Raw genomic sequence first — 144179 nt, forward strand, 5'->3', positions numbered from 1 at the left:
GGATCATGAAGTAAAAATATATAAATGCTATGCTTAAAGGAACAATGTATTATGGTTAATCATTTGAAATAATGTTAAATTACGTTGATATGGTGAGGACTGTAATTTAAATTGATGTTTATATAAATTTATAGGTTTATTAATTATTAAAGCATTATCCGTATAATAATAAGTTACTGTGTCAGTGTTGTGGATTAATAAACTTATGAATTGGAAGAAATAATATTGACTCATTTTTTTTTTATTTTAGTTCATTATCAAGACACCGACGTAGATCGAAAAAATGCTCGTCTGAATTGATAGTGGGCGAGGCAAAACGTTCGTGTCGCCCACAGACATTGCAGCCGAAAGGCTCTCGAGTGGATACTACGAGCCCATAGACGCGGCGTGGGTAGGCACCCCCAAATCATGGGCGCAAAGGCCTTTCCATGAATTTCCAATAAGATCGGTTAGATGTGTTCTGCATCCAATATCTTTCGAAATTGTTAAGGTCATCTCTCAACCTTTCAGTCGCAGTTTATTAATTAACTTTTATGCAATCTTACAATTCAAAGCTAAGAATTATATAGTGACACGCTACATAAACATTCAAGTAAAAAGAAAAGAAATTCACAAAGAACTTGATGGAAGGTAAAAAAAAAGTAAAGTAACGCATAACAAACAGCCATTAATCCAGTTTAGACACTAATAACGTACCAGCTGAAGATTAATCGTCCAAGCGCAAGTAATAGAATATTCTGTCACACACGCAACCTGCAAGTTATTATAAAATTGAAGCACGCTTTGATAAATTAGCCTTATCCATCACGATTGGTCACGGAAGTCTCCTAGTTACGGCGTAAGGTTCACCTTTAATACCCATTTACAACGGCATCCTCACGACGGAGGTGCGTGGTTATCCATTACCAGCATAACAAATGAGTTGGACTTTTTGTGTTATAAATCGACAAACGATATATTGGAGCGACCGAAAGAAAAATATACTACACAGCTTCACACATTCACAGCTCTTTTTTAAGTATATACGAAGTGAAAACATAATCTCATATATCAATATTACTGAGATGTTAGTAAACAATACTAAAGTATACTATCTTGTGAGAACTTAATATCGAATGTTTGATTAGTTTCTATTCACTAGATGACGATTTAATTTTTTTGCTATTTATTTTTAGTCTTCAACAAATAGGCAAACATAATTTACCGTAATGATATTTGAGACATGAAAATATTTATTACGCTGTTGACATCTCTGAATAAATTAAAAAGATAATAAAATGAAATATTGTAGCTGTATAATATTAAGTAGAATCCTTTAATAGCCACTGATTGAGCCGTAGTCTTCCGGGCGCATTAGCATTGGAATATTCAACTTGTTTTGAGTGACAGGCCCTCTCTTTTGACGCGGGACCCTAAACAATCCAGGGAAGTATGTAACGGCACAAGTGAAGGTCTCTCGGAAGCCTTTGAAAATACATACTGTAAACAAATTTAGGATTTGAAGGTATTATTCATCATTATCATATTAGCTAAAGGATGTCCACCGCTGTACAAAGGTCCCTCTCATAGATTTCTAATAGGACTGATGGAAACTGACCTGACTTCGGCATCCTCCGTCGACCCTAACAAGGTTGCCTGCCCAACCTGTGGGTGGACATCCAAGTCCCTACAAGAAAAAAGCACTAATGTTTAGCTAAAAATTCGCCTATGAAAATTCGTTATTTTGTGAATACATTTTTTATTTTCTTCTGTGCACGGTAAAATTATATAAGTATAATATTGTATTACACTTACAGTGCGGGAGATCGTTTATCCGACTACAAAAATATCTTGACACTACACAAAGAGTTTTACAAATGACGTGTGCTATCACCAAAACTCGCACGACTCTCGCCTATATAGCGCTATAATGGTTTCCTGCTTCCTTGAGCCTCGTCACAATGCTGCCTCGAGACGAAAATTATAAATACTTCATACAAAACGTGCTCCCAAAAAAAGAAAAAAAATAACGAGACGGTCGTAGCTGAGCTGCAATTTGCATCTGTTCTGTTTTTTAAATCGGATACCATATTGTGGAATATTTCCAGAATTTGCACATATCAAAAAATGGATTCCTGAATAATAAAATCTTTTTTAAACACAGGTTAATTTATTTAAGAGTTTAAAGAGCTTTTTGTTTAAGAGGAGTGAATGCATCGTTCATTTACCGTCAGATAATGTAAGTTACTCCCTGCCTAAATATCGATAGTTTCAGAAAAAATAAATAGCGTAATGACATGTAAGGAATAAACGTCTATTAACTTGACTGCATATTTAATGTAACTATTGGCCTTTCCTATACTAATAGAAGAAATAAATAATCTGAAATATTTCAGAGACATCACAAAATATGATTATATGAGTAAAAATTTTAATTTTTTTGCGAATCAGCTATATTTTCACCAATTTAAGAAGGCTTTTTCATATATTACCAATATTTCTGGATATTAAAAAAGTATTGAAGGTTTGTGTGAGGAACATATTTAGCAAAGACGTAACATATACTGTAGGAAAATTAAGACTCGATTTCAAATTTAAATGAGCGATCACAGAAAACGAATGGCCGACATCCGTCCCGGCGCAACGGGTATTTGTTACTCGTAGGGGGTCAGTGTAGAAGCACGTTCCTGGCATTCTTTCCGAAATAACACCCCTTCCCATGTGTTCCGGGTAACATCCTCGATTAATCTTCACACTTTCGACATTCAACGAAATTATTAAGTGGAGACATGCTTTTTCTAACAGCGGATATAAAACTTTTTTCATCATTTTAAAATGTTCTTGAACTGTTACGTATTTTGGTTATTATTCTACAGGTTACTTGCTAATGGCATTCTCAGTGATAGCATCAACTATTTTTTAACTTTTAGTTTTTGTTCCACTCACTATTAATTATAAGGTATATGCAATACACAAGAAAAGGACATTTTGTAACAATATATTAAACACAAAATAACTAACATTTTTCTAGATTGAAAGTATTACTAAGAAAAATAAAAGCGGCTTCTGTTAACTGCATCAATTAGCAAGAAAACAAATGAAAACATGTTATACTTTAAAACAATTTTTTATGCTACTAACACTTATAATTAATTATATTTTCGATCCATTTAATTATTTATTGTTTAACAAGAACCAACAATATTAATCCTTGTGTTGCCTTTAAGAATGATTCTAGTCGCTGCAAAGTTTATAAGAGCGAGTATAATCTGAAAATGATGTGTTCCATGTAACATTAAAGTCTCTATGCATGGCTGTGAATTCATGGATTCTTATTTTTAATCCCTCAACCTGTTACCTTTAAATCGGGCAGTCACGTCTAGCGCAGCTGCCCGCCTCAGCTTTGCCGGCCAAATTGAGCATTGTTCCGTTTACTTACCGCTACCTATTCGCCTCGACCTGCAACCGTTCTTTTTTTCAACGTCAATACATTTCATTCTCTACAACGTAACGCGAACGTGACTGAACAAGTTTAAATCACTAATGTGAAATGTAGCTTTGCAGAAATAATGCGGCATTTACCTTAAAATAGCTGACCAAGTTAAAATGAACTCAATGACGTGAGTATGTACATACTCGTATTATGAACGAAATACTTCCACAAAACACATTATTTTTTACCATAGTCTAAATATACAAAATTACATAAAGACTGCCCTGTATTTTTAAAGAAACATTGAAAATATAACTGTTGACGTACACACATAGCTGAAACTTAATAATATCGCTGATAACGTGTTTTTTGACAAAAATCTATTTCAGCAGTTTTTAATGTTGACTGTCATATATGATTTACGCAATAATTCCATAAAGCGTTTTGTTTTCCTAGGTTTCTCTTGTCGTCTGTTGGATACTCTCCTGTTATATTTCCATATTTTACCACACATTACATGCCCTGGCGCGGTGCCCGAGGTGGTTGAATTTCTATTGATCGTATAAATAAGCAGATAAATTCTGTTATTAATCTATTTTTAATATTACCTTAATAAAATAATAACTTCAGTAAAACATTACTTTTAACTAGAATTCGTACTATTAAGAATGTTGACAATAGCGAAGTATACAACATTTTTCAAATAAATACTATAGTTAAATTGACGAGTTTCTTATGCAATGATTGTAATTAAGTTCAAAAATACAACGTACGTGTCATCGCTAATAATGAAGGTGAAGGGAAGGCAATTGAATTAAAGTTTTTGTGTGCTGTCTCTATTTTATTCCACACAGGATGATTGGTTCTAAGTATAAAATTTTTAAAGAGGTAAATGTATGTAGCTTATTTTCAGTCATTTAATATACATTACGCTTTACACAAAAATCAATGATTGTAGGAATAATAATGATAACAAATTAAGACAAACCCAAAAGTCAGAAAACTGCTTAACAAAATTAATATGTTTACAATCTGTCCCTAAAGATTTTGTAATGCAAGAAGATATTGTCTGTCGCTTTACAATAAAAAACAATAATATGTACAACTTATTTCATAGCGATCTCTTTATATGGGTTGATTAGAAATAAATGTTAAACCTTTAAAGCTTTTTGCTGACAAACAAACTATACATTTACACAATTAAGGCTTTTACGCTGACAACCAATTACTCTGTATATTTCAACAGGTATTCGACAAGTTGAATGCTAAATATCAACTTCATATAGGTAGAGTACTTCATCATAAACCAGAAGTAATTGAACACGCCGAAACGATTGCTACTATAGAGATAACAATAATTAGTCGTAATGACTACATCGATGGTTGGGCCCATTCACGTTGTTTTTTCTTTCGAGTACCGTGGGCGGCGCGATGGCGGCACGCCGATCAGAAGATAGTGCGTCCATCAAATCATATGATAATCGGGTGCGGTTAATTCCATTACCAATAATAAATGCACGCATTAATTTAGACCTGTCGGATGAGTCGACGGAACGCAGTCTCGCGATCGCTCCCATCACTTGGATTACGATATGAATAATTTATCACAAAAAATATACTTCGTTTTATTATTGTTTTGAATTTTGAACGTCAAGCTAATGTGTCGCTGAGCGTTCCTGATCGTAGATGCGATTACGTCCGCTTAAAGAATTAAAATAATTACGATATGAATCCTACGCGCCGATATTAACGGAATATATTTTTAATATAAAATAATACACTTTATAACCACTGTCTCAAATTATACATTACCTTTATTTATAATTTGATAATCGTTGTTTTAAAAATATCAAATAAATAAGTCTATGCATGGGTTTTTTCAACAAGATAGCATCATAAATGAGGAGGTCCGTAGACGAACGATGGTAGCTGAATTGGCAAAGCGGATTAGCAAGTCTAGTCATTGTTCACAAAAAAAAATCCAGAGGAAGGGCAGCAGCGTGATCCGTATACTATAATACTACACTGCAACCGCCAACCATAATCAACGTTGGAATACAGGTTATGCTATGCCACAGTATATAGCTGTTTATCAATTTTGAAAAAAAATACTGTAACTTGTGTAATAGATCAAACTATAAATTACTGATTATTATTGTATTATAGACGTTTTTAAGATATAATGGGTGTTTAAATTTACTTATTAATTGCTTTTATAGCGAATTGGCAAGTTGAAGGGGTAGTGGGCAGGCCTCATAGCGCGCAGAACAGAATACCACTGGAGCCTTAAGGTTCTAAAGTTCCATGGAACAAGAAATTGCATCGTTGGACGCTCCCCCATAAAGTAGACAGTCGTCGTAAGACATTAGATGCAGTCTAACAGGACGCTTCCTATCAATCCTATTAGAAACCTATGGGGAGGCCAGCAGTCAGCAGCGAACGTTCTTCGTCTTAAATTATCACAAAAAATTAATTGAATTTAAATCTGCTTCTGACACATGATATTTTCTGAATATCTTTGATTTTAAGTTGTCATTATTTTAGAATATTCGCATAAATATCTTTCGAGCAGTGGTTAACAAGTCGATACCTCAATTAGATACCTAATTGATTTTTTTAATATTGTTATTACATTTATATTATTAAATTTTAATTCAGCCGGTAAATTTAAATTTAGGAGGAATTAACTTCCGAAAAAAGTACACCGCACAACCCAACTGTAACGAGCTATGATAGCCTTATGATTGAGCGATAAAGTTTAAGATAAAGCGCAGTGGCCACTTTCTTGACTAGTGGGGGAATAGCACATAGGATACTGTTCCGAAGCAGAGGCAAGGGAAGAGTTATGGTTCGATATATTTCAGCATAATGTCATTTGTGAAAACTACGGAACTCTTTTGCATATTAACGTAGTTTAAAAGGCCTTAGTTTAGGGACTCCACATCTCAGGATAGAGCAAAATAGACTCGAGTAACACCGCGAGACCAGGATAAGCGTACTGGGGTTCTCTTTGCATGAAGCAGAAGTTTACGTGTACTGTACACGTATGAGAAATAAAATTAATATCATCTGGTGTCTTTAAATGACAAACAATGCGTATTTGAGAACTGTATTTAGGTGTATGCCACTTTTAGTAGAGCCTTCGTGTCCCGCCGTTATGGCAGTTCAAGGGTAAAACATTTGTTCATCACACCTTTTAAAAAGTAGTTATTCCACAGCTTAATTAAAGACATTACGTTTAATGATACGCGTGAAAAATATTTTTCGCTATGGAGAGGCGCGATTACAATTTACGAGTATGTAAGCTCGTAAAATATACAAGTTTCTTTTGGGTGTTTATTACACCCTTTTTCGTACACTAAAAGCCTACGTAAACTGAGATAGAAAGAAAGTATTATTTTGCTTGTTATGTCTTGTAGAAGATATTACTCCTCAGACGTTCCTTTTGAAAGCAAATCCCGAAGCGGCCTCTATTTTTACAAAGTACTTGAGGACTTTCTTTTAATCTAAATATTCATATGCCTATTTATTACATTGACTAAATTTGACTAAACTATAGTGATATCTTGTGTATGTGAATATAAATTCTTTCAGAAGGACTATATTTGAAAGTAACCAGTATCAAATTGTATTCCCCTAAACGGGTCTCACCTTATATTAAATCTTCTAGGGTTCCTAAGCGGTCTTGGTTTTAGAATAAGTTACGCCTGATTCCATTAAATATTATTAAATTTCCATTAAATATTATTTATCTTATTTATTTGTGTTCACGCACAGATACGCGTACTTATATCATCTTCTTATATCTACGACAAAGCAAAATAAGTCAAATACCAAGCATGCAAAAGTAGAAGTATATTTTAATATTTAAGTTTAATATTTGCCTTTTATACGAAAAGATTTATATGATGGATGTATGAATGTTTTTATATGTATTAAAATGTTCTATTACTTGCCCGTATAAATTTAGTTTAACATTTGTGTATTTATGTGAACCAAAGAAAAACAAGAAAAAAATTAGTTCCGTATATCGAAGCTATGATAAAGATAAGTGTTTCCAATTTTGTAATTGCCTACGAAAGGATGGTTCCGTAGAAAAATAGAGAACAAAAACAAATATATCTTTAATTGTAATTTAAATTTTGTTGGTATTACGTAAAAGAAAAAATGTTTCAGTGTCAATTGATTTATTTAAATTATTTTTTTATTGCTGAAACATTTTTGCTTGTTTTGATTTACTTAAAGTAATGGTCCATTTTTTAATATTTATTATACAATTACTGAGGAACCAAATTAAAAGTGCCTGTGATTAATGTTGGAATATTATCCTACTGTCCGGTATATGAAACTGTTACGTAAAACATTCGTTCTTCCTTCTGCGGAACTCTAAGAAAAAATATATTCGACAGACTATAAATTATTTATGATACGATTCTTATCTCAGAACATAAAAGTTTATATAAGGTAATGATATTGTCTTAAAAACCACTCAGCTCCATAATTTCAAAGTAAACATTAAAATTTGTTTTGTAAGAATACTTTGTTAATATGCTTCTTTTAAAAAAAATATTTTTAAAGGTTAATATATTTATGGGGAATATGAACCTACTAGTAGGTAAAAAGGTATTGTGAATTTACACCAAGATTATTCGTAGCAAAATTATCTTGCGTTTATTGCAATGCAATCAAAATTACTTTATAAATACTTTATAATCATGTTCTTGACGCTTCCACGGCATATTTCTTAAATATTTAGATGCACTGGTTACAAACAGGATGATTGCTTATAAATTTAAAAGCCTTTAAAGAGTGAACGTGCACCTAACTTATTAACAAAAAGGTTTTAAATATGTTTCATTAATTTATTTTTTATATTTAAATTCGACAATCACTTCTGGCAGTACAAAGTCAAATATTAAACAATAGTGTGTTCTGATCGGAACTTTGAAAAGATTTTTCTAATTTCTTTATCTTTGCGTTATTTATTATTTCTAAAACCGTTGATGTTTGCATAAAGTACAACAATATTAATGAGCACAGTAAATGATGTTTAAGTCCTAGAAAGTTTTTACACCTATAATCACCCTACCACACATTAGGTATTTTTTGTATGTGGAAGCCGTCATGAATATATTGTAAAAGTACCATCATTCAAGCGAAAACATCTTTTCATTTACACTGTTCATTAAAAAATAAAATATAAAAATAAATATTCAGACCACTCATTACTAGCGCTAAACGGTATGGAACTTTGAAGCTGAGTCATCGTGATGGGCATATCAATATTTAAAGTTGATTGCAGACTAATTAAATGCTTAACAACCGGCGTTGATTTTAATAAGATAATTAATATTAATGGAACTGCCTTTTTAATTATTGCACAAAAACAGTGAAACGAAGGTAAATTCAAAGTGTACATAATTACCAAATGTGTTTTATTTAAGTTTTGTTTTTTAACATACAAACTATAAAGATGATTACTTTTTTAATAAAAATACCTCCTCTTACATATATCCCAAAAAATTACTCAGATGTTTTAAATGCATTTTAATGCATTATGCGCTTTATATTTTATCTTATCTTATTAAGACTGCTACACATATTTGTAATGTTTATTAACTTGAAAATGTTATTTTAATTAGCGGTGTATAGTTACCACTGTGGATAAAGGGCAGTCCCTCAGTGATTGAAGGAACATAACAAACTTTTAAAAATCCCACGAAGAAATAGAACACTCCAAAAGAAATCTCAACGTTTACATAGACGAATTATTTGTTTTAATGTGGAAAAAAATGTTTTTCCGTTATTAAAATGCATGCAGCTACTCTTTTTAAATGTAATTAACGAACATTTCAAGTCATCATACTCTATAATTAAAGACAAAGACTAACTGCAAACAAAGTCTCAAGTACTTAGCAGCTCGCGACAGGTGCGTCCCGAAGATAACTGCGAAGAAGAAGTATGACTGAGTAAGAAAATCTCAGACTTGATGGCTCTGACTGTAAATTTTAAATCACATTTAAGTTAATTTAATATCGTTTTACAGCAAAATCGCACAGTGCATTGCTTTTATATTAATTTGCACACGTTCTCTTTTATAGTGTTCTTGATTATTAATCAAATGGTAAATTTCATGACAATATAATATATTTTCTATTCTATTTTTGCTATGTCTTATCACAACGTTGCATGATGGTGGACTTATTCATTACGATTCTTTCGAATATTAAGGCTTATAGTCTTAAAATATGAAAAGAGATATTCGAAATTCTTTCCGCATAGTGGTAAAAAATGCCTATTTTGAAACTATCTCTTGCATAAAATATGGCTAGAATTTTTTTCGGCATACTGAAAATACCAAAAATGGATTTTATGATTTATTTTGTTTGGATTATTTTTAATTTATTTTACACCCAAGATAGATGGTGCGGGACACGCGTGCGGGGGCCAGCATATACGCTGATTAGTTATATGTGGTAAATATTTAAATAGGTTAATATAAAGCTCATTCGCAGTCAACTAATGTATGGTACGACCTATCCGAAATCAATGACTTCAAAAATAATAAATAACGTAACAATAATATAGTTAATATATAAAACGTTTTGTAAAAAATTGGTTTACTACTTACATGAAAATTAATTACTGTCTACCATCTGTCTCTGCAGACATTGTACTGCCAGAAGTTATTGGCTTCCCGCATTCTAATAGAAAAACTAAATCAATGAAACATATTGCAGAGTGATCACTTTATCCAGGATGATTGGAAATAGATGTAAAATCTTTAAAACTTTTGGCAGACAAATGGATTTCACAATCACCAATCACAAAAAGTTTATATACTTATAACTATACTTTCACTCTGTATAATATAGAAGTTAAATTAAAACTCCTCCCGTTTCACTAGTAAATAAAGTTTATACATTTTTTTTATCCCCGAGACGAAAAGGACGTTCACCTGTGCAATACGTTTCGTCTAAAAGAATGCTGTTTTCATGAAATCATTCTAAGTTAATAGACTTTTGAAAAAAAAAAGTCTACAATGTAGAAATTTCTCAAGAAAATACTTAAACAGTGAATGAAATACATACCTTTTGTACTACAAATATATAAGGAATAAAACATTCATTTTTCATGTTATAAAAACATCGTTACAACACAACATATTAACATACAGAGTATAGATAGACAGACAGCTCTGCGTGTCCGTGGACATTTACAATCAGGATCGTTTTACATTCAGAGCAGTTAGCACGCTGGTATTGATCCAATGCAATGATATCGACGATATTTACGAGGCGAAAGTACGTAAAAATACCGTCGGAGTAGTAAACACTTTAAGGGGAAGAACGTTAATAAAAATTGTACACGTATATTTGAATTCGACACCTAGTACGTTTTTCTTTTCCGAAGACATAGATACTTGATAAATTCGATTTTAGAAGTGAGTTTCCACAAAAAGCCTTTATTTTTATAAATCTTATCTTTTAGAATAATAGAATTTTTGAAAGAAGCTATTTATAATATCTGTTAGTTCATGGCTTCATCACTGGCCTCATAGGCATGCTCATAGTTGGTCGGGATTTTTCTACAAAATCGTATCAGGAATGAGGATATTCGTACACAGAGGGACATAACCAACTTCGCTCAGCGGATTGATAACTTTAAGTCGCATTGGGCAGACTACATAGCACTCAGAACAGATGGCTGCTGGAGTCTGGTTCTGAAGTAGATTACGAAACCAGAGACTGGCAACCGAAGCGTAGAATTTCCATCCATAAGGTGGATTAAACCCTGTTAACATTGTTGGAAGACGCAGGTGCTGGCCGTTTTTAACCTGTATTTTTAGATAAGAAAAGGATCAATATTTAGCCACTTTGTTGCACGACTACCATTGCATGTGAGGAAGTGGCTAAATATTGGTCCTTTTCTTACTAAGGATGGACTTCCGCAAGGTAACGCCTGATTCCATTAAATTTCTTTTTAGAGATGTTTTTTTGATATATCAAGTATTTGAGGTCCTACTGCTGAAATTATGATGATAATGATGTCTTGGTATAACACTATGTCTTATACTCAAGTACACTTTGTGCATATATGATTTTATACCATAATGATTATCATTTAACATTTAAAATTTTAATTATGGCTTCAAAATGTTTCTTAATTGATTTCGGTCGAGATTCAAAAATAGACAGTAAGAAAAAAATACGGTGACGGAACCAAGAGCACATCGAAACGGGGACGTAATTAGAGAACAAAATGTTGTTCTTTAAATTAACTTCGCGTACCTAAATGTGAGCAAAGGAACAAGGTAAGTTGGCGAGCCTTTAAGCCAGCACTTAATTTATAGCCAATTAAACTGGTGTTAAGTTAAATAAAGTGACAATCGGATATCTACAGCACACAATGTTGACACAATGTTTTTAAACAGAAAATTACAGTGACAAAATTTTTATTATTGATATTTGTTTGTTTTTACATTTGTATTTATCTGAATTGACAAACATTTCTAATTCGTAGTGCAAACTGTTACAGTTAAATATGGTATACAAGGTGATTAATTGTAGGTGTAATGATTTTAGAGGAATCAATTTATAACTCTCTCGATAGCAAAAAGTGTTTTCTCTAAAATATATTAAATAAATTTATTGTTTTCTGTTGGAATATGACAAGCCACTAGCTTTTGTCAGTAGAAAGACTGCAGGGACAGGTAGTAAGTGATTAAAAAAATTTAAATGATGGAGATCCAAATTTCGAAAACACTTTTAATTATTATATTATCAGGTATAATTATAAGATACCATTGATTGTCGATAGAGTGTACCATAAATTAACTGCTAGAAATTCCAAATAAGTTATATATTCAACTTTTTAAAGCTTTTACGCCTAAAAACAATCGCACTGTAGAATGCATTCAAATATTGTTTTCACCTATAGACACGGGATTGTAAAAATGACGGGTCGCTACAAAAACGTATAATGGGCCCGATGTTTAACATTTACAATATAATATAAAAAATTAAAATTTTTGTTAGAAATATAAACTTTTATAACAATTAAGGCATTTTTATATAGAACTTAAAGTTAAGACTAAAAACTTCGTGGAGTTTTATAAAATCATACGAAAATTGTGAAATCAATGTAAATAACTGTACGTTTCATGAAAGAAATTTTGAACACTTGACGGTTGTGAAGAATATTGCGACAGAAGTTTAATATTACATTATAATTGTTTTGCAATATTATTACAATGCGAGTGATATGTTACGTGAATAGATTAAAGATTAGCGTGTATATCATGCTACAGATCAGTTGAGAATTAATTAACGACGCTTCACAAAACTATAACACGTTAAGAGACCCTTTGAAGTTCCTCCTAAGTTCACGATAACGGAAACTTAAGTATCACAGTTTCCATATAACATCTTCTCACCTTATCATATACCACTACATAGTTTATGATATACCTTACTGACTAGCTTTGCTTTGAATATGATCTCATAGATTCTCCCGTCTGATTTGGCCATTTATTATTATATGATTTTAAATGTAAACTCGCAAATATGAATGGACATTTTGACTATTGTCTTGAACTATGACGTAATGCCCTTGAAATAATTTATACAGCAATTTCAAAATGTTTCGTTGTCGTCGTCGTTTCACTCCTTAGATACCCACTGCGATGTATAGGCATCTCCTAAAGATGTGTATGGAGTATATACCATAATCGCTAAGCTTGGTAGACGGTTTGGCGATGGAATTATGGTAAACAGAAAGCGCTTCTACCCATCTTCTGGAAACTTATTTGTGAGCAGTGGAAATCCTATATAATAAATACTCAGAGTGTGAATTACATAAGCTTATATCCCGGGAATCGAACCCATGACCAACGATTGCAAGTCACAGACCTCTACCGCTGAGCAACCACTGATCATTCAAAAAGCTTATTTACAATTTCTCAGAAAAAAAATCCATTTACAATGTAAAGGATTTTTAATATTTTTGTAAAAGAATGAATAGTTCCTACTACTACCTATTGAAAATATTTGTCAAAGTGATCACATACAAAAAAAATCAATTGAGTTCTTTGTGGGCTCTTTTCAGGTCATAGCGCCCTAAGGCACCCTCGTTGCCATATATTTTAATTTAAGAGATGCCATTGTAAGGTAACGAAATTTTATTCTGGTTTCTATCAGACAGGGCTTTTCTGGCATTATTCTTATAATGTTCACAAGTTTATATGAAAGTGTAAATGAATAATGAAATATTAATACAATTGGAACTTACTTTACCTGGATAACGATGGCAGATTATGTTTATTAACAAAACTGTTATAACTGGGTTTATTTAAGTTGTTACAAATCTTTTCTCCTAAATTGAAATTTGATGATTTCTATTGTGAAGCAATAATAATTTGAAAATTCGCGTAAGAATGCCCAGCGATGAAGGACTGAGATTTGCAATCGTAGGTCGCGCGTTTGATTACCGGGGTACAATGTTTTATAATTGACACTTAGGGCAATTATTATATAGGATTGCAACTACCACAAACAAGTTTCAAAATATCTTTATCTAACATGAAGCATTAATAATTTGCTAATTGTCATAAGAATGCATGAATGAATGAAGAATGAATGAATATATTCTTTTGGTTTTGTTTTCATACTTGACATTTTATCGGACGATGTTAGCTTTTATCAATATATGTAATTTACCTTATGCTTTTCCATACATTAATGATTATATACTTCAACAAAAAACAACTACTTCCATCAGAGAACGTATTTGATCGAAACAATAAGAATTATAAAATAATGCTTACAATTCAAGCATAAATAATAGTAAATACAGGGACGTTTTAGATAAATTTAAAAGATCGTTAAGCTTTACTGAATAACATCGTCTTTTAGCTGCCCTAAATACTATTATTAATTTCAACAATTGTATTTACATAACCGGTAAGAGCATTCCGATTGCCGCAACTAATCGAGACAGGTATAGTTTTTACGAACCGTACATATCTATACGTAATGCATTTTAGCCTTAATCATAAATAAAGAACCTCTCAGCCTGATTACAATGACCTCGGGCGAGCGAAACAATTATTTCCATTTTGATTTATTATGTTTGCTTTTAATAGTAAGCTAAAACATTCGTTGGCTTTGTTACGAAGTTGATTTCGTGTTCATTAAGCGATATAAATAAATAAATTTCTAATATTGAACTCTGTAACCCTTCGTTTTACTCAAGACGTTAAATGTGGGGTCTTTCAATAATAAGCAGTACAATGCACGAAGGGAAAAATGTGCTTGGGGCTGTAAGGCCAACCAGATACGGATTTGCCCTAAATTAGACGAATGAATGGTATAAAAGAGAGCTTCCACTAATTAAAAAAGTAATTTACTTGGAACATCGGAATCTTTTTTAACATCTTGAATTAATTATATCTCAAATATCTCTGATTAACTCCCACAAAGTCTTTTTTATAAAATGTTTGCTTTATACATGGATGCTTATCATGAGAAAAATTAAGTTTTCTCAGTGAACTAAGCAAAAGATTAAATGGAAGTTCGAAAAGAAGGAAGCAACGTACAAAGAGTAACGGATTTTTTTGTTTCACTTTGTTCTTCTAATAAATCCTTAAATGAAAATTAAAATCTATTTTCTTACATAATAAATTGTTATACTCTTATATAAGAGTACTCTAATACTCTTATATTTATTATGTTACATAAAATTAAAGTATTTTCAAAACAAAATAATAATCATTATAATAATATAAAATGTACATACAAATAATAAAAAATAGTGAATCGTAATAGAAAATAAAGTGTATTATTTAACTAAACGAAATGTTATAAACATAAAATAGAAACAATACAATAATTACAATGGCATTGTAATAGATTTCTTTCCGCTTTTGGAAATAATCTTTAAAAAGAAAACTTTTGAAGTTAAAGTTATTAATTAATAATCTTTAACAACTCATATATGCTTCTTTTTATATATCTAATTTTCAAATAAATAATCGTTAATTAGAGCCAAAACTCAACTGTCAATGGCCTATTAGACACGAGATGAGATATAATCGGTGTGGTCGCGAGACAATAAGTATCCACGGGGTGCCGTGTTATTGTTTGTCTTGTCTCACTCGCGCAGCTGGGCGCCACGCTTGAACGAGGTAGACAAATTGACAAAAATATTACCATTTACCGTTCACTTTACGTAAACTTCCAGATTTACAACGCGTTGTCCGAGTTTATTAGGCGATTTATACCCGATATCAAGCTAACATCACACAAATGAAATTTGTCTTTGATTGGGCGATTGAGAGATTTTATTATAGTAAAAAAAAGTCTAATCTACTTTGGTTCCACAAACGTCGTATATTGTAGGTTATTACAAAGAAAAATGTACGTTCGTTTAGTAAAAACGTCTATTTCAATGTTATTTAAATCAATAAATGATGCAGCGAGTGCAGTCAGTTGATTTGTGCTGAGTAGCTGAATAATATATTTGTATTCATTAACGGCAATTTTCCTAGTTCATCATCATCATCACTAATGGATATCGGGCTTTTCCATAGATTTCAAATAGGACCAGTTGGTTGCGAGCTGTAGCGTCTTTCAACGACCTTAATAACATCGTCTGTTTATCTTATGGGTGGATGTCGTAAATTACGCTTGCCGGTCCGAAGTCTCTACTACAGATCCTTAAAATCCCATCTGCCATCAGTGTCGCACCCTATGAGGCCTTCCTACTGCTAAAACACCAGGTTTTGTTTATTTAATTTGTCTACGGATCTCCTTATTCCATAAATATTCTAATTCCAAACATGCTCTCACTGAGCGACTATTAGCTCGTCTATGGGTCCCACAACGAGAGACCACGATTATTAGTTCCGAAAATTTTACTTCAAATTATAGTTAAACGAAAATAGTTTAAGAGTTCAGTCTAAACTATTCAAAATAGTATCTAATAGATTCAGGCGTTATTTTGCGGAAGGCCATCCTAAGTAAGAAAAGGACTAACATGTAACTACTTCTTTACTTATTCAAAATAGTGAATATTTTTTTGAAGTCTTTGGTATTTCATCAAAACTAAACAACTATTTATCAGAAAAACTCCAATTCACAGCACAGTAAATACTTTTATTCCACTTTTAATACTCTAATAGGCTAAGTAGCATAGTTTCCACTAGACAATTTATTACTTTGATGGTTATCGAACGAGTGACATAGCTCCTGACTAAATAACCAAAACGCTGTTTCAACCTCACCACTCTCAATCCTTTTACTGAAAGTTGTCACAAAAGAGTGTCGAGGTCGAGTAGTGTTCCCATTTAAGAAAAATCAAACTACGTTTTATAAAATTATTACATATTTTACATAAGAATTTGTGTAATCATAATTCACCTACCTTTCGCAGCTACCTACCTGCTTAATCTTAGAATGTCCGCAAAAAATATGATCTGGTTATAGCGAGACACTAAACTTCCGCCTCTCGTGACAGAAGCACTCTTTTAACTTTAGAATATTGGTGTATTCTGTTATTTTACAATACTGCATTTAATTTAAAAGTTTTTGAATTCAAAACAGTAATTAAACTTCTAAGGTCTTATGAATTTTGGTAAAAATAATTCACTACTTGAAATCTACTGATCAATTGAAACATTCCTATATCGATCCCACCGTATCCCTTTCACCAAATGAGTCATTGTGGGCTATAATTAGTTTTTGTCACTTCATTTTGACAAATCCCATTCAGATGCTGGTGCGATTGCATGGGCCCCAGCACTTACAGCTCCGCACCAAACCGGCTCTTATCAAAGAGAATATTATTTCAAACGCCCCTGTCAACCCCAATGGGCTTTTCGAACCCCAAATCCAGTTTGTTATGAATGAAATTACAGAAATCGAATAAGGTAAACACAACTGAGAGGCAACAAAAGCTTGGTCGAAAAAAAATCTAAATTGAATTCAAATTGGTTTCGTCGGGTATTAGGGACAGCCGGGGGAGTTTTTCAAGACGCGTACAGGAACGTATAGCGCGGCAATAATTTAAAGTAGCTTTTTTGTTAAAAGGCGACAGTCCGTTGAACCAGATAAAACTGGAAGTGATCGAATGAAAATAAAGGAAGTAGGAGACCCTCCAAATTACTTGACAGCAAACACACACACGTTATTGTAGGCATAGAAATATTTTCGTAAGTGTGTATTACACACAAAAGAGGATTCCACCTATGCATTCAGTCACAATATCTTCAGAACCACAAGCTAATAAGAATATTATTTACGCCAAGTTGAGGCCAGCAAAGAACAGGTTTTACGAAATTCTTTTCGGTAAGGGTGTTGAGAAAGCGTTCATTTTGGCGGGTCAAAGATTGTCAAGAACGGATGGGAAAGACTTATTTCCCTCAAAAGGTATTAGCGGTCACACAAAGCGGGCAAGATACGGATGGATATCAGAAAAAAAAATTTTTTTTTTTAGAATCTGTATATATAGATAGATATACAACCAAGTAAACAAGGTATTTCATGTCTTCATATATTTGGTTATAAAGAAATTTAAACTTAAATAAGAAGTAGAAGTATGTAATATCAAAGAAACGTAGTTCGTATTACAGAAGCATGAATCTTTGATACAAGTGTAGAAAAGTTTTATAAAAATTAGGCAAGTTTAACGATTCGGTGCGATGCATTATTGGAAATATTGGAGGATTGAAACCTACAACTCCAAGCATAAACTTTCAAATGCACGGTTTACCTGACAGAAAGCGTTGTGGTTAACCGCGCAAAACGATTTAACTTTGTTGCCTGAAGCTTATTTTATAACGGTTTGTTGAATTGAATTTTGCGGTTATTTATTTAACTGGATATAAGGACGAGATGACGCGATCCAATTTACACTATTCTATCGGCAAGAGAAAAAAGGTTTTCCAGCCACAAAAGCCATCTGCATATTTAATAGGTAACAATGTTTTTTAAATCTTTACACAGTAAAGGTTGATTAATAAGAGATGTTAAAGTTTTAAAGAGGTGAACGTAATTTGTATTTTAGCTATTTCCAAACACCTTATATAAAATGTTGACTCTGAAATAAATAACATTTTCTTTACTATTGGAATGCGACCGGCCGGTCGGTCAACAATTATTAATTTTAATATGTAGTATTCCGAAATTTTAAAATACTTTTACTTACTGTATTACCAGTAACTTAGTTACTGTTTCTGAGACCAGTACTTTTTGGATAAGGCGAACCATACATTTATTGAAAGCAAATAAGCTACTGATTCACTTCTTTGTAGCTTTTAAGCCTATAATTAATTAGCCTGTATGGAGTAGCAACGTATTGTAATTAAAAATTGTTGGTAATATTTATCCAAAACACAGCTTCCGAAAATGATCGCCTGATTAATGAAAAGTTTGTGTTCCCAACCGTAGTTTATTTAAAAATGGTCCACATTAAAAAAATATATGTTTATTTAATAATAAAACCTTTTTGCATTCCTATAAAATGAAAAGGCACAGAAATGAACGACTAGTGGGATTCTCCGCCAATAAGTGCTTAAATTACAAAGGTCCGTTCTATATATATATATACAATTGATAGGGTTCAATTGTAATAATTAGCTAACCGTATCGAAGTGAAATGGAGCTCCCACATTTTTCTTTAATTATTATTAAATATTTAAGTTTAAATTATGAAAATTGTTACATATGCACGTTAGTAGTATGTATGTATATATATAAAAATAAAGATTTTATTATGCGTATTATGTTATAGCTGTTTTCCCATTTTAAAATCAAAAAGCAAATTAACATAAAATTCCCGAAGCGTATTCAATTCGCATGGGATCCTCTCCAAAGCAGCCGACTAAAGGCTACGTCTTAATGGTCATAAATTAAATCGTATCTTTTTTATAGTCAATTCCAAAAGCTAAAAGATCGTTAAAATACTGGATCCATTAACGTAATCATTCGGGAGCCTATAACGTCATACAAGCATGCAAACGCGGAGTGGGCCGATCAACGACTAACAATTTATGGCTGATTTTATTTAATACGTTGACAATAAAGTCATGCTCTAGTTAGTAATCAAATTTCCGATTTACTCTGTTAAAATTTTTGATTAAACATGTACCTTTAATTCAGTATTTACAATAAAACACCTGTATTTAAGCTGTGTGATCATTTTTTTCTTCTACTTACTATAATTCGAAAACAAGTTACCCACAGGTTTGGACGTTATTGCGAGGAACATTATCTATAGAAATTTATTTGAACGAAGACCAAGCTGGATTTAAAACTCTTACCGTGTAACAAAATTAAATTTTTATTACATCATCTTAAAGTATCACCATTTAAAATAAAATGAGATTGTTGTGAAATTATGGCGTAAAATAAATTTCTTATAGAATTAATTGTTTGTGTATATTATAATAATATAATTTGCCAAAAAACATCATCATCACTATTTGTCATGGGACCTCCACTGCTGGACGAATCCATAGATTTCCAACAGGACATGTACGAAGTAGCCAGCATTTCAAATTCATCATCATCATCTTTCTTAAGTAAATGTTTACATACACTGCAAACTTAAATTATTTCAGGATTATTAGTAGTAAGTTACCACGGGTTTGGAACGTTCAATAGCTGTCCTGTCCACCTTGCCAATCGGTGGTGTCAAAAAAAAACATACAATGTTAAAAATAAAGATTGGAAAATATTATTTTGTAATAGTTCGCTATAGAGTTTTTTATAACCGATTTACCAACTGCCAACTGCAGGCACTTTGCGAAGCGACTCGGGGCGCATTGTACGTGACGTCGCGTCGGCAACGGTGCATCGGTTGGCCGCAACTGACATGCGTCCGATACAGCCGATATTGGGATATTCGCTTCTGTCCATAACAGCATTACCGTAATTCTATTTTGTAAAACAAATAAAGCTTTTGCAGGAAATGCTCAAAAATTCTGCCTTTTCACAAAATAAATTACCTTTATTGCTCCCTTGATAAATACGGGTCACCCCGTAATAGGTTATAGAAGTAAAAGCTTTAAAAGGGTGAATTTATAGCTCATTTGCTGTCAATTAACGTATGGTGTACGAGGATATATCAGAATGAATGGTTTCAGAAATAATTATATATTAAATAATAACAGAAATAAGAAAAAGCAATATACAATATAAAAGTACGAATAACAACTTTATGAAAATTAATTACTGTTTACAATCTGTCCCTGTAGACTTATATTATGCTGTCGCAATCCAATAGAAGAATATTATAAATTAACATAATATATTTCGGTGGGCATTTTACTCAAGATGATAGGAAATAGAAATAAAAGCTTTATACATTAATCTTCCAAAACTCTAAAATCTATGACCCTTTGACCCTGTATAACTATACTTGTGATGATTTTCGGAAGTATATTTTTCTAGTCATAAATGTTTTTACACTTAATAACTTAGCTGACATTATGTGGACCTAATGTTATCGTAACTTTTGGAAGTAGGGAAGATTGTTGGATTATTATTAACTTAAACTCCGTCTAGGTTAGACCTACTAATTTGAAGAAGGTTTCAATGTTTTATTGAATATACCGGTTTTACTAGGCATTCGTGGTGATAGTGATGTATAAATGTGATAAAAACAAAGCAGTATCTGTATCCGGTGTTCTACAGGAAAGCATAAGGAAGTCAGACGACAAGATTCTAATCGACGTTTGATTCAAATTATCTTACTCTCGTTTCCTGGTGAAGTAAAATATTTTTAAATTAAAGGGCATACGTTGCATTTGCTTTCGACGAACCATAACAAATCGAACATCTTTTGTTCAAGTAACAACGATCGCTGCTACAATAATCAAATTGTAATAAACTTGATTATGTAGCGTCTATTGTTAAATTTAGTAAGTTGTATTTAGCGGCTTTATCCAAGGTTCCCCCAGGAGCTCCCTAACTTGCATACTTTAAAAGCTACTTTAAAGCGCGAGAGATAGTCCACTCCAAAAAAACGAGAGTCGTGTAAGTTAGAACATTAGATTTCTAAATATTTTAAAGTAGTTCGGAAACTATGATTGCTTATGTAAATATTGTACAATCTTTTTTTTCCTTTTTTATGGCAAATGTGAAATTCATCAAATTTGATTTGATATTTTTTACTTATTATAATATATTTAGTTGTAATTATTATTATGCTAATACAAATAAATTTATGTTTCTGTTTATATAATTATACAGAATGATTTATTATGTGTGAAGTGATCATTCTGAAATATGTTACATTAATAAATTTTTCTTTCGGAATGCAATTAGCCAATGACTTCTAACAATAGAAAGTCTGCAAGAACAGATAGTAAACTATGATTAGTTTTAATGTATAGCTCCCTAATTTTGAAAAAGCTTTTTCTTACTATATTATAATTATAGTATTTGTAATTTCTGAAATCATTGATAGTTGGATAGGATGTACTACACATTAAGTGACAGTAATGCGCTGACCCTTCTAAAATTTTACATCTGTAATATTTCTCTCTGTGTATTTATCATAAACTTTATTATCTCTACTATTGACTATTTGGTACTTGTCCTTCTTAGGTTTTACATACTATGGTTGACGGTATGAAAAATGTCTGCCTGTTTTATTACCATTAAGACCAATTGTACTTTTTAAAGTTACGCGTAGATATAAAAAAGACATTAAAATAGACGTTTTAAATTATTAATGTTCGAATTATATTTTTTGCAAGAGTATTCAACTCCATAAAAATTAATTAAAAATCTCAAGCTTAATAAATATATTATAATTCGTATAGGTCTGACTCCAGTAAAATTTTGTAAAAGTATTAAGTTAATTAATTTTAATCACCAACACTTTAAGGGTTTAGCCCGTTAAAGTAGCTCGCTTAAGATTTAAGTCTTAAGTTTCATTGAATCATAAAATGTTCTATTTACTTTGAAATAACTTTGACATTGCGCTATAATTGCCTTAACTTTAATGAGGCAATATGGAGCTTTCATAGTAAAGAAATTGGAAACATAAGTTTCTAGAAAACAGTTATTAATGTTACAGAACATTGAGTTACAATAAAGCAACGCGTTTTCAAAGTTTCAAAGCCTTAATTATTCTATAATTATTTTAAATACGTTAAATAGTTAATATTAGGGATTTCACAATTTTAAAATAAGCTTTCACTATTTTTCAGTAGTTTTTGAATTACTTAACTTGAATAAAATTTATATTTGATTTAATTATTACTTATTTCCAAATATTAAACTTTAAATAGTCCATTACATATAAAAAATTAAAGTACTCCTATATTAATGAAGTACAGCTTCAATAATCATTTCTATTATACTAAGTGATTAAATGTAAAAACTTTAAAAGAATGTGCTCATTTGTAACCTCTTTCCAATAACCCTAATCACTCTGAAATATGTTACATATTTTTTTTTGAAATGCGACGGGCTATATCTTCTGGCAGTACTAAGTCTGCAGGGACAGAGAGTACACACATATTTGTTGTCTATGCGCTTTATTTAATCTAATATATAAAATTCTCGTGTCACGGTATTCGAACGTGAACTCCTCTGAAACGGCTTGACTGATTTTTACCAAATTTAATACGCGTATTCAGTAGGTCTGAGAATCGGCTACTATCTATTTTGTATACCCCTAAGTGATAAAGGTTGTTCACACTTAAAAAAAAAATTTTTTAACGGAATTTTTTTTTATGATACAGCATACAAGAATACATACAACCATAAATTTTCACCCCTCTACGATCAACCCTTATTTTTTGTTTGTAAATAAAAATATCAATTTTTTTTTGCAAAACGACGTTTGCGGGATCAGCTAGTACTTCTGTAACCATCAATTTTTGGATTAGGTGTACCATACATTGATTGGCAACAAATTCATTCCTAAAATGCTTTTATACTTATAGCCAGTCAACCATAAAAATGTTTTGGACTGCTATTATACGATATATTTTTTGGCAAATTTTTGAAAATGTCTAACTACTACAGCATACTATTGAAATAAATTTCAAACTTTAAACCGTTTACTTTTCATTTGAAAACGACAGAAGTTTTCTTTACCCGCCGCTTCATTCCGTGAGACATTTACCTAGTATTTTCTAGACAGAACGACTGGAGAAATAAATTGGTTCAAAAATTTATAATACCTACCAACGCGAAATTTTCAACCACCATGCTATCTAAAATATTTGCATTTAAACCCACCGATTGAAAGAAATTTTTTATCATCCTATATATTTTACATTTATAGGATGAAAGATAATAAGGCTTAAAGTTTTTACACCTATTTCCAAACAAATTATACAAAGTGACTTCTCTGAAATATGTTACAATAATTAATATTTTCCATTTGAATGCTACAGGCCAATGACTTGTGTCAGTTTCAAGAGTGCAGGGCGTGCAGTTTCAATCAGAATTTTGAAAATACGTTTTTGACTTTAATATCTTTTTTATCCAAAACCATTGATTTTTACATATACCTTATACTAATTGGGTGTATAGTACAGTAATTGACAGGAAATGGGCTATTCATTCACCGTTTTAAAGCTTTTACACCTATTACCAAAAACCATATACAATAAAAAAAAAATTTACCATATGGGTTACTTTTAAAACGTTTTATTGCACTTTATATTAAAAACATATTTTTGATCTAAAACACGAGAACCTTAGAAATATATACTTATAAACAACAAGGTTTAAATTATAACAAATTTTGTTGAAAACACAAATAAATTATTATGAAAAAAAAAAGAAATGTTATTTCTTTATTACAATGTATTGTAGCTTTTAATTGGGCATCGGTTTATGACGTTGTTTCTCGTCTTATTTAACAACATAGCTAGTGCAGCAATTACTTTAGTGTAGTTTTTATTTGTATTGTTTCTGTTTGTTATTAATATTACCTCTACATTTATATTACAGTAAAATTTATAAAACAGTATTTAGTAAAATTTTTATAGAAACTGTCGGATCATTTACTGTCGCCTATCAATATCAACATCAGGCGATAGGTTAAAACAATCCAAAAATAAATAAAATACATGTTCCTTACTGATCGAGGTAAGTCGTTCTTACTGCGCTAATAACAACGGCTATGCTTGCATCTAAATTATTATTTGTGAAATATAGATAATAGTAAAATACGTTCAATATATTATTGTATTGTTTTATATGGCAGTGTTAGGCTAGCGGCCGAAAAATGAAACTTGCGACCGTTGGCCGCGGGTTTGAGTTCCGGGTTACAGATTTATTTATTATTCGTAGGATTGTCACTGCTCACAAACAAGTTTCTAGAGGATATTCAGCAGCTTCTACTACGTACCATAATTCAGAGATTCAGATCAGAGTTGCAAGTGTGGTATATCCCCTCATGGATATCTTGGGGGAGACCTATTCCTTGCTGAGGGCGTCTACGGGGTGAAACGACAACGAAGACGATGACTTCGAAAACTGACTTATATTAACTTTCGACAGGTACTTGTAGTAAAAGATCGAGTTCCTTTTATGAGATCAATTTTCTTTAAATTCGCACCGATATTTTTCTTTGAATTGACTACAAATATTATTATAAGTCCACTAGAGTAATTTTCTATTAAAAATTCCAAGAATTGAAACCAATTTTGATATTGATTTTTATCGCTTTTACTCTCTAGACACAAATATAATTTTATAGATTGATTGATAAGATAATTTGTTTTTTGAGAAATAACAACTTTTTTTTTAAGTTTGATTTAAATCTTATAATTGTAATGTATATATCGATTTTCAATGAGGTTAAAACTTATGTTTTATCGATCAGATATAAGTTACTTCTAACTCGAATATTCAGAATAAGCACAAAACTCGAGTACAGTATGATCAATTTGGCTGTTCCTTTTAAATATCTGTTAAGCAATTTAGCTTGTACATATTCGTTAAGGTACTAGGAGAAGATGGATAGAAAATATCCAAAAAAAAATTGATGGAAGTCGGTTATAAAACACTGCTTTCACTTCTCTTCCCATAAAAATACACAGAGAAAGTTAAAACAACTATTCCTAATTGTATACCCTTTCCAAGAACTAAAAGGTGGTTTAGGATGTAGGGTGTAAACTAAAAATTATAATAAAGTAGTCGCTTTAGTCCACCGACGCCCACAGTAAAGGAATTGACCCTCTCCAAAGTCATCAATGGCGATTATGATATATCCCCCATGTACGATAATCGCCTCGCCTGGCGGGCAGATTGGCGATCTACTATAAAGTATTACAGTAAAAAATAATTATGTTACTTTATTAATAACTTTTATAGTGTGTAAAAAAACTTATTTTTGGCATTAATATTTGTTTATCATTAAGACACTAAGTCGATTAATAAAGACATTACTGAAACACTTTTTTTTCCATTTGACAGTGACATGCACATCATATTTGACTAGACGGAGTCTGTCGTACTAGCCAGAGTTGAATAAGCAAACCTAAGCTAAGTTAAGCTAATAACCTTTACCTTTTTATATATTACTGCCATAAAAATTACATAACATTACTTATTTCCCTCTATCGAAAGCATTTACAACAATTCTGAAAACGGAAAACATGATTGGTGCGTCATTTCACCTGCGCAAATCGTTTACAAAATGTTGCTTTGTTGAATTCATGTCGTTTATCGGATTATGTCACAATAATTGATAACATTTTAAATGATAAGTGTTAATTTGACTCGGATTTTTATTTCCAAAATACATAAAATATTGTATAGTTTCCTGGTATTCGATTTTGTACATAATATTTGATTAAATAATATTATTACAACTTTACGTATTCTTTAGAAATTTTAATGTCAGCAACGTTGAAATGTTGCAAAAAGAAAATCTCGAGACAGTATTGAATTACTTTTAGTACGTAAATAGTAAATAAGCACGAAAGTATTTAGAACGAGTATCTCGTTTGTCACAATCTATACATTAAAAGGAATTTAAAGAAAAAAATAAATAAAAGAGTACTCTACCTGTGCAGCGTAAGTGGCCGTAACAATTCATTACTTATTCAGCTTGATGAAAAACTATGGAGATTAGTACAAATAACTAGAATTAATAAATGGATCGTCAGCTTTTTATGTTTTTCGTGTAACGATGTTACGTCTATTTTTTCACTGAATTAATATCTACACCTCTAATTTCTATAATTAGAGGTCAAATAAAGTCTAGAGTTCTGCGATTTACTTCATACATAAAATCTTATTGGTCGACATTACAACACATGAAACATTTAATAAATAAAAACATGTATCAACTGTCTCTAAGAATACTGTTAATTAATTTTAAAAACACTCCTTTACAGCTGAATTTTTATGCAACATTTTTTCAATTATTGGTCTCAAAGTCACAAGAAATATATATTCAATCCAAATAAACTTACAAACGCAAGTGATTAGAAATAAATATTTAATGGACTGTGATATCTAGATGGCACACGTATTTACAAATAGATGTGATTGCGTAGTAATGTTGAGAAATGTACTCGTACATTAAATATTTTCTTTCAAGATACCTGGCGAGGTCGTTGGCGTACAGCCAGAGAATTTCCAGTAATGCAGTTCGTGGTTGCAAGGTAACTAGTCTAAGATACGGAGCAGGGAAGTCGGAGCGTGAATGTTATGTCATATTATCATTGCTTTTAGTTATGTACTGTATATATTACGTATGCATTCTATTTTATCATTTCTTTTTATTCAAAATGACTCTAATGACTTTATTTTTCCAAATAGTTTATATATTTATAACTGTTTTGTATCAAATAACTAAACATGATACATAAGCATGTTCAATAGGTCCAATTAGACTTTGTCCTCCGACTTGACAAGGTCCAACCTAACACCCTTAAGGGTGGAAGTCCTGCGCTGCATTGTCGATCCATTGTCTCCACTTTAGTGCAGGTCGCCACGACAGTACAGTCGCCACCCGTTTTACATGCTATCTGACTTGGCCATTTCATCTTGCTGATCTGCATGGCTACATCGGTAACTTTCATTTGTCTATTGATCTCCTCATTACTGATTTAATTTCGTTAATAAAACCGAAATTTGTTCTTTCCATGGCTTGTTGGTCGATTGTATGCTTGCTAATAAGTTTAATATGTAAATGTTTAATGTTTTATATTATATTATTTTAATATATCAAAAAAGTATAATTTTTTTATTAATTGTTCAGCTTGATACTATAATTTATAATTCTACACGTTGATTATTCTTTAAAAAAAATTAATGTAATATATATATGGTGAAATGAAATCATAGAACTTAAAGTAACGAAAACGAACTATAATTATATATAAACATCATGCGTAAAGACACTTAAGTCTTGAATTATTTCATTACAAACATTGAAATATTATTGCACAGAAATGGAAGTCATATCATGCCGATTAACCTTCTGCAATATATTTCTGCGTGGATTGCATTTTGAAAGAATTAAATATAAGCAAACCGTTATCTTTAAAGTTATGGCTCCTTGATATTTTATGTTTGTGTAATAAAATTGACTTTGTTTCTAAATTTGTCGAGATTATCCTTATACAAGTTAATCGTTTTCAATTTAATTACTAAATAATTACTTACCATACTGGTGACACATTTGTGTTTATGTACCATAAAAATAATTGTCTTTTTCATTGCCTTCCAACTGGAGAATTAAATATAACTACATAATAAAAAAAGAATAAATTTAAATTTTCAAATGATTCTGTAATGTAATAAAACTCTTCGAAATTATTTAAATGCGTTTGTAAAATCACAGTGTGACTGGTTATTGATATGAATGCTATAAATGGTTGAATGTATGGCTTTACTTCTTCTTTTCATCCGATAGATGCCCACTTCATATGACGACATAGGCCTTCTCTAAAGATCGCTATGATAACTGGTCTTGCGTCGCATTCAGCGACTTCCCGCGACCTAAATATCAGTCAACCTTGTGTACAACATGTCTGTAAATTTATCCTACCAATATGGTACGATAATTTTTTTAAATTCAGATTACTACAAATTAACATTAATTACTGTTTACGATCTATCCTTTCAAACTATATACTGCTGGAAGTTATTTGTCTGTTGCATTCCGAAAAAAAAAATTATGTAACAAATTTCAGAGTGATCACTATATAGGATGAAAGGAAATTGGTGTAAAAGCTTTAATTTAAAGCTCTTTGCCGACAAAGGAGCTATACACTCACCACTTTAGAGTTTTTACATCTATAACCAATCACTCTGTATAATTCAAAAGTAATGCAATTAAAAAAATTGTCATTGATGACAGCAATAACTTTGACAATTCACAATGTATACACGTTCATTATAATCCACACAGATTATGTTTCTAATGCAATAAAGGGGTTTGTATATACATAAAGTACGCGTTAATGGCATTAAATACATTGGTATTCAAGAAAAGAACTAGTTATTGCATTGCTTTTTTATTTTCATTATACACTTCTCACATACACTTTGTTAAAGTAAAGCATTGGAACAAAGCATTCCATTCAGCCCGCATCGGTTAACCACATTGACGTGCGGGCAATATGCATAAATGTATAAGCTAAGAATTAACCAATAATATTGTATTATGCAGGCGAAGTTCTAGAAGATATGGCTGAGCGTCGTCAGACTGTGAGACCGTAAAGCGAAATAAAAGTAAATTCGCTTACGTAATAATAATTAATAACGGTTTAAAATTAGATGGTAATTTAAAAGGCAGTTTAAATGTATGTACATTTATTTTTCTTACGACCAAATTAAAATCGATTGACTCGACATTTTATACTGATTGTTCCGAAAATTTTCCCTTCAAAATTTCGTCATAAAAATATATTATTACATAATTTACTGTCTGTTTTTCCATTCTCCGTTTTTTCCATCTATCATACGTTACCTATAAAACGCAGAAAATTACATACCTAAATAAAATCGACAGTTAGTTTATTTTTATATTATTTACGTACAAAAACAAACATTTAAGTATTAAGTACTAAATGCTTATATTATATAAATTGCTTGTCTCAGAATAAGCTGTCTTATCGCTAATGGCGTTATCCTCTACACAACTTATAGTTGAAATTTTCCACTTTGCTTATTTATTTTTAAGATATGCATTAACTTAAAAAATGTGTAAACACAACAGATGTCCCTGACGATAATCGTAATGACGACCACGACATTTAAGTTTCATTCTACTAACCCATATGCGTAGAAAGATAAAACTTTTCGTGTGAGTACTGGTAAAATTCAATTACTATTTATTTTCAACATAGGTTTTTGGCTTAACATTTTAAATACAATTTTTATAACCCTCGTCAAAATATCGAATTTATTTTATTAAATACATAGGAATGTAATAAAGTTAATTCTTATTTTATTTTCCTGTTCGTAATTATCGGAGGGAAGTTAACCATCGCCAATAATACAGAGAGTAAATTGACCTATTAACAAAGTTCTTTTTCCAAATTTGATTCAGATCGGCTAACAAGTACGGCCTTAGTTTTTCGTTACGTGACTGTGATCAGCGAAGATGTAATGAGATTTTCTCGAAATTCCAGAATTCTTTACTGTAAATACATTTTCTCAAATTCTTACGAAGAAGCAAAAACTCTTAAAGACCTTTTTGGACATTGACGAATTTTCGTTGAATGTTCTGTTATTTCTATAACTTTTTTTAAGTAACTTGATAATTTAAAGACATTTCGGTTTTCTAAGATATCACAGTTGATTTGATATGTACTATTGACAACTACTTTTCTCAGAAAGGTGTCATATCTGTAATATAGAATTTTTGTAATGGAAACATAATTTATACTTTAAAAAAAAAAAAACTTTTGGTGGTAAATCCACCGAAAGAGATGAACAAAAAATTTATTTATCTTCTATTAATAATGTCTCTAAATTATTATGTAATAAATTTACGAAGTTTACTAAACAAAAACTTGCTATGAAATCCTTTTTACAAAATAAGTTTTATAGTGATAATAAAGGTTAAATATAACTCTATCATTATTTTAGTGATCGGTAAGTGATGAAAAAACAAGTTTATTTTTCTAACTTTGTTGTGGATTCTTTTCAGATCTGGACTAGATCTGAACCTTCATAGCCTTAAGTTGAAGAACACGATTATGGGGTAGCTCAATCTGATTATGGTTTCTATCAAATTAAAGTCATCTGAAGGTCTTCTCATGATGTACACAAGTGGTCACTGTAAATGATCCTAAGTGGATAGTAATATTTTCAGGCCTCTCAGAAAAATATCATAGTAGTACAATACAAAGACATTTTATATATTTAATTTATTTTTACACAACAGCGTATTGTTATGAATGATATAGCACTCCGCATTGCCTGAACGATATATACAATTTTCGTAAAAAAAAAAATTTAAAAAAACAATTATCAATAAAAAATTCTAAATTTAGAATAACCTTTACACACAAAACCTACCGTTGAAGATACAGAAGAATTACATTTGTACTTAATTAAAGACCGCATTTCAATATAAGCTTAGACGACAATATGGGAGTTTCTAGTGAAAGATATACCTGATATCCCGTCATTAATGAATAAGAAAAAATAATCTAGACTCTATTTTTCATATTCTCAACAAACATGTAATAAAGACAAAAGCAATTTAAACAATAAACTTAGTTACAGATCTTCAAAACAGTCATTCCGTTCGCGAGGTGGAGCACCGACTTGGAACTAATAATAATATAAATAAATTACCTCGTTTTCTGTAATTGAAGCACACTGCGGAGTACAGAAGGCTTAGTATTGTCCATATCTGTGTCGATTTAATAATTTCCCCAGGAAATTGTAGACAAATAAACGAGCCCTTATCCTAAATAACGTTTATTATAGACTCTCTGTCATTTTGTAATTTAATTTTGTGTCTAGATGTACTACAAATTATTTTAGCTAATTTGTATTAGGTTATATTTGGATACTTCATACTCGCTTTATTAAGTTCTTAAATATTAAAATTATTAAATTTTGTTGTTTTGTTTAATAGTATCTTAGGTGCACCTGGTGGCCAACTGTCAAGAATTCGGATAACTCCGATGCGATTCCGAGCTCCTGCTAGGAAAAAAGATTGGTGAGGACATCATCGCCTCACAGATAAATAGTGACGAAGACAGGCCTGCGTTCCTCAAATGTTGCAGAACGATAATAGAGAACGTAATTAAAAAGAATAAAGGTGAAAATAGTAAAGGCCGGGTAAGAAATTAAAGGACCTCAGTGCACGACTACTGCTACATAGCGGAAGTAACTATATATTAGTCCTTTTCTTACTTAAAAATTAAAGAAATAGCAAAAAAATGCTCATTTGAAATTAATAGGCTAAAATAAAAAAAAAAAAAACCACAAACTTCTGTAATATGCAAAAATTGTTTAATTGTGAAAGTAAATAAGTATTTTAATTAAGGATGTTATATATTATAATTAGATTGTAATGCCGTCTCAGAAATATGAATATTAAAGAAAAAATAGAATCTCGGGTTAAAATGCAAAATATCCGATCTCAACTCAAAAACTACTATGTACTTAAATATTCATTTGTTAATAAAAATTAATAAACACCGTTATGTGCTTAGATAGACCACATGTTTGGCACAGTAGCAGAGATCAGTGGTGAGGCAATCATTACTCTATCGCATGTTGCGAGCTCACCACATGGGCCGGCTGTTTATGTAAACCGTATATGCTTGTTTTCATACAGGACATGCTTCGAGTTCAATAAATAAAAAAACTTTTTAATATTTTTTTCACTGATTGAAAGAGAACGCTAAAGTGCTAGGTTAATAGAGATATTTGCAGAATTATAGTAAACACCTGTAAAAAATAAATTAAGATGTTTTTAAAATGACGCATCTGTAAGTCATAGCTCCGTGATTCACAACAATGCGCAACATGGCGTCCACACATTACCATTATCATTTGCCTCACAATGAAAAGCTTGTCCTGATCCGATTCACAAGAGACACATTTTGTCCCAATAACGTGAAACATAAAGAAACAGCGGGGAGTATCACTGCCACCCTTTCATTTCAGATCCGTTTATAAACGATATTAGATCTAGTGCCGGCGTAGCACGCGCTCATATTTTCAAAACTTCTGATACACAGATAACATAACAAAAGATATTGAAGTTTTTTTTATACAATCGATACTCGTAAAATTTAATAAGCTCTGGTTATTATAAAAATTACTTTCATATCTCCGACCCAATCTTTTTACTCGTACGTTGCTTCACGCCTTTTTAGTATTTATCTGATTTTAAGTTTTTCATGTTTTCGCGATTACCATGTAAATGTAAGTAAATTGGGTAGACCGGTATTTTAAAATATGCTTTACGAGTGTATACGGGACATTTTAACAACTCGTGTTCTTTATTAAGCAAGTCCATCCAATGGGCATCTGTATAAAAATGCAGTTTGCGATGTGCTCTTTTGTACCAATTTTTTCCTATTTCAACAGAATTTTTATTATGTCTTGGTGATAAAAAATTGAAGATAAATAATCAAATAAAGTTATACACAAATTGTTATAAAGGGTGATTGGTTACAGGTGTAAAATCTTCAAAGATGTATAGCACTATTAATATATGGCAAATACAGCCTTGCCAAATGTCATTGGTTTCAGAAATAATAAATAAAGAAACGATAATATTGTAAGAAAAATACATTAATTTAACATATTTCAGAGATTTAGATTAATTTAACATTATCACTTTACACAATTCGATTAGAAATAATTATAAAATAGCAATATGTATAATATAATCACGGTGTCTACTTCTTGACTACACAATAGACGGCAATATTGACTGAATTCTTGTTAGTGAAATAACTGAGGTGATGTAATTATGTCAAGATAAAAAAAAATTCTTTGCATAAATTAAAAGGATTATTACTTCGAAATGAGACAAAACTAAATTTAACAAATGTGAGTCTTACCATACAGTGTTTGCATTTATACTATATTATGACTTACTTTTTAATTTAATTTCATTAAGATCCCTCAGTACCTTAAGACGAAAGTTTTCGGCCAATGTGCTATCGGTAATGACTCATGTCACAAAAACGTTGTCTCTCACTCTGAGCCTGGTTGGCAAGCTCACAGTCGTTCAATGAGTCATGGAGAGGGCTATCTAGACGAATGAAAATAACCGACATAGCCAAGCGTATGGCAAGTGGCAGCGAGCTGGCTACATAGTCGCAGGGGCCTTAAGTAAAGTGAAGTCGAGCTTGAATGTAGATTCTGAAGCGAAGACCACTAACCAGCAAGCGTAGCACGCGTAAGGCGACCATGTTAAGAACTTGGATGCAGGCCGCTTTTAACCGGTCAGTTATAAATCTATGGAGGCTGATGTCTAACAACGGACGTTCTATGACTGAAATAATGTAGATGAATATGTGGGATATATAGTGAACAATGTTTGCCCTAAATATAACACAATTCAGCACTTTCCATACAAGCGCTAAGATAAAAACATTACTACAAAAAATATCGAACGAGAAAAACAGTGTCCTAAATAAATATGTATAAATCTATGAAGATCTAAAAATATTAAATTCTTAAATATGTTTCAAAAGTGGTCCGCACTGTACTGTTTTGTATGGGGCGTGACACTTATCAACTAGTGAAAGCTTTGCTCCTCATGTATCGTTCACAAGGCAAGGTTAACTAGTAGACAAATAACTAAATGTGTAGTGTAACATTACATGCTTTCCATCAGTTAAATATCAGTAACTTTAGATTTATTCGTGTTATGGGATATTTAACTTATGATATCAGAAGTTGGAATGTTACTAGCTTGCGTATATATTTTTCATTTTTAAGTTAATAGGTCGACGCTTGAACGGTTTTGAAAATTGTTCCTGCGTTGTTGCACTAAAATTTGCACCTGTACCTAGATATAATTTTGATTAAAATATTAATTTACTTTATTAAATTTTATGTTTCGTTTCATACATAATTGTCCTTGTAGTTATAATACGCGATGTCATTATAAATATAAATGCTGGGTAGTAAAGACATAATGATCGGTAAAAAAATATGTTTATCTTGGATACATTTCTTGCAAAATAATAAATATGTTGTCAATTATAGTACCTTTGAACTCGTCTATGTGCCTTTATATAAAGAGTATACTCATATTTACATATTTTATATACTAAATATGACTTCATCGTTTAAATAATCGTATTTATCGAATTATCAACCTATTCGCAAGTGTCTAAAATTAGATATACTCAAAATTATACAGTCCAAAGGGATAGTAGACTGTGGTTGAAATTCTGAAATTCAAATTAGTTAGAAGCTTACTTGTGAATACCGCCGCATATTTAAGTACAAACCAAAGTTTGTATACAAATGACGCAACTTTTTGAAATTATTAAACAATGAAATATGAATTCTCAATGTGATATATTGATATATATTGAACATTATGTATTTAATCGTCATTATTTCAGCCTTAAGACATCCACTGCTGGACCTATGTCCAGAGGCCTATGTCTCTCATATAGATTTTCAATAAGGTTAAAAGCAGCCTGCATCTTCCATCTATCAATGACCTTAATAATATCTCCTGTCCACCTCGCGGGTAGTCAAAGTTAAAGTCAAAGTCAAAATATTTTTTTTTATATGAGATCATCACGATCATTTATAATAGTCAGATTCAAATTAAGTTTACGTTAGTGCGTAACGCGCCACCTACTGAGAAAAACTGACCAGAAACTCTGTAGGGTTAGTATTTTTCTTTATGTTTGCTCAAATATTTTTTTAACCTTAAAATTATAATTTTTAATTTCCAAACTACTAATCTTTTTATTCTATCTTTATCGTGAATATCCACTAAAATAGAGTAATATGCCTTTTGGCAGAGCCTGTGCTTCACAAATTTCTTGATATTCTATAGATAGAACTTTACCGCGTAAAACCGATGGATATCCTGCATTACGCTTGCTGATCCGTGGTCTCTATTCTAGAACTTCATGCCCCACCGGCCATCAGGTTTACGCGTTCTGCGGCTTTTTCACTGTCACTTCTACACGCTTACCCACTGGGCCGCGTGGGTTACTTTCGTTCGTCTACGGACCTTCTTATTACTAATTAGATCTTGAAAAGAAATCTCGAAAATAACCTTTTCCACATCGCGTTTACCAACTTTGAGCTTGGCCGCTTTCAATCGGTCTTATTAGTAATAAATTGGTAAGGTCCGAGTCTTGTAACGAACGTCTTACAGCTATAATACTGACGAGAGGTACTGAATTATAAAATACAAAAATAACTGCTGAGAATTATTGCATCGTTTAAAAAAATTGTCAGTTACGACAGTTTCATCTGAGACCAAATTCTTAGTACAAATATTACAAGAAATAAAATCTCCATCTAGATTTATGTTCGATAAATGCAGTAGTGAAACCGGTAACAGAGTTTTTGAATATAAAGTGAGGACACTAAGCGACGTTTAACAATTATGCAAAGCCCCAGGCAGCTCCGTAAGAAGAAACTTGATCAATAAGTGGTTATTAAGATATCGCCACATCGGTCACATCGCCCATTACGCGTTGGGAGAGGTTGGTTGTAATTTCCTACCCCGTAAGGGCTGACTTCAAATTCACCGTGACAATCGGCAATATAATTTTAATGCTTTTCCCTTAATCTTGAGAAAGAAAGACGATAACCTTAATAACCATAATTAAATATGCCCCAAATTTTTTATACTACTTTGTGAGGTTAAAATAGCAATTTAGTTGGCTAATACAGTTTAATGGACTATTTATCTATAACGCCATAAAGTGAAAAATGTATTCGTTTATTTACATTGTTTTAATATATTTATTTCATAAATCCATGTCAATGAACGTCTAAATGCAAAATTTATATAAATTACATTACTCTAAATTCTTTTTCATATTAGTATTTTAGTTGTTTTTTTTATGTTTATCCTTTCATAACTAAGTCGCGGTACGATTTTGATAGCACTATTCTAACATTATGTGTGAAAAAATTCTAAGACACGGGTACAAATGTGTGTAATTTATCTGTTCGCTAATAGAATACATTCTACAAATAAATAATCAGAAGAGCGTTCCTCCTTACTTAAAACAAATAGAGAAATTAATCTATTGACAAATGTTCCAATGCGTTTTCAAATGTAAAGAACTGGTTGACGCTTCACTTCGTAGTTAAACAAAAAAAAAAAAAAACACTCGTGTGACATTAATCACAATGGAATTAAAGTATAGTTAGGTAACAATTTCATAGTTGACATGTGCGTGCTCGCTCCCGTCCGCGTCGGTCAATTTACATCAAATTACATCAAGAGTCATTAATGGTCCTCAACAAACTTACTAATACATGTTCCAAAATATATAAAAGCCTTTATTACTTACGCAATAGGTTCGATTTTATTGTTTCTCTTGTTCCTTTTACCGGATGTATTAACAGGGAACGATGCACACCAAAAACTGCAGCAAAAACCTGGTCTCACGAAAATGGACAGCGCAGATGACACCGAGGTGGCTTTAATGACAATTTAATAGCATAGCCTCCTTCGAGTGGACGAGTAATCAGCGCAAATGATAACGCTTCGATGCGGCCTCTTCTTGTTTTTTGGTAATGTCACAAATTGAGGTTTCTTATATTAATGCACCAATAATGAAATAAAATAAGGACACTAGATGGACCGACGACATAGGTCGCAGGAACACTGAATGAGCAAATTAAGACAGGTCATCGTGGCGATCTTTGGGGAAAGCCTATACTTTACAACGGGTGTATACATGGCTGACATGATGATGGTGGTACATGAAATGTAAGCTACTCATAATTCTGTCTACAAAAATTCAACCTAACGTCGCTAAAAATATATTCTAGATTCTTCGAGGAGAGGGTAAAACCGTTAAATGGATTTTTTTTCAAGCCTTACGTCATTTACGTGCCGCGTCATTTTTATATCTTAAAAGGTCTGATAAAGGATTTTAGAATAGATACTAGATGTTTTATATTCACTGCGAGTCTTACCATGCACAAGATATCTCTTTAGTATGCGGGCCCGGCGACGGTACTTATTAGTCTCAAAAATTCCTCGAATCTCGCTACTTTCGGATCTCGAGTGGTTCAAAGTAAAACGTCGCTGCTCTGGTCGCATTTAAAAGTTAGGTGGGTATCTAATGTTTAATACATAGATGATATTACTTTTGATAAAGCGATTTAAGCGAATCTAAAATTTAAAGCGCGATCGAATAATAATGGTTAAAGGTTTTGTTAGTACAACGGTCATAAATATTAACTTAAACAGAGGTTCAGGCGAAAATTTATTTAAGTTTATTCAAGGAACACTGTTTTAAAATTCGAGATAGCACAATGCTCTCATTGTTTGTGCATACTACTTTTAACCATTCAAGATGAAATTCACTATAAAACACATGAATGTTCCTATCGAATCAGAACAAATTATTCATATCATACTCATTGTTCTATCGTGACCTATCATTTTTAAACACGTCAATAGCCGTGTTATTTATTTGAGAACGTCCGAAGTTAATCAATCTTGTCACGTTGTTATTCTATTTTTTAAATCTAACGATAAAACCTTTTTTATGTTAACGTTTTTTTATTTTTTTTATAGCATATCCCGTACGGTAATGATAGTTCGTTTAAAAAGTTTAGAAGAATCTTATCGTAGTACATTGCCGTCAAAACCGTCACCATTTATATTATATAACTTTGTCTTAAACGTCGAATATTTTATTTCTATAGCAATTGTTTAAAGGCAGTCACAGTTTCTCTAGAAATTACTGGCAGCAACGCGTCTGTTCTTTTATAATAATTTTAGCCGATAATGCGAAAAATACGTGCCTTTCGGCGACTTGATCCTACGTGAGTGGGACTTTATTGCCGCTTATTGCTTTCGAATGAAGCAAAATTATAATCTTAATACCGGATTATTTCTTTTCGTTTCTTTTTGTGAAAACGATACCTAGTAAATGAACCGATATAAAGTGCTGGATACAGGCGCAGGAACAATTAAAGTTTTATGTATTTTTTACGAGCTATTTAATAATAAAACTATGTGGCGTGGTTACGGAATGTAATCTAATAAACTATAAGCTTGCCGCGTTGAAATACAGAGGAATTTCTGTTTTAACTTGTAATGTGAATTTATATTTAAATGAGTAGAAATATTACATATACAGAGCGATGGGTTAAGGGGGTAAAACCTTTGAAGATGTGAATGTATGTATGTATGTATGTATGCATTTCAACAAAATGCTTTAAGTCATTTGACACTGATTCCAACCACGCTGTCTATATGAAGTGTTAACTCTGAAATATTTTAAAAAAATTCTTTGTATTGGAATGCGACAGGCTAATTACTTTTAGAAAACCTTTTTTCTTAATATATGATTATTATTTATTTTTGAAAACTATTGATTTTTAGATTTTGTGTGGCATAAATTAACTGACGGCAAATCTATATCCAATTAATTGTAAAATATACTCCAAATAAACTTAATATACTTCAAGAGATTATACGTCATTCTACCGAGGATAAGTTTAAATCAAGTTTTTATATATAATTTCTACCATATAACCGTAAACTAGGCGATAAGACGTGACAAGACCGATTTTATTCTGTTAAATTCTGTGAAACAATGAAATTGTATATATGAAAAATTATGAATTGTAACATATTAATAATATTTGCTGAAATATCAGTTTTGTATTTAAACAAAATAAATCGGCGATAGCAGCGTAAGCATAAGTTATCGATTTTAAATATAAATTCAATCAAGTTTCAAAAGTATGCGTCGTGAGATTGACTTCTCTAACCGACACGCAGAAGCGTCGACCTAGCGATATATCAATGATAAATGATGACTTCGATAACCAACTCACAAAGAACTCACTGCGGAGGCTGTAAGGAAAATATCATATTTCAATCATATCTACTGCAACTTTATTTCAAATATTGACGTATGCAACCACGACTTCTCATAAATAATTTCTAGTATGTACATGTTAGGACTTCGAAGAATAGGAATAATATGCTTGTTATCCCTAACAATCTATGTTGAGTAAATTTATTACTCTTATAAATGTTTTACATTTATTACATTAATTAAAGTATATAATCAAATTATAGACAGAAGTTCTAATGCTTGCTTAACATCATCATTTCAGCCATAGGACATCCATCGATGGCCATAGACTTCTGTAAATTTCTAATAAAATTGTCTGGAAGCTGCTTGCAGCATCGAAATGAAAAAAAAAAACATGTAAAGGTTTAACGAAGTGGATTCGAAACGAGTGCATATTGAATATCCCTAATGCATAAAATATGAATCATATTCTTGAATTTGTCATATCATAAACCGATAGCGGTCGATCCCGTGGCTTCGTCGCCACACCTACTTCTATTTCTACAGAGTTGCGCTGACATTTTTACTTATTACTTTTCAATCGTTATGACAAGCCGAGTCCGTGGTATGCGCATTATGTTTTATTATTTCTTCAATGAGAATGACTGAATTAATGAAGCTTTGTTCTGCTGTATCTAATTTAAATTGATTGGTTCCAGGCAATGCTAGTTATGTTTTGTTCAATTAAAAAGTGAAGAGTTCCTTGACAGTCATTGCGAGACTTCGCTGAATGTTTGAAAGTGTACTCGTTTTTGTTCAAGTTTATGTTAAGGATGAAAGTGTTAATTACGACACTGATCTTTAGAAGCATTTAATAGACTTATTTTATATTTTGAGGATAAATAAATTTTACAAGAGAATTAACTAACAAAGCATTGTCAGGTAGTTAAATTTAATTTCGAATAACGTACACGGCGGTGAGTAGTTCTTTTCTTAGAAGTTTTCTTTTTTGTTTGATAAATGTGCTTTTGTTTGACATCAAATGTTTGCCAGCTAGAGACATATTCAATTAACTATCTCATTTATTTGGAAAAAGTTTTATTTTTACTTTGATCCGAGGAGTTTTTCCGATTTTGATTTTCTGGCTGTGATGACGACTATATAAAAAATTGCTAAGTCGGTAGAGCTGTTCTTAAAGCTTGTACTTAGCAAAACATTCCGCTGTTAATGTTTATTTACATAAAGATACATAGGTGGTGAGTATAAACAAGCAGTTCTCGAAATCTTGTTATACCTATACAACTTTATATCCGAGCAGTTAATTTTGATATGGGTAAGCGTAGTTCAAATCGTTTCAAGTTGCGCTGTAAACATCCTTAAACATTCTGTAGCGTTTCGCCTCGCCGTTCTAACGTATAGATACTCTAATCTTTATGTCATATAAACTACGTACACTCTCGGTTTATAGATAAAGGTTACCAGACGTTCAGTTTGTTTCATTAAAGGTTAAATGGACAATTACGTTCAAATAAAGACAGATAACAGAGTAATCTCCGGGAATCGACGTAGATTGTTTGTTTTTAAGAGGTCACGCTCCTTTTGTATTTGCAATAAAGAGACAAAGGTATTGACCTGTTGGTAATATTCTACTATTACTTATGTCTAGTTTGCTTTACTTAATTTCATTTATGCAATTCCTGACATTAAATCTTTAGAAAAGTTTGTGATCGCAAAACTGTTTCTAGTTTACTAGTTTCTTCTTCTCACAATTCAGACTTCTGCCATTCTTAACTTCTTATCTGCAGGGTATAGATTTGGAATAAGCCACCCTATATTTTACAATGTGGTAATACCACTCACTTCAGACACAGGACGTTGGCTGCTAGACGTAGGCCTCTTCCATAAATTTCCAATAGGATAACGGGTGGACTACCCGATAAAGGAATTTGAAATGAAAAAACTTTCTATTCCAGTAATTCTCAATCCTTTCAATAGGATAATTCAGACATTCACTGTATATGCTTGAAACTAGAGCTTCTTTAATGCACTTTAAAGTTTAGCGGTAGAAACAGATATCACAAAGACATATATAGGTTGGGTCACTTGTAAAAGTATCTTTACCTAACTTTATATTATTAATTACTGCATATTTCTAACAGATTTAACGGTGAACATTAGTTTTTCTATTATAATATAGTATGATTTGATAATCTTTCTTCTTATAAATCCCGTATAAAATATAAATAAAAAAGTAAATTCAACTAAAATGAAATGAAGGTAATTAGAAGACGAAGTTAATACTTTTTTTATTGATGTTATCTGTAAAAATTTATCAACACGATGTATAAAAAGGGTTATAAAATTCTGTTGTCTGAAATATTTAAATATAATTACAAATTGCTAATTTTTAATAAAAATATTCCAAATGACATAATTGTATTTAAAAGTGAATTGGGATTCATTCATCGTATCATTAAATTGAATATCAGATGGTAATGACCTTCGTTTGTGCATAGCCGCGTCCGAAAGCGGCTGCCGTCTTGCTTCTTATTGCGTCAAGCTGTGACACATTGTCGCATCGGTTTACATAAATATTTAGACGGAGAAAATAAGAAACACAATGGCTAAAACATATTCTTTCCAATTACGTTGAAAATAGATAATTATCGTATTCTTCTGTCTTAACATTATGAGTTTTGTTCTTAAATATTCTTCTTTTGTAAAAATCTTTTAGTTAGTAAATATGTCTGTATCTACCCAGGAGCAAAGCGTTTAATTTTACTGTTTACTTCAAGTTTAAGAGGGTTTTAGGAATGTGTTCGTCGAATAGAATTAATACAAGAAACTGTAAAATTTATTTTAACGGTTTATGATAAGTTAAGTATATTACTTATCATTATTACATGAGTGTGTCATATGTACGATGCGGACGCCCTGCCTTGCGTGTATTATTCTCTTTATTCACCTAAAGATTTAGCATATTATAGTTTTTAGAATAGAATCCTGTTCAATGCTGTTTCGCCGATAAAGATGAAAAATCTAAATTAGGACAATTTTTATGAGACACTGTGTCTCAAATATAAGTTTGCTGGAGTTTCACGCATCGATTACTATCCAATTTCGAGCTCACCGAATACCTGCCGCCCAATCTTTTGTCGCCTCGTCACGTGCTTTCGAACAAACTAAATTCTTTACATGTATTTTACACAAAAAAATAATGAAACTTTTCATTGTTCTAACTTTTGATTTTTAATACATAAATATATTAATTATTATAAATAGCAAATAAAACCACGATAAAGAATAAAATACGGGCCATCAAAAAGAATAAATTCATTAAATCATTTGTTTAAAAATATTTTTGCTTCTATAAATGATAAACGTTTAAATTGTAATTTAAAATACACAGATAACTTAAAAGCTCAAAAAATTGGTTAATTTCACCATTTTTAAAAATTCTATAAGAAAATAAAAGTCGTCTTCGAAATCATGATCATGGTCTAGGCACAAAATATTTAAAAATAACAACAATTGATTTTCTGAAAGAAATGTCAGCACTCAGCACTCAAGCTCTCATTTGTATCATCTTATATATGAAGATTTATCGTTGAGTCTAAGCCTAGTTTTGAAATTAAAAAAAAGTGTTATTAATCTTGGGTATCTATTTTTCTACGATTGAATTAAGCTTCCCCAGTTTCTTGTGGGCTCTTCTTACATAACAATTGGAAACCCTATAGCTTTACAAGAGCTGCAATTTATTCTAGTCTCTATCAAATTACATTTTTGTAGCGTGAGAGGAATCACGGTGACTGCTGATCACCATAAATGATCCTAATTGCATAATAATATTCATAGACTATAAAATAAAATTATTGTTAAAGATAAAAAAGAGAGTTTCATTCAAGGAAAGAGACCTAGGAAAACTAAAATATTAATAACACACGATTCATAGTTCAGGATGAAAGCTTTTAAAGCCTACAATTAAGCCGTGTTGCAATACCCATTCGGCATGCCAGTTCGAGCGAAATCCCTACTAACTTTGCTGAACTGACCCTAATCCGCTGGCTGTATCTAAAATGTTGTGTACTACGAAATAGTTTCCAACTCGGATGAGTTTCCCTGAAGTCTGACAAATTGTATTAAAACATATATTTCTTTAAAATTTAATTTTGCTTTAAACATGTTTTATATAATCATGTAACATTATATTCGGTCCAAAGTATCAAGAACTTCCAGTTTATTTTTGAAGGTAAATTACACAGAAAAACGTTCTGACAAAAAACAATTTCACCAACTTATTATTGTTTCTTTCTCTTTGGATTCGTCTACAATGATATTCTTTGTTTATTTAAGAGATGATCGTAAAGTATTTAAAGGAACCGTTGTTTTTGTGCGATCCGCAAACGCCTGTGGCATTTACGAAAAGAACACGCTCTCTTAATAAATATTTCCGGAAAATCGAAAAGTTCGTTTATTTTTACAAATATATAATGTACACACAACTTAGAAACAAATTTAGCTACTCATTTTTAGCTTGGAATGAGTTATGGAAGAGATAATTGGAATTATCTATGAATAAAATTATAGAATGTTGTCTGTAGTTACTGCTTTATGTTTGTCATGCTAAAAATGTAATCCATACAATCCCAGAAAATATCTTATTACATATTGTTGCATAATTTTCTATTACAATTTTGACTGGTTCTTTTTGTTTGGTTATTCTTATGGAAGTTAAAATATCTACGAATTAAAGAAAACAAATAACATTTTAAGTACATATAAATGTAAAGATATAAAACCGGTTAGATGTAACAAATTAAAACCGGCAAGTAACAGCGCGGCCGTCAATCGAACGGAATCTAGATCAGATCAAGTTACCGATAAACCCGGCCCAAGAATTCTCATCGCTAATGCAGAGATAGCCTTAGAATCATTTAATTCGATTAGAATTTCATGTGGAGGATAAAGTCACACGTCAATCAGCTTAATAAGCAATTCAAATTCTGTTAATCCTATCGAAGCGATGCATAATGAACAGTTTGTAACAGTTAAGCCTATAGTGCCGGAATCCATTTACCGTAAATACGCGGGTAATAAACATGATTATATAACATTTGCATTTATATTAAAATGTTGTACCATAAATGTGTACATGATTTCAAATCCCAAAATTTGCTCTATTGAATTTTACTTCAATGCTAGTACACGTTATTGCATTATTTTTCATTTGGTTTAGACTACTGAAACGAGTTTTATATTTATGTTTATTGTTTCATCTATTTTTATTTGAAATAAAAAAAAATGTACTTCTCAGACAGACAGTAATTTCTGGTGTATCTTTGTAGGTATACGAAGATACTTCAAATCTCAAATCAAAAATAATAATAACATTAATAAACGTAAACTAAAACATTAGTGAGAAACGTCAATGATTTCGAAATTTATAAGTCTAGGTTCTACGAGATCGCAACTATAGTTATGATTCTGATCGAATCGTTTTAAAGGGTTTACAATCATATTTCAGAAGATCATTCTAAAAGAGCCGAGGATATTACATAAGGCCATACACCCTCGTTGTTTGAAACAAAATTACCTTTATTACCGGTGCGCGAGACAAGGCGGAATGTTAGTCAGGACGTTGGCCACGTCCTATAAATCACTAGCGGCCGCAACTGATTCAGATTACCGCCGCAGTGAACTGGGAAGCGGGACTTCGGACGTCGAGTGGTATTTTAATTTTCTATCTCTTTAATAAAAATGCTCCGACCGGAATACCCTTTATCTTATCTTTTGATTATTTTACTTTGTAACCATGTCCGTTTATTAAGATTTATAAGTAAAATTTATACTTTACTTATCGTCTAAATCTTATATGGGAAACAATATTCACGCTTTAGGAAACGTAAGCGTCAGCGGTCGTAAATATATTTATTTATAGATACTAATTACATTTTCCAATAATTGCATTAATGCACTACCAATTAATTCTATAAATTGTTGTATATAAATTGGGAGAGTTCCTATATATACAATATCATTTGTCATGCTCGTTGAAAAAAAAAAGGTCGGTTCATTACACATTGGCCTAGACAACCGCAAAGCAAGATTGATTGCGCTATACAACTAAAAAGTACGAACCGATAGAGCGACTAGAACGACGAGTGCCTACGGCAAAATCCGATAGAAAATTATTAAGAAAATTAAATGATCTACTACACTTCGGTTCATAGATATGCCAATTATTGATAGCATCTAAACGGCTGGGGCCGTTGAAAAATGTGTGGGCAGTACAAGTTGCGTGTTGCGATTTACTTATGCGTTTTATCAATTTTCTATCAACTTTAGAACTAATGGTAATTGATTTTGTGTTTCTATTTACAATTTATGTTTACAAGTCAGATTCCTGTAACAGGAACTATTAAAGTAACCGAATTTAGATTCTTAAACAGCTCTGTAGATATACTTTGCATTTTAAAACGTAATTTAAGATGTGGGAACCACTTATTACGTATTTAGGTTTTTTTAAATTCCAAAATACATTTTAACTACTTTTTATTCACGACAGTATACCTATTTGCTCTACACAACATGCAACTCTCTCGTTTTTAAAAATATAATCAAGTAACCTGTCACGTAGACTATAAAGCTAAAAACATCACCACGAAATGTAGTTAACATAAAAAGTTTAGTGCGAGAACAGGCAAGAGCATTAGAATAATACTCGGTCTTTTGTTTGCTGACGCACAAGGGATGTTGGGACCTGTTTAAGTAATACTTTGTAGTGAAATTCTAGTGTATGATAGATTATTTTTTGCTATGTATTAAGGAAACCCTTTTGCAATAGTGCTGCGTACTTTTTCTTCTGCAATCTTGTGTTTTGCTGTCATAGATTAACTATAGTTTGCTTGTTGTTTGTTAATCTATATATTTTATTATGTAAATATTTATGTAGTGTTTATATAAATTTTATGGATAGCCAAACAAAATTTAAATTTTACATACATAACACAAATCATTTAAAATAATAAAGGACAATTGCAATTTCAGTGACAGGCAATCGTAACATGATAAAAATAAATCAAAAAAGACAACATAAATAACAAAACACGATAATTTTTGGAAAAATAACACATAAGTAATTTAAGAATTAAGTTAGTAAATACTTTTATACAACCAACCATTCATTAATCATTTATATAAGGACATATTATCGTATTGGACGGTCTACTGGAGTCGTTGTTTCCAGCAAATTCTAACTTGGGAGTCTTCAAGTGATAGGTTTTATTTAGGCAAGCACCGTAGACCTGGACCACGCTTAACATCGGGGAGACAGATGGCAAATGCTCTGCCTGTAGTAGATAAATAAAATTAGGATGTCAAGAATTACATTTTATGACACTCAAACAGTTTCTTATTGTGATAAAATTAGATTTAAGCTCTATTTAAAATATCAACCTGTTTTTTGTGGTAAAACCACTAATAAAAATATTAGATTCAATAAATACGATTTGGATTAAGAATAATAAACTTCTAACATGTAAGTTTAAAACATTAAATGACTTAATGCCTTTGAATACAGACATAATCAGATATATAAATGCATAGAAACGTTTTTGTATAGATCATGCCCAACATCAGTCACGCTCTGCGCTAGCACGAACTGCGCACGCGCAAAGCAAACTGAGTGGGTTTTATAAGTTGATGACCGATTTAATTTTTTTGTATAGTTTTTTACCGCTCACACTGCTGCACATCATACCTGTTTAGTATTGCTATGATATATTATTACACATTATGGCGACTTTACAACAATATCTTTTTTTCGGGGTTTATCTGCAATTAGTCACCGACTACTAGCAGATTTGTATCCTTTTCCTTTATCTGGGTTACCTTTCGCTCTCACCACCTCCGCATACAGGTTTACTTAAATTTATTACTATTTTGTTGAATAAATCATATTATATTACATGTACATACATATTACATGTGTTTAAGAACCTTGGTTAGATCTACGTTCCATATCGTTTGATAGATTCATATGAAATTAATGAAATCAGGGGAGCCTATACTATGTCTTGAAGTAGTAGATTACAACTTTCATAAAAGCGTTGTAACCTGCCACTGTAATAACTTTTACAGAAGCGAAATTATTAAGTTTCGGGGACAGATGTGATGCTATTTTCGTCTCAGGTCAATATCAATGACATATTTTTCTTAAACCATATACGATTTCAATTAGCAATATAGCTTCGAATTAGAAGGCTTACTCTTAGTACCAAGGCAACCACAGATAGACATTCAGCGTTGTTTTAACATGAGCCACAGTTGTATAACGCGCGTTAAGTTATTATGAGTTACCAATTAAAAATGGGAAACCATTTATTCCATAATAAAGCCCTCACAAAGAAAACGAACCGAAAGCTATTCACAACATTCACGCGTTAAATTAAACATGAGCTGGCATCGCCGAAAAGCGACCACGCCTCGTTTCGGGACGAGTTGAGTACCGCCCACCACGCCCATCACTAATTATTATAACCGGTTGTTTGTAACCGTCGTAATTAGTCACCAATTTGTAGCGCCACCTGTTGGGTCCATTTCAACTGCGCTGCTTTGGAATTGCTTTGAAATAGCACTTCGACTTTAAAGACGGCCAACTGAGAGCGTAATTAACAAACCTTTGAATATTAACAGTTGTCTGGCATAAATCCCTCGAATACCGTGAACCATTCATTAAAGTTCTAAGTAGACAGTGTTTAATGACATCAAATGAATAATTTAAGATGCCTAATACACAAAGAGAGCATTTCTTTACTACGCATTTCTAAAACGGTTTGCAAAAAAATATCACAATTAAAAACAATACATTTTAAAGAAATTACAATAACGTTTGACTGTTTAAAACAAAAAAAACAAGCGAATACTATAAATAAATATTTGATTTAAAATATGAAAACATTTAATAATTTAAACGTGTATAATTTCTTCATTACTTTAGTCATTCTTTGTTTAAATCATTGAAAGACGCCGAATGCAGGCTGCTTTCAACAGCTCGTGTTGGAAATCTATGGAGGAGGCCTTTGCCCAGCTGTGGACGTTTTACTGCTTATATGATGACGCCGAATCTTTTTATAGATGAATATATAAAAGAAGACTTGAAAAAAAAATAATAGGGCTAGGACTCGAGCCGAGTTCTAGTTATTTGTATAAATATTTATAAATAGAGTGTATATAAATAATTTTTTTTGAAGCTAAATATATAAAGAGTTGCTTGCGGAACAGGAGTGGCTCTTAACGTTGTAATTATTTGGTAGGCGAAGCAACTTCAGAATTGTAATTACTTTTCTACAACATATCTGATCTCTATCGCATATATAATTTCATATCGATTATAAACAACCATGTATTTTGAGATAACGCTTTGCTTCCGAGAATTATTGATTGATTGCTGTGGTAGAGCGAGCCGTAAACGGGTTGCATTCAATAATGGTAAGTGTTTATTCATAAGCCTTACGAACACGGTACGTCACTACGACGCTTTATTACATTTATATATACAATCAATGATAAAAATAAAAACTTTAAAATAATTAATTAAATTTTAAAATATAAGCTTTTACGTAAATGAAATTGATAAAGTATATATCCAAAAATTAGTAATAATTTTGTGGCAAATTGTGTTCGGTATTACAATAGACTATAACTTCATGTTTCTAAATTATAGTGTAATATATTTAAAAAGTTTAATGCACGTAAAATAAATGAAAAGTAATAATAAAGCTTATGGCAGCATTATTCTGCTACTGTATTTAAGAATATTGTAAAAGTAGTCACAAAATAATTCCGCGTCAGTATGTCGTGGGCTCTTCTCAGAACAGAGCACATTTGGAACTTTCGTAGCTTTAAGTTGACGGGTTAAGCTCTTCTTACGTTCTTCTCATGACGTACAAGATTAGTTACTACAAACGATTCTTTGTAGATTTTAATATGAATAAATGAACAAGCAAATGAATAGATACTCACTAGTAATTACCGATATCTCTTTCTTCGCGAAAAGTTATTTTTTATACTTTGTTGCAGTTAGGCTATCCTTAGTTATAAACTTGAAATTATTTTAATAATATTGGATTGTTACATCCAGCATGAATCCCATCTACTTAACGTTTCTTAGGCTCCCGTCAATGCATTCACTCTGCCGAGCCTGTCTCCTTCTACACTCTCACCTAACGATTGCCTTTCCTTTTTTTTATCCAAATCTTAAAATTCATATCGTATTATATGACTTTGTTTTTAAGATAGGGCAAATAAATGTTTGGTGTAGAAGTAAAATTCAAAATTTCGTGGAAAAGAATTTTTATACAAAATCATGAAATATCGAAAGTATGAAAGTAATTATTTTCATAAAATACTATAGTGAGAATTTGATATACTTGTAGAAATTTAAAACAAAAATGAAAATTTAAGAGGCTGATGATTCAATGTACTTAAAATAAAAATACCAATAATTTAACAAATTTTTGTCGTAAAAGATTTATGTCTTAGATTAATTCAAGAAACGTTATGATAATTCATTTTACTGTGCATTTCTTGGTGAGACAACCAGCAATAAACTTATGATATAGTGGAGTCTCTCCGAGAGAAGTGTACTTTGCGGACGAGAGGCAAGGAAGCAGTAACAATAATTGTAGCGAAGACAAATATTTGCCGGTATTTACAAGGCAATGTTTAGCCCATCGCCCACGCGTTGACAGCCGCCCATTAGTGTTTGCAAGCTCCGGACTCCCTGAGGTTTCGGCCCTTTCACGCTGCCCCGGGATATGGCAGTCTACTTGATCAAAGCTGACAACTAACGTTTAATGAGTTTCATTAGTAAAGCTTAGACGTAATCTTAATCCGTGAAGGCCCTTAAGCAATAACGAAAATTATTACTTGAAATAAATCTAAGTAACGAAATCGTAAAATATCCATTATAAAGGAATGAAATTTATTGTCTTTTTTTTTTCAAAGTTTTTTGACTTTAGACTTTTATTATACATATAAAAATAATTTTATTATGAAAAACAATGTCTTATCTAATTTTTTATGAAGGTATGACCTGCTGTTTAAACATGGGTATTGGAATGGTATCATTATTTTCAATATTAAATATTTCGAATAATGTTAAAAGACAATTGAAAAATGAAATCTTCTTCTGGGGCTCAATTCTTCAAACGTGAAGGTTTACAAACTATCATAGTCCAGAACAAAAACTATCAAATTGTTTGAAAACAACTTATATTCATATTTAAAAATATTGCTGAAAATTGTTATGCGTTAAAAATTATAAAATATATACAACAAGATAAGATTCATAAATTAATAATTTTGTGTTGATAATTCTGTATTCATAAAGCACAAGCGGGCTACAATAAATGACATTATTTTATAGATGAAAAGGAATTCACGTTACAGAACTCTAATAAACGATGTTAATCATAGGGTAGGCTTTACGTAATAATTTTAGACTACAGTACAAGTCTAGAGTACCTTTGCTTTATGAAAAACGTGTTAAATGTTTAAACGGGATTATCCGTTATTAAATTTAGTGTGTTGCTTATAACACTGTTACGTCTTATAGCAGAGTGAGACAAAAATTTTTCTTCATAAAAAATGACCAAGAAAGACCTTATTGTAATAATATTTCATGTAATAATAAACATGTTATGGTGGCCCCTTTGTAAAAGCACATTGTTGTGCCGACTAAGTCAAGTATAAAATAGATCTTTGTAAATTAAGATATGTTGCCAGGCCTGTATGTTTATTTATATATTCATTTACCAGCTGTCTCCCGCTTTCGAAAATTTAATGAATGACTTTCTCAACTCCCCTTGCGGTTGGAAATTCGTTCTTGACTGACCTGTATTTAAGAAGAGGAATATTCTTACCAAACCTCATGTCTTCAGGCCTTATTTTATCGAAGATGTGCACAACTATCACAATATTATTGGATTATGAGAAGAGAATAAATTTATATATTAATATAAACATGGTTTATAACTAAGTGAACTATACAAAGCTTCAGCCTATTGCACATATTACATTTAATGACTACAAAATCTATATAATCAGCAGCCGATATCGTCCACTTAAATAATACATTAGGTATAATTTCAAAATCAAAATTGCTGGTATCTAAATTTATGGCTACTCTCGATTGCTAACTTCGCAATTTATATCTAATAAATCCTACATTGAATGGTTACATGCCCGTAGAGGCACTCTGTGCTGTTCTTTAACTTAAAATGCTTTTGCAATGAAAACTAAACAAAGATTTATTACTACTTTACTTATAGTCAATCTATTAATCAATTATTTATCCTTCAAGCTACTCATGTAATAAAATGTTTTATTTATATGTTAGGTATATCAATGGAGACGTACAAGTTCCAAAATAGGCTATGAAAGAATTTTTTTGCAATAAATATTTCAATTTTAGAATCTAATAGCAAAAAGTTATACGAGTAAAACATATATCATGTATCTTCTTAGACATCATTTCAGCTGTAGGAAACCCTCTGTTGGGCATAGGTCTCCAACAGGACGGGTCGGAAGTGTGCTGCATCCTGCGTCTTTCGACGACCTTAAAAATGCATACTCTGTTCACCTTCTGGGTGGACGTCTAATGCCGTACTTTCGATCAACGGTCTCCAAACCCAAGGTCATATGTACTTACCATAAACGTGATAAGATTGAATTATAGGTGACCTTTTAACTGTCTCCCAGGCCTGTATCGCAGAGATCTTTTTCTTCTTCTTTTTTTCTAACAATTTGACATCCACTGCAAGGCATAGGCGGTCTACCTAGTGGTCGCCACTCGCCACACACCTCTTGGCTCCAATGGTACGAGCAAGTGCCCCGTCCATTACCACATCAGACTGACAATTCCTTGAGCTTCGTCCGTGAGTCTGGTCTTCCTACGAATGTCTTCATTTCTGATTCGATCTCGTGACGAAACTCCGAGCACAGCCAGAGGGCTATGGAGAGCTATTGCACTCTGGATGAATTTGCGCCTTCTTTTGAGGCACATCGTAAGCGACCACGATTGTGTGTGAAATACTTAAAAATGTGTATGTATAGATTATGTAAGAGAGTTAACCATAAGTGTCATAATTTAAGTTTAACAACTAAAATTTAATTTTTCATTTAGTTTATTTCGTTATTAAAGTATTATTATCACAGCTTGTGCTAATTTTCTCTTTAATTACTAGATATCCACCCATAATTAAAAACTCCTTGCTAATCACGACTTGAAATATGGTGTAAATATTTGTTTCACCATGTAGAGATTAGCTAATAATTCGCGGCTTTTACAAAAATCTATGTATAAAAGAAGTTGCAGGGCGTTCATTAAATTCACGGTTTGAGCGGGGAAAGCCTGTTATAGATAAATATAAAGTATGTGAAAGATGTTCGGAAATAGAGTACTTTATAGTTATGTTTACCTAGTAAACCATTATGTTTAATTGAATAAAATGTTTTTTTTTTTCTGAGAGCTTAGAAACATTTTTAAGATATTAATTTGACGAACTCGAAGAACCAAGCATTAATTGTAAATGTCGTTAGTAGACTGCGTAATATGACTTCCAAACGTTCGAAATCAATTATATTATAGCTAAAATTTGAATACATATTAATATCGCAAAATTATAATTATATACTTAGCAATTAGAAGATGATATCATATCAAATTAAATCATCCCAAACGATATAACCCATACATCGTATCGACTGTAATAAATAATGTAAGAGGACATTTCAGTTTACTGCTTTTATAGTGAAATATTCGTAAGCAAGTGTCAACAATGGTAGTGTTTTGGTTTTTTTTTTTTAAATAAACATCTTGTACTTGCTGAACAAAATGTTCAAGCATTTGTATAACCGAAACCGCTATACCGCGTCTAATGAAAAACAAGCGAGGTAGAGGCCAAGAAAAAGGGGACAAATACACTGACGCCGCAAGCATTAACGGTAAAGGGCCATAAAAAAGGTAAGTAAGGTAAAGAGTATTCGGTTCCACTTTAGCTAAACGATTATTAATCGAAGTCTTTTGATTAGATAAGGACCCAAATCTACGAAAAATAAAATAAAATACTTCGTTTATTAAACCTATGTGATTTCTAAAATATATATGGAACTATTTATTTTATTTAAATCAAAATACAACCTGGTAAAAATATCTTAATTTAAGGAACCAGTAGGCATATAAGGAATAAGTAATGCGCTCAAGTTTTGTAATAAATCTTAAAAGAATGCTATGGCCGCTCCCAAAAGGATACTCGTAGAAGCGTTCACCTTCTATTTTTCTTGTTATTTATGAGCCTATGCTTTATGCTAGGACCGTGAGCCAAGAATAAAGTGGGTAACTAAAATAAATGACTGTATGTTACCATAATCATACATTTCGTGGTCTGATCAAACTTTTCTTAATGAAAATGAATGGGCCTAAGAGGTACTGATACTATTTAACTAGTGGGTTTTAAAGGCAAAATATACACAATAACAAGATAGGATTAAAACGATTCGAAAACAAAGAGTCTTATTATCTTATCTCTTGACTAGATTTATGGATGGGAAATTGAGAATGTAACCTTCCATTAGAGTTCAAATGTTAGTTTTATCTTCCATTAATCGTAATTTACATGGGCTTCCTTACATTTGCATTTTGAAATATCCATTTTATAATTATCACGGCAGCGGTGGCTGGATTTTAATGGATTAAGTAAATAAGAGATTTTAAATTCAACTAAACTTTACCGTTCTGTGAGGGTTTAGAATTTTTTAATAGATTTTCATTTCCAATTTATTAGCATAAACGAAATAATTTTAAGTGAATGTGAATTATTTTTTAATAGGATTTATTTAATAATAAATTAGAAAGAGGCTTAAGCATTTAAGCTGCTGGAGTCGAAGCGAAAAAAGGTTGAATCGAGGGGTTTCCAAGGGTTATGTGACGCGCAAATCTTTTTGTTTGATCAGGCGCTTGTTGACAACAAATTTGTTGACGTTAATCCCTAGACAATGGTACCGTTCCGTCCGGGACAGTACCAAATAACGGTCCGACCACCAGTGTACCGCTTTAAGCAATGCTAAATCTCTATGTTAATATTTATTTATGTTCTTTCTTAAAATTATTGCTTTAAAATTATTCATGCTTGCGGAATACTGGATAAAAAAAATCCGAGTTTAAGTTTTTTATCGTTTGACTACTATGGTTGTAAATTGATCTCTATAACTGACATTAACAAAACAATAATAAAAAACATTATTATTGCATTATGTTTAAAGTAATTCCGTTTTAGTGTAATAATATTGATATTCACAATAATTAAATAAAAGTCTCAAGATAATTTGGCAGACATATTTATTTATACTTGTTAAAATTCAGCTTTATCAATCATAGCAAGTAAATTTATTTACAAATCCTTGTGAAAGACAGAATTATATAAAAATAAATAATTTAACTTAAACGATCTTATTTAATTCTGAATCTGATGGTTTTAATTTTAAATCAAAATGAAACTTCTTTTTTAAAACATTTGAAATGTCATTCATAAAACTCATAGCTGTAAGAAAGCTATCGATAATGTCAATTAAAGTTCAATACAGTTACAATAGCTAGAACGTAATTTTTACATATTGAATAAATTGATAATCAAAATCAATTAAATGAATTTTAAATATTTAGCCATATATAATTTTCTTACATAAATACCGTCAATTTCCATTCATAACATTTAGAAATATTAATGTTGACCAAGAAAAATATAATTACTCTGTTTCGTTTTTACAATAAATGCTTCGTATATTTACACATAGATACAAGTTTTTTTTTATTGCTGAAGAAATTCAAGGTTCCTAAAATGAGTAATATCATTTGAATTAAGTATGTCTAATACTATTAACTAAACGTTAGCAAGGACTAGGCTGTAAAAATAGCGCTAAATCTTAATATAACACACTTTTATAGTATCGTCTTTAACCAGATGTGGAATATGCACATGAGAGTTATTTCACTGCCACGTAATATAGGACCAAACGAAGTATGTGAAAAGTGATGCCCTATAGAATATCACACTAATAAAAGTATTCAAATCATTAAGCACATTGTACACTTTACGCGTTTAATACGTCAAATAACACCTAATTAATATTTACATTATACATAAACCGCTTTAAATTTAAATAGTTATAATTAACTGTTTCTTAACATATTTACATTACTAAATTGTCTGGTGTTTACCTTACTGTGTTTCATAAATATTTTTCATAAGTACAATTTACAATTTATCTAATACTACGTACAAACATTTTTTTCGATAATACGTCACGTTATTTAGCGATCAATGAGCAACAAGTGTTTATCAATGGAAATAATCTTAAATTAAATCACAAAAGAAATCAAACCTTCTCACAAAATACATTATTTATTTGCTGCTCTCACGCAAAAATTACACTTGCAGACTCAATCTGTATCACATAAGAAACCGTTCATACACATTAATGACAAGACGAAGTTGTTCGGATTTTATTGTTTTCACAAATTTGTTCTAATATTTAGGAACTGAAAGCGCGGTCGATTGACAGCATGTCGAAGCTGTGACGTCACACGATGACATCATGCACAGAATTTTCATTAGTGATGCCAGGTGTTAGCACTGGTTGGAAACAGTGAGTTGCTGGTGTGAAGTCTTCTACTAATTTACGCTTCAGTACAGAAGATGAACCGACGTATACGTTCGTCCCGGGAAATGTGCCCCGTCGTCTCCGCCTCCACACAATAGCAGCTAGTGCAGCTAAACCAAAGGCAATCATCGCTGATAAACAGCCTAGTACCAATTCAGAATCTGGAGCTCGTTCAGGTACCCGCTCGCCTCTCATAGAACTTACTAGAACAGACATCAAACGGTCTCCTTCACTTACTTCAACATCCTGCACGCTTTCCGTAGAAACTCGCTGAGCTCGACTTGTATCAATAGTCATCGTCTCGGATTTTTCATTATCTACGCCAGGCGTTCGAGATACTAGTTCTACTTGAATGTGATACACCGTATCTGGCCAAAGCGATAAAGTAACGCGTGTGGAATCAGTAAAGAGATTTCCTTTCAAACCACCACCGTCGACTTCCCACGTTACAAGATAAACACCACGCGCGATTCTAGGTTCCCATGCGATTTCGCCGATTACGAGAACTTTTTGATGTATAAGCGATATTTCTTTTAAGATCCATTTATGTTCATCGTGATTGGTAGAATTGGTGTCTCGTGCAAGCCATGTTTCGTCTGGACTATAAATTGTAACTAAGCCTTGAGGATCTACGACGAGAACTCGGAGGAGAGCACCTTCATTATTTGAGGGTACGCGGGTTGCTAATGCCTGTGTTTGTATTATTTGTCGCCAAGGGCCTTCGGCAGCTCGTCTCATGACTACGTAGACTAAAGGAGCAGGTCGTGTTGTTGCTCGGGGCGCTGGAGGTGGCCAACGGGCAAGCGCGCCACTAACTCGCATTACTCCCTCCCCTTTAGTGTGAATGACTGGTTGCGTTTGTGATGCTCTTGCAGCTTCCGTATGGAATTCACACGCTACTTTACATCCTGGGAACTGTCAAAAAAACATATCGTTAGTTTGTATTCTATTTTACAAAGATTTCATCGCATCATGACTTTAAATGAACTTACACATATATCTTTCTCGTCGCACACTGCTCCCCACACTTGATAATTCGATTGGAGAAGTTCACAATTTTCCCAGCACTGCAACAATAAAACCATGTTTATAATGTTATATTTATTATCAAAACAATAAGACAATCGCATTTAAAATGACATCAGTCGCACGGATTGTCATAATAGAATAGCCTTTGAACTTTCTTAATGATAAATAGTATTCAAGCTTAGCAACAAAATAGAAAGGATGGAATATTCCAAGTAACGATCAATATATATACTAACAGTAACATATTTTTCATTTAACATTAAATCTTTATTGATATTTTACAGTACACTTGCTTATGTAAATAAAATTATTTATTCAAGTTTTAAGAATGGTTATGCTTCATCATACAAGTCAAGTATTTATAAAACGTATAAAAATATTTCAAATGCCTAATGACAATAAATTGTGCACTGAATTAAAGTTAAGAAGCTGCCGTGTCTGTACGGATTTCTCGGCGGCGTTCGACACAAATGCAGCATTTGTCATTGGAAGCTCTCATTAGTTGGAGTTGACGTTAACTTGACGCCTACTCTCGCCTCAGTAAGCTTTAATAATTATAAGAAGGAACGCCAACCGTGGTTATTAATTACTGATATTGACAAAATGTCCTGTCGCCTGGATTCCAGAGAACCTTTGAAGTGGAAATATTATTGATTCTAACGACCACTCATTATAACTTTGTATTTTAGTACCGTGAAATGTAAAATATTATTTAATATAACTTATTAATTCACTTACTTATTACTCTTTTAATTTATAAAAATTAAATATATAACAGTTAAATTTATGTTCAAAAAAAAAACCTTCTTATTCTTTGATACTAAAACTTTAAAATAATTCAAACTATCCGTATTCAAGTGGGCATTTACACGCACCTTTGAATCATCAATTATTTTGATTTGCTGAGAAAAGCCGGCCAGGATTTCAATAGTTGAGTAACTTTTTAAAATAAATTTTAGGTTTGTTGTGTAGTATTATTATACCAACAACCATGTAAATAAGTCAACTAAGTTTTACATATTAGATCAATTAAAAACTCTTGAATTCTACATCTATTTAAAAAAATATTTATTAATTTTAAGATTTGAAACTATCAAAAGGCAGGTCTAAGATAAGGTGTAATATATAAAATACTTCTTTACAAAAATAAAATAGATTGATTTTTGGTGCAAGTGTACTATCTTTTATTTTAGCATGAAGCGATTTTGGTTAGAATTGTTAAGGTTTATTTGAATTAAAATGTAGATACTTACCATAAAACAGTCGGGGCCTTGCAAACACGATGACTCCCCGCCGGGCCGAGGCGCCGCGAACTGTGAGCAAACATTGAAAACGTCAATCACTGAGCAATTTATCGAAATATTAAAAAAATCGAAATATAAAGCCAAAATAAAAATAATAATTCGTTTTCATGTGATTAATTTCGATTCTATTTTTGGAAATATCCAATTTTTTTCTATCATAATACAGGTTATATAACATAAATTGGTTACGGTAAGTATTTTAATTTTAGCAATATGCACGTATACATTTTTGGATAATTTCAAAATGTTAAAAATTATTGTACTATAAATAACAACAATAACACTGTGTCAGAATTTTTTAGGGGAACGCCAATTGTCTGTTTCAAGTCTAACTTTAAATTCCACAATTTTTTCAAATTTATGGAATTATTAAAAGTTTATAGTTTTTTTTAAGAAAAAATTCTACAACTTTTACAAACAAAAGCCTTTGTAAATAAAAATGATGAAAATATTTTGACCCAGTAAAAAATCCGAAATTCGTTTGTGAAGGTTGCTAAAAGAATTTTATTTAAATTCAGTATATTAACCAAGGCCGTATTAACACAGAATAACCTGTCATAAGACGAAAACGTTCCTTCGAATCACGATAAATCTCGACATTCTTAATTAGCACTTTTACATTGCACTTTGAAACTTATCCAGCGGAGCCCAATATAAAAAGGGACGTTTAATTATTCGACGGGATACCAATACATTACTCGTTATCTGAGTAGAGTTCAGAGTGGGTTTTATGCCCGACCGGATAAAAAGAAGAAGAAAATAAATGTCGATTCGAGCAGCGAGTTTAATGTATTTGATAAAAGTGACGTGCATCTGCTTACCGTCGTTCGGTCGGCCGTTTTAATTGCCTGATATGCCAATGGGGACAGTCTCGAAACTCGAGCGCGGCAGTTACAGTGGCTCGAATATGTCAACTTCTCTCACGACTTACTTGATAAAGTGTTTTTTAAGTTTCTAAATATCCTACACTTAAGGTCACGATTATGAATTTTAATAAAACATGACTTTGTTTGTAAGCATGAATTAAAAGAAACTCTATTTTAGTCATATTCACAAACAGAGACAGGTAAATTAAACACTATTAAACTTCAGACGAAAATGATCCTTTACGTCGTTCTCTTAAGGAATAGTGGCCAGAAATAAACAATATGAATATTAGACGCGGGTCCATCTTAACGTACGTAACGAACTATTCGTTAAATAGGGAGTATGAAAGTAGAACACTTCTGTAGACGGAAGAATACAAGTAAATTTACTTCTTTTTAATTCGTAAAGCGACGGTCCGTTTCTTAGTACTTAGTTCTCAAAGTACGGGCAAATGTAACGACGCATATACGCATTTTAAAATATTTTGTGCTATTATTATTATCATTAACTACACCTTGTATGTAGGTATGCTACTTTACCCTGATGATGAAATAGTATATTTCACCCCAACTCAAAAAATACGAAGAATATTTAAAAATATTGTGGGAATCCGAATAAATAGGCCAAGCCTTGTTCTTTGTACGACGATAGTAGGCTATGTACATTTTTTAAAATTTGAACGAAGGACCAAAGTAATTATAGATCATAAACACAGAATGTATATATATTTTAAAATGCAGTACCTTGTACAAACGGTGAAAGAGAGGGAGAGGTTCCGAGATTTCAGAAATATTTTTTTAGTTAACTAAAATTTTTAGAAAAAATCTTTCAATAAATACACTGGTAACAGCAAGTCGAAAACTACCTATTTTACATTTAATATTTATTACATACTTAAAAATAATTAGTGTTTTTGAAACAATTAATAAGTAAAGCATAATGAAAAGAATAATATCTTACATATTTTACGAAATAATCCATTTTTTTAATGTTTTCTATGCCCGAAAGATAAAATTTAATACAAAAGATTGTATACAGCTAAAATAAGAGCCGCAATAACTATACCCGGACAAAAAGCATAAACTAAATATTAGTCACGTAGCCCTTAGTAACAACCAAATCAAATAGGTAATATAAGCAGTAGCAGAAAAGAAAAAGAAATTATTCTTTTAGGTCACTATCATTGCCGCTAATGACGCCAATCTCTAGCAGGGGCCATCAAACCACTCCGTCCGGCCATTATTAGATGTAATCATCGTAATTTTTCACACAATTTATTTTTTTGGATCACGATACAACGCCACAGAAGTGTTATTTCACGTCAGCTAATGACAACAAAAAATGTAGCAGAGAGCAATGTGCTTGGTAGCTCAGAAAGGCACGTCCAATGTGTACATCTATGTTGGATTTTTATGCTTTGTTTATGAAATGTATCTTGCAGGAAAGTTATTCAGTATTAATCCTTGGAGTAAATCTCTTCCAAAATTAAAAAACCAAAACTATTTTACTTCTGGTATTCATATCACGTACATGTAGTTTTAATATCTCTGTAGATAGTTATTGAACATTCTAATTAGTTGCATACGAATTTTTGTCTTGTTATAAAAAAAGATATGGCTTTATTACAATTAAAATATTAACTATAAAGTGCTTAATTTAAAAGTTGCAAGAGTCCACGTCAATAGCTGTAAAATTTATCTTTATTGATGTGAAGTCAAGAAAGAAATTAAGTATTTAACTTTAAAATCCGTAAAATTAATAAGCGTGTAAGCTAAAAACCGATGAACCTAGCATTTTACTAATTGTATTTATAATCTAGTACAAAAAATATTTTTGGTACTTAATAGAATTAAGTACATACATGTACTTTCATTGTCCTAAATACAAGCCACAAAGAACATTTAACCAATTCAATTATTACAAGTATTGTATCGTACGACTTCGTCTCGAAGAGTTTGAAATATGAAAGTTAAACAAAACAAAACGAGCGAATGTACTTCGGCAACTGCAAAGGGAAGTGAGTGAATAATGAATGACGGTGATTGAAAACAGCTCTTCGAGTGGCCTCGTATTTGTGTTAGATGCCGCCGCAGATTACCCTTTTGTTAATCAAACAGCGCTTATTGAATATTATTTAATTAATCTTTCGTATTTGACTTCAGATGCCAGTTCAATAGGAAGTGAGGAAGAAAAATTGTTCTTTGGATTGAAAGTTGAATACAAATTTAGAATTTTTCTGACCTGAGAATTTTTAAGATATTATTAGTCTCATAAATTTTCTATAGTGCTAATTTTCTTAAAAAAGAATAACTAAAAATTATGGAAAAAAACTTTAACATTTAGTCGTTTATCAAGGATCCCAAAAATCGTCGGATAAAAAATACAAAGCTATTAAATATAATCACTCATGAGCCGGCCCCGAGGCTGCGCTTGCGCATGAACTAATCGATTGATAGACACACACACGGCCGTTTACAATCAATCCATCAGCGTTTATGTAAGACGTAACTACCGATGATCTTCATTTATCATTTTGTTTTGTGGGTAGCGATCGAACATGCTTGAGGTCAAATCGAGAGTTCATCGAAAACAAATATCTAAAAGTTATGGCGTCCGTTATGTAAACAGTTCTATTTTCATTCAATTTATTTATTTATAACAGGGGCTATACACAAATATTTACCTAACATAAAAACACAACTTTTTTAATTTTCTATTTGTTGATAGTGTTCATATTAAATTCAATGTGCAGGATATATTTGGCGCGTGTATGAATTATAATTTTAAATATCGGCCGGTTTTAACGTAGTGAGAAGAAACTGCATGAATTATGGTTTCCGATATGTTAATAATTCTATTGTAGTCTAATTAACTTATTATAAAAGATACAAAAATTTTCCTTGCATAAACGAAACATTAAATTTTCAAAGTTTAGATAGTCGTCATATAAAATTAAATATGTGTGCTGTGATATTGTATTCAGTGCCTGTGTGAAACACCTACAAGTTACGAAGTTAAACCGCAAAAATATTAAATATCGAACTGTTTTTTAAACCGTAATAAGAAGAAACAGCATGAATTATGATTTCTCATAAAGATAAAATACAATCTATGCGGGCGCGCCAAATGAAGAAGAAAAAATTTAATATTCTGCAGAGAACAGATACCGCGACTTTAAGACGTAACAAGAACTCGCGTTCGGGAAGGCATACCTGTATTTGATGCAAGCCGATATTAAAAAGCAACGAGTACTGGAATAAGGTCCATTTCGTTGCGGATTGTGGACATTTAATGATTTACTTGCTCATTATGCTGTCAACGGACGACTTAATTTTCCATTTTCACTTATCTCTTTAAAATTGTCGCGGACATCGGCCTCTTTGAGCAAAGTTTCATTAGACTTATTAAAAAGTGATTGTAATTGAAGAAAGATTTAACAATTACGTACCCAGGCGTGTTGTAATATAAACAGCTTTTTAACAAAAATTAAGCTTTGAAATAGAAAGAGAACATACACTGCATAGCGGCGTGCAATGTCTTTACTGTACGTAAGTTGTTATTTTATTTGATTTAGAGAAGGTAAACTCTATTACGGTCCGTTTTTACAAGTAGAAATTCAATTTCAGCTTCCACCCTGTTCTAAGTGAAAAGTAGGTTACTGGATATGGAGAGACATAAATAAAATGAAATGAAGTAGTAGTGCTTACCTTTTAAAAGGAATGTACAGTGCCGGGTTTCATATTACGCATGGGTAAATTCAGGTTTGTTTGGATACAAAATTATACTAGAATACGTTATTTTGTTTTTGTTTGTTGATTTTTGATGTTATTTTTGCTTATCACTTTTGTATACATAACAAAACCAAAAACACCGTTCTGATTTGAACGCTATTTGAACTTTTATTACTATTTAATAGACTTTTTAATAGTGTTTAATAGACTTGCTATTAAACTAATAATTATTATTTTACTATTTATTCACAAGGGTTTTTCAAGATCTTCGAAATACGCTAGATCCAGATCTATTTCAACCTATTGGAAATCTATGAGAGAGACCTATATCCAACAGTGGACGTGATGATTTTACTATAATAAAGTTTGTTTAAAATAGTGTTCTACAAAGGTGATAAAAATCTACTACGATAAAATTATTTAAAAAGACCATCTTTCTTGTTCGTCAAATTTGAAAGTCGTGTTTAATAAAAACAGATTTCAAAAATAATAATCACGGACTTATTTGATATGGCACATTGATCATTATTTAACGAATAAGTCTTTTTCATTTATAATTAAAGCGGGATTGTGGAGAATTAAGAACGTGTCAAGATTCAGAATAAACGATCGGTTAGAGATATGTCCCCGATGGCAATAAAAGATCGCATCGACATCATTAGGTCTCGGTCACCACATGAATTTTTCATGAAATATGGTCTCGTATACCTCACCCCTATTTCAAAGTATAACGTACAGAGGTATCGCGGTATCATTATTTTTACCGATACTTTTTTTCTTTAAGACATTTCGCGATAAACCGTACAATTTTATCTTGACTTTTTGAACAAGACTATAAAATGTCTCTCATTTATAGTACGAAACGTGAGCGGGAATTCATTAGATATTTTTCAAAGTGAAATAAAAAAAAACAATGGTTCAATAAATTATCTATAATAGATAATACTGTTGTACTGTGTATTACATTATTTTTGTATTCTATTATAGTTAGGAGTAGTTGGTTAGACAAATTAGGTTTTTTAAAGTTACTTTTTTTTGTTCTTTTTCTCTTTTTTGGACATTTAGCTAATTCACCTACTTTCAATAATTTCTCTTGCACAAATACTTAACTGCCTAAATTCCTTCGGCATAATGTCCTCCATTACATTGTGCCTAAAAATCCTTAAAATATATAAATAAAAAATCCTTTTTCATTATCTTCAATTGTATGAGTATTATAGTTTACCTTGTTATGTATACCTTTATACATACATTGATGTTACATTATTGCGTCATTAAGTTTTTGTAAACTATACCTTTCCATGCGTCCGACTATAATTACGAAATTACGAGATAGTCCTTAAAGTATTATCAAATTACACGTTGGAAGTTGAAGAATTATCTTTAATTTAAAAGTAAAGTAGTTGAAGTATCCGTTCTTAAGTCTTTTCAATGTGAAAAGAATACCTCAGATTTTTACCAGATGGCATACCAAAACTCTTTCAAATTCATTTACAAAACCAACTACATGAAATGTAAAATTTATGTGTTCGTGTCCATCCTTTAATCATGATAATTGCCAGCGGGTAGCGTTCCGCATTCAATTTCGAAGTTGAATTTAAATAAAATAGATGCGATAGTAACCTTTTCGGTGCGAAAGCAGACATGTAAAAGCTGAATTAAATCAGGCTGCCACTACAATAATATAAATGGTCACAAACACGTACCAAATTTGATCATGCCGCGAATAAATTAAATGGCAACACAATCAAGGATTAAATTACTGCTTCATTCTGACGCCCACGCGGGCGCGGGGCGCGACATGCGACACATCTCGCACGACCCGGCGACCACCGCGTTATGTATGTAGGTGCCCTAACATATAATATTGTGGCACATTGTGCGGCTCGGCGACCGCATATAAATGCTCCGAGAGCAAATAAAACGGTGCTATAATTTCAAATCATACGGACAGAGAATGGGTGTGGACGGCGCTCTCATTGTGTGGAAATGATGTAACCGCTATTAAAAGTGTGGGCCGTATCCCTTGAATATTTCTTGCAACGAAGACGTCGTTGGGTCATATCGGTATTTTATATCTCTGCGGAGACAATAGCATACATTTCAAAGACGAAAACGGGTTCCGTACGTTAAGTGGTTATGGGCTTGCATTTTAATGTCGCCCGGGTAAAACTTCCTGTTCCTTGGTCGTAGACTTTTACGTAAATCAATGTTTGTTACTACGTCTGTAATAATAAGTATCAACTGTACGATAAACCTTCTAAATATATGTCCACATATATGCACGCTTAAAATATTTTCAGAGCTGCGATATAAACAATATTTCTCGACTCTCAAAGATAGAATGATGCATTCTACTAAACAGATAATTAAATAAAAAAGTATGAAAAATCATAATAGCGCTTTCATAAATTTTACTAGAAAAGGCATTATTAACTATATATATATATATTTATATATATATATATATATATATATATATAACACATGTTTAAAGAAATAAAATATATAATAATTACCTTTGCAGTGTACTTCGCTTATATACTCTTGATTTGTACAATTGTTTTATGTTTTAATGTGATAAATACAAAAACACATCACGGTTTAAAATTATATATATGTATTTCGATACTATAAAGTATAATCTATGTAAAAAAATCACAAAACTCTTAAGACAAACTTGTCTCCGTTATGGATTTATTTAAAACCTTCTCTCTATTGATTAATTTTCAATATTCCCATCCCTTTCTTTATAATGCCTCGTCTGTTTTTGTAAATCTCAGAAGTTACGTGGAGCATGCGACAGATGTGCGCATGGATGCGGTTGCTAACGAAGCATGTTTGAATTGGGATAATCAATCAAATCTATGATTCGTTGACCGTGAACGGCTCTATGACTTCATATTTAATTAAGGAAAAACATACCCCGTCCATCGTGTTCAAGTGTACGAAATATTTGAGGAATAACATTAATATAATAGTTAATTTGAAACGCAATTGTATTGCGATTTATTCTGCGATAAATGCAAATAAAGATTGCGCAATGTGCAACTGTATCAGAGCAGATTTAAATTGACGGAAAGTAGTAGAATGCAATTCCAATACAAAGAGACCGTTACAAAGCGTTATCGACACCAAATCCGATAGCCGCAATGCGAAAATTATCCGCAACCACTAGCATGCAATTGTAGGAACAACGAAGGCGTAAGGAGGACATCCCAATGGTTATGTTTCGCTATGTATCTGATTCGAGTTGTGACGTGTCGTTTATTTCGCTTACTATATGCCTAGATGCGATCAATTTATTTGTGTTCGTGTATACGAATATCGGCCTTAACATTTGATTATACACCGTAAGTCTGCTTGTTACTAAATTGTAATAACTTGAGTTAGTAATAAATATATTTGATATGTTCATTTCTCTTCTAATGTTATACAGTCGCTCAACGAGTAATGGAGAAGTCTATATGTTTGGGATTTAGCTACGAAATCTAATCAAGAATGAGGAGATCCGTTGAGGAACGACAATCAATGTAACATGTATATCTCATTATATCGCATGGTGATTAGGCAGTTCACATAATGCGTAGACCTTAAAATTCTGAAGCAGAGACCAAGGCACGGTAAATGCAGCTTAGGACGTTCACCTACAAGGTAGAGAGGAAACCTTGTTAAGTTCGGTAGAAGACATCGGTGCAGGCCGATTCCAACCGGTCCTATCAAAAATCTAATAAGAAGGCCTGTTAGGCAGTCGACATCCTACGATTAAAACGTCGATGATGATTATTTCTAAAAACACTTCTTCCTACAGATAACCACTAGTCTAGAAAATTCCTCCGTGATTCAGTTTTATTTTGTAATATTCTTACGAAATTATATTCCTTATATTGTTTAATGTACCGTTACGTTTATGATTGAAGTATTCTATAGTTGTATTGATTCAAAACGTGTTTGCAACAAACGCAGGCATGATTAGTTCAAATGTACGGTTGCACAGGAACGCAGACTATAGGCATTCATTTCAATCTTTACCGTTCGTAAAGTTGCGAATAAGAAATGTTGACAAATAACCCTACAAGCCTTAACGTTTCACAAAGTAATATGGAATTATACGTGTTATATTGATGAGTTTTTTAAGAATGGTATTTGAGACTGTATTATCCTATCAAGGTAAGAATGGAAATTAAAGAATCCATAACATTGGAAGTAAATGCTCGGATTTTCGTACAAATATTTAAACGGGCAGTATGCAAACAGTAGCGTTAAAAGCAAAGACATGAGTTTAATCCAAGGCAAACAGGCTGAAAGAATTACGCGAGCGGGACACAAACACCATAAATGCTTCTCGTTCCCTAAGGGTAAACAGGAGAGCAGCGCAACGCGTGAAGTGAGGTAATCCTTCCTAGCGTACGGTTTACACTAGTCTTGTTAAGGCGTCGCACCTCGATTCAAAATGTAAATGACTTGCTTAGAAATTCCCAACTGGATTAAGGTGTAATCTGCATATGTATGATGATACACTTTGTTATGAGTTGATGTTTAAGGAGAATGAACATTTATTTCACTAAACATTAAAACTGAAAAAGTTGCTACTAACTAGTTTCACAAACTAGTAGTTTACTTCATTTATCTTTGGACATATTTATTGTATTTTAACAACGTAGTTTAATTATTATAATAGCATATATTTGATATAAGTATTTTATATTATAAGTAATATGTAATAGGTATGTACATCCATTTTAACACCTATCGTTGAGCGCTCGTTTTTTTTTCCTTATTTACAAAATACATGTGTCTGAAAAAATCACGTTTTGCGATTAGACCACCAATTGTACATCAATTTTTAATTAATTTTTATGTTCATTGATGTACAATAAAGAGTAAATAAATATATAGAATCTAAGCTTTACAATAAGGTGAAACAGTTGCAATAAGTTCAAATAAAAGTATATTGCCTCCAACGAAATCAATTGGACTTGTTAAGATTATAATCTTAGAAGCTGGCACATTTAAGTGTCGTGGAACGGTATTTAGTAAGTCGACCGTTACGAAGTGTACGGGAGTTGAATTGTTAGAAATAGCAGTGAGTAGAAAAGGCATTATTTTCTTTGATGTTTTAAATCAACACGCAATCCTGTGTTGTTATTTATTTTAAATAGCTTAAAAATAAGTATTACGTAATAATATCTTATTAATCGTTATTATAAATCCGGAAGAATACAGAAGGATTAAAAACTTAAATTAATGAATTGTTAATTTAAATTTTCTTTTTTTCTTATTTTCTATTCTTAAACAATTTTTCAGTGATTGTTCAAAAACCACAATAACGTATAAGACGATTTTGTACACAGAATTTTTTTTTCTGCTCTTTAACAGTTCTACCAACCCCGTGAACTATAAGTGGGCGTGTATCGCAAACACTTTTTGCTTCATCTCCACAGTTAATTGTCACTACACCCATTTGCAAGCTTGTCGCATAGAAAAAATGTGGAAAAGAACAACATACAGTGTTCCATTAATTAAGAAATATTGTTAACATCCAAATCCTTTTAAATATATAGTTTATGCACACTGTAGTTTTATTTTTGTTACACAAGCTTTCTCTGAGCAGGAGTACACTACCCGTATCTTGTTAATTATATTCGTAATTTTAAATAAGTTGATAACATTTTTTTAAAAAGTTTCACATTACGTATGCTTGAATTTTGTTAAGTATTTTTTTTTCATTTCGCTACGACTGTTTGTTAACTTCATTTATATATGTCCAAAAGTTTAGTTATTTTTAGCTCGTTTTTATTATCCGATGCTGTAGTTGAGTTAGTTTTTAGTCCTATGCAGTAGTACGTTGATAAAATAATTTTCCTTCACCTTTTGTCTACAGTCTCGAGGCTCGTGATCTCTGGACGAGCTGTAATGTTCATCTTTAGTATGCAGTGTCACCTGTTCTTGTCTATCGCGTCGTGGAGTGTACCAAAAGGATTGTCGTGAAAAGAAGAGCGGATAAGTCCGACCAACTAATTCCACTACATCGTCTTACGTATTTACCCTCCACATTACCAAACATAATCAGTTCTTCGAGGTTTTGGTCGTCCTTTCTAGCTATAGAACACTGTTAATATAGTAACCGCTACTGATGGTATTTTTTTAATAAGTCGTTAGATAAGTAATTAACCCAACACAGTGGTGATTGATGGAAGCCATGTTCCTTTCTGAATTTTGGTCTTAAAATATGCCAGTTTATAGTCAATGTTTTCGTAGCGTCGAAAAAGGAGTCCTTGGCCACTAAGTTATTACTGCTTTCTATGGAGCTATAACTATTTATTTAAATTGGCAGAGAATTTAACTAACGAGGTTATTCGTTAGTTAAATTTATACATCAAAATACATGAAGTTTTTTGTTAATTTATTATCACATAGAGTATTCATTTTTAATAATTTATGTACATGTCATTAGAAGCCAAGAAGCCTTTATTATATATCATAAATACTAAATTTAGAGTTGCAGTGCAAGGTAGAATAAGTCAAACAAGCGTTGTACACGAATTAGTTATTTTGTTTTATCGTCGTGTCAAATAAAGGCGGTGGAATAGCTGTTGCTAATCAAAATATCATAAATCATTTGAAAATAAACTCGATTAACATTATGGATACGAATAATTTAATAATTGATAAACTATTAAAATAAATATCTTGAAAACTGCCGTTAATTTAAATAACTCTGTGATTTTACACGCGTATTCATTTGAATTGGTTTACAATTTGTAATATCGCCATTAATTCAGAAAGTAAGTTATTTACTTATCTTGATTTGAGTTGCTAATCACTCATAATCGGCATATTAAAAAGTTACTTATTTGTCACCTTCATTTCAGCCTCAGGACGTCCACAGCTGAATCTTTCATGCATTCAGTGTTTTTTAAAATAAAATACTTCCGACTAAATAAATATGCCGTTAACAATTTGTTATTTCATAATTACTGATTTTAGCTTAAAGTATGTACTTATACATACCGTATTCCTACATAAAGTCAATAAAAGTAAGTTACTAGAAGTAACACGGCCATAAAGATTTATTTTATAAGATGCCCGATGTGTATCTGACAAAGATATAACAGATCTACTAGAGTAGGAAGAGCCCGTAAAGGCCAGAAGTAGTTAAGTTGCTAAAGCTTAATTTATAGCCAATTAAGACGATGTTAGGCTGAGCAACTGACACTAAGGCGGAATATTTCGATACTTAATCTATTAAAATTGCAAGCCAGTGTCTAGTGTTTCATTTTCTTATTGTGTCTTTTCGACAAGCGAAGATTGATTGCCAGTTTTGTATCAAATAAATTGATAGAGTATTATTTGTGGACAATTTTGATTACGCTCTAAAACATGGTGTAAATTTAGAGTTTTTTCAGAGAAGTTATTACTAATATAAATCTAAATAATACTTATGATAAAAAAAGAATTAATGGTTATTATTTTTGGCGTCCTAATATGCCGTTTTACGTTCCGAAAACCACCTTTGACGTCATTTTAGACGAAAAGTTTAAAGTAACAAAGTTGTGGAAAACGGCATGTAAAAACTGAACTAAAGAAGCCAGATGCCGCAGACAGTTGGGAACAACTGCCCCCGAGTAGCTTTATAAAAAGTTAGCTCTTAAAACCTCCGTTATAAATCAATAGACAAGAGTTCAGAGGAAGTGGAAGCGTGAGACGGATATTTACTGTGATGGTATAGCCGCTCCACTTCGCGATAAATCTCAGAAGCACTCTTTGTACTTTATAATAGACTTTATGAGAACAGTAATCGCTTATGTAACATGACAAAATGAATTCTCGACTTACTTCAACAAAACTAATAGTGAAGAAGCTATGTGTTTTACGTTTAAATAAACAAATATATTATTCTATACAATGTAAGAGAGAGTTAAAAATTCATACCTAATCATTATATTATTTATTCGGATTTTTACCAAAAACATTTTTTGGCTCTATTTTGCTGAGTCTAGACTTTAGAGCTATTGCTTTCCCAAATAAATAAAACGAAGTATTTTGTTTAAAACATTCCCACGATTAGATGTTAAAACTTTATTTTCGTCGTTCATTGTAATACATATAGTATAGTAGTAAAAATTTATAAAATTGAATCATTAATGAAACTCAACTACGTATACGTAAACATACACTGTCAAAATAAACTATCCTCTGTTCCGTTTTTTTTCTCTTTCAGGTCTACTACCGTCATTCAATTTGAATCGATAAAAATGTGTACTTCATAAATGTAGTATGAATTTATATGGTAATGTATAAATAGCTGTGAAGGACCTCAGAATAAATAAACAAATGACTTAAAGTGGTAAATAAAAAAAAACAACTAAATCTATTGCGTGCACAGCATTACGTAAAATTACGAAAGGGTAGAGTTGGCATTTTTTGCTGCCGTATAAAAGTGTCACGGTCCGATCGCCATCCAATTTACTCGGAGAGCCCACCGTCCGGCCGGGTCCAACTCTTTGTTGCCCGGTCACGCCCGCACCACTATGAACCGTTTGTATACATAATAGCCCCTTATTTGTTTGCTTTCTAATTAGAATATCCGAGATACGATTTAACAGATGTATGTGGAACAAAAAGCCATTAAATACTCTAAATGAAAATAAATTGGTTTTAGAATGATAAACGTATCTATTTTAACTAATAGACGGCAGACACTGATATAATGAACAAGGGGTTATGTAAAAGGATATAGAATATGTGAGAAAAGCATGTTATAAGAATATTTATTAAAAATGTACACCTCTGTTAGTTACATTACTTTTATTCGCTCACGTTATTCAACTAATGAACTGTTGAGTTGATTTAGATAAAATAAAAACAAGAACTTTTTTTAGATATTTACGAGTTATATGACATAATTAGTAATTTTTATACATCAACGTTAAGCCATGCCCAAAAGAGTTTTTTTAATTTGAATTTAATCAAACATGTAAAGTTTAAATTACTAACAATGTAACAGTGACCGTAACTTAAATAAAACATAAACAGTAAATGTAGTAAGCGAATTAAGAAAAAACACGAGTGAACGCGGAGGTGCGAAGAAACATTATTGTTATCTTCTTGCATAGTTTGACTATCCACTTAGAACATAAAAGCTACTTAATTCTGCAAAAACAAAAGCGGCTAAGCAAACGCCTTCCACCGTCGCTAACATTGTACCTACTCCACTACTTATCTGGGTTAATAGTAAATACTTACAAGGCTTGCTTGGTAAGTGAAGTTTGTGCACATAAATTCCCATACGGACTACGCATTGCGACGTTGCTTTGTAAATATCTTTAACAATAGTCTAAACTTTGAGAGAAATGTATTCAAAGAAAGAAACTCTTATTTACTTCATAGATATCAAGATATCAGTTCAAAGTTAATGAACAATTTTTTCAAGAGTTTTTTTGTCGCGATTGCCGTTTGAAAATTATACAGTTTTACCATTATTTCGGTTATTAACACGTTAGCTGCCACTCCGGTCACCGGTGACCGGACCCCTACCTACATCTACGCGCCATTACGGTCACCGGTGACCTCAAGGCAAACCTGTTTTTGGAACGAATTTGTACGCCGGAGGATGCGTTTTTGATACATTTTCTGTACTGAAGTGGCCGGAGTGGCGCTGTAGAATACTTCTTTGGCGTGGTTCCTGCCTACCTACGTTTTTCGATTTTTTTTTTCTTAAATTATAAACATAACAGTTTGTGATAAGTGAAGAGCAAGTTGTTTGTGCTCTTTGTTTGTATTTTTAATCAAATTTAGCATAGGAATAGCCTTAGCTTGGATTAAGAATAACATAATAGAAATATGCTATTTCAATCTCAAATGTTCTACACCTACATATATGAGAACCATAAGGGTTCAAAAAGTTTGTTGAAGGAAAAATAAAACAACTTTAGTATAAAAATCACAGCGCAATAATTATTCAAAAGTATCAATCAAAAATAACACTAACATGTCTAATTAAAAACTTAAAAATAACGATGAGATTGATTGAAACACGCCAAACAAAAATATGGTTCGTTTGGGCATTCTTTGCAGTATGTTTGTAGCATACTGAACAGAAACGTCTTGTGTTTCTAACATTGCCCTCTCGCTTTTTCAACTGGTGCTTCAGCCGTTTTGGTCTTTCAGTATTTTTGGGTTTTTCACTATCCATTCCTGAATCTACCAGGAACTCTATTAACTGCCTTCTATACCCTACTATACTTTCTCTAACTTTTTTATTTTCAGTGTACATAATCCATTCATTTACAACAGCTGTATTTAAAATAACTTCGATTCCTAATTTTTTATAATTTAACTGTTTTTCTTAATGGCGACGAATATGCAGCCAGGAGAGGGTGACCGGAGTTGCGGTCACTCCGGCGCCTTCGAAACGTTTTTACATATTTTCGCTTCACAGCGCCACGTAGGTCACGGGTGACCTCGTCAGGTTTTTTGAAAATATTTTGAAAACTATCGAACCGATTTTACTTTAAGTTAGATATATTTTCATATCTTAACATTCCACACCAAATATCATTAAAAAGTTTTTCTAAAAAAATATATATTTCTTCTATGGCAGCTAACGTGTTAAATAGTTATTTTGATACAAAAATAAATTGTAATATTTTTTATTAATAAATAATATCTAAGCACAATCGTTCCTTGTGATGCGGATGTCAACGTTTATCTATATATGCTTGCTAGTTGTAAGTGGCCGTAATAGAGATAATATTATGTTGCATATCTTGGTATAATTTAAGGCAGGTGCCTATATAATTACTGCAAATTACTGCTTGAATATACTTACATTGTTTTGTAGGTAATTGCAGTAGAGAAAATTACGACGAATAAGATAGAAGATTAACGAATGCATGTTTTCGTACACAAATTAATTTTCTAGAAGAAACTTTTGTTACGACACAATTTGTTTTTGCCTACTTTTATTTCATATTTTACCTTTTTTGTCTGTTACTTTACACTTTTAAAATTGACATAGATTAAAATTAAACATATTTAAAAAGTCATAATATTCAAATATTTAAAATAATAAAACAAACATATACAAAATAAACAGTGCTTCAACCAGGAACTATTTATTTTAAAGCTACAAATCGGCGCTGCAACGCTCTAGTGCGCTTGGAGCCATATCGGGTCAGGTTATTCAGTTTGATACGATACTATACTAAATCCAGCTTTCTTAGATAAGACGGGTTCAATGCAGTGTCGGCTCAGTCTGACAAATGGCCACATCTCCGTGACTTACAGTGAACGTTATGAGCTTATAATGTGTAAAGAAAGAAATGTAATTGGAATAGTATATAAGACTTACAATCAAAAAAATTAATAAATAGTGAAACGTACCTTTTATGTATTAGTACCCAAATATTGAATCATCAGACATTACAAACTAGAAGAAACTTCAGACAACGTTTTTTTATATTCCAGGTGATATAAAATAATTTATAATATAATATAAAATAATTAACTCATTTGCGAGCAAAATGCTTTAAATTATTCACATCTACATTCAATAACCATATAAAAAGTGATCATTGTAAAGAACATAACATTCATTTATATTTTATACAGAAATGTAAGAAGCTAAAAACTTCTGACAGTAGTCTGCAGAAATAGATAGCAAAGAGTAATTAATTTTAATAAATAGTATTCCATATTTTGAAAACGCTTTTTCTTGTTTGTTACACATTACGTTGTTTATTATTTTTGAAACTTTTGGTTTTTGGACATTGTGTACTGTGTATTAATTGACAGCAAATTTTATAGCACATTCAACCTTGTAAAGCTATAACCAATCAACCTGTAAACAACACTGTTTAATAATGTACTGGCTTACAAATATAACATAACAATTATGAGCCTTTTTAAATTTATATTATGATAAATATTCTATACAGTTTTAAACAAAACCTTTCGCTCGACGCGTATTATTGAAAATACGTAGCGGCTAATAGTACGTGGTAAGTGTTACTTACACGCCCATTGTTCTCATGTTAGCCTTGCGACTTACAAAGTGCTTCCATTACATATTCAAGAGTGTTCTTGACTCTGTTAAAGCTTACGTATTACGTGGCCTGGATACAAATGATATGTTTTAATAAAGTTCACAAACCGTAATAAAATTCTAATAAACAGTTTAACGTTTGACCCACTAGGCGGTCTACGACTACAGACGATAGTGAAAAACATATCCATTATAATTAGAACTCCGTTCTTTCATTGCTTTCATGGATGATATTATATTGAACGGGGTCTGCCTACTGTAGCGGTCTCGACAGTGGTCCTGTTTTTAGTATCAGATGCAGATAAGAATAAAGATACGTCCGTCATGGTGTTCAGTATATCTTACGTTAATTAATAAATATCGTGATATCATTGTGAACAAATGGCCCACTTTAGAGGCTCTTGTAGCGTTAATTATTTAATATTTCCTTTTAATACAAATGTGTACACCATTTGTCTTTTAACGGTAAAATTGGTGGCATAAATAAATTTACACTTTGTAAAGGAAAATTATTGATTAAATAATCATGGTAATGTATAATACAATATAAAAGCTAATAATTATCTTACTTATTTCGTAAAGCCTCGAAACCACATATAAAGTCAGTAGTCATAGAATACTCAATATCAAGTATATCATAATAAATACTACATTTAGGGATACAAAGTGACACGGACATTCTCTATCTTCTTCTTTATTAAAGTTGGGATGTGATGGTCAATGCCGGGATAGCCTCAGGTTACCTCACAAAACAACCGACTAAGTCCAGGTTCCGGCATCTCGAGCTCCTTTTAGTTGGAATGCTAGACGCATATCGTGTATCAGCACAAGCCGAGGTTTCCTTGCGGGAACTGCTGGCACATTCCATGGACCGCCCGCCTAAGCTAAGAATTTGGCGGCCTCCCAATCCTGTAATATTGCAGGTGATGTCATGACCCTGCCGAAATTCCTGTAGGAGGTTCTGTCCATTCAAACTTGTGGAGTATGTAAATGTCAATAAAGCATCCATGAAGATCTAGACCGGCAAAAAAAGTCTCTCTTGAGGTACAGTAAAATAATTTACACTTAACCTTTTCTCTTTAGTCTGTCATATGTACATATTTAACTAATAAATATAAATCATATCAAATACAACAACCAATTTATTATAACTATTGCGAGAAAGCTACTTTTCATTCTAATATCTATCACATTAGCTATCCTGGGCATTTTTCTTGTGACTTACACAAGTGACCACTATAAATAATCGAAAGTGTATCATTTACTAAACGCGCAATTAAATAAATTACAAAATTGATAAAATATGTGTATTTTTATTGAACATTAATTTGGAATTTGAGCTTTTTTACACAGCTTTTAATGTAAAATTAATAGATTTAAAATTTGGAATTAAAAAATGGCACTGTTATAAAAAAAAAACCTTAAATTAGTTCCTGAATGAAAATTAAAATGAAATTTGAGTAGACCTGTGCATTAACAGCGCTAATTTTAAGTGTTCAACTTCCTCCCTTACAATTTCAGGTGCTCTCATCGCGCGAGATTCGACTCGCACTAGACTACTTTTAATTACTTTAAAAATGTAAATGCAAGTTGTAAGTGCGTAAAAAATAAAACGACTCCCCTAAGATTCATATTAATGAAATAAAAAAAATAACCTTTAAAATTATAAATTATGTTAATAAATATTTTTTAAATAAAAACCGTTTCATAAAATTAAAAAGTAAGCAGTAATCAACTTTATCAACATATGAAAGAAACGAAATAATACAAAGACTATCACAAGGAAGATAAAAACAAATTGTCAATTTGCTCTCTGAGCTGTTGCTCCAATGTGTTAGAAGGTAGCAAATTAAATGTCAAAAAGGAACTTTGTATGCGCATTAACTAATCCTAGTGTCAGTATCACGCCGTTACAGACCCGAGGATTGCTTCTAATGTCGCCATAATCGTTTTGCTTCGATATTCAGCCGAGCAAAAAGTCAATTAGGAATGGGCACACAGCCGCCGCGACCGCGTACAATGCCGTAGCGGGTGCCTCGCGCGTTCCATTCGAAGCGTACAATGCACAAATTATAAACAGTCCACTTGCTTCAATACTCGGCTCACACTTCCTGTGCGACCCATTGTCAGTATTCAATACAATAACTCTTATTGAAATGATCCTAGGACATGTCTGTTGGCAGTAGAATAGAAAGTCGTCGGGTACATTTTATTTGTGGGTTCGGTTGACATTGTTACATACGTAGCCAATTCCAATTACGATTTCCGCTCTGTATCAATAGAATAGTACGGATGTTCACGAAATGTTTGTAAAATGGTTTCGGGATGCCCGGGTAAAAAGTCTTTTCCTTCCACTGTCGGCGAATTTATTTCAGACGAAAAGAATTGACGGCTGCTATTTATGTGACGACAATTTTATTAAAAATGCGTTTGCTATAATAATACAAACTACTAATATTTTTAGTTGAAAAGAGAATGAAAAGAAAATTTAAATACGAAGGGCTTATTAAAGCGAGTCGTGACACTAAAAAGGAGTAACAAAATAATCGCATGAAGAAGCTACATTTAAGATTCACGAAACGTTTCTACTTGGAAGTAACTATAGACAGTAACTTAGTGAACGATGTCGCTTGATTATTTCATATATGTAATGACTGTAACTAGCGTTGAAGCCAGGGTCATTGATGCCATACAACCGTTATGTTAGATTGGAGAGTCAGACAATGTTATAATCACAGAAGTGGAGTAATTAGAAAGTTTAGAAAGGGCATGGGTGAAGTTAAACGATAGGCCATCGAAGGGCTCCTTTGTGTGATTACTAAAGAATTTATGTCAGGTAATCTGTCCCTTGTAGGAACGATCAGATAACTCAGAGAATTTACAAAGCATGAGGATAAAATCTTGTTATTTAACATTTACTATCTTTTAGTTCATAGGTATCCTGATACCTAGTTTTCTATTACACAGTTTTCTAGTACTATTTCTATTTGTTATTAAGCATTTTCGTTGATTTTGAATTACTTTTTGCATTTGTAAATGTATGCAAATGATTTAAACAGAATCTTTCAAAAGGTTTATATATTTTAAATTTATAATGATGTTATTTAATGCAATATTATGACATATTAAAAAAATACTTTAGGCTATCACATAATGATTTTGTATAGCTTTTTTATATTTATGTCAATGTTTAGTAGGTTAACTTTTTTAAAATTGATATAGGATTATATTTAAATATAAATACTTAAGTATTGCAATTATTACGCAAATTGTAATACACTCGTTTTTTCTTTAATTGTTAGTTAAACATTTCCACAATAAAACGATAAACATAGTTAAATAAACGAAACTCATAACACTAACGATAAACTCATTAGAAAATTATCACAAAAAACATTTAGATCGTGCATCAAATCTTAAAAGTAATAAGGTGTTAAGTAAAACATAAATACGTGATGTTATCTGAACAGAAAATGTTTTACTAGCGATAAATTTATCAACTCTAGTGACAGTTCAAATCTATGGATTATCAAGCGACGACTAGAACTTAATTACGAAGAAATATTACCAAGCATCGGCATCAAGCACGTACTTTAAATACGAGGCGTATACGCGTGACAAGTAAACTTATGCGCGCTGGTACGCAATCTAACTTACTTATGACATACTAGGAGCTAAAAGTAAAAAGAATAAAAACTTTGAACAGTAAGAAATCTTATAAGTAATATCAAATTTCATGAACTATATAAACCATGAAAATATTTTTTTTTTCGTAAATCAGAACCTAATTACTGATAAAGAATTATCTGATGTGACTTACATTAGGGCTGCGATGTACGCTATACAGTATTGAAATTGAATAAAATTCGCGTAAAGTTAATCTATGCAACATTACGTAAACGGACCCAGGAACAAAAAGGACGCAAACCATTCCATTCCAAACTTAACGTCACATAAAGTCGTGGACGAGAAAGACAGCGCGAATAAAAACAAAAACCTTTTTTTTTTAATTTAAGGCGGACAGACAATGAGCAAACACAGCTGGCCGAATGCAAAACGAAATCGAGAAAAGATAGGAACCCACCAGTGGTACACTAGCCGGAGAGATGCTCGGCAGCGGAACGGTTGTGTAATTTATGTGGAAACAAAGTGTCAGGGAGAAAAGAATTGTCAGGCCACGTGCGATAAACGAGCCATTGGCTAAAGAAAAAATCAGTCGGTGTCTGAGGTAAAGACTGCAATGATTGGCATCAAAAAAACTCCTTATTTCGAAAGTACATGAATGAAAATAATACAACAGATATCAGACGTGGGCAGATGCTTCTGATACTACTTACGGCATGAAATAAATCTTAGCAGCCGCAAGTCCAATAAAGGAAACGCCGATCCTTTACGACGCATTATTGTTGTGACTTTGCTTACCATAAACAAACCTTGTGAACTATTTAATTAACAGCGGGAACAGCTCCTAATCGGATGTTGGTTTAAAAATGTGAACGAGGACCATTAACGGAAATGTAAACGAAAAAGATCCAGATATACCAATAAATACACCCGAATGTGATACGGAACCAAAAATAACGATATTTAAGAGTCGATTAGAAATAAACATACTGGAACACCCGGAGTGGATCGCGTAAGGCATGGCTGACAACTGTTTAGATGGCAACATTAGCAGCAGGAAGCCACGCACAGACTGTGACATTTGCGCTGCAGGCCTCTTAGATATCGAACATGTTTATGGCACTTTTGTTGCTTTTGATTGAGTGAGGTGCAAATTTAATGTCTGTTTAATTTACACATTATAGTCATTTTTCATAAACGTAACTTATTTAGAATATATGTTTTCATGAATTAATAGACCGTTAATATGTTTTAAAATAAATATTTTGTTATCTTATTCTATGGACTCACTCGATTCTAAAATATTTTTTATTATTTTTATTTATTATAATATTTTAAAAACTTTTACATAATTTTAATGATTGTGGTTTGATTTATATGTGTTGTTGAAGAAACGAATAAAATGTCCTAAATTTAAAAGAATGGCGCTCTCACAATGATAAATTTTAACAGATTACAGAAACGAAGAAATTTCAAATAAAAGATTTCACGGGCTATTGTGTTATCTGATACTGTACGACTTACGAAGCCGTACGAGCTCGCCAATGCAGCGAAGTGACATTTTAAAACAAACAAAACATTAAATCCTATTTCCCCAATTGTTATTACTGTGTTATTTTATTTATTCATTCTCCTAAGTTAAAACAAGATAAATGTTTTCTGAAAAAATACGTTGGTTTTGTAATGAGAATTATTTAAAAAACCTTCAAAAGAAGTGTCAAGTCGTCAAGCGGAATCTCCCTTCACTGAATGTACCCGAACACGTCAATTTGTTTACGAATTACGCATAAATTCGTCCCCGAAGACAAGACATCTCGTGCGGCGATCGCTGTTGCGACATTTCAATAAAATTTACGATTGTGACTTAAATGGCGTGTCGGATGAACAAAAAATGTTCCAACATGTTCCGCTTTTATTTTAGACGTAACTTTAGTTCGTTAAAATATCTGGTCGGAGATAATAAACCTGTCCATTCTTTGTGCAACTAAACAGCAATGAATTGAATAAATTATTATCCGTATAACCACGGATAATTAAATGTTTGAATAATGGTTATAAGATTTTAATTTATGAAATAATAAAACTGAGTTCGCTATGCATCGAGCGTGTTTAAACGTTGCTATAAATAACAATCATATTTACTTTACCTATTCAGTAACAACTATAACGTCAAGATTATGATAATTGATTTGTGTTAATCCAGATTGTGTCAAACGAAAAATACAGCTTATAATTTATAATACTTTGATTGAGTAGTAAGTGAAAGGAGGGATTGAAAACAATAAATAATACTTTTTTTTAACTTATGCTCCATCATTTCTTAGAAATAACCATCAATTTATATTTCGAATTTATCATTAATATAACCGACTTTATTACTACTAAGCTTAGCAATTACTTGAATCTTTAAATGGGTAAACGCAATGTTCACGTCTTTTAATATACGTTCGGATACATCCCGTTAATGGAATTCGTTGCAATAAATAAACAAGTTGTTTTTCAGTCAGTAAATTAGTTTCATATTTTGAAGCATTTTCTAATTTTAATTTAATTTAATATTCTTTATTGTGGGCGTTATAAAATATATACATAGCTGTATAATAGTAAAGAGATACACACGAAGCAATTTCTGCCAGGTAAACATAACTACAATTATAAATTAACTGAATAACCATTTTTACCTCAAATCAAAACTGTTATCAATGTTTTTTATTTTATTTTAAATCCTTTGTTAAATATTTATTCATTAGTTACATTACTAAACAGAGCTATTCTCACAATTATTTGATTAATTGTAGGAGTCAAGGAACAATGTATCCATGGCTCGTGGTTCCAAAATAGTGTTTGGAGTGGCGTGGCCAAATGCACGCAACATTGATATGTGTTATTGGCCATGACAGGCGAGGCGTCCGTTAGAGACAGATCGTTCGGCACCCTATTGGTATTTTTGTCAACCGCGTCTTAACGGCAGCTTGTCTTCAATGTGTTTACTCACATGAGTCGAAACTTTAAAATTAGTTTAAGAATCATTCTCATAATAAGAATAGGCGAGACATTCTGTGAATAGTTTTCGTATATTTAGGGTCCGAGTGCCTCGAAGTAAGTCGATCTAGGCAAGCTGATTGAAATTGGCTAGAGGTGACAATAATATCAGAACTGAACCATAAGTTTCATCTTCATTAGTTCAAAAGCATCTTTAGTAAAACATTATTAAAGTAAGTTGATGTTAAATAAGTTTGCTTGATTGTGCCTTAACCATACGCAACTTCGCAACGGAACGACAGTTTCATATAGAACTAGTTTAAAATCATTAGGTTTAAAATTCTCTAATTCTTACAAGTTCAAGAAAAACTATATGATTAATTATTATAAATTATTATCATCATCATGATAGTATACCGACATACCGACAGTTGATACTCACTACTTCAGGACATAGCCTCCCCAAAGATGGCCACGATGACCGGTTTTGCGCTGCCTGCATCCAGCAAATTCCCGCGACTTATTAATAATTATTTCTCACAAGTTCTCTCGTAATCTTCTTTATAATTTATAAAATATGATAGAGAAATAATGTAAAAAGTAATTAATTGAAATATTATTATGTTTCAATTTTCAAGCAGCAAAAATTACTTCGTAGCGTATTAAATTTAAAACACAATCCAGACATTGCTTATTCAAACTTAAATTTTATTATACGCCGCGGGTTGTTCGTTATAAATACAACACTTAAAACTCTCAACGTTTTACATAAAAAAGGTTATAAACAGGCATATTTCATTATTTTTTTCCTCTAAAACAACGGGGTGCCTCATGTTTTTTGTAAGAAGAATACCAACTGCGCGGCGGCCCACGCGGGGCCCATGATCGGTTCACACTTTAAGTGGTTGTACAGTAGTGATATATATACGCACTTGAGTTATTATTAGAATTTCAAAGTAGCAATAGATAAAAAAATAACTTTAAGTGTATACCTCTGTTTCATAACGTCAAATATTTATTCTTTCGCTTTTTGTATATGACTATTCTCGCAAATTTACACATTGTAGGTAATAACTGTAATAATACTGAATATTAGGCGTGAAAAATAATAATATTACACATGCTTGTGGCATGCATCGACACCTCTAAGAATTTTGATCGGCGCACGTAGATTTAGCTTTAGATAAGTGACGGTCTCTCCATCAATTTCATACGAAATATTTGGTAAGATCCAAAGATTCGTTTTTATGGGTTTTAAAAGATTAATGCGAAGATAAAGAGATTTGGGTCGGCTGCGACCGAGTGGAATTTTAGGGGCACAATAAATTTTGACACCTTATTTGCTGTAGCATAAAATAAAACTGCTTCAAATTCGAGTGATTTGTGTTTTCTAATTAGGAATTTTGTAGGGGAAATGTTTTAATTACAGGAAAAATTAATCGGTCCCCACTTTTAACCAATCCCCACCCTGTTTAAATTTCTTTAGTCCAAGTTGCGTTTACGCAGTACATGGTTGGCCACGCCCATAATGGGGCATCCTACTGTGCTTTGTTTAAGCCGAATTACCGACGCGTGAAGTGAGCTCAATGTACTGCTTCAACACTTGAGGTTGTATCCGAACATGCATTAAAACTTCATGCATGCTTTACATGTATCTATGTAAACTGATCGTAGGAGTTAACATTGAGATAATGTAAGTCCATGCTACTATTCTCTTTAATATTCTTTTGTCATTCAAATTTTCTCTTCCTTTATTCTAAGATGCATAAATGGCTATAATTATTATATTCAGAGTACCTAGTATTTTGCAATTGACATAGTTATTGATTAACTTTCAAAGTATTTGTTCATTTATATACAGAATATTTCATTGAAAAAAAAATTATCAGTTTTTAAACTCTTTAAAATGCATTTAGATTGAGATAAGATAAAGTAACGACTGATGGCCACCCCCCTTATCTATGGAAGAGGTGTATGTCTAAAAGTGGACGTTCTTCGACTAAAATGTTGACGACAATAAAATGAACTGTATTGGCGTTAGTTTTATTGAAAAATTAATTTTAAACGTTCGAGGAGTCTCACCTGCACACGAAAGCACAGACCTCGAAAAGCCTTTTGAAACTTAGATATTAACGTAATTTGGTTTCATCTCGGGCAAATATTCTGACGAAAACGATTAGTCGATCGAACGATAGTTTCGGAACAAAATTTACGAGCATTAAAACTATCTCCATTCCGTTGCAGACTATAGGGCTTAGTCCGCGCCTTAGTGAGGGCAGCTGCTTCTAATCGAATCCCAATCAAGTAGGGAATGATGTAGAATAGTTTACTGGTGTATTAAATACGTAATCAAACTGACCGCTCGCGTTCACGAATACACCGAAGCCGACGGAGTTACATCATAATCCCTAATGATTTCGGTCGTTACCTTGAATATTTTAATTTTCTAATAGTTCATAGATACCAGATAAAATATTTCTGATTTAATTCACCGATGTCAAGTGCTCGTTTGTCATGAAAATTCTAAAATTCGACATTCAAATTAAATTAATGAGCCAAGACAAATTCTTTTCCATTAGTGATTTTATGAATACTAAACTCATGTAAATTATTTCTATTAAACATATTTTTTTCCGATACATAATTTCTTTTTTTAAGGCAGTGGCAGATTAGCGATTGTGATAAATGATCTATGATTAGTAGCTTGTAGATTTCTGATACTCGACAGACGCATATTTTATGTGAATTAGTGGGACAATTGTTGGAGAACGGTGAAGTAAAAAGTCGTTAAGAAACCGGTATATAAAGATTGGTGTTATTTATAAAACCGCACTCTACATTCTATATGAATATAAATAAAACTAATATTTTTAGTGTCCTATCAAGTGACAACAAAACATTTAAATAAGTTTTAATTAATACCTTTTGTTTTGTAGCTTGTTTCTCTGAATTAGTGCTTTTGGTACAATTTTTCACCATCAAAAAGTTTACAACAGTATGATAAATCGAAATAGATTCACAAAATCCTAATCCTACTAATTTAAAATTAAAATTATCGTTATGAGACTGTTTCTGATTGTTAAAAATTTCACGATCTCTCAAACAACTATCTCGAGCAGCAATAAATTAAATTAGAACAAAATCACTTTAGAATTCTTCTATAAATATTTCATCTGCCAAACACATGGTGGTAGAATAAAATTAGCTGTTTGTTATTTGTTAGATTGATCTGAACCGGAGATAAAGTTGAGGGCGCCATTAATTTACGAAAAACTAAAGTAAGTGTCTGTCGCGTAGGAAGAAAACGGTTAACGTCAAGTATCGGACGGCAACACAATGGTGGCTTGAGGATTAAAAGCGAACCGTTGTAGCAGTAGCGGGCCCATCATTTATCAGGACCAGGCGTGTCTTCAGCGGGCTTTAACGTCATTGAATTCAACCCGTAAGGGATATTTAATTGTTTTACTGCCACTAACAACAATACATGGTTCTTATTGTCGTATTAACTGAAACAATCTTGACGATATTTGGGTTTTACTCCGAATTTCTTTTAAAAATACATTACAGCTATAAAGAATTTAAAAGATATTTTGTTATTTTAATTGGTTGTTATTAAATTTAAAGTGTGATTTGGGATTATAAGTTAGTGCAAGGTGATTTTTTCATATGATTTGATCAAAATTCGGGTGTCTACAAATTAAAATCAATTTTGCACAATTTGTCCATGCAGAAAGGTACTGCCCGAAGATGCAGGTAATTGCCTGTCGGAATCTATTAGAATTAAATAAATTACTGCAATACATTTCGGTTTACAGTGATCAATTTATACAGGATTAATAATTTCTTTCAGAAAGGCCTATGTCTGAAACAACGACGAAGTCGACAATCTTTCTATATTGACCAAACGGAAATATTGACTGGATCGCAAAAATCTTCATTTCGGACCGCACGCACGTAGCACACAGCCCGCGAGTTTGATACTTCTGTTTTTCACCTATAACCAATCGAGAGATTGGTTATAAAACCGGGAAGCTAATGTAGTAAATAGTACATGAATTAATAACAAACTAATTTTAATACAAAATTACAAATATTTAGAATATCTGTGTGGGAGCTATTGTCCAGGTTTATATTTAAATAAAGCTTAATGACCCGAATGTGTTGCGTGACTAGAAGCCCTACATCACCAGCGCGGCTAAAGCAACATCATGTAATTTCTAGTAACGATGTGTTTCTATTATTGTCAGTAGGCGCCGAACTATCGCAAGTCGAATATAGGCATTAGGGCATACCAATGTCACGTTTGAAATATGGCTTAATTACGCTCATAATGAAAGTTTGCGTTTCTCGACTACAGTTCGCGGGTTATTTATTACTTATTAAAATCATAAATATATACTTAACAATAAAAATTAAAAAGTTTGGGCTATCTTTTTACGCACTTGTTTATTATAATTTACTAAAAAAATTGTAGTTATGAGAAAGATTGAAGACTAAAAGAGTTAATACAAATTAAATCATAATCGTTAGAATAAAATTTTAATTAATACACGCAAGTAAAGAAGAGCGAGTTTTTTTATAGTTAGACACTAAGAATACAAACTATGCGCTAGAGACAATTTTTGTTTGTTTACATCGTAACACGCTTCTTTGGGTTTTGATTAACGTCAAATATTTGACAGCTAGGGGCTGGTGTTTTAATTTGCTATGTGACGTCAATGGAAAAAGAAAAAGTTATTTTATTTTCAATTTATCCGCTTATCCAAGTTCACGAATAAGTTTTATTTATGTAGATTTAGTACACAATTTGTCAATTTAATCCTTAAATAGGACAGTATCCAAATGGTTAATATTAGCTTTTGTGGGTCTCTTTTATCGGACTAAAATTTATTGTAAAGGTTCGGTAGGTAGATTCCATGACAGCTTCCATTCGAGCATATCGCGGCAAAATACTTCATCTCACAAAAGAAAACGATACTCGAAAATAATACGTATCAATTTATAAGTTTAGAACTTGAAGCTAAAGTCGATTGTAACATCGGCTTATTACAGCTAAACAAATAAATTCCCTCACCTTTCCTTATCTAGGATCTTTAAGAGAAATCCGAAACCGTAAACATGCACGCTGAGCACACTGTGTTAACTATTCATTCGGTGTCTCCGGAGAATATATTGAACAAAAGACGGGCTCAGCATCCGAGTACACTATTTCTCACTACATCGGCGCGATGTAATCAGAGAAGACGACGTGTCGTGCTTATTTATGTATGAACAGGGCGCGGGCGAGGGTGGGCCAAACGCGCGAGGTACAAACAGAATAATATTGATGACACTGCGCTGCGAAGGGTCATGAATCATTAATCGCCCGCTCTCGTCTACGGCTCTATTACGACTGCCTTGTTGGATAAGCCACCCTTCACGAGGTGAGGCTGCAGGAGAGATACCCGCGCTCCGCCGACGCTTGCCTTTTTCATAAATTATGGACTATTAATAAAATAAAAAATTCCATCGGTCGAGAACGCATTTGTTCTGATTACAACTTTTCGTATACAGGGTTATTGCTTATAGATGTAATAGCTTTGAAGGGGGTGTATGTCCAGCTCCTTTGTTGTGAGTAACGTATGGAATACTCCGTCAAAAATCAGTGGTATCAGAAATAATAAACAACGTAAGAAAGGCTATTTAAAATTCGGATTACAATTGTGTGAAAAGTTATTGGCATGACGCATTCCAATAGAATTTCAGAATGATTTTATAAGAGTTGATGACCAGTGAGCTTTTAGTTCAGCTCTTAAAAGCCTTTACACTTATTACCAATCATTCTGTATATGTGTGCAGTGCGCTCGCCAACTCGCATGCCATGCATGGTCAAAATCGACACTTACCCTTCTTATATTCAAGTTCAATTTAATGATACAAATTTACAATCACAAAAGTAAATAACAAAAATAACTACAGACAATTTAAGTTAATTCAGTAAGCAACGGACATGGCTACTTCCAAATGAACTTAAACGTAACAAAAACGAAAACAAACCATGGACAAAAACGCAGGTCATTTCGGCTTGGACTCTCTCGTTTGTTTTTTCTAAACGCTACGTGGCCTGAGGACGTGCATCCGAAACCTTGGGTGTTATTTTTTTTATTTTTGTTTTGTTCTGAATTCCTTAGCTTTTGTGTTAGCGTAAACAGCGATAAAATAATAAAGCTCAAAAAGCGGCTCGACTGGCTGTAAGAGTCCAAAGCGGCGTACTTCTAAAATTCTAATCGAGTATTTAATTTGACATCGAGCAAATAGTCTATAGTTAAGTTTTTGCGATAAACAAAACGCAGGATCATGAGAGTATAATTTCCGTCAATTCTTTTAGTAATATTTATTAATTATTTCAACTTAATTTACAAACCGGTTTAAATAATTAGAGTTATGATTTCAAAAAACAAACAATTACAATACTGAGTATATTTCATTTAATTTAATTTTATATGTATACATGAATCACTATTATCAAGAAATTGAAAAGGATCTTACAAAATAAATGTACTAATCATCAGTTCCGTACAATGTTTATAACATTAATCTAAAAATCAAATATGTAAGATGTCAATGTTTCGTTACGTTTATCATGACTGTGTGAGATTATTTAGTACAAAAAAGTTCTTAGAACTAGGAAGAAATAAAAAAGGCACATGAAGCTAAGAAATATGTGGTTCGTCTTTATGTAGTCATAAGCATATCGTGGCACTTACTGCAGGCACTTTTTAAAATTCATCACATGTCTCCAAAGTCCGCCTCGCCATCAAGGGAGGCACGCTTCCAACAAAAAACCAACAAAAAACTTAAAGAAGAAATAGAAAAACACGAGTCGATGTTTAAAAAGGAGCATGTTGCAATGAGATACAATGGAAGAAACAGTTTCTGGCGACAGTGTAAGGCGACGTTACAATGCGCCTGTCTGCTTTTTTTTATTAAAATCCTTTGTAAGAAACCTTAAATGAGTTCTTTCTAGCTGGTGTTGGTAATTGTTTGTTAAAAGCAGTATTTACAAACGCATAGATGAGTTGCGCCTTCATTATAATATATTTACTGCTTTAATTTGTCTTTTAAATGAATTTGTGTATTTAAATAAATATATAAATGAATTAAAAATATTTTTTATGGTATGTGGAGACCCGTAAACGAACGAAAGTTAAGTAAAGTTGAATGCCAAGTATAAAGACTTGAAAAAGTTTTTTTTTTAATAATGTAGTTTTTATGTAATCATAAATATTCCGATGTTATTCCAGTAATCCGAACAAAGAATTAAACACTGCCTATCCTTCCGACCTAAGAAACGTCACGCACATCCTTTCCTAAGCGAGCAAAGTGAAAAAATGAACATTGAACCGCTCATTGTTCGGGACCTTGGTCGCAGGTAGACTGAACAAAAAAAGAGCCCACTAAATGCGAAGGATCGCACAAAAAAATTCGACGACCCGCGATTATACCGACTGCTGGATGGATTATCAGCAGATGTCAATTTTTTAAATGTTTACTTGATGTATGATATGGGTACTATGAAATTATAAAAAGGTCTTTCAAAACAACTATACCGATGATTAGTTTTGCACAATGATGATGAAAATAATTTGATGATTTGCTATAACCGAATATTAAGCAAAAACGCTTCAAAAAATTTATGTAACCTGTAATTATGTCCATAATTATTTTTTAGAAGCATCGGAATATTCAACTTTATACCAAAAATATATATATATATATATATATATATATATATATATATATATATATATATATATATATATAATATAAAGAGTCCTTTCCCACCCGCCTTATTTTTTAGATATTATGCCGTATGATTATTGCTTGTATATGGTGGGCCATAAATTTTTTCACTTTTGAAACATGTGTAAAAATAAAAGTACAAATGCTATTTTGTGTATGATTTATTTACCGTAATTATCATTTATTAAAAAAAATTTTTTTTTAATTACATCGTCGAGATGTGCTCCGTCTCGGCATTGGCCCCTTACTCTCACGGTTTTGGAGAAATCAAGTGTTGCTATTTGCAAAAATTTTTGGCCCACCCTATACTTGGCCTCGTTGATCAGCCGTTCTTTCTTTCTTTATATTAAGACACAAAATGGCTCAAAAGACTAATACTTTTATCGTTACAGTATTAGGTCTGAGTATAAAAAACACGAGGACTTAGTCACACACCTAATATACATAAAGTGATTTTTTCTATAGTTTTGTTGACGTTTATTTACTAATTATATTCAAGAGATGCCACGCTGATAGCACATAGCTTAAACCTCGTCTTTGATAGCACGAGAGCTACCTAAAGTCTCAGCTTGAGACACACTTTTTTTAAGATTGGGATAAAAAAGTTACAATACTAATATGATATATTACAATGTAATTAATTATAGATTATTTTACACAACCCAAAAAATGAGCATTTACGATATTTTCTAAAAAAAAATTGAAATTTGTTATCGACTGATAACATTTTACATGTTAATATACAATAGGTATATATCTCCTGCCATATTTGATACTAATTTTCATTGTGTAATCGGTATAAATAGGCAATAAATTTGATCAAACGCATGTAATTTGATCGTTCATATTCGGCTGTTTTCATCAGTGGAGAGGAGAGAAACATTATCCACGTCACTGAGCACGATTAAATCGACCCTTTTAGCAATCTCCAACAGAGGTAGTTGCTCTATCATAATCCTTCGTGGGCGGTTTACTGATCACCTTTGGGCATTTGCGTTGGTTTTCTATTTAATACTCAAGGTATGACCTCTTTAACACGTATACTAGATATCAATATTTTTTATCATTTGAGACAAAATGTATCAATGGTAAATTAATACTTAATGACAACCATTTATATGTATATAGAAAATGAAACAACTTCGTTGCGTTCAAAAAAAGTTTCATTTAATATTTGCAAATAAAACATATTTAATAAAAAAGGCAACAGAGTTATTTATTAAACAGAAATTACAATTAACTAATTATAAATTATTAGCAAGACAGATATAGAACGAATGCATACTATAGGTGTCTCTTTTAAATAATCAGGTAATGTGTCATTACAGATTTTTTTTGTTATTAGACTCTTATGTATAAGACAACTCCCAAAGTAATTTACAACGGATCTGTAATGTATTCATAAATTTTTACGAATAGTGCTGTCTATTATCATCACCATATGTGCAATGTTATGTAAATGATAGTGTGCGTTCCCGTCGAAGATTAAACTTACGCCATAGAAAGACGTTGTATGAAAATCTCAAAAGTGGATTTAAGGGTTACATTTACAATTTTTAAAAATTGAATAATGTTATCATGGGATTTTACAACCCATAATAGAGTTTGTAAAACTAATTTGTGTGTAAATTTAATAACTATGAACTAAAGGCATAAACAATTGAAGACAGTATATGACAAAAATTTGAAAGAACGAATCAATTTTATCTCTTAAAAATATTTAAAGAACTTATGAACTATTTTATTTAATCCGATAAATGTAATTTGAAAATAATCATTGATATAAATTTATAGGTAAGGACCATTTTTGTTGAAAGAAAAAATTACAGAAAAATTAAAGGGATGGATAAATGCTGTATACTGGACAAAAACTTCATTTTAATGGTTGATATGTTATCTACCATATACCCACTTTTAATCGCCATATACCCACTTTTAATCGTCATCAAGTGATAGGATTAATTGGAACGTAAATAGGAAAAAAATAGACAACAACAATAAAATTTTATTACATCCTTACTTAATCGCCGTGCAGAGCTGAAACAAATAAGTTTATTCCGATTTAAAGGGGATAGCCGATACAAATTACGTTTATGGACGCATAGTCCCGATAGCGATAACAGCGGGCAACCTGTTCGGAATGGTTCAAATAAATAACATAACCTGTTTAGATAAATTCTATCTGTAAATATTGAACGATGTATACTTATATTGTACCGGCATTTCGTTCTAAGTAACCGCCTTAAATATTTACATCGAATGTAATCATAAAATTGTACATTAAATTTTGTTATGATAAAAACAATAGCGTAATAATAACGGAATTAACAATGTAGACCTGTAGCAAGAGTATTCCAATAAAATAGCGTATCTTCTATATCAATATATCGTTATTAAAAATATTTTTAACGACATGATTTTGATGAGTTCATATTGAATATATATCAATGTGCATTTATTTTCTTTGGGTAAAAATTATATTTCAATTGCCATCATTATTATACTAATAATGTGTTTACTGACTTTTCCATATAAATAATGCCTTTATACAACTATACGCATGACTCAATATAACTTTGCAACCTTTGGAAACTAATCGAAAAAATCAACAGCAATTGTTATTCTACTAATACTTTATTTCTGAAAAATAAAAATAAAATGAATGGTTTCTTACGGAATTAATTAAATTTGTTATTAACACTTGAAATGTAGTAGTGTAGAAATTTATATTAAAATGTTAGTTTTTTTTTTATGGTAATGAAAAAAATCCTGCAGTTATTTTTGTCATGACAAGGTTTATATAAGAACTCTGCTTAGAGTCTGTATTATGAGATAAAATGTACGATGACAACTGTCATGTCACTGTAATTTTCAACTTGATTGTAAATTTTTGTTCGAAATCTTACATTTTTTTAAAAAACGTAGTAGTTTATATTTTAGGTTATTTACGTAGAAATTTTGACGCTGGTGGCTGTAACATAGTTCATGCTACGACTGCGACGTACTAATTATAAATATACTATAATTTTATATAAACAAGTAATTACAATAAACAAACATGTTATTGTGCGTTACAAATCTTATGTGTGAGTGTTTTCCATATTTTCAATGTGTTATAATTTAAAAGTAATTAAAAACTAAAGGGTTACAAAGACTACTAAATTGCTAATAAAATCGTTTGCTTGGAGAAAGAGTGAAAAACATGGTTTCATCCCACGTTAGACTTAAGCTATAGACGTAGCCGACGCCGTATTCCAACAATAAAGCTATGATGAATTTGAAGTAAAAGGATGCATATTTTACATACATACAAAAAATCAAGTTTTCATGCAATAATTCTACTATAATATATATATCACTGGGGTTGCGGTTGGTTAGTGCGCTGGTAATAAACGGTTAATGAAATAGATTCGATTCGTAACTACGTAGCGAATATTCAACAAACGTTTAACACTAAAACTTTAACGAATCGATTATTACATTGCAGACATTTCTAATAAAGAGAAATATATATCTAACTTGAGTATCTCATGTCACAAATAGAAAGAAAAAAAAATGAAAATCACGAATCATCATTGTCATGAAAATATACTCAAAAATACACTCCGATTTTTAAACAAAATATCGCAAAAACTATGAACTAAATGGGTGAATGTGTAGCACATTTGCAATCAAAAAGCTTTAAAAATTTTACACCCATTTCCATTCAACCTGTATAAAGTGATCAATAACAAATAATTTACATTAATTATTTTTTTCTACTGAAATTAGACAGGCGAGTAAATAATAGCAGTAAAAAGTCTCAAAGGGACAAATACTAAACAACAATTAATATGTAGAAATCTGAATTTTGAAAACGCATTACTGAAAGCATTGATTTTTGAGTGTTTCGTACCTTATTCGACAGTGAATGAGTAATACTTTCATCTCTTTAAAGCTTTACACCTAAATTAAATAACCTGCAGCTAAGGACAAATTTTGTCAGCATCATGAAGTTAAAACTCTGTGTTTTTTTTGTTATGTCATACTTTAATATTACGGAATACTTCATTAGGTTCGTGACGAATTTAATGTTCATGCTGTACATAAAGCGTCCGTCGACGGCCTAACGGGTAGCTTCAGTGTGATTGATTGAGGGACAAATGAACAAAATGAATGTGCTGTAACATTATATCGTGGAAATTCCACAGTAACAAAGAATTATTGCTACAAAATTGTACAGTTTCTATTCAGGGTAAAAAAGTAATTAAAACCAAATATTTTTTTTAAGTAAAGCATAAATAAAAAATCGACGCAAGCATAAATTAGTATGAATCTACACATAACAATTGGGCTAATGAAATCTAAAACAAACAGTAACCTTACCTTTTGCAAACATGTAGCTCTACACTGCGCTACTCGCAAGGGAGATGAAACTTCCTCTTCGGCGAACACACCAATCCATGATATTACAACAGGCAACAGAGAGAAACTATATAATAACATTTTGGCACACATTTCTTTGGTATTCCTAGTTATAGTCAAGTCCTGTTCAAAGTTTCTGGTCTATCATAACCGACGCACAAATCCAAATAGGAGAAAGTTTGTCATAATAAATATTTTCAATTTCAAAAACCTAACTCTTCTTTAGTCTCTTAGAGAAGCTTTCATATTTACGAACATTATTTTCATTCTAAGCTTAAATACTTTTTTTACATATGTTATATATACATAAATAAAAAGTAGTTTCGTAGTAATAAATTTATGAATAAACGTAAAGTAACACTAATTGTATGAACTACGTCGCACTAAAAAATGTTTTCACAACTTCAATCGCTCGCTTGGCAGTTTATTAAAAGCCGACACTAACTGCAACGCGGTCGAATGCGGACTAACCACCCCGCCTGAAGAAGCTCGGCTCCTCTCCCCTCTGATGGTTAATTTTGTATCTCTCTCGCTCGCACACGAGGGTTACCGTCCTCTCGCTCGCTCCCGGTACAAAGTGAGCATGGCTACTACTACATATACCGCTCTCTCTGTCATCTCTACTAGTGCATATATTTTATTCTATCTCGTTTCATCTCGGGTGGTTTTACGTTATTTTTCCTTGATGCAGTTTAACGGATGGGAATGTAGTGGTTATTGTTAGACAAAGACGGTGGTAGTAGAAATTTTAGGGTTGTTCAAAAGGGGTGACAAAGAATCGAGCTAATTCAGGGCTAGCGTTTTTATGGGAGCTTGAGTGGTAAAAAGTATCCCGCCTCTCTCGTTTGTTCAAGTTTATGGTTCTCGCGTCGTGAAGCCATATTAATATTATTAATGGTCCCTACATCAAATACAATCCACATTTTACATCATTGAAGGTTTTACGATTTTATAATTTTATAGCACACTATTTATAAAACGAATTCATAAGGCAGGAAGAATTATTTTCGTATTATTAAAATGTTATGCCATCTGTATTTGACAATACCTTTGTACCAAAATCTTCCTTCGTTTCGTAGAACATTCGTTATTTGTAGCGCAGAAACATTATTTTGCAAGAGGCAAAGGTTCGTTCACAAAACTCGCAGCAAAAAGATTAAATAAGAATACAGTGTACGTGACAGCGCACAAGCCTTTCTCCGTAAAGGCATTTTTCGTTTTCTTTCTGCAGCAACTCTAGGCTCGTTCTATTCATCCCGCTGTCTTTAATCTCCAGTCTCTTTCCAGACTTTGTCTAGACGAGTCCGCAACCGTGATTCGAATGCAGACAATTTCGATACGACTGCGGACGTCGACTTCCAGTGGACCTATTGTATCGATCGTATAGCATCGAGACTTCATTTTTTCTTTCTTAAATAATTGAAATAATTACTATTGTTTCCATGTAATAACAAAATATAATATACTGGTTTTAAGGAACTCCTGATTTGTTTTATACTTTTTATAAGATACTTTTTAAAAGAAAATTTATATAACTAATGGGGATAAAGTTTTCAACTCGAGTTTTCAGAGCAAAAGTCCGAAAAAGGGAGTCAATTTCTTTAAGTATGCCATTTAATTTTTTTGGAGAGAAAAAAATGTTAACTTGATTCTCTTGAATCTCTTAATTTCTCATTTAAAAGACTAAGTATGATTAACATTAGAGCTATTTTAATAAACTATCATGAAACACGACCAATCCCTAAAAATACTTTAGAAATTTTATTAATTAAAGAAAACACTAAGACAAATTGCATTGTGTTATTTCATTACCGATGGTTTATATATTATATTTAATTTGTAAATATTCAGTATAATTGTACTATCATCTTATATCAACTATTGTTAAAGGTACATGTTTTATATTGAATATTTATATTATTATCTACTAAGGATCATTTACAGACACTACTAGTGTACGTCATGAGGAGAATGTCAAACACAGTTTGATAACAACTAGAATCAGGTTGAGCTCTGCTATAATGGTATCCTTTAACTTAAAGCAAACGAATGTTCTAAACATTCCCTTATCTGACAAATCCTATAACAAATTTTTACAATTTATTTGTAATCACTTTCACTATATTCCTAAAACAGTGGTAGAGCAATTCATTCATAAGCTTTATTATCACTTAGAATGCTTCAGAGTATAATAGAATTTACAGATATTTATTAAATAAACATAATAAATATATTACACAATAATTCAAAATATTACATATTATTGTACATTCTGCAAATAGTTTATTAATTTTATAAACCTAGAATATTACAAGCTTATTTTTATTTCTAGTGGTAATCATGTGCTATTTTTCTTATATTTATTGATATCTGATAGCTTAACTTATAAATATCGGCTAGTTACTGTACAATTTTTTTTTTCACAAAAATTTAAGAGAGTAATAGTGTAGCAAAAAAGACAAAGAATACGCTTAATTTCTGTTACCTACCAAGTTACGCAATTTGACCTTTAATATGGTTTGACTTTGATCTTTTTAGTGAATATATACATAAGGTGTTAAGTTTAAGGCTTGTAAGTATCATTTCAACACCGTCAGTAGGACTCTTTTGCAAGAGTGAGTAACATATCACCGTCCCTTAGTCTGTAAAACTTAAAATTTCAATAGATTTGGGGTTTTCTTCAACGCTTTCTTCTCCGCGTTTAGCCACTAACTCGTCTAATGGAAAGCAAGGAAGTGGTCGAAGATGAAACACTCCGTACCTACCTATTCACTTCGACCCTGAAGAGACTCGGGTTATAATCCTCGGAAAATAAGGAAGCAGGTAAATCGTTCCATTCTCAGGCTGTGCGGATCAGAAACGTTGAATAGAAAGGCTTGGTACGCTTCCAAGGAGGTGAAACAACTCTGTTTAACCTTAACCTCCTAATAATAACTAATACTTCCCTAAATAACCGGACTCCGACTGTTACATTGTTTATTTCAGCAAACTAACAAGCTTTTGGTCTCTAAGATGGACGCCTCATATAGTGGACCTACGCGTGTAATATACTGATTGGAACGGACCTAGGCTTGGATTGTGATTTGATAGACGTTAAACAATGTAATTCGAAGTTATTAAGCTCTATCCGTTAATTATTTAGCTCATAAACGTATAAGTCATACATAATCCAAGGAGGCGAGTCAGATATAGAACCACATACGCAGGGTTTTGAGATACTCTTTCTAATAATTATATCTTCAATATTCTGCCATACGCTGGTTGAATCATTTGCCTACGTGATTCAACCAGCTCTCCTAATGGTAATACTTTTAAAAACATGGAAATATGTATACGACGTAAGGTCAACACTTGAAATTGAGACAAACTTGTTACTTTACTTCTACGTTCCAAAAATTAGTTAATTGTTCTTAAGTAATTAGTAAGCTTTTGTGCAGTAGGCTTTTACAATAAATTCCCAAATAGATGTCTAATAGAGGAATTATCATGCAGTCATTTGGGAAATGTTTATGTTTAGTAATAAGATCCTATTATAGTATAAAAAAGTTTATAAAGCTTTATTGAACTATATAAGGGATTTTTGTAGCAGTGGTCTCAGAATAAAAACCTATCTGAATTTGTTTTTGTTTGCTCTTAGATCAGGATGCGTTTTGAACTCCATAGCACCTTTAAAATATTATTTAAAAAAAGGTTAAATTGATTTTAATTACAATAATTTTCGCTCCTTCTGACATTGTTCTCACAACGTATACTATAAATGATACTAAGCGATTATTCAATTCATATATGAATATAAATTAATAAAAAGTAAGACCTTTTTTTTCGAAGGAAGATATTGACATGTCTAAAATCAACATCTTAAGGAGTACAGGGTTATGAATAATTTTTTTCTTTATTATATTCGACTGATGGTCAACTTTTGCGTCGATAAGAGGAGATGAGTTCCCCAATATAAAACCAATGGTTGCCTTTCTACAGTTGTGCTATTTAAAATAGTGTGTTGCTGCTGGAACTTGTGTTTTTATAATGAGAGTAGCAGGTTAACCATTCTTTAAAAAAAATAGGTCTACCTAATTTAAGCATAAAGGTTCTCCACATCTGACATTATTGAAAGCTAGTCTAAAACTGGTTTTACAATTTACTGTGACGATATTTCTATGTGGTTGTATTAATATCATCAATTTCAGTGTACCTCAAACTGCAAAAGAAATACGTTATTAATATATTCAAACTATTTTCGTTAAATGTTTTATTACACAGAATTTTATTTTTGTAAAAAGTTATTTACTTTTTAAAGTTATGTTACGTACCGCGTTTTGTAGTTTTATAACAACAACAACAACAACAACCTTTGTTTTATAATTAAGTAATAAAACTTCAAAAACGTATTTTAAATTTATTAGCCTCGAAACTAAATATTTGAATATCGAAAATTTTTATTAATTTTAATTTAAATATTTTTTTCTCCCGATAACACATAAAAATAATTTTTTTTTGCTTTAAAATAACCAAATGTTATTAGGAAGTAATAAATAGTATAAATATTATTTCCATTTTTTACTAAATAATAAGGTAATAATAAAATACTAATAAGAATTTAATCAATAAAAGTCCACGTCGCTGTAATAGAATGTAAAGTCTGAAGGCAATTCAATTCGCTGCGACAATCCTTATATCTCTTAAAAGGAAACGATTCCAGATTTTCATCTATAAATTTTCACATGAAAAGGAATACTATAAAGGAGAATAAAGGAATAAACCCTTATTTGTTGGCGTTAGTCCTTTTTCACAAGGCTCGGTCTCGACTTTATATTGTTGACAAACGCGGTCCGTCTGTCGGCAGTTTATGGGCGGCCGATGGCAGGCCACGCGAACGTAGACAATACTGAAAGATATTCACTGCGGTCTCGTAAAACGACTTTAGGTTTGAAAGGTCAAGGTTCAAGCGTAACAAATAGAAAACATATCACTTATGTACAACTGTTTTTACATTTACTATTTTTATTTTCTACGCGTATATAAACTTTTGTGAAGTATATTTACAATAATTACTATTATTATTATACGGTGTTAATAATTCGGTCGCATATTTGTGTCGTGTACAATTTTATTACGATGGACAAATATTGTTTGTCTGTCATCATTTTTAGCTCTACCGAGCTTTTAACATAGCACTGGAGGTGCTGGTGAAATTGTATAAGCTATATGGCGTCGAACTTTATCAGAAACCTTGTCTCAGGACTTGAACCTGTACTCTTAAGCTGCATAGGTGAGTGCTGAAGTGACTGGACGCAAGGGTTCATGAAAAAGGAACTCTACTTGAACTGTCACACGAATTGCGGTAAGCATTATCAAATGATGGTGCCGGAGAAGGTCGAATTCCGGCTTGATCATTTGCTATTCTCAGATATTCATGAGAACTTCTTAATATTATTATAGCGTTACCAACACTGCTGTAACGCGCCTTGGGTATGCACGTGGAGAAACGGTAGGAGGGAGTATCGCACCGCTCCGTTCCGTCGGTCTGCTTTTGTGGCGGTATGGTCTTTTTTCTCGGCCACCCTTTTTAATATCGCGGTATAGCAGTTTCGGTAGCACTTTGACACTACGAAAAGCATAGTAGTAAGTGGCGGAAAAGACTCCAATATATCATCTCCAATATAATACTTCTATTTTGATAGAGGATAAACCGTCAGACAAAACCGTATTAAAAGTTAGTATCGTAATACACGGCATACATACACGTATAGCGTTTTAATAACGGATACGTGTTTTTGATTTCAATAACCGTTGCTATTAACCACACATTAAATGACCACTCAACAAAATGATATTTATCTAATCCGCATACTATAAAACCTGCATTGAATTAGAAATTTTCTACTAAGTCTGATTGAACTTATTTTCATTTTTTTTAAATTTAAATGTAAATTTGTCGCAGAAGGCACAATAGCTCTGTTAATGATTTAAGTGATATTACTATTTTGCGTATATGCCGCACAATATTTTCACTTTTGGAAGACTTGGTCTCTCGAAAAAAGGATATAGATCGTCAGCTACCACGCGAACCTGAAGCGGATTGGTAAATGCGATGTCATACAGATTTTTATCTTTAGATATGCCGGCTACTTCACGCCGTTTTCTTAAACCTTCGCGAATTAAGGTGATGGTATATATTTTCACTGAACTAATCCACTATCATTGATGTAATATTATAAATTTACATTTATTATAACTTATCGATTTTGTTAACCACAATAAGTTTTTAAGTACAATATCTTCAAAAAAATAGCTTTTAGAAAAATACATGTTGCTATAAATAAAATAATAAACAATATAAGAACAATTTTTTCGCTATTTAGCCATTAAATATAGGTTAATAATTTGTATATTTAATGGCTACGTTTACATTGTTTACAGCTGGCCGCGGGGGCTTGTGATTCTGGAGTGGAGACCACCGGCAGCGCAGGACATCCACCCTCACAGCGGACAGAGGATCCACCAATGGACGTCCTATTGCTGAAACGATAATGATGATGTTATATTATTGTATGTATTATTTAAAAAGGAAAAACTTGTCAAAACATATGTAAACTTTCAATGAACCTTTTCAAATTCATGTGAGTAGCATAGCATTTTAGTCATATAAACACAACTACTAATGAAAAATTACAGTCACGGATAGTTATTCACATTGATCTCTTGATTTGATATCAATTTGCTATAACTTATAAATAACGATGACATTTTTTCGCAACGGGTTGATAAATGTTTTTATTAAAATATAAATAACTCAAAATCTTTCATGAAACTGTTTTATCAACATAAAAAAGTTAAAAATACAGATGAATAATTACATATATGTCTGAAAATTAGAACATTATATTAGATTGAAATTTACATCATAAGTTCTATAAATCGTTTCGGCTTCAAACTTACATTACAATTAGGCAATTTGTCCAACTACTCGCTTATGTATGAGAGCTTAACTTGTTCATCACTACCCAATTTACTTCGACAACTTCACCGAATATACGCTACCCTGATACTACTTATATACAACTTAGATGTGTTAGTTACTTCGGACATTTCACAAGTTGTTATTAGGTCTCTCGTTGCTTTAACAAAGAGCACTGGACAACAGCAAATAGTGTTTCACAGTACTTATTTTTAAAAGGGTCTCGTTTTGTGTGGAACAGGAACTCCAAGACAATTAATGTTGACGTTTTATTGTATCATAAATGTTATTACGATTCTTTTTGTTATTGTAGGTATAAGACGTCAGAAAATTTATCGTATATTAAATAAGCGAAATTTACTTCGAAGTTTACGTAAATTATTCCAATTCAATACAGTATTCTATTCCAGTGTATTTATTACGAAGAGCGAAGCGGAACACGTCTTCTTGAACAAATGTATGCAATTTTATAACAGATTTTGTATAAATTCTCTGCCTCTTAATATGAATTATGTTAACTATTTTTCATTAATCATTATTTATTTACTATGAAAAGATTTTTTTAAACTTTTATAATAAAATGTCAGGATTCTACATTGGTTTAGTAACGTTCTATTGAAATAAAATATTCGTTAATAAAAAAATATGCCATAAACATATTTTAAACAATTTTAGTATATTTATGTAAATAATATTTTCATCGATAGACTTTTTAAAAATATAAAATATATTGTTTAAAAACCACCGCGTACAATAGTTCAGGTGAAAAATTCCGTGATACAGAAAATGGTGTAAAATAAGCCGTTTACACGTAGATTATTCTTATCATCGTCCCGTTCGAGGGAGCGAGCTTGGTTTAAAATTCCATTATTGAAGCGGAAAAGCGCCCGGAATTTTCAAAACACGCTTGAATTTTTTCGCGCTCGACGAACAAGTTTCAAAAAATAACGACAGATGTATATTCTGCGGTTACATCTAGTATGTGAGGAGGTGAGAAAGCGATACCAGAAAACCGTCTTTAAGCACTCTCGGCTCTTAATTGATTCGGAGGGAGAGGATCGAGGAAAAACCGTTCATAGATTTTTTATGTAATTGAACTAGAATATACGTTAATTATACTTTGTTGGACATTCCTCTTTTGTTTTATCATATCCAGGCTTTTATTGTCAATACTTTTTTGTAAACTCTCCTCCATCCAGTGATGTTCTTTTTTTAAAAAAAAAAAACAAGAAATTATTTGTTTGTTGTTTTAATACATAATATCTTTCGAGGTTAAATAAAATAACTTTGATGTGGTACAAAAAAAATTTTAAGTGTATAAAATTTGATTATTTCTTCAGTTTTATGACAATTTTTTCGATATTTTCAAAATTACCAAATCAAAATATGTTTTAAAAACACTAAGGCCTCCACTGAACAAAGATTCTCTAGATATACCAAAAATATTTCACTTTCCCTTTGAATATCCACGAAGTAAAATAAGTTAATAAAGCCTTTCATAAACCAGATTTTTTGTTTTATTCATTCAAGATCTATATTTAAAGTAAAATTATATTCAATTCCTGTTATTCAATAAATGCAGTACCCAAGAGAAATCTCTGGAAATGTCTGTTCGAAATCATCATCATAATAATGCATCTTTCGTTTATTTCTTTAGACTCAGCATTTTTATTTCACTCGTTCTCTTCCCTATGCCACAGAGTCGTAAAGACACAGAGACATATGCTACAAAAAAGTTTATTTTTTAAAATTCTTAAAATTTATAACAATTCGGTGATGTCAGAAACGCGTCCTGTTCGTCATCGACCCCTTAGTCATCGACGTGTTATATAGCTAAAAGATTAATAATAAAATTTGTAATAATTACAGACTTAACTTATAGAATTAACTTTTATTTTTATAATATATTATAATCATAGAATCATTTCATTCGTAGGTCGCCCACTGCTGGACATAAGCCTCCTACATAGATCGCTAATAGGACAGATTGGAAGTGGCCTGCATCCAATGTCGACCGATGACGTCCACCCACAAGGTCGACAGACGACCTTGTTAAGGTCACGGCTGGTGCCCGTCCATGGTCTTGACTCCAAAAACTTAAGGACCCAGCAGCCATATGTTTCAGCAATAAACAACAATTTTACATATCCGATATTATTACAATATATCTGAGATTTGTTAATCAATTACCGAATAAAAATAATAAACTATAAAACAATCTTTTGGTTCATTACTCTATGCATTGAAATTCACAGTTAAGAAGATGGACTATAACACCGCAATAAGAACAGAGCCATCTCCCCTTATTTAACGTTATTCATATTATATTTTTTAGTAAAATGAATCTTTCAGCTTTCGTATTCATAAAAAATATTGCCAGCGTTTTGCATATTTGATTGTAAAGTGTAAACTTTATGTAAATACTGGTAAATAAAACATAGTTCAATTTAGTCTTTGTAGTTTATTTTTTTTCGTCGAGACTTTTTACTAGATTACTTCGATAATGACGTCATTGTTTTATTTTTCAAATCATTTGAATATTTTTATCATTTCGCTATGACGTTTCTCTATCAAGTTTTTTTTACTAAAAGTTACATTTTCAATTTGTGTTTTCGAGTTGTACTTAGTACTTGAAACGCTGTGATAAAAAAGATTTATTACACATCGGAACTTTAAACAGGACTTTTATTAATCGACATCTTTTTTTAAAAATCTATTTTATTTTTCGATTCTACTCTGCTTGTTACAGTTATCAATAGGAAACAGGAAGAAAACTTATACCAACACGTCTCTTAAAAAGTTTATTAACATGTTTTATTGTGTTTATGCAAAAGCATTTTTGTGCATGTGACATAAATTCAAACAAAATAATCATGAGACAATATTGCCTTTTTTCTTGTCATTTGAACATTCGTTAACTGAGTAATATGCCCTTTCCGTTAATTTAATTTAATTATATGTAATTGTAGTACAATCATGTTTCTTGCGGAATTTTTACTAGAAGGATCTGACTCTATTTATTATTAATGAATTAGAGATTTTTAGCAGTTCAAACATCATATACTATTTGATGTAAAAATATAAATAAAGTAAAAATCGCAGGGACCATCGAACCCATATTCATTTCAAGTAATTTTACCAAATATTTTATGGCTTTAGTGCATTTCCGGGAGATAAATTAACAAAAGGAATATATATCGGTAACTAAGCAGATATAGCAAATCCGCCTCACTAGTTTATTCATCTCCTGAAAGTTTCTTTCCATAATAAGGTATCCCTTCAACTTATAGGTATAATAAATATGTATTTGTTGTCTTTTCATAAACTACCTTTTTTGCAAGACAATGATAGTGAGCGATGACAAAAATGCCCGTGTGAATAGTATTTTCTTTTATTGTATTTACAAATTTTTATATGTACGTACACACTTAGGAGGAGAATTATTTCAAGAGTTCATGTTATTTTTTTCAGTATTGACTTATACTTGGCATTATTAGATTCCGCAGAGAAGCGTAGAGCTGAAGGTGCTTAGCCTAAACTTTGTTCATGTAACTTAGCTGAGGTGTAAAGCGCGGAACGCGCTTAGGTTTTACTACATTTATGTAAGTTTAGCTGAGGGACATAGCGTGAAAGGCGCTAGGCCTTAACCTTGTTTATGTAACAGATTGAAGAGCATAGCGCAAAAGGCGTTTAGCTTAACCTTTGTTTGTGCTACTTAGGCTGGTAACTACGGATAACTCAGATTGTGTCTGAATATCAGATACCTTAAAAATGTGGAACGATTCTCGATTTTGTTTACATCTCATCACACAACATCGTTATCTTCTCTGCGTGGTTTCAATTTTAGTATATGTACTTACTGTAACTAAAATTATAAAAGTTCTTATAGTGAAAATACTAAGGCACCCATTATGCCCTATATTCTAATGATAGAGAACAGAAACCATTCGTTGATAATCGATCACGGTTCGTTTACACGTTACAGAGTAACACGGTCATCCGAGAATGCAAATTCAACATTAGATGTAATCATTGAAGACTGCAATGAATGCCCACTTTACCAGATATTCGTCCTCCGCCCTACATTCCATTTATACGTTATACTTATGGCGGTCTACCATATATTAACACAATTTGAATTCAGAACAGGAATGATGTAGTCGATCTAAAAACCTTTCGTTTTGTCTTTAAATTTCACAAAATATATTTGAAATGTGCACACATTCAAATGCGTTCAGAAAATATTACAGCGCTTTAAAAATATACCTTACATATATTTTTAGTAAATTCTAAGTGAAATAAATATGGCATTTTAAGCTTTTTATCATTGTTCAAAACGTGTTAAAAAAGAGTAAGATAATTTATTTATAAATATTTGCGTCTCTTTCATACTATATTAAAAGAAAGACTAAAAGAAAAAAACGGATACATCAGTCATATATATATATATATATATATATATATATATATATATATATATATATATATATATATATATATATATATATATATATACATACATATATATACATACATACATATATATATTACCGATATGATATAAATCATTGATAAGGGTTCACTACAACAATTTTTTTGATAATATATTTTAATCAAATATAAATCGAAAAGTATTTAAACGTTAAAGCCAAGTATTATTAAAAAAAAGTTTTTACATTATTGAGATAACTGGAGCTTTATTAAAATATGTAGCACTTAGACTGTTGATTAATGAAATAAAAAAAAATTAAAATTTTCAATAAATAGGGAACTACAAACGCTGTGCCTATACGATATAGCGATGGCGGGCGGAAAGAAAGATTTCATTGTTAATTATAAATAATTAGATAAATTGGAGAGAAATCTATCTCGCTCAATTCAAGTTAGTTAGTTTAATGACATGTGATTATTAATAAGACATTCTCATAAATACCCTTTATAACATAGTGATGTGATAACCTGAGCATTCATCTAATGGCCAATGACATGAAAGATATTGGGTTTATTCGTCGACTTTTAAATTAAGAATACCACGTAGACCTACATTTTACTCGATACCTTCTCACACACCATAATTTCCCTTAGCCTAATAATTTTACTACCTAATCGGAACAAAATGTCGAATGATTAAACAGAAGCTTATGTAAATCTATGTGCTTCTTTTTTGATTCGTCTATTCATTGTCTATGGTGTCCTAAAAGTGTAAATAAATATGTTGTCTCCGATGGGCCAACTGTTGAATTGATGATGATTTATCATTTCCAGCCGTAGAACGTTTACTGCTGGACATCAATTTCTAATAGAAGCAGTTGGAACCGGCCTGCTTCCAACGCTGTACGTCGACCTTAAAAATATAGTCAATTCATCTTGTAAGTGAACATGCTAGGCCCCGCTTGTCGATCAGTGGTCTCCACACTAAAACTTTAAAGTAGCTAGCAGCCATCTTTTCTGCGCGTTATGTAGTTTGCCCAAGGACACTTCAAATTGCCTATCCGTTGAGCCATGATGGTTACTTTTGTTTGTCTACGGATCTCCTGATTCCTGATTCGATCTTATAGAAAAACGCCCTACAAGCGCTCATCAGGTCTCGTTGAGCTTACCAATGAGGTCTAAATATATATAGTATGGCTATAATATACTGTTTATTATGTTTACAACAATATCAACATATTTAATTTATAGAATAAAATAATTTATATGATTAAATAAAAGTTAAATATAAAATGATAACAGTTAGTACCGTAATTAACTCACAGAGAACACTCTCGCGTTAGAAATTTCTCGATTAATATATTTGCACTGAAATAATGGACGAGGTTAGAGAAAACGTTGAACTTTGATCTTTTAGAGAATCAACGTAGTTGTATCACACAACTGTACCGTTCGCCAGCAGTCTCAGACCCTGTATTACTTGGTCGGTATCTTTGGCTAACTTTAATGAAGTTTCCTTTTATTACTTCGGAGCTTGCCCCAAGGATCTTTGTGTTTATGATCCTGTTATAACTTTAAAGGGATTGCAACGGCATAGGACTTGTTAATTTTTTACCTTCCTTGGAGTAGATTTCTCTCCTTTGGTAAACTTTAATAAGTTTGTTACTTTTTGTAGTCATTTAAAATTAAAATTAAGTAAGTAGTTAAAAAATACAAAGCTGTTTTGAAAATAGATCGACATTTTTAGTAGGAATTATTATTAGTATAACATTTAATGAATTGAACACAAAAAAAACATGAATTGTGATTGTTAAATTTATTCTACGGGAGTTTTCTGTTTTATTATACAAGTTCTCTGTAAAGTACTGTCCTATTCTTCCTGTTGCTACTAGTTACATTCCAGCATTACCGAGTTTCAGCCACGATTGCTAGACTGTAACTTTAATTTTTATATTACTGTATAATAAGTACATTCACATAGTGCGCAGAACAGATAGTCTCTGGGTCCCAAGGCTTTAGGGTGGAGGCCACCAATGCACAAACGTAGGGAAGCACGACAAGGTAAATAGACGACCTTATAAAGATAGAAGTCGCGACGTGCAAGTCATTTCAAATAACTTCTATAGGAAATCTATAGAGGAGATTTGTGTCTTGTGATCTCTGGACTTCTGATGAATGATGAATAAATGATGATGATAGTAAGTATGAGTGTAGCATTTATTATTCCAACGAGTGTTTTTCACCCCGATTTTACAATTTTGGAATAAAAAAATCGCAGAGAACAATCCCGACGTTTAGTAAAAAAAATATTGGTATGGAAAAAATAATACATAAATGCAATATAACCAGTCATGTGAAAGAAAACGTTTTTTCTCGACAGGAATTCTCCCTCTTGTTGGACATAATGTGGAAATGCAATTTCCATAAATTTTACAGACTGTGAGCACAGTTCCCATCCGAAAAGATTGGACGTGGTCGCATGATTATGATGGAGATTACGATGTCCACTTGACAAAATCCTTGATGTTATTGTAAAGATGTAATACAACAGTAAGTGAATGTGTTTGTTTATAAGCGTATTTAACATCTTTTTTATTATATAATCATAATATATACTTCATTCTTTAGACATGTACATTCAGTTACATAAGCTGTTATAGCCATAGACGTAAAAGTTTTAAATGGGTGGATATACAGCTCAATTTTTGTCAATTAATGTAAATTACACTCTGAACAGAAATCAATTTTTTCAGATATTCAAATTGAAATAACCGTAATATATCAGAAATAGGCTTTTTAAAAATGATGATTACTATGTATAAAAAATAATTATTGTTTTTTATTTGTCTAACCCTGCAGATTCTGTATTGCCACAAAATATTGTACGATCGCATTCCAATAGAAAAAAAATTATAAACGTTACTTATTTCAGAGTGATCCATTTATACAGGATAATTTAAAGTAGGCTTTAAAGCTATTTGCTGACCAATGAACTATTTATATATATTCATCCCTTAAAAGCTTTTATACAAATAACCAACCACTCTGCATAATATTTTTATCTAAATTTGATTTAATAAATCCTTTATTTGTAAGTTTCTCACAAGACATAATTGTAATCTTTTTATTAATCATTTACACTTTTTCTATAAAATAATTCTAATGAAAGAATAAATAAAAACTTGTCTTTTATTAAGTTTAGTTAGTTCGTGACTGTGTTTATTTTTATTTAGAGAACCTTTGATCATAATATTTATTTTAATCATCTATTAAAGTTTAGATATAAGCTAGCATAATTATGGCAGTGTACTCCTACAATTGGTGAACATTTAAATTTGTAAAATGTTTTGCAGATAGCATTGCCCATGTCAAATACATAAATAAAAACTTCGATATTTTTTACAAAATTTTGTTTACAAACAGAACAATTCTTTTCTCAGTTTATTCGTCTGTCATTGCCATTTATTTTAAATAAAGAACATAATATAAAGAGTGATTGGCTATAGTTGTAAAAGCTTTAATGGCGTGAATGTATAGCTCTTTTATGTATCGTACACCCTATCCAAAAGTTAATGGATTGATAAATAATAAATATCTGTCCCTGTAGATCTTGTAGAACCAGAGATAAGCGCCGCATTCCACTAAAAATAACTTAAACTTTAAGAGTGATCACTTATAAAGAGCTTAATTTCGCCCTTTTATAGCTTTTACACTTCTAACCTATATAATAAGCTACTTTTATTTAATTTGAAGTCACTAGTCAAAAAAATTAAAATAAAGTTTATGAAACCATTTGTTTCTTTAAAAAAAATATACATTCTGTACTTGTTTCTCAGAGCGCACGCTTTATTTTAATCCACCATCTACATGTTACTTTCACAACAGAAGGGACGTGCGCTAGTAACAAATCAAATAAATTATAAAAAGAGATCTTGGACAAAGGACAAGGCTTTCCTTGGGACAAGTCGTAAATTTAACGGTCGAGGTAATCCTTATTTCCCTCGGTTATTCACGTGGACGCGTTAGCAAAACTATCCTTCTTTATGAGTTGTAGTAAAATCTTGTTAACGAAACTTGCTTTTACACCTTACAAATAATCAAACTAAAAATATATATATGTATGTCTTGTCTGCGTTCACTAATTAACGTAGTCTATTTCCCATTCGCCTCAGAAATTGCTCCGTTGTATAAAATTAGTAACGTAGTAAAATTTTCCAACCGAAACAGAATTACGAAGAATTATGAGTATAATTTAATTAAGACATAACAGCACCTTTAATACCAATTAGTCACACGATCCGTGGTTTGGGCGTAGTGGGTAATTTGAGATCTTAATAGGTTTAGTGTGGCTTTGAGTGTACCTCCTACATGCAGCTGACCAATCACAAATTTAAACCTTTTTAAACTTAGAGGGCTTCACTGACGCACCGTGCCTTAGAATGTTAGATTGATGGCTTAGTAGTGTTTTAAGAATTCGACGGTTTCAGTCCCTCGTATTCGTTACGTATATGGGAATAACAGATACACGTCGTCGTTGTCTTTTATTTTAAAAGGTCGTGTTCGTCATAGAACGCCTCGACGGAATCAATGTCTTTTTCCATACTATCCTATCCTATTATTTCCGCAGGGCAGTAGTAATTGAGAGTTCAGTAATTGATTTGACTTGATCAGACCAACAGGCAGCCTACGTGGTATTTTACTGTCTATTTTTCTTACAACTAGGAGCTTGTCGAAGCTATTTGGTTATTTGTGGGCGATGAGGCCAAAATAAGTTGTAACTCGTTGCTATCATATTGTGGAGAGCCTGTTCTTAATCTTGGGCTGGTTGGATTCTGAATAGATCTATTGGTGAGTCTTATTGTCCATTGTATGCGTAACATTTTTCTCCAACACCACATATTAAAAACATCAAATCTTTTTCCTCTCGTTGCGCGAATTAACTATGATTCATTATTTTGCTTAAGCATTTATTATTTAATGAAAAAATGTCCAGAACTCGACAGGCGTGCTAATAAGCTCCTTCTGTCAGTTGACTCAAGAGTTGTGTTATTTTTCTTAAAGATAGCTTTGCGGGAATTCAATGTAATTGCCCCGGTTTCTTCAACAGCTTGACAGTTCAAAGGCCGGGCACTGACAAGCTTATTGTCGGGCGCCCACGATTTACCTTATTCAAAGTTTTCAATATTTTTTTTTTTTACTTTTTTAAATATTCATAGCGGGCAGTTTGTTTATATCCAGTTAAATTATTTATAGCTTAAATTACGCTTAATGTTCACTATTATTGCAAACCCTACATTTATTACGATTTATAATTTATCGCTTCATTATTGTAAATTGATTATTATTAAACTCCGATTATGAAAATATTTTGTACAATTTGATTTATTTCGGTCAAAGTTATTTATTACTGGATTATTACCATAAAATTTTTCCTATCCGTCCACGTCGTGTATTTCAGATCTCCAATAGTAAAAAGTTCCTATAGCAATAAAAATTAATTGCGGCTGTAAAACCTCGTAATTAGTGAAACTAATGCCAGTAATTGACTTCTTTATGGAAATCTAAAATCATAAACTTTTTGAAGTAATGATTAGCATTTCATAATTAAATTAATCTCTATTAGGCCGAAATGGATAAATAATGATCACAAAAAATCCACGCATTATTGTGATGTTATCATTCACTATAAAAATTTAGAGTTTGCTTTTGAATTCGTAAGACAAAGTTTACCAAAAAAAATCAAAAGTGAGTCCATTCTGAGAGGTAACCTGATATTGCTCATTCGGTTGTTTTCTGGTTGTTTGGGTATAAGATTACAAGCAGTTTATTTCAATATGGCAATCGAATTTACGAACGGAACATGAATTGTTTAAGGAGGCCGTTTTATAGTCCGTAATATATTATTTCGTTTACAATAACCTTACGCTGGGCTATAAATTGAACGCTATAAAGGAGTTTAAGTTTTACAAAAGTCAATAAACTTGTATTAAAAGATAACAAAATTTGTGTTTAAGAATTATAATTTGAGATTAATTGTTAAAGAGAATAGGTTATAAATGTCGTGTTAGCCATACGATCATTTGTCGAAACAATTGTTTCTGTACATTTATAGTAGTGATATTTATTCTTGAATAGAAACGCTTTGTAGAAATCCTTTAAAAGCTAAAGTATTCGTAAAAGCAAGCGCAACTTAAGAGGGATTTTGGGATCGGAACCCCCCGTAGAATCAAAATTTTGCTAACGTACCATACATTGGTTTTCGGGACGTGCATATATTACCATGAACAGGAACATTCACGCCTGCGTCTCTGACATTGCGTTTGAATTTTGTCCCGATAGTATCGATCTGCCTTTACATTGGATGAAAACCTAACTACATTCGATATTTTCGACATAAGAGTTTTTCATTTCCCCTAAAGCTGTATATTATATAAATTCTTTTTAATATCATTAATTTCGGATATAGCGATGTCTATTTGATTATAGCTTAAAAAGGTCTTAGTTTAATTTTAGAAATTATTTTATATTTACTTTTAGTTTTAATTCTCGTGGCAATTATTAAAGCATTATGTTTTTCGAGCGTCTCTTAACTTTTTCAGTTTTATTTTTGCAACATTCTTAGATTCATAGTTTTTTTATATCGATCCACATTCCAAGAGAGAGCTTTTAACCCTTTTTTAAACTTCTGATGTTGAACCAGCAAATTTTATTTTCATATAATAATACTTGGTACATCTTGATGTTTCTTTGTAGCAAGATGTTATAATTTATGCTCTGCTCTCTCTAAACATTTGGATTATTATGATAGGTGTTTTAAAGATTAAGATAGTTTAAATATCATCCCTTGTTAGTAATGGAAAATGGAATGAAAAGAAAAAAAGGTTATATTAAATATTTCAATAAAGTAGCTAATACAAAAAAATGGCGATGTGTCATACATTGGTTGGATATAAAGTTCTTTTTAAAATACTATAGGATTTATTTACATTCGTACATAAATAATGCCGATGTAATAATATTGGGTTATTTGAAAACGAATATTTTACTCAATATAACAAAAGATTAATTTCGGTTTTAGTTTATTATTCACAGACAGAAAGATAAATTTTAATGATTTATAAATAGGTGTCGTTGTCATCGTTTCAGCCTATAGACGCCTACTGCACGGCTTAGGCCTTCCTCAAAGATATCTATGGAGGAATTATCATAATCGCCAATCTTGGCAGTTGGGGTGGCGATGGTAATGTGGTGATATGGTACGCAAAAGACGCTGTTGCCCATCTTCTGGAAACTCGTTTGTGAGCTATCCTATAAATTTAATTAACAAAGTATGACTTGTGTACAAGACTTTATTCCGGGAATCGAACGCGCGACCTAGGATTGTAATTATCAGTCCTCTACTACTGGGCTACTATTGCTCTGTTATAAAATATCATCATCATAATTTCAGTCAGAGAACGTTTGTCATAATTTCCAGCTATACTAACAATAAGAGCAATAAAAAGTTGCCCACATTCAATGTCTTCTAACAATCTCAACAAGGTCTGAGCGCTTTTTGAGTGGACGTCCTGCGCTATGCTTGCCGGACCTTGGTCTGCGCCTAGAACTTTTATTTATAAATTACAGCAAATAATTATACTTATTTGCTAACTCTTTTCTAATTCAACTTTTAAAAATCAAATCAAACATAACCGACCTAACAACATAACCTCAAAGTTTCATCTTAAGATCTCTAGACATTAATTTAAAGGAGGAAAATATCCGAAACAGAAATACGAAGCTGTGTATCCTATACGGTAGCTGACGTTCATCTTCAATATTAATAGTGGGTTATACAAAGCTCTCGATAGAAATTTCATTACAGGTTTCTAAGCGTCCTAAATATTTTTCAATCTCGTTTCTAGGATGCGGATATCGGTACAATTATCGATAGCGAGCACCCGCGGACGGCGAGATTGCAATCTCCCGATAGGTTAGTTTAATCCACAGATTTATGGAGCGAGCTACCATGCTTTAATCCATTCGCATAGAAAAATCGAAGTACAGGGTGGCCCATAAGTCCTTTGATATGAAAAAAATTTATTAAAATAAAACTAATTACATTATGAATTAAATTTTTATTTACAAAAAAAGCTTAAAAAACGGGAATTATTTTTTGAAAATAACGTCTTCTGAATGTAATCCGTTGCGATCACGGCACTCTTGCAAACGACGTCTAAAATTGTCGATGACTGCGCGGCACGTCACTGCTGTAATGCTTGTCATTTCTCTGCGGATGTTTTCTTTTAGGGCCTCAATTGACCGCGGGTTTGTGTCGTATACTTTAGCCTTAAGGTAGCTCCACAAAAAAAATCCATCGGTGTCAGATCTGGACTACGTGGAGGCCAGGAAATGTCTCCTCTCTTAGAGATCACTTTGCCAGAAAAAAGTTGACGGATAACGGGCATAGCAGTGTTAGAGGTGTGAGAAGTGGCCCCATCCTGTTGAAACCACGTCCTGGCATTAAAGCCTGAAAAGTTTTGCAATTCTGGTATGAAAAACTCTTCGATCATAGCCACATATCGCTCCGACGTAACAGTAACTGCGCGCCCTCTGCCATCCTCAAAGAAGTAAGGTATCCTAGGGTACCATGGGCTGACATAGCGGCCCAAGGACTTCTGATGCTTAAGTTTTGGATTGATGGGGCTCCAATAGCGGCAATTTTGTTTACTAACATGCCCGTTAAGATGGAAATGAGCCTCGTCAGAGAACATTATGTTATTGAAGGAAGTAAACCGATTCAACATTTCATTCGCATAATTTTGTCTTTGAATACCGTCAGTTTCCTGTAATTCTTGAACCAACTGAATTTTATAAGGGTGCATATGTAAATCTTTCTTCAAAATCCGTTGTAACGATGTCCTGGATACGTTTAATGCTCTGGCGCGCTTACGAGTTGACTGTGTCGGATTTTCGCGAATAGACTGTGTCACTGTGTCTATGTTTTGTTCCGTACGTGACGTCCTTTGGCGACCCAACCGCGGTTTACCTAACGTCGAACCGGTCTCCTCGAACTTAGCAACCCAGTTCTTAATCGTTTGAAGAGTTGGAGTGTCGTCAAAGTTGTGTAAACCTTTGTGTTCTCGAAATTTACGCCGTGCAACGGTTGCCGAATTGTCGTTTCTATAAAACTCGCGCACACAAAACGCACGGTCTGCTCCGGTAAAACTCTTCATCTCGACTAAATTCCCAGAAACCGAAGTTACTCCCATCGCTTCCCCTGCACCGCTCACGCGCGCCCTGTTCGTTTTATTCAAATTTTACTTTTCAAAGGACTTATGGGCCACCCTGTATAATATCGGTGTGTGGGAATGAATTTTAAAATTGTCTGTATTCGTAATCAATGCACTATTTAGTATTAGAAATAGGAAGTATGTATACATAAGTCTTAAATGTTTTTTTTATTTAATAATATTTTGTTGTTTCAACACACAGAGAACTTAAAGGCTATGTTCGGAGCTTATCTGCGAGATTGAATCAGAGATAATAAGATCGTGTGCCAGCGAATGCGACATGGGTAGGCCCCTAGTAGGAGACCAACATACGACATATGGACCAACAACATATTCAAGGTTACGGAAAGTCCCTGATCATCATGGCGATCTTTGACCGATAATCGGCTTACGTGATGATGACGATATAGTGATCAATGAAGAATCGTAAAAATTATGAAAACAATAACATGTTAAACAATAAAAGACAATTAAACCAAACAATAAAAAAGCTGAAATAAGTGTACAGTCTGAGAACATGTGTTAACCGCACCCTAATTTAGGTTCGTTAAACACTAATCCTTGAGAAAGAAGATCGAATCCGAGAATGGTTCGCATGTAATATACAATGCCCAAGGATATGGCGATGAAGTTTTTGTCGGACATATTTCTATTTTGAAGATCATTGAAACATGTAGACCTAATAAAAACTTTTTGCTGTTAAGGAAACCAACATATCTCTTTGATCGAATCATCTAAATAGCTAGGAATAAATCCATATTGAATTTATATGTCCTCGCAGCTATGTAGAGAAGAGAGCTAAAAGCATTACAGCGAAATTTATCTATAACCAGTTGAAGGATTTAAATCTGCCAAGAACGAACATTAACTCATTTCCAGAACGGACTTTCAAAGCATCCTAAGACCATTTAAAATTCAGTTAAGTAGAATCTATAGGCAGGGAGGCCTCTTTAAATCTTCTCTTCATCAGCTCCCAACATCATAACTTGCATAGCGATTGACCCTGGACCCGTACGGTGAATACATGGCATATTGAGAAGTTACGTTTCTGGTTTACTTATTTCACTATCTATGTCTAAATATAAAATAAGAAATACATAAAAGCGCTTACAATAAAAATAACCAATAATTATTTAATAATTATTACGAAACGGTGTACTGAACTAAATAAAAAACCAACACAATGTAAAGAAATCAAATTAGCCGTGTCGTATGGATACGGTTAAACACAACATGACAAGTTTTTTTAAAAAAATTTGATCCATTCAGGAAGTGCGACATCTGCACTGAAGTTTACACTCTCTAAACATAGATGAAACATATTGAAATGTAGTCCTGCACCTGGCACATTGGACATGTCAGACAACGATCAAAGAAATGAAAAAGATAAAAAGTTGATAATTATTTATTTAATATTCTCTATTTGTACGTTAAGATACATTTAAATAGTTTCATAGTAATAAAGAAAAGAGTACAAGGCGGTCTTATCACACGAGGTAATCTTTTACAAACAACCATAGGATGAAAAAGGTAGTAGTATAAATAATGGATAGTTAACATGTGTGAAACATACGTTCATATGTATATAGCATATATACTTATAATAAATAAGTTATCATACATATTATAAATATAAAACGATAGTAAATAAAAACATCAAACTGATTTAATTCGCACTTGGCTCGGAAAGATAAATGACTTATAGTACTAATAAAAAATTTTGAACCATTTTCTTAAAAAAAAATATAATAAATTTAATTATTGTTAATAATTAATTACTGCGATCCTGAAACGTATCGGAGAGGAAAGAGTATTTAATGATTGTCCATTAACCTGAGATTAAAGTGTGTTATGTCTTTATTAAATTTAAAGGAAATGTTATGGTAAAGCCAGTTACAAGTAAAAACTAAATGCATCGCGCAGGGACGGCTCGGTTCGAAAGGAACACAGTAAATAATTCTTTATTTCAGGCTGTGGTTTGTTTAGCTTATATTACTACTTAACGAATACCATAGACTACGTTGTAGTAGTACGTTGTAGTTATGCAATTGGTTAGTTGAATTAATATAATTATTCATTAGTATATTTAGTATTATAAGAAATTGTTACCTACAGGTCAATTCACGCATATTTACTTTATTGAAGATAAACAGTAACAAAAGGCAGAAAGAAAGTACAAACTTAGAAACTAAGAAATATTAAATTAGTTACAATTGTTACCTTATAACTATCTCACTAAGAACATTTTATGATTTATAGTCAAACAATGACAAAACAAATAAAAACATTACTAAAGAGGCATTCTGCATATCACACTGCAATAATTACGAGTTACAGTAAGCCGTCACGTTCCAATGATGTTTAAATTGCATTGTATGTACTGCGTGCGTACATGATGTAAAATTACATAACATATTTTATAAATAAATATCTCACTATACGTGTAAATAAAAGTGGATAAATGGTTAAAACTGAGGAAACACAAGTGATCTATTATGTATTTGTGCTCTTAAACAGTATGTTCCAACTGCACGCGCCCATAAAAAGGTTTAAATTTAAAAATAACAGAAAAACTTAATAAACAATTAAATTTAGCAGCAGTAGTGTAATGAAATAATGTTTTTTTGAGCAAAATAAAAATATTTGCTTGAATTAATTAGCATTTATACTTCCAACGACGGTTTTCGTTTGAAGGTGGTTCTTTATTGGAGGTGTAAATTGTTTTCATACACTAAATTGGTCGCAAACAAAGACGTATCCGATGACTACTACTTTTGATCGGCCTAAAGCGTTGCCCCGTAAAATTAACAAATGTTCCAAATAATAACGTAAAGTTACAGTCGAGCAATTATAACAAAGAATGGAAATTGGGACAGGGTACACCTTCAAAGGCGCCAGTTTTTTTTTAACAAACAAGGGAAACTACAGACTTTCTAAATAATTGATTGTTCATTTTGGTTTATTTAGAAATTCCAATAATTTGAGTGTCTTTAATGTTTATTATACGACAAGAGCGTATTATGAAAATCAATATTGTTACTAATAAGTACATCTTAAGAGTTATTAGATTTGATATTTGTAAAGAAAGTAATCTAGAAACTTAGATAGATTGCTGTATTCAGCAACAAAATTAGATAAATATCAAATCTTTATTTGATGGAAATAATCGATACGAAATTTAATTTACTGCGATTATAAACTATATACTAACATACATTGAATATTAAACACTATTTTCATTCAAATGTTTATAAGCAGAGTGGCGCAGTGGAAGCGTGCTGGGCCCATAACCCAGAGGTCCGTGGATCGAAACCACGCTCTGCTAAAATATCTTAATATAGTTTTTGCTAAAATAAAAATCAACTAAACTGTTTAAAAACAAACATGCAAATTTACCTTAAACTACTTTTTAATATATTATGCATATTTTAAATATTGTACACATCTAATACACATGAGTAGGTGTATAATAATTTTTAATTTTTCTAACGCTTTTTAACGCATCAGTTTCGGATGTGTTTATCTATTTAAATAAATAAAAATTAGTGTCGTTTTCAGTTTTAAAAGAGTATTCATGTATTTTTATTACAATTTATAGTGTAGTTTGTAATTTCGAATTAGATTGCAATTTAGGCAAATAATAAAAATGCGCAGTTACTAAAATGGACAATAATAATCCATAAATACCTTCGGTTACCTGATTCAAAAGGTTTTAGTGAAGTCGGCAAGTTTATTAGACCAGGCTAATAATGTTTTACGACTTCGTGTTTCTATTGTAATGGGATTACGTAATGAATTTCAAGGAAGTACAATACGTCTAAGAATACGTTCGTGTTTGACTTCGGCTTTATTGTATTACACTCGATTCCCGCAATTCATTTTTTCGTGTCTGGTCTGTATAGAGCGGCCACATTACGTCAGAGAGCCGTCATTATTGAAATGTCTGAGTCGAGACCACCCGCGACACACAGCTTTGTAGGACAAAAAGCCTTTTTTTTAGTTCCCCGCGAACTTATACGTACGTGAAAGTGGTACGGCAAACAAGCTGCACGCCTAACAAGTCCAACGATGTTCGCTATGACGATACCATACTATAATGGTCCGTTTTTGTAATCGTCCGCGAAGTGTTCTCCTTGACGAAATCGATAAACATGTCTTAATTTTATGGCCATGTTTTTACACTGCCGGGAAACTTATTAGTAGTGAAATCGCTCTTTCACTTACAATAAAATAAACATAAAGTTTTATTGTAAATGTATAAATTAAGTTAGTTGGTTTATTAATCACATATAAAAAGTAAATAACTCAAGGGTCCATTCAGATTTTGGTACATTCGTGGATTGAACAGTAAAAACTTATTGATTGAGAAATATGTTCGGAGGCCTACCCGGCCGTATTTCTTTTTGGATTCGTTGGTGGCCGCCGACTGTTCTATTCCAAATATTTTACAAATTGCAAGATCTTGGAAGCGACGCGACATCACGACGCGGCGTCGAATGTCGAAGCATGGAAACGGCGATAGATCGATTTCTTGGTAGGTCTATCTTCGCGAAAGTGCATCGACGAATACAAAATAGAACGTGTAAGCACGGGAGGGTGTAGAAATGACTTCATTTTATTCCACGTTCGTTACACTCCTATATAACTGTATATAACTGTATGTCAAATATTATACTAAAATTAGCCAGAAGAGTTTTATTTAAAAAAAATAATTGTAAGTTTTAATAACAGTTTTTTATTAATATTTGTGCATGATATTTAAGATATGTTCAAAAACTTGAAATTATACGTTTACTTTTGATTATTTAATATGAATGTAAAACAAAAACTTACAAATCGTTTTACATTGTCCAGGATTGTTATGGGACCATAAAGCTAAGAAATGAAATGCTCAGTATTAGAGTAGAGGTTAGTAGTATCAAGGATTTTGTGAGTGTCTATAAAACTATCGAAGTTTAGTGTGAGCTCTTATCAGATTAGGGCGTGGAGTTTACGTATATTTAAGTTCAAAGATGACATTATAAGAGAGATAATCAGGTGGTGCTATCGAATTGAGCTCTTCTTGCATCTTCCTTATGATGTATACAAATGGCCGATGTAAATGAACCAAGTAGATTGGTCGTTCTATGACTAGGATGATGAATAAATTTTCGTATTAACTCACAAATAATTGGTTATATAGTATTATATTACTGTAGTTTTTAAGATTTAGAAACAGAAAATATGGTTGTTATGAATGCAAAAATTAAAATTTACGTATAAAACACTTTTGCGGGATATTTTATGACATTCCAATGTCAAAATAAATAGAAATCATATATTGCGATAAAAATCTTGAAAATAGGCAATAAAGGCATTAAAAACAAAATAAAAGAATATATTACATAAGTATTAGAATTTTTTTTAATTAAGAAAAAGTTGTTAGCTGTACACCAAGTTAATCAAATATGAAAGTTATATTCTTGTAAAATATTACAAGCAAAACTTAGAGAGTTCAGTTAAGCTTGAACCACGGACGAAAACTTTTGTATACTTGTGCTAAACCACACATCGATCGATGCATATACTAAATTACATTACACTTACGACTGATAGAGCCTAAGAATGCCAAGGATTTCCAATAAAACCGTTATAAAACTTGTTATATGACTATGAGTAATATTTAAAAAATTTAACAAATTTTCATACAGAGCAGATATTGTTTCACAATGTAGTTATTTTTATGTCTTTTAAACAATGAAGCAATGAACATAAGTACAGTATTAATGTCTAAACAAAACAGGTTTATTACATGAGATTATTGCAATAAGTTAAAATAGTCTTAAGTTAAATTAGCTTAAAATTAAGTATATGTTAGTTCATAACGCACTACCTACGAGAAGAACTAAGAAGAAAGTCAGTGATGTTTGTAATTTTTTTGATCCATTATTTTCTATTCAATACAATCCATTTTTTCACATATTTATCGCGGATATACTTTGATATGCCATTTGGCATAGCCTGTGCTTAAAGAAATTTCTGAATCCACAAAGAGATAAATTTACCGCGTAGTTTGGTGGTTTGCTATAAAATCGTATACAACCTACGAATGAGTGAAATACAGCTCAGGTACAGCGAGTTTATTTTTATTACTCAGGAGGACTTATAAAGGTATTGTACTTTACTCAAATTTTTGCAGCAAATAGAGACGGATACGTGACATTTTAAGAACTTGTATAAATAACAAGTCATGGTTCGGCTGTATGTTGAAGAACTTTTACAATTAGAATAAATAAACAAATACGAAAACATTTAAAGCCAAACGTAAACAATTTGCAGAAGTACTAATTTCTTACATTAAATTAACTTGTCATGTATTACTTCCTAAGTATTGAGAAAATTAAATTATCTTAATAAATTTTTTGCAGTCGACTACTAAGACATTTTTAAAACTTTATTTTACTAGATTCAACCGTTTGAATTATGTTAAAATGAAAACAAGAATTTTAATGTGTTATTCGTCCCGATTTTTAAATAAAAATGTTTAACTTTCGTCGAGCTAGTCATTAAAAAAGCAATTAATGAAGATTGAAAATGTCGGGAAGATAATCACTATTAATAAAGGATCCTTGATGCAAGTTTTCAATAGTCTGAGCTCAGAATAAATCAAATAACTCTACAGGATCCACTGTCGTTGGCAAATGTGTCTTCATTCATGTTGGCGCATAGACGAACATAAAATCTGTTGAGTAGAATAGGCGATAACATTTTTAAATTATAGCGTAAATTTTAATAACACTTAAATTATGAACACTTTATTTTATAGTTTTAAATTAATTGCTTCTGATCTTAAATTAAAAAGACTATTAAACGTAAGTATTATAAAGTAAGATTATAAACATGAACTTGCGATGCCTTCAAATAGGTTATTAAGCTTAAAAATTAATAATTCACTTCTCTTCACTAAGATAAACCAGGGGATAAAAAATAATTGTAATCGAAACAAAATTAACTGAAACTTTATTTTTGGACATTAAATCAACTTATTCTGATACAATGTAACCGACCGACAAAAATGTAAATATTTTTATTTAGTACGAACGTTTGTTAGCAACTTCTAGAAGTTAAATTTAGAACGCATTTACAACGTTTATATATCGCTAAAAGTATGGGTAATTAAGCAAACATTCGTAACGCGCTGGTTAAGGCGAACAATGGATGTTAATCTTCATGTTGACTTCTTAAAAAATTATGCGCCAGTAACCAAGATAATTTTCAGCGTCTGGAATACGCCTGTAGTTAAATTTCATTTTATTATTTAACAATTAGTTTCATATGAGAAATTGTCAATTGATTTGATTAAGGGAATCGATAACTATATAAATATATATATATATATATATATATATATATATATATATATATATAAATTATGATGATGACGATTAATTAATTTTTATAACTATTTGTATGTTTTAACATTTTTAATTTACAATATTCATAAACAAAAGTACTACCGCTTGACATAAAGTATAATTCTTGAAATTTCGCATCGTTACATAAGAAATAACTTTCTATATAAATTTCGAAAAGAAATTAATTTATAAATCAAACAAATGTTCCATTGAGTCAACTTTCTTACCGAACAATCACAGAGAACATATTGACCCTGTACTTCTAAGTTAAAGAAATAAATATTTAATGAAACAAGACCAAATTAAAAAAGTCTAATTCAATGTTCAAGTAAAATGTCTACGTTTCACTTTAGAATTTAATATATTTTGTCTTTATATATGTTTGTAGTTTAAGTCTTTATGTTATATATTTTGTTAGAATATAATATATATATTTTGACAAGTTATTTTGAATGGGAATTGAGGCAATTTTCGTACGATACTAATTTGTAAGTTTTTAATTATAATAAAAATTTACTGTTATTTACTCTATAAAATTTGTCAATATTTCTAGAAGTACTAGCATCTCCATTGCTACCTTTCCATGACAGACGCCGACAGGTTTTCAACAAAAATAGTCTTCAGTGTGATCACTACCTACGTACTGACGGACAATGCATTCAGTATTGAGATACGAACGGCGGCCAGCACACTGCATTGTGATAGACCTGAGCTGCACGCATTTAAAAATATATAAGATGCATGTCAATCCGTTAATATTCCATTTGATTACACCAAAACAACGTTACTAAACATTGTTAAAATAATTCTATTAAGTTGATAAGAATACAAAGAAAAACATAGTAGTTAAGAAAAATGTTTTTAAGCATCAACTACGTTCTTGCACTTCTTCAAGGAGGTAAAAAACTAAAAATAACTAAAAGTAATATAATTTTAAATGGACTTATAACCTTGTGGGGAGAAATTTATGTTAAGCAAAAGACGTCCTGCCACTGAAACGACGACGAAGATGATAAAATTAGTTAATCATAACATCTACATTAATAACGATATTTTTATTATTGTTTACATTAACACAGTGAAAATAAAATTGTGCAAGAGACGTACAATACTATTTGAACGGTTATTATAAATTTTAAAATTAAATACTATGCATAATGCTACTGCATATGCCATTCTTAAATTTAAGATATCGAAACAATTCCTTTAATGTCTTTGTGCCCATAGTAAAACCACCATTCTATCCGCAAGTGATCTGTGAACAAAACAAAACAAAGCCAGAGATCAGCATTCAAGACGAAAATAGTATTGGACTGTATTCAAAACTCTTTGGAATTACTACACTATTTGTTGCCATCGTCCATTCAGTAACTCAACGCTTTATTGTAATCCGTTGCCGAAAGAATTTGACAGATATAAAACTAATATACTTGTAGAAATACCGCTACACGAAAAATGTTTTTATTTAAAAAAATACTTTAAATTTAATTCTGGGTAAAGCGCTCAAAATCTTTATTAAGAAAATAAATTATGCATATATCAATGAAACAACAAAATTATTTGTTTAAGATGTGTATTTTCATTTTTAATAAAAAAAAATTCTTGACAATTTTAAGGCGGTCAATATTCTTTTAAACCTTCTAGAGAAAAACCGATTACGGCGTTAAGAAATATTATACGATAAATTATCTTCTATAAAGTTCGTTAATATTAAAATAAAAATACTTAACACTATTTAAAATACCTAGATTTAAGTTTAAGTAGAGGAGTGGGATTTGCCATTAACTAACCTTTAACATGGCACTACCCGTGAATCTTGCTCCAATGTTTCCCTCGGGTATCCGAAATTCTAGTAACCGAGTAGCTTCCATCCTAAATCCATACCATTTACGTACCAAATTATTTTATGGTTGAATTCTGTTTGAATTAATATTTGTACAATACATAGTAAGAGGGTGATAATTAGTAATAAATACACGCTAAAATAAAACCCCCGTAAGGTAACCGTAATAAATATGTTTAGTGGGGGCGCTCTAAGTCACTGCCTTGTTGGTAAGCTATTTAGAGTGGGTGCGATACTTCCAGCAGACATCAATTACAACAAGAGTAATGCTCTGTACGTTAAACAAAAGGTAATACACCTTCTACTTAATCTGATTCGTATTATTGCAGTCGTAACGCAACATTCCGTACGATTTATTACAAAAGAGCTGTTAAGAATGTACTTTGCTCCATAGACGGAATCGCAGAGCTGAATCTGGAAAATGAAACGTTAGAATGTTTTAAACGAATAATGATTTATCGGGTCGGCTTCGAGTTTATGAGTAGGTACGCTCTCGCCTTTGTACCTTACGCGAAAGAAGTTCTTGCAATGGGATTCTAGTTTTGCACGCAACAAGTGCACTCTTTATCTGACGAACTTACAAAGCTGTGCTGGTACAGAGTAATCTCCATCCATATAAGCAAAAAGTTCACATTCGCCTCAATTTTTTATAAATATCCATCTTATACTAATTCCACGTTGTCCTTTTCATGTCAATAATTATTTCCCACAATTTTTTGACGTTATTACATGAGCAAAAGTTGCACTTTCAAAAATTTGTGCACAATAAAGATTAAGTCAAAGTCGAATATTTCGTATCAAACTATTGAAAAAGTAAAATATATGTGTACAAACTATTTCAAACATAAAATATAACATCTTGTGAGTGGATACTTGTAAATTTCCGTAGGGTATGCTTTGTTAGCTCACTTATAATAAGTTTAAATTCTTAATTTTAATCGTCCGAGATGGAAATTAATTAGCTTATTTTTATTTAGCTTTTTACAAAAAAATACATCATTCTTTTATCCGATGTTAGAAAATGAATTCTTTTCATGTATTGAAGTGTTTTCTTTGTTTTATTTGTATATCTGCAATAAGTAATGAAAAATCCTACAGAAATGTTGATGAAAAAAATACATTCTTTGTACACTTCGCTACGTTTTCATATTCTTACTTGTCGCTAATTTCTCTGAGTGCCTTGATGCTCTTTTGTTTTTTGTTGACATTATCCTTTAAAGGATTTACCATTTGGAGTGCAGCTAAATATTTTTATTCTTTGCTTAAACATTTTTAAATTATATATTATTATAATAACTAAACAATTGTAAAAATTTGCTATTTATATTCATATAAACGAATTTCGTGTGCCGTTATGATGTCTCTCCCTAATGGGCTTTGAAAAATGTATACAATTATTAAATCTTTGTATTTAAAACTACGCATAAGCTTAATAATGTTTAATTTATATAATCATCATCATCATATAAGCAGATAGGTCATCAGCATCATCATAGAAGCCTGCTGAAAGGTATAGGCCTCCAGTCCAGACCAGTCTTGTGCTGCTCGCTTCCGGGGCTTCCCATGACTAACAATGTCGTCAATCGGCTCATAGTCGCCACTCGAGAACTTTATGTCCTCAACGATGTGAAATATCCTGCTTACTATCACGTCAAACGAGCAATCATGCGAGCTGCATCTTAGACCTTGGTTTTTCTGCAGATACTCTCTTTAATTCTTCGATCTCGCAGCAAATCTCCGAGCATAGTCCACTCTATTGCTAGCCGGATATAACTTGTATAATAACCTGCTATAACTTCAAAACGCTTTTCTTATTAAGATCTAAATGTTATGTTGGAACAGACAATAAATTTCCGTGTACCTTCCGCATTCGAGCCAAGCGCTTTAGCAAGACGTTTTGTGATTACTAAACAATAATTCTTTTCCCAATGAATCCAAATTTAGCTACACTGACAAATGTGTCTTACACCTGTCCAAACGCTTCACTTAAGTTTTGAAGTCAGCGCTTTCATTACAATCTAAAATAATATTGATATACAAATAAACACTGCTTTAGTTATAAATCTTCAATTATCTATATTATTTCCTTGATTTTAGATTATTAACATGGATATCTATAGTGGTGAATGGCTATATGTATGAAATCTTTAAGGGAGTGAATGTATAGTTCATTTGCCAGCAAAAAGCTTTATAGGTTAACAATGTGTACATAATTATATCGATTAAATGATAATTATATAATAATCTGTGTAATGTAATCACTGTAAAAAACATCACATTATATTTTTTTCGGCAACAGGCCTATAATTTTTAGCATTACAATGTTTGTAGAGATAAATAAACAATACATAGCGATCAGAATTTTGAAAACGCTTTTTCTTATTTAGTTATAAATAAAATATACATTTATGTACAAGTTGTACTATAAAATTATTAATACCAAATGAGCTATAAATTCACTCATTTAAATCTTTTGTACCTATCATTCTGTATATTATTACATTAATAGTAGTTTTAAAACATAACACGTAAATTCAATAGTTTGAAAAAAATATGACATCTGGCTTTACTGGAATTATTTTAAATTACAAAGTCAGTAATACATTTTTACTATAATTTATAACTATCGTTAAAGATAATCTAAGTTACAATTTCATCCGTTTTCAATTACCGGCAACATAATAAGCAAAGTGTCTAAGTGAGGCTTCAATGCAATCATTTACATTGAAGCCGTGAAAGCTTAATTCCTTTACATAGGATAATGTGAATAGAATCATCCAGAATTCTTCACAATAAAGCATCCCAGAGGATAATGAAATAATCTAATGCTATTTAATGTTCCTTTTGTTAATTTAATGCGTAATAGAGCCTTGCATTGAAGGTATGCGTATACACTTTTTACTTTTGACTATTATTTTTTTTTAAATTAATCTGAACATTAATTATTGACTGTAGCATAAATAACCGTCATAGCCCAGCATATTGGCTAGTTGAAAGTGAACAAGTCATTTACCGCGCCTAAAAGATGGCCGATAGTGCCTTAAGGTTCTGGATTGAAAACCGTACGATTTACGGAATTAGGACCTCCACTTTCTTACGTGTTCTACTTACTGTTAACCAGGCTGGTGCAGACAAAGACGCTGAGCCAGGGCCTTTGGTTCTGAGCTAGACACTACGAAACCGGTAAACGCAGCGGAGGATGTTCACCAACAAGGGGAGTTGAAGACCTGAAACGCTGCATGACGTCGGCTTCTAATGCGTCTTATTGTAAATCTATGGAAAAGCCTATGAATAGCAATGAACTTACGATTGAAATTATGATTATGATGACGTTAGCATAAATTCAATGTTCAGCATTCAAAAATAGTCTTATAGCATGGTATATAGCAGAAAATACTGAATTGAAAGGCAAAGAAGAGTTTATGCAGTATATGACTTTACTGTTTGCGTTAAGTTTGCTTCATTATGCAAATTTGTACGTACTAATAAAAATATGAAAAATACTGACTACGTTAACAGGTAAAAAACGCTTGAGGCTAGTCAAAATTAGATCAAAGATGTATTTCTGAAAATTTATAATGATGTTAAATCGAGCACAACATGCTCTTTGAATGGAAATTATCCCGAATTACCTAAATTAGCCTAAATTATCGACGAAGCTGCTTACCGCAGACGCTGCCTGTCGATCGACATTATAAACGTTACTGGAAGCCTACGGCGCTGCCCTTTGCGTGGCTGCGGTAAACTTTGGGCTAATTATAATGAATTAAAAACAATTTATTTTTGCGTGAAGATATTTCTAATTTCAATATAACTGTTGTCTAAGAAGTTCTCTGGAAAGTGATATTTTTACAAGACATTTTAAACTTGAAAACTATTACGGTATTGTTATACGAATGAACGGTACAACAATTAATTTAGTAAATATATACTATATTTAAATAATACTCATGTGTTCATCAATCAAATATAAAGTTCCACTTTTATAAGAAGAATATTTATGGTATAAAATTTAATTGAAGTTGAGATTTTTTTTGTTTTATAACTTTTTTTACAAACATATTAAAAAAAATAAGTTCTTTTGCAGACTCGAAAAAAAATTATTTATATTACGTTAATATTTATTCCAACTAGATTTATTTTACGTATATGGTTATGACGTGCCTTTAAAATAAAAAATCAAGGGTATAATCAAATCTTCTATCTGTCACGATCATCATCATTTCAATTATAGAACGTAGTGGAATGTTAGACCAATAGGAAGCGATAGGAAGCTTGCATCCAGCGCTTTTCGACGACGACCTTGTGAAGGTGTGACCTTGAGACATATGATGAAAGAATTCACAACACAATCATTTGTTTTAATACCGGTTACGGCAGAATCATGGTAGGTATAGTTATTAATTTCAAAGGAGGCTCTTGCTCAAAATATCTACAGCTATTTTGACTTAAATACCTATTCGTTTGTATTCAAGCACGTCAAATGCATACATGTAAAATGTCTATTCCTTTTTTTATTTAACAAAACCGCAAAAGATCTTCACCAAGGCTTTTAAAATAAAACATGTAATTTTACACCTCAAGTTTTTACGTTGTTTTAGTAGATTTATATTGCAGGTATAAATTAATAATCTTATATTTATTCGTTTATTTTAACGTTTCAGTAAATTACATAAACATTTAAATAAAAATTAAGAGGTACGACTATCTGATGCACAACCTGCTTAAAGAAATGATGCGAACACAATTAATTAATTAAACTATATAATTAATAAATAAAGTCATATACATAAAAATAATTAAATATTAGTACTATTTTTATTATTATACCTTGCAATATAAAAATAACATAATTATAACAAGAGTTTCACAAAGTACTAAAATTAAATTAATTGCCAGAGATTTTGTTTCTTAAATCAAAGGTATAAAGAAAAATATTATTATTCATTAATTATTGGTTATTAATTAAAAGAATATTATTAATTACAAAAAATACTTATAAAAGGTTTCTCAAGCACACAGGAAACGGGAAACCAATGATATGAGACACGCAACCTACTTGCTCAATGGTTAGTCAGTGTTGGTTATCTAACGCTTTAATACTATAAAAAATATTTATACATGTGTGGTCCAAGCCTTTCTGACGGAGAATTATTTACAAACGCCGCCCGGGCCGGGGATTATGAACCCATCTCAGGTTCTAAAAGAGAAAAAGTTTAATGTAAAGATCACTGACAAATTTGTAACAGAACAATGAATCGGACATTAAAGTATCTTTTTTCATGACACGGGCAAGCGGTCGGGTGATAAGGTATTGAACATGGTGTCGAAACGCGATGGCAGATCGAACGTTCATCAAATTTATATTTTTAAGAATGTAATTAAAATTGGTACTAAGATGACCTTGTTATAATAGTCAGAAGACGCTGGATGCAGGCTGATTTCTACCGGTCCCGTTGAAAATCTATGTCTAGCTTGAAAGGTGATAGCCTGTGTCTAGCAGTAGACGACCAAGAAATGAAATCTAGATTATGATGAATTAACATTTTGAAAAATATCTTACAAATTAAAAATCTTTTTTTATAAAGTCCTTATTTGTTGTTAAAACGATCGCGTGTCGATCGTCAGTTCTATTACAAATCCATAAACAGTATAGGACATAGTGGGATCAGGCACGAGCGGGAGGTGCGTGACGTGTAGTAGTCTTAAGTCATGACCGCGACAGTATACTTACGTGTGCTGAAGTACCAACGGCGGCCTTCGGAGGGCTCACCGCATCGCTCATCGCTTCGCTTAATGCCCTGCACTCACGCGACATCGACCGCTTGCAAACCTCTGGACGGTGTTAAATGTATCCGCCTGCTTGTATCAGGTTACCGTACCAAAGGCGTGGGCATTGACATGTCCAACCTGTTTTGTTTTGTTCACTCGACCATCGTAAAGGTTGGCTTTCTACGAGCATCGACGTGACGTTCCCGCCCGGTTGAGTTACGTTAAACTTTGTAGAGACGCCTGTCAATGTCAACTCGACGATGCGGCCAAGCGTGGTGAGGATTCGTTAATATTAACAAATAAGAACTATAGGCATTTGTATACATTAGTTACGCAAATGATGAAAACAATCCAGGGAAGATAATTCGACTAAGTTTATGTAACAGTTTGATGTTGAGTTTGTTAAATAATATATATATATTCGCACACTAAGAAACGTGTAGTCATTAATTCTGAACAAACAGGTCTGCGAGTTCCCACTTAGTTGTCACTCGCTTGAAAAATAATTACAAAGTGTTGGGAATACGGCATGCTGAGCTGACACGGGCACTCATCGGGTTATTAAGATGTTAGACTGCGGCGCATTTAACGAGTTGTCTCTCATTGTTGGGTGAACAAGATAATGCCAACAGATAATCGCAACAACCGAACTTGAAGCGGCGACTCATTTAATGCTTGTCGCTTTGCATGATTTCAAACCTGCTACACTCGTGATTATTATTTCGAATAAACTTTATGCTTAATCATTTACTCTTTTGACAGAAAAATAAACATTTTAAAAATAAACAATATTCTTTCAGATTTATTTTGGCTCCTGTTATTTATGGCTATATTAAACCGTGGAGAGAAAGACCCTGACTCGGATTTACCACAGCGAGTTTAGTTTTTTATAAAAAAATTAAAAAGTATTTATCATCATCATAAACGTTTCATCTATAGAACGTCCACTGTTTGACATATAAGTATATTTTTAATAGGTCCGGTAGGAAACGGTCTACAATTAACGTCATCCGACGTCCTAAAAAATGTTACTAAACAGTAACAAAAATCTTATATTATTTTAAGTCTTGATAAATATAAAAACTAAATTTTAAACGGATTTAATATTATTATTTTATATTGTTATGTATATTTTGTAATGGATAATAATTAGAGGTACGGAATTTTCGCAAAAAAAATCACCAATTTCGCATTTAAATTTTTCAAACATTGCAAATTTCGCATTAATTTCGCATTTATACTTTAAAACTTATTAAATTTGGGGTAATAGGCATTTTTCGACAAAAAATTTTTCAAAATTAAAGGTGCATGCCTTAACATTTGACAAGTTTAGTTAGTTAAAAAATCGTAAAAATAATATTCGCAGCCTTAAGCGTTCTTTTTTAGTTTGTTACGACATTGTATATTTTAAAAATGAGTTAAGCGTCCACTATGTAAAGTTGGATGTCAAATACTCTGTATTAGATTCTGCTCCATCAAAGGACGAAAAGTTGCATTTGACGGCCAACAAATTGTCATGCATATTATGATTTATATTTTTATTAATGAGTTCATGGATTAGCCCATTGATGGCAGAGTTCGAAAAAAAGATAAGGCGTTTTTCTAAAAATTAGGGATTTTCAACTGACCAGAGGTCTTTTACACAAAACAAAGAGCTTCTTAACTGATAAGTAAGCCAAGAAATATATCCCGTAGGCCTTAGGGGTCTATGATACGGGGTTGACATCACTGAATTTACCTTTGAAAGTGTGTATTTTCATCAATTAACTCATTTAAAAATGATCTTGAAAAACAAAAAAATTGCATACATTTCGCATTTATTCGCATTTATAAGAAATTTTCGCATTTATTCGCATCTATTTCGTAAATACGAAATTTTCGTACCCCTAATAATAATCTAAAGCAGGCTAAATTATATTAAGGCTGCAAGAAATATATGACATATGTCTGTAATAATTTACTCGTGTTATTATCTACTCGATCATTTACGGTGATCTTTTATGTACGTCATTAGAAGAATTTTCGAATAGCCCAATTAGACACAAACCAGAATCAGGTTGAGCTCCTCTATTCCAAAGGTTACGCGTCCTGATTTCACAGCTAAACCCACAACAAACTCACGCTTGTTTTCACGTTTTTTATAACCTCGGAAAGAATTATCTGTCAAAACTAAAGTAACGTTTCATATTTTTGCATTATTTGTCCACTTGCAACGATTCTCATGAAAGCTAAATAATAAACCAGTATTATATTAACGTACCAAAAAATTTAATTTTGAACAACGTTTGTAAAAATAATTGGATGCACTTAAAATGTAATAAAAGAAAAGTTGAAGATGTTCTCAATGCAAATCTTTTCGTATTATGATACTGTAATTTTCTTTGTTGTCACTGCAAGCAACGTCTCATGACCACTTAGAACAAAATTATTTGATAATATATTTATAGATAAGTGAAGAAATTGAATGTAATTTAAATTATCTTTCTGCATTGCAAAAACACAATTTTTAAACTACGAATTGTTTTCCCTCTTTTTGAATTTCTATTCGTAATAATAGAGCCAGAACCCCAGGTTGTAGAAACAGAGTATTAGCCATTGTATAACTCTGCAGGCGAACGACCATATGCTCATACACCCTTTGCTAAACTAAATTTTGACCAGTACTTTTTAAAACAGCCTTTATATTCTAGTTTAAGAGTAATGCCGAGCAATCTTACTATATATTAAATATAAAAAAGTTCAACGCTATTTGTAAGTATTTATGGCGTATAGCTTCTAACCACATTAAGTTGCTGATGAGAACATAAAGACGGTTATTTTCTTAAACGCGTCTTATTTATTAGAAATATTTAAATTTCACAACAGCATACAAACCAATAGCATGCGTCGACAAAGTTGTACCAATCCGCCACCACGCGGCGCCATAGTGCGAACGTGAGAGCGTTTTAACCGTTTTACCAACTTGCATTTGTACACATCGTATGCTTTATTCCAACAAGATAAAGATGATAGTTACAAAATAAGTTTCATAAGCTCGAATCGTCAACCAAACTTGAACTAAGCACTGCAGTGGAATACATATTCAGTTATTATGTTGATAAATATGTCGCAACCCGGTCAAAACGCAACGCTGCTCGGGAAATAATAAACCTAAAAGACCGTTATTTATTGCATTCATAATTTTATGAATCTATTAGCCATATAAATATTTACATTTAATTTCATTAGGCCAACAAATCACTTACTGATACCGTAGATAGTAAATATGTAAATATAATACACTTATAAATGTAACTCACTAATTTTGACGCTAAATTAAATAAATCTACAAAGTCCATAGTTACTCTATAGATTTAATTAGAGAATAAATTTAATATTAAAATACAGTTCCATAGTTATAGAAATGCGTAACTTAAGCTATTTTATAACTTTTTTTTTCTTTTTAAGTATTGTACTTTAAAAGGTTTTAGTGTGATCAGTTTTCAGTTTTCCGATGATTGGCAAGACAATGTTGGTAGAATTTTTAAAGAATATAGATAATAAAATTATATATTCATAATACTAATATTACAGACGTAATTGTGTTAAATTTTAATTAGCTTTCTCATATTTAAGCCCTTTTATTATTATTTAATGTAGCTGTAAGTTTTTAAGCTGTAATTTGTGAATAGATATGAAAAGGAAATAGTTAATCTGTGAACGATGTACATAAATCCACTTTAATAACAAAATATAGAATTTTAATTCTAGACATGTATGCGTGACCGTAAGCCACGGTGTCCGTTAGAAGAGTAGTTGGAAACGATTGTGTTGTCTCAATATGTACATATGCTACACCTGTATCCCTACAGAATTCTCTGCTTACTTATTCAATAAGCGTTTAGTGTGGGAACGAAATATAACCCACTTTATTCAAAAGAAACTACACTTTTGTTAAAGTGCATTCTTATACTTCATAAATTTATAAAGAATTTGTCATAGGATATTCCAACATTTTTATATTTTATTGTTTCTTTATTTAATCATGCCAAACTAGCATATAAACCAGTTTTTTAGTGTTTACGATATAATGCAGACTGCATTTATGAAACGTAAATGAAACTATACGCGATAACACACATTATGAATCAATGTTTTTACAAAGTGAAAGTACTTATATCTATTGATTACTGGGTTTTGGAGGCAATTATCCTCTTTTTTAATTCAAAAGCCGGTTTATTTCTCTAATTGAAGTAAAAATCAAGAAATGCCGTTTTATTATCAAACCGTAAATGTATTCGTATATTAGTTACGTATACATTTAGAAATCTTAAAAAGATATGTAATAGGTTAGAGTAAAATAACAAATTTTGCCAAAAAGAGTGAAATGTTCAAACATTTTCGTATCCGTATATATAGAAGATAATAACACTTCCACATAATCTAAACATAATAAAAGCAAAAAGACTATTTTATGAGACCAAAATAAGTTTATGCACATCATTGTAAGCAGAAAATGAACCTCGCTGCAGTCTCCGCAAATATTTCCCATTTCAAAAACAAAATACATTGAAACGTGGAAGTCACTTACGAAGATAAATACAACACCGTCCTAACCCACTATAAGCAGGTAAAGGACGCATTACATCTAAATTTTACAGTACGACCGGCTTTCACAAACAAATTCTACCTATTCGCGGAACAATTTCACGCTCTATTTTACTCCTACGTATTTTCACAATTGAAAATCGTCCGTAAAAGCGTCAAGGCTTTTGTACGTTGAATTTTTATAACCTACTATTTTAGTTTTCGTCGTGATAAATGATGCCAATTCTTTATTATAATTCCTCTTTTGTTGTCACGCCCACAGATAAAATGTAGTTCAGAACGTATTTTCCATATTCTTTAAGTTACCTATACGCTTTTCTGTTGTGTTTTATTGGGCAGCGTATTGTAGAAAATTGTATATAATTTACTCAGAATGTACAAGCTATGAGATATTGCAATGATACAGAGATAGATAGTCATTTAAAAATAACGACGTGAAACAATTTGTTCAGACTAAACAATAAATATAGCCGGAGAAAAATGAATTATTAATAACAGATGGCACAAACGAAACCAACTGAAAGGAACTAACTTCTTTGCGTCGAAGAGACGTCGAGTTTCACTAACAAGCTTAAGACGTTACTTGCAAATTGTAACTGTCGGCTTTATCATTTTTTAACAGAACAACTCAAACAAAGTTGCAGAAACAAGATGCGTTAATCACGTTTCTTTGGCTCTTCTAGATTTATTTTGTTTCACCAAGTAAGTGCTCCGCAGGACGCCACTACAGAGTTAAGTGATTTTATTTGTGTCCACATTCCAATGCGTATCAAATTACGTGGCCTTGCGACCAGCTGCTTGATCGATCGTCCACACTGCTTTTAGCAGCACAACATTCACCAAAATAATTATCTGCCTTTGAAAGGAAGAACATCGTGCACAATCCGCTGTAAAATAAGGCTATAAAATTTTTGTGCGCTTACTAATCCTTATATATAGACATTATAAACTACGTAACGTAGACGTTATTAAAGTATCAACCATAGTAAGACAAAGCTCTAACGCTTAAAATAAATAACCCTTGTAACAAACTGACTTTTTAATTATATTCTCTTTAAAATATAATATGATCATTTACAACAAGACCGGCACGAAGCAGCCTGTATCCAGTGTCTTCCGATGACCTTGACAACGTTGTCTTTAAACCTCGCAATTGCATGTTCTATGCTGCGCCTGCCAGTTCATAGCTTTCAGAACTATAAGACTCAAGCGCCCTTCTGTTCTGCGTGTTTTCTGTCACGCTTACTGCCACTTCTAATGGTCAAACCACTAGACTATGACTATACTCTACTAGACTCGATATCAATGAAAAAAATAATTGTAGTAAGCCCTATGCAAAAATCAATTATCGCTGAAATAATAAATAAAGCAATGGGAATATATTTGTAGAAAGAAAAGCGTTCTCAATATTAGGATTACTAAATATTACAGCAAATTATATTTTACTTGCAGATTTTGTGCAGCCAGAATTTTTTTAATATTCATTCACAAAGAAAAACTAATTTAATTTTATCAATAAATTAATATTTTACAGAGATCCTTTTATGCATGATGATTGGAAATGGGCGCTAAAACTTTAAAGTTTTCTGCTGACAAATGAGCTATTTTTTTCACCTTTTTAAAAAAATTAAATGTATAATCAATTTTCTATATTAAGTTGTTTGTTTTTACACTCCGGAGAGAAAAAGTTAGTCGTAAGAGCTACAATCAAAAACATATTCTGTTAATATAATGATTAAAATAAAAAAAATAATAACGAGTAAGTTATGTGTATGCAAGAAGGAGTAATCTAAAAGCATAGTTGTTTGTGTTCGTCTTGCCTTCCTTTATGCAAATCTAGAAGCGACGCGGCGTGTAAACCTTATCCAGGAGTGTCACTCTCAGCTGCGGAATCGATTTGGAAGTTTATTCAGGCTGACAACGCGTGAAGCAAGCCTGAGCTTCAAGTTTATTCCATTTTATCAATATGTAGATAAGATTGCACGCCCTGTTTGGATTTGTTTTTATACCATAACATAATACAATTTAATAAATATGTATATTATATACTTGTGTTATCATAAATCACATAAAAATGAATAGAACAAAATAGAAATGTATATTTTGTGAAAATAAACAATAACAACAACGCTAAACAATTAATTAAATTTAAGTAACGAATGGTCAAAGCTTGCTTTATAAATATATCGTATATATAATATATCAATGTGTGTGTGTGTGAATGTAGTATCTATGTATGTTCCACGCCGTGTACTTTTACGATAAATAATTATAAAAATTTAAATACTCAAAACGTATGTGTTTATATTCATACACATTCCGTACATATTTTTTATCACCTTATCCTTAGTTTTGTAATTTAATAGGTGTGCTCTTCGTAATTGGAATAGTGTATCTATTAATGTTTATATCATGTTATGCGTGAATTATGACCTTTGAAGGTCTATCTTAATTTTTTATCATAATATATTCAAACTTAAAATCGCATATTCCCTTTAAGCGACATTTATACTAGATAAAACATTTCAGTTTCATAACATTAAGTACAGTTTGTTTAACTAAAACATCTATTTTATAAGCGAAAATGTACCCGGAAACTAAACGACATAGCCATAGGGACGTTTAATATGATTAAACTTTTGCATCTGCATTTCCAGAAGTTTAAAATTTGTTACGAACAAAAATTAAGTTATTTAATATATGAGCAAATATATAATAATCAAGGAAAAAGTTTGAAAAAATATCTTAAAAATAACAGGAGCAGTCTACACAAATTGTAGGTTATGAGGCTGTGTAACGATGTGGAAAGTAGTAATGTCTCAACTTTCAAACAGTTTTCGGAGAATTGGAGTGCAAATGCTTGTATCGGAATCGATAAAGTTTAAATATGCTTAGACATAACCTTTTAGAATACTGCAAAACTACCGCATTGTAGTAAAATTTCATTTCAGTTTTACGAAGTGTAATTTATTTAAAAAACATATTTATATTTTTATTTGTTGACTGATAGAAAAATTAACATTACAAAAATGTTAAAAAAGCGTTACACGGTTTTGTTTAAACTTTATTGATTCCGAAGCACGCAGTAATACAAAAGTTATTTAGTAAATATAGTGATACTATAATTATTTTTAATCATGTATATCCCTAAATATCAGGGGAAGAGGTTGTATATAGGTGTTTCTTAAATTTAGGCTGCTCTGTTAATGTAAAATATTTATTTAGATTGCGAAATTATATAAGTAAATCCAATTTAAAAATATTAGGGCCATGTGAAATAATCATAAGTGACACAACATATAAAACAAACATCATTTCGTTCGTTTCGTAGTGCCTTTCAAACTTTCTGAACTAAAAACTCGATACATTTCATCGAAGTTAAAATTTTTTGTTTTTGTTGCAGTCTTTTGCACTCCTCACACTCTCAGTAGCGGATCTTAATTCCAGACCCTTTGTTCTCATTCATTACACGCCTCGCGAACTGGCTTGGGTGGGCCTCATTCCTAAACTAACGTCTGGATTATCGAGAATTCTTTCCTTTAACTTTGTTGATAGTAATTTTTATCGAATCTTAGAAGTAAAGGCACTCGTAATTTTTACTGCGTCTTCTAGAAAGTGAGGAAATAAAATCCAATGCACTTTTTGCTAACGACCACCTGGATCCCAGTTTTCTGGGAATCGTACCACATGGTCAGGAAAGAAAATGAACTTTTAGATGTTATATGTCGTATATGAAAATTAGTGTGGGTTATGACGTATGAATGAGTATAAAATCAAATTTTAAAATTGAAAATATCTTTATTAAAGTATGCATCAATATGCGCTTTTGAATCGTCAATTATTTTGACTTTATTTTTTAAGTAGAATGCTACCGGCTCGTAACGCTGTTCTGTTCAGAAGAGCCGACAAGAAACTCAACAGTTGCCCTTTCAAGTTAAATTTTTTTTTTTCAAACTGTGCATTATAATATCCATTATGTAAATGAGTCAACATACCAAGTTTTCGTTCTTTACATTATTCTAACGTTCACAAGCTCTCTGTAATTTTAGTATTACTATCTATAAAAAGAATCTAAAGAATTTCACTGTATTTAAAATTAACAAATTATTTCAAACATTTCTGTAAGCTTAAATATACAATGTTTCGTTAGAGCGAAAGAATCAGATTTTTATCCCCTACGAGCGATGAACTTTGTTAGAAATCTTCTTTTCTGTCTTAGTTTATTCAACGACACAATAAGCAACAACAAGAGCTAGGGTTGTTTGCGTCTCGTACATGACACGTGCACCTACAAAGCTTCCCCCATCCGGCATAAGCCTTTTAGCTAGCTTTTTGATTGGTGGAGCAAATGCGGCATTCTTTTTGTTTCAGTACGCAATGTTAGAGCCTTCGTTTATTCGTTTAGCATAGCACATTGCTTATGTCGATAGCACAATAGTAAACACTGAGGTATGATATGCATTTTTTTTTTACTTTAGAGAACCATACTTTGGAAATTATATTAAGAAGATGGGTTTTAAAATCGTGTAGTCGATTAATGATATCTAGAACTTCATATAATCCCTTCCAACAAAAAAAAAAACAGTAACTGATGAAATGGAGAATACATTCGTGTATCTTAGAATTGTAAAATTCATAAAAACGAGTCGGGTGATTACCATAACCAAGTTCTTTTTTTCGAGGCCCTTGCGTTTGATTACTTCATGGAGCCCTTTAAACAGTTTAAAAGTTCGAAGGTCTTTCGTTTCGGTGCAATAATTAGTCCAATGGTTCCCCTGGGAACCCTGCAGCTTATCAGTGTAAAGAGGTCTATGACGGAACATACCTTTAAAGCGGAGACGTTGAACCAACAAGGTGACAGACAACCTCGATGAGGTCCTCGAAAGCCTCTAGATTGAGTCCGCTTTCCAGTCAGTCCTATATGAGATCCATGGGTTGGGCTATGTCCAGCAGACAACGTACTAGCGTTAAAATAATGATGAACTTATTAGTATAAGTTCATCATTATTTTAGCTTATTTAGGATAGTACCTACCTCTTACCGTACTGACGGAGCCGTAAACAGAACTAATTTTTGTCCAAAAATTCCCCAAAGGATTTCCGTGGGCCCTTAATAAGCAAGCGTTTGTTAATCTCCAGAAACCTTTGTAAAATGATGAAAACGGGATATAACTACGATGAATATATACAATTTTAACAGTTATGCATGGCTGTATAGGTATGTAATAAGGGACTTATAAAACCATTGAAAATAACATTAGCGTGTTTTAAATTTAGGTACATGTAGAATTAAGAACTTAACACTGCAGTAATAAAGCTTTAACAATGCAAAGGGTAATGTTATGATTCAATGCATTTCTTAAGTAATTTTTGCGCTTGTTAATATGCCGAAATATTTCATAAAAACATGAATTATTGTTTTATGCTCCTTACGTGTTTATCTGGCGTCAGAAACACATTTACAACCTGAACGAAGAACAAGAACAATAAACAGCGGGCTTGTATTCGCTCGTATCTTCGGAAAAGTTCGCAACCTTATAGCCAATTGACATCCAGACACGAATACCGCATTGGGTCGTGATCGAAAGAAAGAAAGATTCTCGTTATTTGCGAGCCGGCGTTGGGCCATAAACGTTATCACTAACTAGCGATCGGGGCGGATCGATCCCTTGATTCGCCTCGCGAAATTAAGGAAATCGCTCATGGGGATATTATTCTCGACGTAACTGATAACATCTGCTCTGGATAAAGAAGATTTTCGCAGTACTTTTGGAAGTTTTTCGTTTCGTGTAACTTTATTCCTAAGTTTTCCTCGAATACGAGCAAGCGTTTCAATTGGTGTTTTCGCAAACTTGCTTTCTGTCACCATTAAAACTTTTATTTAGCATTATATTTCATACTTCGTAAGATATCATCAATTTTTGAAGTTAAATCGTGACCGTGTGATTCTTTTAAGTGAGATAACGCTTGTCTTGTCAGGTTTTTTTTCTCTGGTCGAACTCGGTAACAAATTGCTTCAGCCTTTAAAAAGTAATACTGTGAACGGCTATAGTTTTGACAGGTTTACTTCTGGGTGGTCCCTAATTACTCGGTTGTCTGTCTTCGGTGACAAATCAGAGCGCACACAGAGAAATAAAGCTTCTTGTTTTATCAGCGACCTATTAGGTTTTTTATACGTTTTGTGCGTTAAGCTTAACCTTACTCAAGGTCTAAATACTTTTTAGATTGAAATTTTATTGTAACAACTCTTGTAATTATCTGTAATTTTATACCGTAATGCCACAATGTACTAATTTGACTAAGTATGAAAAGTGGCAACAGAGCCTTAATTTTCTGTAGTGGAGACCATTGACACCTCCAAGAGCAACGCAAGACGTCGACTCACAGATGGACAGACGACGTTATCAAGGCCATTGGAAAACGGTGACTGCATGCAGCTTTCAACGGGTTCTTTTGGAAAACTATGTAGGTCTATATCAAGCTGGGGACATCCCACGGCTGATATGACAATAATGAGAAATATCTACCGTCGTGAAATAAACATTTACTACTTTGTCCTTCTCACAAATTTGTATTCGCTTTTTCTTCCTTTCCCGTCCAAAGGGTGAATTTATTTTAAAATTCGTCCTGTATTTTGAAATAAACTCACCCACGAAATCAAAGAATCAACAAACCAATATATTTTTAACAAGAAGGTTCCAGAGTTGTTTGCGATAGGATGGACGTAAGTTTGTATATGTTATGTAAATGTATTTGAGTAACTTATGTAGTTATTGTATTTTAATATTAATATTATTTATATTGTATTGGACTACTGCGTTTTTATTAAATTGAAGGCGTAGTATTTATTGTGTGTGTATAACATATTACATATTCTATATAATTTTCCTAACATATTTACACACCTACATATTTGTTACATCTGTATCAATATTGGGTGGTAGAGAATGCCTATAAGGCATTAAGTCCGCCATTACAAAAAGTGTATCAGCAATAACAAAAATTAAAGTTATCAAGGTGAAAAAAATACTTATAATATTAGTTGATTCTTGAAAACCCGCTTGTCAAGTGTGGCGCTTACAGTATATCTGGAGGAAGCTTATGCCTTGCAGTGCGCGTCTCTGGACTGAAACGAAGACGAGGTTGATGTACAATGAATCCTAATACTCCAGATATAAAAAGTATGATAACAACATTCATTATTTTACACAGTGACCAATCCGTATATCATTCCTTTAAAAACTTACATTTAATAGTTCCACATTATGAATATGTACATCATGAATTTGCTTTAATATTGTTAATTACGTAAATAATATTTTTTTCTATAAGTCCACAGTTCTAGGTCCTCGTTAAGTATCTTTTTCACCTGTTTTTCCTCGAACCCAATTGTACAGCCAACAATAGCTTGCAGGCAAGATTTCTTGCAATACGCTTCTTAATCGCTTTAATAACGAATGGACACCGGCCAAAGCTCTTCTTGTGATCAACACTTAAGACTTCATTATACTTGTTAATACTGCGATAAACAAATCATTGCGTGATATTAAAATTTTTGTGCAAGTCGAAAGTAGTAGTTGACAAGTGACGACAGCGGTGTAAAGCAATTACTGCTACACGATCTTTTAGATTCAGATTCAGAAAATTAACAAAATAATCTACATTTATCGCCATTATATTAAGAAAAATATTAATATATTGAGTTCATAAGAAGAAGCTCCAATAATAATTTTTTTGTCAGTATCAAAATGTAAGGAACGAATAAGTACAGCTTATTTGCTTTTAATTAATGTATACCTATCTAAAAATCAATGATTTTAAAAATAATTAATAACATTACCTTGATATAAATTCTGTTTATTACATATTAAAATTTACTGTTGTTAATACTTCTCTGCAAACTCTGTACTGCCAGAAATTATTAGCCAGGCAATTGGAAAAATATATTAATGTAAAATATTTCAAAATGATCATCTTTATACAAAATGATTAGAAATAGGCGTAAAAGCCTTAATGCTGGCTTGCTGCAGACAAATGAGCTATACATTCTGCTCTTTATAGCTTTTACACCTATAACCATCCTTTATAATTATTTACATGTTGGTTATTTTAAATTAATACAAATTTTTATTAAAAAAATTATACAAGTTGTGTTATAATATTTAATAAAAAAATTATAAGCGAAAATTAAACAAACAAAATTAAACTAGATTGTAGATTGTACTAATATTATTTTCATATTTTGCATCTTGACATGAGCGGTATAATGTCGCCGATAAAAGTGGTATAGAAAATTAATGAATCATATATTGAAGATCGTGAGCCCGTCATTTGGCATCATCTCACCGTCCGTGCGCACCGCCAACAATTATTCTCGTCCGACGACATTACGACACCAAGGGGTGAACTCTTCGGCGAACAGATACTGATCGCGACTTTAATTGTATGTGGCGCTAACGTAACGTTTCATCTACAAGTGTTATTAAGCTTGGTTTACATGACGCTAATTTTTAATTTCTCTGACACATGTAAGTCATATTTACTGGTATCGTTTCAACACGATTTTTGAATAGTGTAATTAGTTTCTGTTTTTAATAAAAATATCTCTGTGGGAAAGTAATAAATTTTTTTTAAAAATAGCTTATTATTATTTATCATACATTATTTATTATCACTCTCTCATTTATTTATAATTATTTTTATTTATTATCATTTAAGCTAAGACAAAGCTAGTACTGCAACATATGGTAAGTGATGAACAGGCCGATCTTGTCAAGGTCGTCGAAAGATGCTGAACGCAGGTCGCTTCCAATCAGTGACCTTCCGTGGACTTTTTGTGACTAATTTGATGATTATTAACACAGGAAAATTTTAAAGAATTATTATTACTTTTGAGTTTTATTTAACAAAGGATGAGGTTGTACGCACATTGTTCCAATTTCCAATCTTAACAATTCTTTGAGATTTAAGAATACTTATCACTTTCATAGTGTTTCAATTGAAAAAGGTCCTATAATTTTTATCCTAGTAACTAAATAAGGCTGTATTTTAAAAGCTCTAATTTAAGATACCAATTAAATATCTCTCCCAACAACATTGTTCTCTCCCTAACGTTATTTAATCCTTTATTCATTGAATGAAGATAAATGCTGCTAAATGTGTATAAAGTTTGCCTAAAAACAGTTTTACTGCCTACCGTCACGGGTGATTTAACGGAGAGAGTTATTGAAAAGAGGGTGCAGCATCGTTATCAAATCAATTTCAAATGTCATTAAATGTTGTATTGTGTTTCAAATTGTTTCTAGGAAATAACAGGAAATTAATGATGATTTGGACGCGGAAAGAGTTACAAAGTACAGGAAAGGATACCATGTCATAACAATTAGGGTGTTATTATGTGCTATAAATAGCCTTATTTCCCTTTACAGTCTTAAATTAGTAGATTGGATAATCAAACAAATAACAACAATATTTAATCAACTCTAATTAGGAATAGTAAACGAAGACTAAATTTTTTTATGTTTAAATGTTATATTATTACATAATTAAATATATCCACAGTTGGCTTATGTAAAATCCTCATGTACTTTGATCCCATGGAATCCAGATACTAGAAAAAGTTTATAGTTACCGCCAGTGCAGAGGATTAGAGGAAGGTCGTCTACTCAATGGACTGACGATGTTACATAAGGTTTCAACATGCCGTGCATTCTATAAAAATCTGTAGATGGAAAAGCCTGGAGGAAACGGCAATGCAGACATGCATGATTGGCCACGACCTTCATTCATGAAGAATCGTCTAAAAAATAGAAGGAAAAGTAAGTAATAATTAATTAGTCAAAGCGAATGAGCTACAAGAGGCATTAATAAAGAATGACTAACGAATTGTCATGCCTTGAAAGAATATCAAATGTCGAAAAGTATAAAAAAGGAAAATTCTCATATTTGTCATCATATAAACCCGGCGCTTGCTTCTAATTTGGGCCAAGTTGATTTCGTCGTTTTCTCATTATACAGAATACCCGGGTGGCCGTCGCTTGACAAGAGGAAATTGTCCTCAGGGATAAATAAAA

At 31.9% G+C, this 144179-nt stretch overlaps 1 protein-coding gene across 1 annotated transcript; it reads right to left on the reverse strand.

Annotated features, from left to right (window-relative positions):
- Window positions 1-55039: 55039 nt before the first annotated feature.
- On the reverse strand, window positions 55040-94305 carry LOC137929793 (uncharacterized). Its single transcript, XM_068772902.1, has 4 exons — window positions 93812-94305; window positions 58361-58420; window positions 57071-57145; window positions 55040-56993 (listed from the first exon to the last, which is right to left on the reverse strand). Exons 1-4 carry the CDS (start codon window positions 93941-93943, stop codon window positions 55998-56000), a joined length of 1263 nt encoding a protein of 420 aa, XP_068629003.1. The 5' UTR covers window positions 93944-94305; the 3' UTR covers window positions 55040-55997.
- Window positions 94306-144179: the final 49874 nt, after the last annotated feature.

This window comes from Battus philenor, unplaced genomic scaffold (genome assembly GCF_028537555.1).
Source record: "Battus philenor isolate CCGP_79_NKW_IND1 unplaced genomic scaffold, ilBatPhil1.0.hap1 SCAF_11, whole genome shotgun sequence".
Lineage (NCBI taxonomy): Eukaryota > Metazoa > Arthropoda > Insecta > Lepidoptera > Papilionidae > Battus > Battus philenor.

Bases quoted from the DNA above. Each gene is read 5' to 3' on its own strand.
- LOC137929793 (XM_068772902.1), bottom strand. From the start codon at position 93,943: ATGTGTGCCAAAATGTTATTATATAGTTTCTCTCTGTTGCCTGTTGTA. The intron at 58,421-93,811 runs GTAAGGTTACTG...GTTTGCTCACAG, and splicing joins GAGCTACATGTTTGCAAAAG to TTCGCGGCGCCTCGGCCCGG. The intron at 57,146-58,360 runs GTAAGTATCTAC...TTATTGTTGCAG, and splicing joins AAGGCCCCGACTGTTTTATG to TGCTGGGAAAATTGTGAACT.